The 144,179-nt window shown below is 41.5% G+C and overlaps 1 protein-coding gene across 3 annotated transcripts; it reads left to right on the top strand.

Moving 5' to 3' along the window:
- The first annotated feature begins 42,456 nt into the window (after positions 1–42,456).
- On the top strand, positions 42,457–90,951 carry LOC131229725 (polyadenylate-binding protein 2-like). Of its 3 annotated transcripts, none has more exons than XM_058225720.1 (9): positions 42,457–43,067; positions 55,291–55,409; positions 55,553–56,209; positions 56,337–56,414; positions 56,504–56,593; positions 69,531–69,668; positions 89,011–89,190; positions 89,397–89,606; positions 90,456–90,951. In XM_058225720.1, exons 1-9 carry the CDS (start codon positions 42,815–42,817, stop codon positions 90,714–90,716), a joined length of 1,986 nt encoding a protein of 661 aa, XP_058081703.1. In that variant the 5' UTR covers positions 42,457–42,814; the 3' UTR covers positions 90,717–90,951. The 3 variants fall into 3 exon arrangements, with proteins under 3 accessions (XP_058081703.1, XP_058081704.1, XP_058081705.1); XM_058225722.1 differs by lacking the exon at positions 42,457–43,067 and adding an exon at positions 44,796–44,823 and having other exon boundaries at positions 55,270–55,409; XM_058225721.1 differs by lacking the exon at positions 69,531–69,668.
- The last annotated feature ends 53,228 nt before the right edge of the window (positions 90,952–144,179 follow it).

Raw genomic sequence — 144,179 nt, 5'->3', positions numbered from 1 at the left:
TGGCATCTTTGCTCAGTCGGTGGGGGCGACTCCACCTACTTCACCCATGCACCCATTTGGGAGCGCTAGTGCGAGCGGCACCTTTCAGCGATTCCATCGCTTACGACCTCCCACATTTGCGGGTTCTCATAGACCCGAGGAGGTCGAGTACTGGATTGATCGCATCTCTAAGATGCTGAGACCGCTGCACTGCTCTAAGGTTGAGCAGGTCGAGCTTGCCTCCTTCATGTTTGAGAAGGAGGCCAGTTTATGGTTAGACGGTGTTCTTCGCACTGTTAAGGAAGGGTATCAGTGGTCGTGGCAGGCATTTGAGGTACACTTCCACGAGAAGTATTTTTCGGTTACGTACCGACACGAGAATGAGAGTGAGTTCCTTCACCTCCGCCAGGGAGGGATGTCGGTGACGGAGTATGAGAACCGGTTCACTGAGTTAGGTCGCTATGCTCCCTTGATTCTAGCAATCAGTCGATGAAGATGCGGCGTTTTTCTGAGGGATTGAGGCCTGAGATCCGATCGAAGATGTGTTGTGCTAGTATATCTTCCTATACAGAGTTGGTGAGCATGTCCTTGCGAGCAGAGCAGGACGGGGACAGGTTGTCCCGTATGCGAGCACCTATGGTTCCTAAACCTACACCTTTTCTCGGCAAGAGGCCGCGGGCACATTCTCCTCCTAGGCGTTCAGCGCTGCCCACTCAGTAGGTGCGAGCTGGTCTTCGCTGTTCGTACTGTGGGAAGATGGGGCATTTGGATCGTTCTTACTTTTCACGTATGCAGGACAGTGGTTTTACTCCACCGCAGAGGATTAGCCATCCGATGCCTCAGGTTATTTCACCTCCACCTCTTCGTTCAGCGCCAGCTCATCCATCCTTTAGACCTTCAGTACCTAGCTTCAAGCCACCTCAGCGGCCCATGGTTCCTCCGTCGAATCGCCAGCAGCAAACTCGAGTTCATGCGCTCTTAGCTGAAGCGCTTGTGGCTGACTTGGTGCCGAGATCCTTTAAGGTTACAGCGCACATTGAAGGTATTCCCGTTTCTATGTTGGTAGATACAGGGTCCACTACCTCTCTTATATCATATGCGGCAGTTAGGCGTCTGAGTTTGAGCACTGTTTCTATGCAAGGAGTGATGCTTACTACTGCTACAGGGATCTCCTCTGCTATGAACAAGCGTTGTTTAGATTGTTTGATTGATCTAGGGAGTAGATCGATTCTTGTTGATCTTTTTGTCACACCTCTTTTCCATTATTATGGGTATGGATTGGCTCACAAAGATGTGGGCAGAGATTGATTGTGAAGCAAGGTCGGTGACAATCCATGGACCTGAGGGCGAGGCAGTTACTTTCCCAGTTCAGGTCAGTTACCCTTTTCATCTTGGTTATTATACTTTTCTATTAGAGAGTATGGATGGGTCGGCGTTTGAAAGCACGCCTGTAGTTCGGGAGTTTGAAGATGTGTTTGAGTCAATTCCTTGATTACCCCCTCAGCGTGAGAATGATTTTTCTATCGATCTCATGCCTGGTGCGGCGCCCATTTCTTTGCCCACCTATCGTATGCCTCCAAGTGAAATAGAGGAATTGAGGAAGCAGATAGATGGTTTGTTGAATTTGGGCTTTATTCGGCCTAGTGTGTCTCCTTGGGGAGCATCTGTCCTGTTTGTGAAGAAGAAAAATGGTTCCTTGCGATTATGTATTAATTATCGCAGGTTGAATCTGGTGACTGTGAAGAATAAGTATCCTTTGCCCAGGATTGATGATCTGTTTGATCAGTTGAAGGGGGCACATTACTTTTCGAAGGTTGATCTACAGTCAGGGTATCACCAGTTGCGCGTCAAGAATGAGGACGTGCAGAAGACCGCTTTCAAGACTAGCTTCGGTCACTATGAGTTCCTTGTGATGTCGTTCGGTCTTACGAACGCACTAGCCGTGTTGATGTATCTGATGAACATGGTGCTTCGTTCATTCTTGTTTCGATTCGTCATTGTCTTTATCGATGACGTTTTAATTTATTCTGCGAGTCGGGAAGAGCACGAGGAGCACTTAAGAGCAGTGTTGGATACTCTCAGGAAGAATCAACTTTTTGCGCAGTTCAAGAAGTGTGATTTCTGGAAAGAGGAAGTCAAGTTCTTGAGACATGTGGTGTCCAAGGAAGGGATAGCTGTCGATCTTACTAAGGTAGCTGCAGTTTGGGACTGGAAGCAGCCTGGTTCAGTTATTGAGGTGAGGAGCTTTCTGGTTCTAGCAGGCTATTATCGACACTTCATACAAGACTTCTCGAAGATAGTCAGACCATTGTCTCAGCTGACACGGAAAGATTTGAAGTTTGCTTGGAATGAGAAGGCGGAGTTAGCTTTTCAAGAGCTGAAGGACAAGTTGACATCCGCCCCTGTGATAGTATTGCCAGAGCAAGGGGTTAAATATATTATATATACTGACGCCTCTCACGTTGGCCTAGGTTGTGTCCTTATGCAGAAGGATAAGGTGATTGCTTATGCTTCGAGGCAGTTAAGGAAGCACGAAGAGAATTACCCTACACACGACCTGAAGTTGGCAACTGTCATTTTCGCATTAAAGCTCTGGAGACATTACCTCTATAGAGAGGAGTTCGAGCTCTTTTGCGACCACAAGAGCCTTAAGTATATTTTCACGCAGTGTGACTTGAATATGAGGCAGCGCTGATGGATGGAAATATTGAAAGACTTTAAGTTCGATGTTTCTTACCATCCGGGCAAGGTGAACCTTGTGGGAGATGCGTTGAGTCGCAAGAAGGCTATAGAGTTTGCGGCTCCGCTAATGATAGCAGAATGGGACATGTTGGAGTTTGTGCGAGACTTTGAGCTGAAGCTTACGGTGGAAGAGCCGTATGAGGTTATCGCACACATTCATGTACAGCCCCTTATTGACGTGAGAATCGTTGCAGCTCAGGCAGATGATGAGCTTTTGGCGAAGATGAAAAAGCGGGTTAGTACAGATGAGAACTCCGAGTGGAGTATTGGTTCAGATGGGGGCCTACGTTTTCGTGGCCGATTATGTGTCCCAGACATTCCTGACTTAAGACGGGAGGTTCTCGAGTTAACCCATACTTCTAAGCTTGCGATGCATCCAGGTAACACAAAGATATATCAGGATATGAGAAGATCTTATTGGTGGGACAATATGAAGGTTCATATTGCTAAGTTTGTATCTCGTTGTCTCACGTGCCAGCAGGTCAAGGCAGAGCATCGCCGACCTCCTAGGCTGCTTCAGCCCATGCCTATAGCAGAATGGAAGTGGGACTTCATCTCTATGGATTTTATTTCTGGGTTGCCGAGAACGAGGAAGGGACAAGACTCTATTTGGGTGATCATCGACCGATTGACGAAGTCGGCTCATTTCTTACCGATCAGAGTCACAAATTCTACAGACAAGTTGGCTAGGTTGTACATCAAGGAGATTGTACGTCTGCATGGAGTTTCCTTGGAGATTGTGTCTGACAGAGACACACGTTTCACATCTATCTTCTGGACTCGTATCCAGGAAGCGATGGGTGTGAAATTGAAATTCAGCACCGCGTTTCATCCGCAGACAGATGGGCAGACGGAACGTGTGAATCAGGTTCTGGAAGACATGTTGCGAGCTTGTGTTTTGGATTTCAAGGACAGTTGGGATGATTGTCTTCCTTATGCAGAGTTCACGTAAGGTGAGTATCGGCATGGCTCCCTATGAGGCGACTTTTGACAGCCCAGAGTAGGCAAAAGAGTTATGCTGATACGAGGCGGCGACCGTTTGAGTTTGAGGTTGAAGACCATGTGTTTCTTAAAGTCTCCCCTATGAAGGGAGTTCTGCGGTTCGGTAAGAAGGGAAAGCTTATGCCGAGATTTATTGGTCCATTTCAAATTCTGGATCGAGTGGGAGCGGTAGCATACCGCCTTGCTTTGCCCACACCTCTTGCGGGCATGCATAACGTATTTCATGTTTCTATGCTGAAGAAGTACATTCCTGATCCTTCGCATATTATCAGTTGGGAGCAGGTGCAGTTGAGCGAGGATGCCACATATGTACTGTGACCGACGCGTATTCTAGACAGGAAGGAGCAGGTATTGCGTAGCAAGGTCATCCCTCTTGTGAAAGCTCTATGGACGCATCATAGTGAAGAAGAGGCTACTTAGGAGACCGAAGCTGAGGTCAGAAAGAGCTACCCTCAGATCCTTGAGGAATATGAGAAGGTACGAATTTCGAGGATGAAATTTTCTTTAAGGGGGGTAGATTGTAATGAAATTTTGTGCCAAGACCCGAGTACTACCTCTATTTTCCTTAGAAGCTTTTTGTGGGGTAATTAGTGCTAAACTCGATTGCTTGTGAAATTTGTATCAATCACTTTAAATTTGATCTGCAGGACTCAAAACCTGTAGAATAGTTAGCGCTATGTTACTCTGAAATTTGGGATCCATCGCTAAATCCGGTTGTTCTTGGAAATTTTTAGAAGCTTTAGATCAGACTTGGACCGCGCGTCACAAGTCCGATAGCGATGATCTTAGGCGGTTGTGGTCACCATGTTGGACTTGACCATCACCTCAAAAATCAAGACCAGATGATCTTCTGGGTCGATTTGATTGAGTCCGGAGTGAAGAGTGTGAGAACGGTGAAAGATTAAATGTGTTTTTATGAAATCTGAGTCGTGTCGCTTGCGCGACGATTTTAAGCAATCTGACCGTTGGATTCTGACTCAATTTCACCCTCGGATCAAGGAAGGTGGCCCAGGCATGTCGTTATGCTTATGGACCTGATCGAGTTTCAGTGATCGTTGAATTGAGTGTGGTCCGCCACGGTTGATCTATAAAACTGATCGGTACGAAAACTCAGCCTGACATAGATCCATGGTCAGTGAGCTTAAGTCCGACCGCACGTGGAAAGAGGACCACCGGAAGTGTTTCGTTGGATCGAGAGAGGCCTATTTTGGTTATAACCTAAGTATACCTTAGCCCTGGGGTTATTTTCATCAATGTTAGGCCTATATATAGACATTAAAACCCTCACTCTCTTTTCCATACGAATTTCCTAACCCTAGCTAAGAAAGAGAGAGGAAAAGAGAGAGAAAGTGAGAGAAGTTGGTGAATCATCTTAGATTCTTTCCTTTTGCTTTACATCCTTTAACCATCACTTTTAAATCGTTATTCCGGCGATTCTAAGTTCCTTCTTGGGTAAGTTAACCTAACCCTAATCTGTTTTAGAGCTTCGAAGAGTCTATGTGTTGTTGTAGCTCATTTCTATTCTTGCTTTAGGCTATCTTGTCGCCGTTGACGAAGACATATCGTCTGAATCAGTTCGGTGTTCTATTCTGGCTTAAGGTGCGGACTTTAATCGTATAGGTTAGGGTTTTCAAGGCTTTCAATGTCAGTTAATGGTTTATTCTTGTTGTGGGTGCAATTTCACATACCAAATGTTATGTTTATATTGTATTCCTGATATATATGCCTTGTGTAGCGATTTGTGTATTCTTTGTGTATGTAGGAAGTACCGTATACATATAAAATATGAACTTATACTTGCCATGATTAACTATCGTGTACTTATGCTAATTGTATGTGTGACAACTCCTTGGTAAAAGGAATTGTTCAAATGCGTGTATTTCAACATGCGTCATGTATGTTGAACTTTGTAGTCTAAGTGTTTGTTGAAATGTCTGAATGGTTTATAATGCTATATATTGTCCTATTTACGGGCGTTGAGAAGTGATTCTCAACTCTCTTCTTGGTGTGTATGATTTCCTACATGCAAGTTACATTCTTTGTTGTTTAACTTCAAGCATTACTTATGTGTAAATCCATGTTGAGTTGATATTCTGCAAATGCTCACATACTACATGATTTGAATTATTGTTCTATTACTATTCTAAATTGTTGATACGAATATCCATTGTTGTGAAATATGTTTGGGACTATGATTAGTCCAGGAAATCGGTAATCGGCCTTGAGTTTGTGGCTGAGGTTGCTTTCGTCATGAAGGACGTGATTTGACGAACCCGAGTCGTATTAGAGTTGTCGGCAGTGGTTTGGCTACACGGAGTGTTTGTGCACTCTATGTCGTTCAACCCAACGTGCGCTCGTGCTAGTCGAGTTCGTCAAGTAACCTGATTGTCCAATGTATGTTCACCATGTATGGACGCTATTGTATGAATCTAGGGTACCAAACTTACTAATGAAATCCTGTTAACCGTTGTACCTTGATCCGTTAAGACTCATGAGCCGGACATGGTGGTATGGGACACCGTGGTCGAGCTGTCGGCCTACGCTGGGGTGACGAGCCTCTCCATAATGACCAGTGAGCAACCAAACTCGTGAGCCGATTATGGTGGTATGGGACACTATATTCGTGCTGTCGGCCTACATTGATTGGTGACGAGCCCTTTGTAGTAACCTCGAGCATACCTAAATACCGCATTGAGGTGACGAGCCTTATTGTAGTAACGAAGGTATGATAGGCGTGCATTAATTGGTGACGAGCCCTTTGCAACGACTTAAAACCATATGATTGTATGAGATTGTCTAGGACTGACGACCCTAGAATGGATCACCGTTTGGAAATTGATATGAGGAAGGTACTTTAGCTTCCAAATCCCGCTGTATGAAAAGGACTAATAACAACTTGGTAATCATGTTCATGCACCGCATTGCATGTGCCTGGAAGAGGTGGAGCACTTGAGGTGATGTCATGCGTAACGTAAGAGGAAGACGCTGAGGGTGTATAAGCGAGGGCACGCATCATCATACATATATCCTTGCACTAACAAGAGTACTTAGGACATGTTTGATTATTCTGCTTTATCATTACTGGTTGATTGAATTGATAACATGTTAACCTTTGCTATATTATTCCACTGAGTTGATCACTCACTCCCTCGTTCTGGGGCGGTGCTTAAACACCCACCAGACTCTGTCTTAGTTGCAGATGTTGATGCGACCTCTAAGGCAGAGCAGGAGTTCGAGGATGATGAGGCTGCTTTTTCTTTTATACAATTTTCAGGCGGGTTCTAGTGAGCCTTGTTCTGATGCGTGGGATTCTGGGATTTCTTTTTGGGAATAGATGATGTCTTTTGATACTTGTAATTTGATAGCAACACTTGTAATACGACCTGGTATGTATATGTATTTTAGGGATATTGCACATGTACACATATATTTCTTTAAGTCTTCCGCTTGTGTTCTTCACTTATCCCTGAATTATGTTTGCAATTTAGCTTAATCTATTCCATGTTTTATGCACTTATACAGACAACATACATCCATCATTTAATATGTTGCATAAGTGATGTTTTGAAACTCGGGAGCTGAGTTATGCTCAACCCCCGAATTTCAGGGCGTTACATCATCATATACTTGCATCCAATGCATATCTTGATTTATGTCACATCACTTCAAATAACTAATTGCAACACTCCATTTTATCACCACCATGCATCACTTACAACCCACAACCCTTATCCATCCATTAGCCAATGCATGTCTAGATTTCTTCCACCTTGGCCAATACATGTTTTGTACCATCTACCTCATCCATCCACTACCCATACCATACATCACATTCTACCTCACTTTTAGCACCAATAAGGTCCCATAAACTTGTCACATCATCTTGCCACGTCAACCCCCAATTTCCTATATAAGAGTAGGAGCTCTCTTGCACTTATTCTTTTCCTATACTTATAAAAATTCTGAGATTTTTAGAGAGAGTGAGAGAGATCGGGGCCAAGGTGTGGCCCATTATCAAACCTAGAGGGAGTAGACCACACATCATCATCTAACCATCTATCCATTGAGGTGAGTCTACACCCCTCCTTTCATCCTCCTCATCCTCTTCTTTCTTCCTCTTTTATTTTCTTGATATGTATGGGGCCCACTGGTGTAGAGTTCTTGTGTGCATGTATTTATGGTTATGGTGGTGAGCAAAGTGGCCCATGTCTGTATAGTCCACCATGATGAACATGGTATCTACACCCTTCACATGTAATCCTGTTTTTTTGTATCTAGACAACAAGTTCTAAAAATCATATAAAATCGACCATACTAAGATCAGAATTGAAACTTAATAATATGAACCACAATATGAACTAACTCTGGACCAACTTTCATAGCCATCCAACGATCCAATCATCCGTAACATCAAGTTTACTTGGTTACTGTCCAGCAGCACATGCATGATTCCGATTTGCCTAAAACAGACCCATTTTTAACTCTTTTAATGAATGTATTAAAAATATATGTTCTACTAGATTCGTAGAAAATCGAACCAGCTTTCCAACGGTATATAATAAGCCTCAATCGGAGTTCGTACAGCTGAGATCTTGGCCTTATATGAAAGATGTATTTGGGGGCTTGTTATGACCATTCTTGTGTGATCGATATCCGTGATTCCAACGGTCAGATGCATTTGATATTTGTTCTTAACTTACTTGAGATAGTAAATAATCATATATATGGTCCCTATGATCAGATTCTTTCATGATAAAATTTAGAAAATTCTAGACTGTCAGATACTTTCATAGGGACAAATCTTGAATTTTTATGTGTGATCCAGATGGATCCAAGGCTCTGTATGGTTTGAAACTTATAAACGGCCTGAATGATGTATTCCCAAACCATTCATTGGCTCGGATTTTCCAACATAGAATCTGTCATAGATATTTAATCAAGACATTTCATGTGCTACTTGTATCTTGTATGTATGTTGACCACAATATTCATCCTCTTATTAGGGACCCACTTGGTAGTGAGACCACTTTTGATTTATGTACTTTATTAGTTCATTTAATCTGGACAGTCATGTGTATTGGTGTATGTCTCTTATCTATGCTTTGCTAATATGTGGGCCCCACTTGTCTTTCTATTTATTTCCCTTTTTTTTTTGCTCTTTCTGTTTGCTGGAATATTTCTTAGTACCTAACTGCATTGCATGTAGGCCTCTTTAACACCTTGTGGTGGGCTCCACACTCTTAGTTAAGGGTACCACTATGAGGGATGTTTAATTCTCCTATAAGTGAGCTAAGATGTCCCACCTTTGTGTTAGGAATGATCCCCAAGTGTTTGAAAATTGGGCCCTAAGTTGTGACAGACCCCATTGCTGAAAACTGTCTGATTATTTTTGTATTTTGTACCAAATTTGGACCTCTTTAGTGGACCACACGCTGGAGATATGAGTAGGCCACCACTTGGAACCTTTAACCTATACCAATGAATAGATAAATAATATTTTACTCAGGCTAAATCAGACCTCACATGTCAGGGAGTGGATCCCAAAATGTGGTCAGGCATGGTTGTGCAGAAAATCAAAGTACCTATGTTTGGCCCTATACAAAATATTACGTGTGCACAACCAGTTGGTCCCAGCTTATAGTTTTTTAAGTACATATATAGTACAACCAAGGGCACCTGATGGGATACTGAAAGGTGGACCCCTGTGATCATGGGACATACTCAAAATCGGGCCAAAACTAATTCTGCATTGTGTTTCCTGTACATTTTCTCCAAGTACCCATGTTTGGGACACCACGTAAATTCTATACACCAAACCAATGAGGATTGCCTTATACCTTTTAAAGTCCATACATAGAGCTACCAAATGGATCCTTCCTTTCACCGGATGTAGGTCCCACATGATCATAAATCTGAATTGAATGGCCAAAAACCAACATTTGCGCAAAAATCTGTTTGATGTAAAATTTGTGTGGGGCCACGTCAGTGGGATCCACCACCTTCTCAAAGCATTTAATGCAGCATCTGAACTCTGAAAAATAACTCTCAGATATGTTGGGCTTAAAAACCGTAAGTGGGCCATCTAGTATGGGCTATCTTGTATGGGCCTTACCTTTCATGTAATGAGGTCCACCGGGCATGTTTCGTAAATGGGTGTTGTATAACTTGTAAAATATTTAGTGGACAATCTTGCTGTCCAAATGTTCTCTTAAGGCATAGGTGGCCTTAGGCTCATCTAAATGATGTAACCCTAAGGCCCAAGCGGGCCCAACACTAAGAGAAATCGTTGGGAAGTGAGAAGCCCACAATGGTAGCCTTCCTTAAGCCCGTTGGGCAGGCCCATTGCCCACTAGCAGCGTGCCTTGCATACTACCTCTAGTCAAGCAGACCACGCTTAGAGAGACATATTTTACAATGCATAAACTGAATTGGGCTTTTCTTGGTTTGTTATGTATGTGGCTGGTGAGCCCAATATGATATATGACATGAAACATGTTAACATGTTATCCTTTATGTTTGAGATTGTGCATTGTTTCTAATTGGTGGAATGTGTATGTGGCTAGTGGGCCTAATATGATATATGACATGAAACATGTTAACATGTAATCCTTTATCTTTGAGATTGTGCATTGTTTCTAATTGGTGGAATGTGTGGGGCCCACTTAGTTGTGAAACTAGATCTACACCATTGAAAGTGTTGTGGTTGGACATTTATGCCCTGGGGTTGGCATACTGGTCCACCAAGTGGGACTCACACTTGACCTATACGACCCTATGCCTTACATGTAGTTCAAATCCAGTGTGGAAGTCACATTAGGTAGGACGCACCTATCGATGGGTGAGATGATGATACATGTATGGTAACATGATAATGATGATTGTAAGTTGTTGGTTGAAATGATAAATATGATTTAATGGATGGTGAATTATAACATATGCATTGATGATGAATGAGTACTTATTTATAGTACTTATGACATTGTTTATGTTAATCATGAAGTGAAAATGATCCTCATGGTAATGATGATGATATTATATATATGTGTGTGTGTGTGTGTATGTGACAAAATATGCCAGTTGACTACCATGCTTGATATCCAAGTGATGATAATGCACATATTGATTGTCGTAATGATAATGTGGATGAGAAAGCCATATTTTACTTGATACGTGAATAATGATAAATAAATAATGTTAATGGATATAAGGATAACCTTATGCATGATAGACAAATAATGCTTAGGGCATGTATAATGACAGTATTGACAATGGCCATGATATTGATAATGCATGTGAATCCCTATATGCTATGTACTTTATGCACGTGATTGCATGATACATGTTATGAGCATAAATTTGATGTTGAGTGATGTCTATGATAATGATGATACATGTTAGAACTTGTGTACCACCATAACCTATGCACCTTATGTATGTGCATGTTATAGGAGCCCCGGTGGCCATTTGTTACGTATTCACAAGAGGTATAGGGCCTCAGTGTGCTATTGAAGACACTTAAATATATGGACCCTAACGTCACATTGGTTATTCTTGTGTTTAGGCCGATAATTGTTTATATCTAATAGTCATGCTAGTGTACCTAGTCTAGTAGGACACACTGAGAATATGCTTAGTATAACATCATGATACATGCCCATATCATCATTTGCATGCTTGTCATGAGGAGTGATTGATCATAACATGTGTCATTAGGCTGGTTGTTTATGGGACTCCATGAGAGACAGAGTTGCCCCACATGAGCGCATAGTACGTGCAGGTTTAATGCATGACTAGATAGAATGACTCATGCATTTCATATTTTGTGTGACATGATCACTATACGTCCTAGTGACATCAGGGTTGTATCCCCCATATGCATATCGTAGATAGCAGGATTGGACACTGAAAATATTTTAGTTCGAGACATGGGGTTCCATAAATGTACTTGGGTGAAAGTCCCTAAACCCTTATGATATCAAGAGGATGCTCCAACGTCGAGACCGAGTGGATGCATGAGCACATGAGGGCCGTATACCAGTAGGTCGCGTCTCCTACTGTGTCGTGGTCGGTTAGAAGGGGTGTGGCCTTTTCCACCCGAGTGAGGGGGCTTTAAGCTAGGCTGAGTTTGACTAGCTTGTAAATAGGTCCGCTACCAACGTGTCGGGTAGATATTGGCAGACTACTGGACAGGCGCGTAGTGAGGTCTCTTCCACTGCATGGTCGTACGTCCAGATGGGGCGGCGATCTGGTGTATAGTGTACTAAACCCCGGTGATATTCCAAAGATGAACTGTACTGATATGTGGATCTTAATGAGGACTGGTATACTTGTGATTGCATCTTACATATGACATTAGCCACATAAGCCTTGTACCGCATAGCTATAGTATGGATGACAGCATTGTACTAGACCCCATTGATATTACAGAGATGAACAGTACTGATATGTGGATCTTAATGAGGACTGGCATACTTGTGATTACATCTTGCATATGACACTGGCCACGTAGGCCTTGCACTGCATAGCCGTGGTATGGCTGACAGCATTGTACTGGACCCCGGTGATACCCCTGGAGATGTACAGTACTGATATTGTGACGCCCCATCACTATTGCACACGTGGGCGGGCACACGTGGGTGGACGCTGATGTGGGCGGGTCCTAAGGGCCTGGGTGAGCTACTAGTGGTTGGCAGGCTACTGTGCATACAGTGGGGCGGAACCTTGTCCCACATCGGAAGCGTTGTGGTGGTTTTATGTGGACTTACTGAGTATGAGTTACGTACTGAGCAGGAGTTGCATACTGAGCATCTGACTCATTCATTTATTCATTCACTATCCACTCGGGCTTGTGGTGCGCAACTAAATCATTATGTGAACCTTCGCTATGGCTATGATTTCGGTTGGGACACGACCAACCTGAAATCTGGAGTTCACCACATTGAGTCTATCTATTCAAATTTAGGTACGAGCCTGGTTTGGATAGAAATCCCTTGTGATGGACACCACAGCTTGCAATACCACATACTATCATCCCGACTCCACACGTCAGCTTTGTCATTGCCCTTCCATCGTATGTCATATAATAGAAAATAGAATTTGATTATCTTGTTCATGATTATTAGCTATTTTAGTGATTCATGGAGTGGTCGCTTGTTATGTGACATCCCTATTATTGATGTCATGTTCATAATAATCATGTAGTTATACGACATGATTAATTGATAACCTACTCACTTATGATACCATGATTGGTTGATAATATGCCTATGGTTGTTTTGGATGTCTTTATGGGAGCGCCCTGATAAGACGTGTTTTACTCTCGGCACGGAGTAGATTGACGAGCTGCGGTTTGCTCATACGTATGACTTACTCTTTTTAGGATACATACAAGAGCTGTTGGAGTTTGTTATTGTTTCCTTCATTACTGTTGAGCTGGTGCACCATATTATGTGTGACATGTCTAACGGGTTCCTTTGTTCGATATGCGTTGATGCCATGTACAAAATGTGTAACCGCCTAAACAGATTAACCATTTAAAAAATTTTCACACTGAAAATCCTCCTTGTAGGACCCCAGGATTGGAATCTCGCATATGGGTGTCGGGAGCTGAGAATGGGATATTACGGAGGCTGTCAGCCCCGAATTCGGCGATCGAGAATTCTGTGAGCTCAGTTTCTGACTTTGAGGCGTGACACACTTGGATCTAGTGTGCGCGCTCATGACACTTGAAGTACTTTCTGATATGTTGACCATAATTTATCTCTATCGTTAGCTGATAACAACTGAGCCGTAGGATCTCTTCCTCCATTATATATTCATTCGTGTGTGGGCCGCAAACTCCAACATGGAATGTAAGCATGGTCTTGGTAGATTCTGCTTGATAGACTTGATTTCAGGCTTGGTTGATGAATTTTTTATTGAATCTGAACAAGTCTTCAAAGGATACAAGATCAGACAGTCATGGCTTTAAGAATTCAATCATTTTATACTTGTTTTTTAGGGACAAGGATTCTCAATGCTCACTTCGCTAAGAGTTCCAAGGGATCCTTGGCTTATGATTTTGAAAATTTTTTAGATGACATTGGCGATTAAATTCAATTTTTTTTAGAAGGTCCTCTAGTTTAAAGAGTCGGCCCATCACCTTCCTCATCATCGGCTTCATCTAAACCCTTGAGTTATAAGTCCAACTCTATATCTAAACCATATGAGTCGACTTCATACTCAAACGCTTTAACAAACAAACTTAACACTTTTATTGCTTTAAGAATTTTTTAAAGCATTTTTTTTTTTGAAAATTTTACAAATATCTAGATTTTAAAAAAAAATTGAAATATTTGTTGTTTTGGATTTTTTAAATCTTTCAATTTTTTTTTTAAAGATTTTAATTAAAAGCAACTCCGAGCAAGACGACATTGCGAACCAGGGTTGCCTTATTTGGCTCAGGGAGCTATGCATTACTCACACTAGCTTTTATTGGCCGTCATGGGGACTACAAACCTATTACTACTCTACACTCCCTCCCCTTAGGAGGCAGAGCCAAAGGGATCAGTAGGTGGGCCCTCATCGTTGTGTCCAAACGTCATGATGGATCTTGGATTGGGCTTTGAATCGAAGTTAAATGTGATTTCTCATGGCCCATCCCCGATGCATTACAGCTCTTTGGGCCCATCTAACTCAGGTGGGACTAGGATTGTGGTCTAATTAATCAGAAAAAAATCCTACCCCTTGCATGAACCATCTTTGGGCAACTTAATCAAGTTCGGTCTGCTTGTTAGATCTTTGAATGTGGAATCTGACTTGTTCTCGGGGTAGATAATCTATGCAATGATAAATTGGATGGGTGTGCAAATGAAAGGATACCGTCTTCTTAACGACTTTGTCTTCTTAGGGCCTATTTGGTTCAGTGTATTAGCCAGTATTATATGGAATTGAATTGGAAATACCACCAACTTAGCCCCATATCTTGTTTAGCTCCTTCATTGGCTATTAGCTTCATATGCTTTGGAAAACGATCCATAAGCCATGGAATTAGGGGTTGCAACAAGAAACTTTCCCAAGCCGTCTGGGATTCGAGGTGCATTGTCTTCATCTACACCCTGGGTTTTGCTGGATTTAAATGGATTCTTAATGATGACAAGTTCTGTAGGCCCCACCATGATGTATAGGTTATATCCACACCATTCATCCATTTTTTGAGATCATTTTAGGGTATTAACCCAAAAATAGGCAAATCCAAAGTTCAAGTGGACCACACCACAAAAGGTAATGGGGATTGAACGCTTACAATTGAAAAGTTCTTAGGGGCCACAAAAGTTTTGGATGAAGTTGATATTTGTGTTTTCCCTTTGTCCGAGTCTGTGTGACCTTTTAAACATGTTGGATGGAAAATAGACACCACGGTTGGTCTTAGGAAGGTTTCAACGATGGGTGTCACTGTACCCACTTCTTTGTGTAGTGTGGTCAATGTAAGCTTTGGAATTGTCTCATTTGTGGGCCCATCCCATGAAATAATGTCTCAAAACATATGCATGGTGTGGATATAACACATACATCATGGTGGGGTCCACATAACTTGGTAACATTAACATGCTACAGACGATCGTGTTGGTGTCTGGCATTTCTAAACACGCTACAGAGGTTAGATAAATTTTCATTGCTTCCACAATTCAATCCAAACACGTTTCAAAGTAAATCCAGGGATCTACATTTTCACCACTCTTCTTCCAAACAAGGAATAAGATGACCTTCATCCCATGGGATTTTAGGCAAGCCTGACACCACATAATCATTACACAATGCCATTTCCATCCCACCTAATTCCATTTAATACCATGCAACAAACACCCCCTTATGGTACATCTGTGTCTTGGTTTCTCCCCTGATGGAGACTAATACACTTGTCGCCTCTTGTCCACATTTTCTCGATCCTTAATAATCCAGGTCGGGTCTTAGTTTTCAAGCCAATGGTAGAAGATTTAGTGCTCGAAAAGGAGGAAGACGTAGTTTGATCCAATAGGGCATGCAAGAGGAATGTAATTCGCAGCCTTGACCTTAAGATCATGGTGTGAGATTCCTTCATTGAAGCATGACACATTTATGACTAGGAGGACAAGCTCCTTCTATCTCCCGTTGTTGTGGATAGATGGTGGGGACTTCTGCCCTGGTTCTCAGCTAGTGATTCTAGTGTGCATGGTGTCGAGCTGGGCAAGTTATGCCCTTGGTTGGTTAATAAAGTGGTTAGGTTATGCCTCTGGTTGACTGGTGTGGGCAAGTTGTGCCCTTAGTTGAATGATACTGAGATGGGCAAGTTGTCCTCTTGATTGGTCGGAGTGGGCAAGTTATGCTCCTAGTTGACTGGAGTGGGCAGGTTATCCCCTTGGTTGACCGAATGTGCGAAGAATGAATTGACTAAAGATGATCCTTGTATATTTAAGGGCATAAAGATTGAACTGATTGGAGATACCCTTGCAGGGTGAGGGGCTCTGAGATTGGATTGTCTGAGGATGCCCTTGAAAAATGAGCGGTAATGAGATTGGACTGTCTGAGGATGCCCCTTATAGGATGAGGGGCTCGAACTCCGAACAAGATTCGATGGCATAGATAAATTGGGCTAGATAGATAAGAGATTCGTCTATGATGATATTAATGGTATGGGTGCCCTATGTGCGGGGACCCACTTGATGTTATGGTAGGGGATTCTGGAGTATATTGTCTGCAGTTGCGTCAGGTCCATAATTGGAATTTTTCCTTGATCGATCAACTTTTAGACTACATGTTTTAAGGTAGAACAGCGATCCATTCTATGACCTCTGGCTTGGTGGTACGCATATACTCATTTTCTTTATAGGTTGGCGATAAAGGGTTTAATGTGGGCTTAGGTAGTAGTGAGTAAGAAGTTGCCCCTGGACTAGCACTGTTAACATTTCATTGTAAGTTTAATCTATTGATGTGAACCGCGTAGGCTCCTGGACCATGCCCGTTTGCTACCCATGATTGTGGTACTTTGGTTTCCATCTTGGCTGATAGTGTTGTTGAGTTGTCCCTGCTGAGGGGTGAATGGTGTGCTTCGATAAATGCAACAGGATCGTCTTCTTTTATTGGATGGGGGATGGGAACATTTTTGTTACCATTCTCATATCCAATAGGCCTTCTTTCCACTATCGATTGTACCAGGGAAGCTTAATGAGGCCACCAAGGAGAGATTGTCCTGGCCCTAATTCTAGCTTTGACTTGTTTCCCAGTGTAGATAAGTTGGGTAAACTTGGCATACAAATACGAGACAAGTTATATAGAGATATTTGGGTTTGTCGAGTGGATGATCATGGAGATTTGCTCCTCATCGTCGATGAGTGTCTTCATTATGATGATCATAGCCCACCACCGTCCAATGTAAGTTGTCAATGACTCAGAGTCACTTTGCCTTAAGGTAGTAAAATCTACCCTTCTAGGATCTAAGTTAATATTGTAAGCAAAATGATCGATAAATGCTTGGAAACCTGCTCCCAAGTTTTGATTTGATGGTAGTTCAGTGACATGTACCAATCTAACAAGTCACCCTTCAAGGACTTCTGAAATAAACGGATCAAGGCTTCATTATTACCTACCACGACATTAAGCACTCTATAGAATGCTCTCAAGTGGTCTATAGGGCATCCTTTATCATTGTATTTTTCAAATTTCAGTACCTCAAAGCATAGAGGTACCTTTGCATCAGAAAGGGACAAAGGTCCTAGAACTTGGTGGATGGAGATCCATCTCAGGATAGTTCTATAGGTTTCTCTCACGCCTTACAGTTGCTCTTGGAGTCCCTGATTTCCAAGGGACTAAATGGGAGGAGTTTTCCCCTTGCCAAGCCTACCAAGTATCCTTCTCATAATAGTTGACCTCGTTAACACCCCTATGATTCCTACTTGGAGGAGGCTAGACCGTAGCATCCCAACTTCATGTAGCTAATTATACGCACACCTATTCATATATATACCTCACAAGGAATACAATGAAAACTTAAACATAACAAATTAGTGCAAATGATAAAATTAATTAAATTTTGGAGATGAAACTTTGTTTAATGAGGGTAGATTGTAATACCCCGAACTTTTCAATACCCGAGTATTAAAAGTTCTCAAGTGTTACCACAAAATTTAACTTAGCATGTACATGTGTATGATACCAATTTTGCCAATCCTAACCTTACATCTAAATGACCGTTGGAAATAATCTTCATTTATAAATTAAGTCATTCGGCCATTGATTTTAAAGAGAGACCATCATATATCCAAGTATTCCCACCTATCCATCATAACCAATCGTTCAGTCAACTATTCACCACTAGGTAAAGATATCTGACTGTCCACTCTGAGTTTAGACTACCCGATCATAGTAAACTAACTACTTGATCTCTGCATCCGCTAGTACACATGTTAAATTAAGATTATGGTTCATTGATCTTGTTCACAACCTATGAATATGCTTAACCCACCATCAGAACTATAATCTGAGGAACTTACACATGTGAATAAGTCACTTGAATCTAACGGTATACATGTTCTATCTCTTGATCACTCCAAAAATCCACTAGTATTCATTAGTTTACAAAACTGACCGTACAGCCACCTACATACATGATCATACTACTAACCATCTAAGTTGTCCTATTTTTAACATGTCATCTGACCATCCATCATATTTAGATCTGCCAAACGTGTTGTCAAAATATCGGAATAAAATGCTTAATTCAAATATCATAGGGTATATGCTACAACTACCGGCTAACTTCTCTATTAGGTGTATAAAAGCGTTAATTTAGACCTCGGGGCAGTATAACCCATTAAAAAGGCATCTTAGTCATCTATAAGCGATCAAGGCCCAAAATGGGGCAATTGAAAAAGCATAAAAAATAAAGAATTCCTACCAAATTTAAAGGCATTCGGATAGTGTAGTACCAACGTTACGAACAGTGGAATTTGGAAAAATAAAATATGGCAAAATCGTAAATATTTAATGTCATTACCTAGGCCCTCGAATTCTAGATCACATAGCTCTCATGATCCGTTTAATGTGAAATTTTATACCATGGCTATGTATTAGAAGTTAACCATACAAATCAAATATCAGCATTTAGATAATTATGAAAGTGGCCCAATTAACAAATCAACCCCTTAATCGTTGATTTTGATGTTCATCGAGTGAGGAAATGTAACGCCCCAAATTTCAAGGACCGAGTAGGAACTTAGTTCTCGAATTTTTGGGTGCCACGTGTGCCCTAATGGGCTTCATACTTTAATTATATTTGGATGATCTCATAAACAATGGAGAGCTTAGCAAGACATGAAGCATAAGTAAGTCATAAAGCAGTATCAAGTGCCACTAAATATAAAAATATCCAAACTACAAATCCAAAAATATCTAACTAGGGAACTAGTCCCACCCATACATATGTCTCAAAGTGACTAGAGCCCTGGTCCATACCCCGCGATGGCCTGAACTCGGACTGGAAGGATCCGCTGAAAGTTTGGAAATACGCTCGCTCCTCCTCATCGTCCACGCTGGCATCCCCCAGTGCATTCAACTTCATCGTCCCTATATCTATAACAGGTTCTGGTTGGTGATTTAAAACACTATCCCAGAGTGGGAGTGAGTGATTAACTCAATGGTACCATTAACTATAAGTTACACAAGTTATCATGCACAAGAGTAAATTTAGTAAAAAGCATATATTCACAGAATCCTATATACTCTGGTTAATATAAATACATGATTTAATGATATGATGTATGCCTCTCACCACAATACTCCCTCTTACGACACCATCTAACGTTCGCGAACCAACACTCCCACAAGTGACCACGACAACCAAATCGCAAAAGTAACCAATGCATGTAATGCACATGTTAGTTAAGTTGATTAGTTAAGTTTATTCATCCAGCAGGTTGGAAAAACTGAGATACCCCGACGAATTGTTGCCCTAATCCGATTGCATGGCTCTAATGGTTGTGACCATACGACTCTTGCAATCCTTAGCCCTTGTGAGTTCGTCATTCCCATGGCTCTTAAGCTCATATGAAAACAGTTAGGACATTAGAATCCTACTCGTGGTCACTACGGGGAGGTCGTCGCCCCAGCATAAGCCAACAGCTCGAGCATAGTATCTCATACTACCATTCCTGGCTCATGAGTCTTTGGTGCTCACTGGTTACTATGAGGAGGCTCGTCACCCCAGCGTATGCCAACAGCTCGGGCATAGTGTCCCATACCACCATCCCCGACTCATGAGTCTTGTGGGCCACAAATTAAGGTTATCAACGGGCGCAAAGGTTACAGGGTACCTTGGGTTCCAACAAACATGTACAAATATGGTTAACGTACAAGGATGGCCAACCAGTGGACCAATCTATCCCCACGAGATGAATCATAGATTGTACGACCTGAGAACATCTCATGTAGTCCAACTACGGCCGACAACTCGCTGTTTGGCTAGTCGAGCTAAACTTACCCATGGGCTGACCCAGCGGAAAGGTTGCCTAAAAATATTTCGGTTGGCTAGCTGATCCGCAAAGGGGCATATACGTAAGTGTATAGCATACGTTTAATAATTTCAGGGACAACTCCAGCTATAGATTTGCATGTTTCAGAATTCCAGCAATATAGACAACAATACACTCAATTCCCACACATCAACCGCATGTGACAGGTTCTAACTTACAAAATCAGCAACAATGGAGATCATGTTCAACATATTTCAACAATTTAACAAAGTGAACAGCCATACACCTAACTACACCTTTCAATTGCATGTGCCAACATCTAACTTACAAAATTAGCAACAGTGGGGGAAATCAGGTTCAACAAAATTCAGCAATTCAACAAGTAGACAACAATGCACCCAATTTACATCTATCAATTGCATGTGACAAAATTCAATCATATAAAATTAGCAACATTGGAGAATTGCACATGCAATTCCCTAAATTGACCAATAATTTAGCAATCTACGTATTAGGGAACCTCAGGACCTAAATCCCTTTTCCAAATTTAGGGAAATTTTAAACATGGGTCCTAAATCAACACTATATAAAATTTAGTAACATGCACACATATTCTTCACACAAAATCACTATGATTTACGTTAGGCAGGATAATTGGCCACGTAAAGGTAATGGTCCGCACCTATTGTCGACCGGAAGCTCTTACGGTTGCTCTAGCGGCGTCGGGTCCACAAACTTGACGTGTTGGGGCCCTGTGTCATATGAAATTCATGTTAAGGTGTATGCATGCAACCCTAACTTAAGAAAAACGGAGGAGAGCTCGAATTTATTACCTTAGATCAGCCACACCTTGTCTCTACGGCGGTAGGACTGTGGTTTCCAACAAATGATGGAGGTAGGAGTGTGGAAATTTCAATTTCCTAGCTCCCCTCCCTCTCACAACCCCCTTTCTCTCTCATTCTCTCTCTCTCTCCTCTCTCTCTCTCCCTTTGCTGGAAATTGTTGTGAGAATGAGGGAGAGAGGGGGGTTAAAGGGTTTTATAGCCTAAATTTTAAATCAGTTGGCCCTGAGTTCTATAAATTCCTTCAAATGGCCCTATGGGACCCATTTCTAATTGTTAGGCCTGCTCTGATGGCCCCTTGGCCTATATAATTTATAGGATAGGTGCCTCATGGCCCGATGAAGGGCTGTGTAAAGTTTGACGGCAAATGGATGCGGGGTTTTATCGCAAGGGTCCAATTTGTGATCAACGGTCACTGTTTCTCGATCGGGGGTCAGATTTGGCTGACAAGTGCAGGGAAATATCTTCAACCTATGGTGCAAATTTGGGTGGAAACCAATGGTTGAAATGTTTTAATTTATTATCCTAAGTGGTGACGTCATTTGTTTTAAAATTTAGATTTTTACCAATATTTAGGAGATTTGCATTTTACAAGTACCGACTAGACGGCGCAAATTGTCTATTTTAAGGTGTCTTTTAAGTCTATTGCCCAGAATGGATCACAAGCCCAGTGAGATGGACATTACTCTATAATTCGGAACTAGTGGCCCACTAACAAGCGGTCTAGATCTTATTCGAGTAATCAGGGCATTTCTAGAGTAAATTAGGTAGAAAGATTTCTTAGGCGCAGTTGTTGAGGTATGGATTAACTAAGTTCACAATATGGCCTATTTGAAATTAGCGAAAATGGTGATTCGGTCATAATCACTCTAAACCATCAGTTTTAGGCTAAAGAGTGACCAAGTTTAGTTGGTTTATTAATTAAGGTTTGATTCATAACTGGCTCGGGTTTAAGTAGTTCTCTAATTTAGTTACGGTTGTTTGGTTAGTCGGTGGTAGGTCGGTAAGATTTGGGCCCTACGTGAACAAATCATGAGGCTAATCTTGGATCACTTGGATTCATTGGTTTTCTACGGTTGATCAATTTTATTTGTACGGTTCTTTTTCGGTACCAACCGCATATAAGCTTACCTCGAGCGTCAAGGGTCAGTAAGTGACGACATGGCTAATTATATAAAAAAATTTAAGGATTTTTTTTGGTAAATCCAAAATAGCGAAAATTCGGGGTGTTACAAGAAAGCTCATGGATAGTCGTAGTAGGATATTTCCATTAATATGAATTACTTGGATTGCCCATCATATAGATTAAGTGTGAAATATGAAGACCCCACTTTAGTAGGCTTTTCCTTAGGCGCGAAGTTATCTTTTTGAAGCTTATCAGCTCTTTATAAATCTGAATCTTCTTATTTAACCACGTCCCGCCGTCCATTCCAACTCAAACTGGGACCATGCTTTGGCCTCATATGACTACGAGATCATACAAAGTCTACACCCCGATTTATGATCCTACGCCGTTGAACGTTGAAGCCAACTCCTTCATTCTAGCGCAAAGGGTGAAATTTCAAATGTAGGTTCTCCCACCATCGATCAGCCACCAAATGTTGTCCAACCATTTACCTATCTTGATTACACATTATCACCAGAATTGGGCCCTAAGCATTAAGCATGGACCGTTAATTAAGATTAAGTCCATTATGGCGCCCGCTAGGAGAATTTTTAAGATAAGCTTACCTAAGCCTCAGATTAAGTCCATATTTAATCCCATGGACTAACATATCGTACCGAAAATGATTAAGGGAGTGGATCTTATGAGAGATCAACAGTAGTGGACCCCACCTACTCAATAAATGAACCAGAGTCGAGCTCCCTCTACAGGCTGCAACAGCGCCGTGAAAACTGAGCACACTAGGAAGATTTCACGCTAAGGCTTTCGAGTCTTTGGATCTACCCCTAATCCAAGCCATCCAAACTCTGAAGGAGGGAGTTCCAACCCTTCCCAACTAGAACAGGTAATAAGAAAAGCAATGGAGGCAAGACATTCTGTTGTTTTTCAGGCAAAATAACCACATCGTGCGAAAATCGTTTTTGTGTAAACCATCCAACAAATACATCCAAGCAATCATTATTATGGGACAAGAAGTATCAGGTGAAAACCTAGGATAGTCTAAAAGAATCTATTCAAGCACATGTTGGAAGGAAAAAGATCTATCATTGGAGTAGGGCCTGTCTTCTCCAAGCAAATGTTGTACGAAAGCCACTGTCCTAGCATCATTCTAGGGATCAAAGTCGTTCACCTATTGGCACATTCAAATAGGAAACATTCCATGATACATCAGAAGAAATAGGGTAGCAAATCTACACCTCGAAACTAAATCAACACCCAAGCTAAGCAACGAAAATTCAGTGCGTAACCAAACCAGTGCAAGGCGTTGTTGTGTTCGACCGGGACTCCCTCTCTTGTTAGAACACATCCGAGAGCTTATAAAATACCAACATATGGGAGGGAGAAAGTCATTTAGTGATTAAGTTCCAAACACCAAGAGAGAGAGAAAGAGGCAACAACTATTACGAACAGAGTACTGGTGCAGCAATGGCGACTCACTGAGTCATTGACTCGGGTCCAAGATCGAGTCGAGTTCATCACTCCTTGAGGTAAGTACATGTTCATATTCCCTTGCAAGTATTCCTAGTTGTTGGTTTTCATACATCCAATATTGTGAATTAGCGATAAGCTGAATTGAACTAAGTCGATTTCGCACAGGTATTCGCTAAGTTACAAGATTGACAAAAACTAAGAACAAAAGTTGAATAAAGTAGAGTTCTTGGTTTTTATCAATCCTGTAACTTAGCGAATACCTGTGTGGAATCGACTTAGTTTGATTCGGTTTATCTCTAATTCACAATAATGGATGTATGAAACCCAACAACTAGGAATACTTATAAGGGAATTTGAACATGTGCTCACCTTGGGGAGTGGTGAACTCGACTCGATCCTGACCCGAGTCGATGACTTAGTGAGTTGCAGTTGCGGCACTCGTACTCTGTTTGTGATAGTCGTTGCCTCTCTCTCTCTCTCTCTTGGTGTTTGGAACATAATTGTTGGATGACTTTCTCCCTCCCATATGTTGGTATTTTATAAGCTCTCAGATGTGTTTAACAAGAGAGAGGGAGTCCCAGTCAAACACAACAATGCCTTGCACTTGTTTGGTTACGCACAGAATTTTCGTTGCTTGGCTTAGGTGTTGATTTAGATTCAAGGTGTAGATTGGCTACCCTGTTTCTTCTGATGTGTCATAGAATGTTTCCTATTTGAATGGGACAACAGGTGAACAACTTGGTTCCTTAGAATGATGCTAGGAGAGTGGCTATCATCTAACGCTTGCTTGGAGAAGATGGGTCCTGCTCCAATGGCAGATCTTTTTCCTTCCAACCTCTACTTAAATTGATTATTCTGAGCAGTCTCAGGTTGCCATCGGAGACTTCCTGTCCCATAAGATTATTGGGCTGGATGTATTTATTGGATGGTTTACACAAAAATGATTTCCGCACGACGTAGTTATGTTGTGTGAAAAATAGTGGAACTTCATGCCTCCATTACTTTTCTTATTTCATGTTCTAGTTGGGAAGGGTCAGAACTTCCTCCTTTGGAGTTTGGATGGCCTAGATCAGAGGTAGATCCAAAGACTCAAAAACCTTGACAAGAAATCTTCCTAACGTGCTCGGTTTTCAAGGCACTGTTGCAGCTTGTAGAGGGAGCTCGACTCTGGTTCGTCTGTTAAGTGGGTGGGGTCCACTATTGTTAGTCTTTCGTGAGATGCACTCCCTTCATTATTTCTAGTATGATGTGTTGGCCCATGGGACTAAATATGGAGTTGATACGAGGCTTAAGTGACCTCATCTTGAAAATTCTCTTACCGGGCGCCAAAACGGACTTAATATTAATTAACGGTCGACGCTTTATGATCATGGCCCAATTTTGGAGAAACTGTTCAGTCAAGATAAGTATATGTCGGACAAAATTTGGTAGTTGATCGAAGGTGGGAGAAGCCTACATCTGAAATTTCACCCTTTGTGCTAAAATGAAGGAATTGGTTTCAACGTTCAATAGTGTAGGATCATAGATCGGGGTTTAGATTTTATATGATCTCGTAGTCATATGAGGCCAAAGCGTGGTCCAAGTTTGAGTTACGATGGACGGCAGGAAGTGGTTAAATCAGAAGATCCAGATTTCTAAAGAAGTGATAAGCTTCAAAAGGATAACTTCGCACCCAAGGAAAAATCTACCAAAGTGAAGTTTTCATATTTCACACTTGGTCCATATGATAGGCAATCCAAGTTATTCATATAAATGGAAATATCCTACTACGACTACCCATGAGCTTTCGTCACTCGATGGACACTAAAATCAACGATTAATGGGCTGATTTGTCAATTGGGCTACTTTCACAATTATCTAAATGTTGAAATTCGATGTGTATGGTTAACTTCTAATGCATAACCATTATATAAATTTTCACATCAAACGGATCATGAAAACTATGTGATATAGAATTTGAGAGCCTAGGTTAATAACATTAAGTATGTACGATTTTGCCATCTTTTTTTTAAAAAAATCAAATTCCACCGTCCATAACGTCGGTACTACATGTAAATGCATTTAAATTTGGTAGGAATTATTTATTTTTATGCTCTTTTAATCACCCTAAATTGAGCCTTGATTGTTTACAGATGACCAAGATGGCTTTTAAATAGGTTATACCACCTCGAGGTCTAAATCAACGCCTTCATACACCTAATAAAGAAGTTAGCCAATGGTCGTAGCATGTACCTTATGATCTTCGAACTGAGCATTTTATTCCGATATTTCGGCAGCATGTTTGGCGGATCCAAATAAGATGGACTGTCAGATAATATATTAAAAATAGAAAAACTTGATGGTTAGTACTCTGATCATGTACGTAAGTGGGTGTACGGTCAGTTTTGTAAATGGATGAACACAAGTGAGTTTTTTGGAGTGATCAAGAGGTAAAACATGTATACATGTGTAAGTTTCCCATATTGTAGTTCTGATGGTGGGTTAAATATATTCATAGGTAGTGAACAAGATGAATTGACCAAAATCTCAATTTGACATGTGTATGAGCGGATGCAAAGATCAAGTAGTTAGTTTACTATGATCAGATAATCGAAACTCAGAGTGGACGGTCAAATATCTTTACCTAGCAGTGAATAGTTGACTGAATGGTTGGTTATGATGAACAAGTGAGAATACTTGAATATATGATGGTCTGTCTTACAAATCGATGGCCAGATAAGTTAATTTACGGATGAAGATTATTCCCAACGGCCATTTAGATGTAAGGTTAGGATTGACTAAATTGGTATCATGCACATGTAATTCTAAGTTAAATTTCATGGTAACAGTCGAGAACTTTCAATACTTGAGTATTGAAAATTTTAGGGTGTTACAAGACCTGGTGGTTACTCCCATTATAGGGAGTCTATTGAACTAGGATTGGAAAAGGAGACTGCAAAGAAATCCCAGCTACAGTGTATTATTGAAATTGACTAAAATTCTCAAAAGGGAGAAAGTTTTGGAATTGACTGGGAGTCCAAGGTATTGGATGATGAAACTGACTCTCATTCGTGGGAGGATGTTGGAAGAAATACTTTGAGGTAGATGGTTGTGCTGGCCAGATGTCTCCATTTGGAGGGTATCAAAAGTCCTGCGCCAATCTTGACTACTGCAAATATTGTGTTGTGCTAACTTGGGTGTTGGTTATTGAAACTTGCGCTTATATGAGCGGGCAAAGCATTTCTTGCATGATCTTTGTATTCTGGACGACCTACTGCATGCAAGAGACTGACATTGATCCTGCTGGATACGACTGTGGGGAATGCCTTCTTATATATCGAGAGTGGAGAAGGGAAGAACTCTTTCTTTGTGGTTGGCCATGGCTGTTCATGATCTGGTTTGAATTAGGTTATGGTAAGAAAGACTTTTTTCGAGAGCACCTTACTCGTTGAGGCGTAATTTTTTTGGATTTTAGTTTTTGGAATTAAAATGGATGTGGATGCAAAAGCAAGTTTGCGAGAAATGATATTCCTTATGAATTTTAAGATATTGCCTTTCAAGTCGGGTCGTGACTAGTATGACTAGTAAGTCCTTGGTGGAGTTGCCATTATATAGATGTTGGATCCTAGGTGGGGGAATCGACTCACTTTCCAAGGGTTGCCACTCTCGAGGGCTTTTAGTGTTAAGAGGGTGTTATGTTTGATCAAATTCGCTATTAACCAATTACTTTGAATATACAATCGGTTAGATCCTGTAGAAATACTTAGGATTGAGAATCCAAAGATCCTTAGTTCTAAGATGACTCTTGAGTTTGTGTTCTGCAGATTCAGAGTAAGGGACTACGATTACAAAGAGGAAAGGTGTTAGGCACTCATTCCACCCGTACAAGTGTACAGTATTTACTTCACAAGATCTGACCAACTTCTGAGGAATAAGATTAGTTCTCACACACAAAAGATTGAAATATAGGGCAATGATGGTGATGGTTAGTCAGTATGGATTTGATGGGCATGATCCGATTATATCGGCAAGCCGCAGAGCATACGTTCGAAATGACTGAAGTGTTGAGTGCTATGGAGTGTGGAAAGGTGATGTGTGGGATGCTTAATACTGTGTTAATGTTTATGTGTAATGTCCTATAAAATGTCGTACTGAAACACTAGTACGTTCACGAGCGGGACCATCAAAGGGTCGTGCTAGTCTAACTAAATGCCTTAATTTACTAGAACTGACGAATTTAGGATAATTAGAGTCGAATACCTATTTACACTAATTGTGAGTAGCTAGTATCATGAACTTAGCTAAGCCCAACGCTGATTGTCACTCACGAGAAATCCCGAGGTTTAATTTATCCCATAAATGCCCTAATTAACCAGATTAGGTCTAGATCGCATATTTGTTGTCCGCTAAACTCAAAACTATAGAAGAATGTCCGTATTGCTTGGCTTGATGCCCATCACGGATATTGAGACGAGATAGTGTTTAGAATCGCTCAACTTTGGCCCATAAGCTAAGTGCATGGAATGTGCGAGTGCCTTAAGTGATAGCCCGAAATTAAGTAAAATGTTTACCCTTTGCTCTTTGCCAAAGTTGTAGCTTTTGTATTGTTAGGTGATGTTCTATCAGGCCCGTATCCTAGTCCGTACCATTCCTTAAACTTTTATAATCCTCTCCGTCGAATTCCAGCAACCCGCAACTTGTAATTGGCGTTTACTCGCGACCCTAAGTCATATCCCGTATATCTGAGTTGGCTCGACCTGAGTCTCGTACCCTTGTAATTGCACCGTCGCTGCGATTCCAATGCGGCATCTCGCGCGCCGATGCGATACCCAGGCCAGGAGTTGTGGGCCCGCATTTATTTCAAGAAAACGCCGCGCATTGCATTCCCGAGAAGAGAATCTCTACAATCTATCAAATCAATCCCATAATCAATCAAGTACAATACTCATCCCTCTCTCACCCAAAAGTCAACACAACTCATGTCTCTCATGTCAATCTCTTACACAACCTATACTACCCATCACCCATCGCTCCATCCATCACCCATCCCTCTCTCCTTACATCTCCTCTCTCTCTCTTATTCTCTCCACCTTTCTTTCCAAGCAACAAGGGTGGACGTCCAAGCTTTCCAAGATGAGAAGCTAGGTGTAGCCCGCTTCCTACCCCAAGATCCTCACCATCCAACCCTTCAAATCTCATCATCCTCCATCAAAGGAAGAGCTTAGGGGCCAAAGAGTTCAATGAGCTGAAGAAGTGGAAATCAGTAGGTGTTCATAGCATTACATATTGATTTTGAAGTAAGGCCCACTTGTGATGGGACCCATTTTCTTGTATGTGCTGTAAGCATGGAGGGGCCCATAGTGGTGGGGTCCCTCCATCATACCGTCTCTCTCTCTCTCTCTCTCTCTCTCTCTCCCTCTTTCCCTGTTTTGGCTGGCCCACCTAGGGGCAATTCGAACCGTCCAATAGGTGGGACGACCTTATTGTCCACCCTGCTGGACTGACCATCCAAATGGACAGTTTGGATGATGGGAAAACATAGCTTTGATCTAAAGGCCGATGGGCAGTATGTACGTGGACCCCACCGTGCGTGTATATGCATCCACGTTATCCGCCCAGCCCAATAAGGCCAGGACGTCCAGTAGGTCCACCCGAGTTCATCCAAGCCGTCCGTCTATGGGCATCCAGCCATCCTGGACGAAGAGAAATACAAATATCAGTTTTATTCAACATCTGGTGGGCCACATGTGTGGACCCACCTTGATGTATCTGCTTTATCCCCACCATCCAGCATTTTTGGACGGTGGGCCATCCAGACCATCTCGATCATGGGTCCTGCCCTGATGTATCTGTTTACCCCACACCGTCCAGTAGTTGGATGTGTGGGGCCTATCTTAATGGATGTGTTGCATCCGCACTGTCCATTGGCTGGACGAGGTTCCTACAATGATGTAAGTGTTATATCCCCACCGTCCATCTGGACGGTGAGATCGACCATTCTGTATGTATTTTATCCCTACCGGATCCACCAGATGTATGGATTTAATCCACACCATCCAGCGGTTCTGTAGACCCCACCTTGATATAGGTGTTGTACTTGCACCATCCAGCAGTTTCGTGGGACCACTCGATGATGTGTTGTACATCCTCACTGTCCACTGTCTGGACGGTGGGACCCACCCGCTGGATTGATGTCAGTAAGTCTGTGGGACTGGATCATGAGGCATGTGTTTTATCTAACCGTCCATTCGTGTAGGGCCCACCTTGATGTATCCGTTGTATGCGTGAACCCCACGTTGATGTATGTATTTTATACCTACACCGTTCGTCCAGAGTGCTGGACGGTGCTGCTGTGTAGGGCCGACTGTGATGTATGGGTCTCCTCCACGCCGTCCGTTTGTTAGACGGGTGAGACCCACCTTGATGTATTGTTTCATCCAGCCATCCATCCGTTGGCTGGACTATGTGGGCTCACCGCATGAGGTCAATTTTACATCCAGACCGTTCGTCCATTTGTATGGACGTCAACAAGCAGTGGGTCTAATCTTGAGGTCTGTGTTACATCCAGACCGTCCGTCCATTTGTATAGATGTCATCAAGTCTGGGTCTGATCATGAGGTGTGCGGTATATCCTAACCGTCCGCCTGTTTTGGCAGCGAATGGGGCCCACCTTTAGGTATGAGTTATATCTGCACTGTCCAGTATCCTAGACGATAGAACCTTCTATCGATGTATGTGTTTCATTTCTACACCGTCCAAGCATGCTGGACGGTGGGGGGCCCACATGATGTTATGTTTCATCCACACTGTCCATCCGTCCATCCAGATCTTAGACGTGGGGCCCCACCTTAATGTTTATGTTTGATTAGCACCGTCCAAACGTCGTGGGGCCCTAATGTATGGGTTTCATCCTCACCATCCAGGGACGTGGGTCCCACATGATATATGTGTTTTATCTATATCGTCTAACCATTTGTAGAGATCGTTATGTGGCATTACAAAGAGAATGAAATAGATCTAAATTTCAAGTGGGACCCACCATTATGTATGTTATCCACGATGTCTAGCAATCGTGGGTCCCAACGTGATGTATGTGTTATAAATCCGCAGCGATGGTGGGACTCACATGATGTATGTGTTTCACATCCACATGGTTCACTCGATGGGGCCCATCTGCTACGAGCAGGGCCCACCTACTGTATGTGCAGGGCCCATTGTGGCCATATGAGAGGCCCATTATTGCCATATGAGAGGCCCATTATTGCCGTATGTGAGGCCCATTGTGGTTATATGTGTGAGGCGCACTTGATGTACATGAAGCCCATGAGATGCGGCCCATTGCGATATGTAAGGGCCATGTAGTATGGCCTATTGTGATATACATTGGGATTTTATGTGAGGCCCTTATGTGAGGCCATGGGCCCCGCTATATGTTTGGCCACTTCTTGGGAGCAATATTGGTTGAATGTCCACATTGATGGACAATGATGGTTAAATGTCCAAATTGTGACCTTCCCTTAGGCCTCATTAGGCCCATTCTTGATATGAGTAGGCCATCTAGGCCCATCATTGATATGAGAAGAGTACATCATCATCATATAACATGCTTAGTATAGCTCCACGATCTATGCCTATGCGCATCATATGTATGTTTGCTATGAGGAGTGATTGATCATAACACATGCCATTAGACGGATTATTATGGGACTCCCTGAGAAACAGAGTTGCCCCGCATGAGCGCGCGGTACGCTAAGGTTTTGGACAATGATGGTTAAATGTCCAAATTGTGACCTTCCCTTAGGCCTCATTAGGCCCATTCTTGATATGAGTAGGCCATCTAGGCCCATCATTGATATGAGAAGAGTACATCATCATCATATAACATGCTTAGTATAGCTCCACGATCTATGCCTATGCGCATCATATGTATGTTTGCTATGAGGAGTGATTGATCATAACACATGCCATTAGATGGATTATTATGGGACTCCCTGAGAAACAGAGTTGCCCTGCATGAGCGCGCGGTACGCTAAGGTTTGGTGCATGACTGGATGATATGACTCATGCATCTCACATTCTGGGATATGACTACTGTACGCCCTAGCGATATCAGGGCCGTACCCTCCGTAAGCATATCGTGGATGGCTAGATGGGATACTGAAAATCTATTTCTACACGAGGTGTTATAGATGTCCCTAGGTGAAAGTCCCTAAACCTCTGTGGATAGGAGACGCTCCAACGTCTAGATCGAGTGGATACATGAGCACCCGAGTGCCGAATACTACTAGGCCGCGTCTTCTATTGTGTTGTGGTCGGTTGGAAGGGGGTGTGGCCTTAATCGCATATCGAACCCCATATTAGCCGATTTTACGTATATGATAATGCTTAATGGAGTATTTTAATTGTATTTTTGTTACAGGATGAAGTCAGGAGCGTTAATTGAAAATTGATGTTAAAGGCATGGATTTCATGATCCAAAGTCTCCAGAGCACGGGATGGACTCTAGAGAACTATTTCTTTTCTTTATTGGTGCCTGAGATCTGAGGAAAGCAAGCCAAAGGGGCCCGAAAAGGATCCATAATGCAAGATCACATGGTTCCCGCTATCCAATCAGTTCGAAACTTCATACATGGGATGAGGGCCGTAAATTAACCGTACATATTAAATTTCAGCCATTGATAATCTCAGGAAGTGGTCTAACGGCCAGATCAGCCCCTTAATTCATTAAGTGGGGTCCGCTGGATATCTGGATATACATCAATTTTGGTCCTGACGGTTTAAAGAAGATGAGCAATAGGATGGACGGATTGGATTTCTCGAAATCATCACAGTGGACCCATATGTATAATGTATGTACATAGTGCACATGTGCACTATCGGAGCACCGAATGCACCTAAGTCGGTCAGCAGCGCTGACCCGACTTTCCTTTTCAAAAACGGAAAATTCCGTTTCCAGCGCGCGGAACGGACGGAAGTCCGTTTTTACGGACCGCTGTGGGCCCCACCGGTAGCACGTACGGTTGATCCAAGCCGTCCATCATGTTTTGGACGGTGGGCCATCCAGACCATCTCGATCATGGGTCCTGCCCTGATGTATCTGTTTACCCCACACCGTCCAGTAGTTGGATGTGTGGGGCCTATCTTAATGGATGTGTTGCATCCGCACTGTCCATTGGCTGGACGAGGTTCCTACAATGATGTAAGTGTTATATCCCCACCGTCCATCTGGACGGTGAGATCGACCATTCTGTATGTATTTTATCCCTACCGGATCCACCAGATGTATGGATTTAATCCACACCATCCAGCGGTTCTGTAGACCCCACCTTGATATAGGTGTTGTACTTGCACCATCCAGCAGTTTCGTGGGACCACTCGATGATGTGTTGTACATCCTCACTGTCCACTGTCTGGACGGTGGGACCCACCCGCTGGATTGATGTCAGTAAGTCTGTGGGACTGGATCATGAGGCATGTGTTTTATCTAACCGTCCATTCGTGTAGGGCCCACCTTGATGTATCCGTTGTATGCGTGAACCCCACGTTGATGTATGTATTTTATACCTACACCGTTCGTCCAGAGTGCTGGACGGTGCTGCTGTGTAGGGCCGACTGTGATGTATGGGTCTCCTCCACGCCGTCCGTTTGTTAGACGGGTGAGACCCACCTTGATGTATTGTTTCATCCAGCCATCCATCCGTTGGCTGGACTATGTGGGCTCACCGCATGAGGTCAATTTTACATCCAGACCGTTCGTCCATTTGTATGGACGTCAACAAGCAGTGGGTCTAATCTTGAGGTCTGTGTTACATCCAGACCGTCCGTCCATTTGTATAGATGTCATCAAGTCTGGGTCTGATCATGAGGTGTGCGGTATATCCTAACCGTCCGCCTGTTTTGGCAGCGAATGGGGCCCACCTTTAGGTATGAGTTATATCTGCACTGTCCAGTATTCTAGACGATAGAACCTTCTATCGATGTATGTGTTTCATTTCTACACCGTCCAAGCATGCTGGACGGTGGGGGGCCCACATGATGTTATGTTTCATCCACACTGTCCATCCGTCCATCCAGATCTTAGACGTGGGGCCCCACCTTAATGTTTATGTTTGATTAGCACCGTCCAAACGTCGTGGGGCCCTAATGTATGGGTTTCATCCTCACCATCCAGGGACGTGGGTCCCACATGATATATGTGTTTTATCTATATCGTCTAACCATTTGTAGAGATCGTTATGTGGCATTACAAAGAGAATGAAATAGATCTAAATTTCAAGTGGGACCCACCATTATGTATGTTATCCACGATGTCTAGCAATCGTGGGTCCCAACGTGATGTATGTGTTATAAATCCGCAACGATGGTGGGACTCACATGATGTATGTGTTTCACATCCACATGGTTCACTCGATGGGGCCCATCTGCTACGAGCAGGGCCCACCTACTGTATGTGCAGGGCCCATTGTGGCCATATGAGAGGCCCATTATTGCCATATGAGAGGCCCATTATTGCCGTATGTGAGGCCCATTGTGGTTATATGTGTGAGGCGCACTTGATGTACATGAAGCCCATGAGATGCGGCCCATTGCGATATGTAAGGGCCATGTAGTATGGCCTATTGTGATATACATTGGGATTTTATGTGAGGCCCTTATGTGAGGCCATGGGCCGGGGGGGGGGGGGGGGGGGGGGGGGGGAATTTTTTTTTTTTTTTTTTTTTTTTTTTTTTTTTTTTTTTTTTTTTTTATGCGCATCAATGGGACTCCCTGAGAAACAGAGTTGCCCCGCATGAGCGCGCGGTACGCTAAGGTTTTGGACAATGATGGTTAAATGTCCAAATTGTGACCTTCCCTTAGGCCTCATTAGGCCCATTCTTGATATGAGTAGGCCATCTAGGCCCATCATTGATATGAGAAGAGTACATCATCATCATATAACATGCTTAGTATAGCTCCACGATCTATGCCTATGCGCATCATATGTATGTTTGCTATGAGGAGTGATTGATCATAACACATGCCATTAGATGGATTATTATGGGACTCCCTGAGAAACAGAGTTGCCCTGCATGAGCGCGCGGTACGCTAAGGTTTGGTGCATGACTGGATGATATGACTCATGCATCTCACATTCTGGGATATGACTACTGTACGCCCTAGCGATATCAGGGCCGTACCCTCCGTAAGCATATCGTGGATGGCTAGATGGGATAGTGAAAATCTATTTCTACACGAGGTGTTATAGATGTCCCTAGGTGAAAGTCCCTAAACCTCTGTGGATAGGAGACGCTCCAACGTCTAGATCGAGTGGATACATGAGCACCCGAGTGCCGAATACTACTAGGCCGCGTCTTCTATTGTGTTGTGGTCGGTTGGAAGGGGGTGTGGCCTTAATCGCCTATCAGACCCCAGTAATTACCAGATTTTACGTATATGATAATGCTTAATGGAGTATTTTAATTGTATTTTTTTTACAGGATGAAGTCAGGAGCGTTAATTGAAAATTGATTTTAAAGGCATGGATTTCATGATCCAAAGTCTCCAGAGCACGGGATGGACTCTAGAGAAACAATAATGAATATTTTACAAGCCTGAGATCAGAGGAAATCAAGCCAAAAGGGCCCGAAAAGGGTCCAGAATGCAAGATCACATGGTTCCCGCTATCCAATCAGTTCGAAACTTCATACATGGGATGAGGGCCGTAAATTAACCGTACATATTAAATTTCAGCCATTGATAATCTCAGGAAGTGGTCTAACGGCCAGATCAGCCCCTTAATTCATTAAGTGGGGTCCGCTGGATATCTGGATATACATCAATTTTGATCCTGACGGTTTAAAGAAGATGAGCAATAGGATGGACGGATTGGATTTCTCGAAATCATTACAGTGGAACTATATCTATAGCGTGTGTACATAGTGCACATGTGCACTATCGGAGCACCGAATGCACCTAAGTCGGTCAGCAGCGCTGACCCGACTTTCCTTTTCAAAAATGGAAAATTCCGTTTCCAGCGCGCGTAACGGACGGAAGTCCGTTTTTACGGACCGCTGTGGGCCCCACCGATAGCACGTACGGTTGATCCAAGCCGTCCATCGTGTAGAGGGCTTTGACAACTACAAAACCATGTTTTCATATTGTGCCCATGCGTGCACACGTGCGTGATACAGAGGCCACAAATAGGCCGTCTTGTGACATTCAAAACTGATTTTGTTCTGATTTCTTCTCTGGGCTGCGTCCACGCAAATTCAAAACCATCCATATTTGAACGAAATCTCGTCCTCTATCCAATGGACGGGGTGGATTTCTCCGAAAATGCTTATGTGGGGCCCACCGAGCATCACAGCGCCGGACGTACGAAGGCTTACGCACGTCCGCGAAGAGCTGACTTCCGGGCGGTTGTGGCCCACCATCTTCGATCATATGGAAGATCTGATCCGTCCATCGTGTAGAGGGCGTCGAGAGCTTCAAAACCATGTTGATATTCCTCGCCCATGCGTACACACGTGTGCGGTGCAGAGGCCAAAAGTAGACTGCCCCGGGACGTTCAAAACTGATCTTTTTGTATTTTCTTCTCTGGGCCGCACTAATGGACCTTCAAAACCACCTATTCTTGACTGAAATTTCGTCCTGAATCCAATGGACGGGGTAGATTTTCCAGAAAATGCCTCTGTGGGGCCCACCAATCACGGCTGCGAAAAATTGCACTTCGAGTCCTTCTACGACTCTGCCACCGACCCCAGCCATCTAGCAACTATAAAAGGGGAGTTTTGGACGTAGGAAAGGCATTCGGAACCAGGGGATTCCAGATCTGAAGCAAGGGAGAGAAGAAAGAGAAGAAAGAGAAGAAAGAAGAGAGAAAGAGATTGTTTGGTTTGACGTTTCTTTTATGAATTTTATTTAATATTTTTATGGATTTTATGGGTCACTAATCTCTCAGCTAGATGAAGCCCCTAATTTGATTAGTTCTTGTATTGGTTGATTTACTTTGAATTTCAATTAATTTGTTTCTTTCTTTAAGTGGGCTTTATGGGTTTAAATTCTATACTTCTCCATCTATGAACTTGATTAAAGTATATATATTGATGTTTTTTGGATGCTTATTATAGGTACTTGTGTCTGATCAAGAACAAGTTTCCTATAGAGGAAGAAACATGGTGCTTTAATGAATGTACATTCCATGTACCCGACCAAGGATATGGGATATGTCATTCATGGCATTGCTTAAAGGACTTAGTAGAACCTTCTATCGATGTATGTGTTTCATTTCTACACCGTCCAAGCATGCTGGACGGTGGGGGGCCCACATGATGTTATGTTTCATCCACACTGTCCATCCGTCCATCCAGATCTTAGACGTGGGGCCCCACCTTAATGTTTATGTTTGATTAGCACCGTCCAAACGTCGTGGGGCCCTAATGTATGGGTTTCATCCTCACCATCCAGGGACGTGGGTCCCACATGATATATGTGTTTTATCTATATCGTCTAACCATTTGTAGAGATCGTTATGTGGCATTACAAAGAGAATGAAATAGATCTAAATTTCAAGTGGGACCCACCATTATGTATGTTATCCACGATGTCTAGCAATCGTGGGTCCCAACGTGATGTATGTGTTATAAATCCGCAGCGATGGTGGGACTCACATGATGTATGTGTTTCACATCCACATGGTTCACTCGATGGGGCCCATCTGCTACGAGCAGGGCCCACCTACTGTATGTGCAGGGCCCATTGTGGCCATATGAGAGGCCCATTATTGCCATATGAGAGGCCCATTATTGCACGTAATGGTGAGGCCCATTCTTGTAAAGGTTATATCGTGTGAGGCGCAACGTTGATCGTACGATGAAGCCCCATGAGATGCGGCCCATTGCGATATGTAAGCGGCCATGTAGTATGGCTATTGTGATATACAAACTTGGGATTTTATTGTGCCAGGCCCTTATGTGAGGCCCAAGGGTCTTGCTCAACGATTATTGTTGGCCATTCTTCTTGGCGAGCAAATTAAACATCTGGTTGAATGAATCCACTTGATGGACAATGGAGTGGATTAAATGTCCAAATTTGTGGACCTTCCCTTAGGCACTCATTAGGCTCCATTCTTGATATGACGTTCAGGCCTTAGGCCCCATCATTGATGATGAGAAGATGATACATCCATCGAGTCATTATAACCATGCTTAGTATCTCCAGCGTCCACGATCGTATGCCAAATATCGGCGTCAATCATTATGTATGTTTCTTTATGAGCGAATGGACTTAGATCACTATTACACATTGTCCAATCATGACGGGGGATTTCAAACTTATGGGGCCACCTCACGCTGAGAAATGTCGAGTTTGCCGCAGACCCGCTGACTAAAAGGGGTTTTGGACGGGAAAGATTCGATGGTTAGAATGTCACAGGAAAAAAAGAAAAATTGATGACCTTCCCTTAGTTGCCTCATTAGGCCCATTCTTGATATATATTTGTAGGCCATCTAGGCCCATCATTGATATGAGAAGAAGTACATTCATCATTCATATAACATGTTATTAGCTTCGAATTCATTAATTGTTCTTCTTTAATGGCTTATGGTTAATGTTTCTTTCATGAGGAGTGATTGATATAAACATGCCATGTAGATGGATTATTATGGGACTTTCCGAAAGAGCAGTTGCCTATGAGCGAGAACGGTGCTTAAGAGTTTCGGTCGCATGGAATGGATGATATGTACTCATGGCATTCTTAAGCATTAGCAGTTTGATGCCGATTAGGACACAGTTGGCTTCTATAAGGGCGATATCAGGGATCAGACAAACAAGGTTAAGATAATTCGTGGATTGAAGCCTAGATGGGATCTGATAAATTTCTATTTCTTAATAACGAGGTGTTATAGATGTCCCTAGGTGAAAGTCCCTAAACCTCTGTGGATAGGAGACGCTCCAACGTCTAGATCGAGTGGATACATGAGCACCCGAGTGCCGAATACTACTAGGCCGCGTCTTCTATTGTGTTGTGGTCGGTTGGAAGGGGGTGTGGCCTTAATCGCCCAAGGGTAGGGGGCATAGCAAGGCTAAGTTTGACCAACTCATAAATGGGTCTGCTATCAACGTGCTGGGTAGATATTAGCTGATTACTGGCCATGCGGATAATGAGGTCTTTTCAATTTGCATAGTCGCGCGTCCAGTGGGCGGCGATCTGGTGTAGAGTGTACTAGACCCCGGTGATGATCCTAGAGATATATAGTACTGATATGTGAACTTACTGAATAGGAGTTGCGTAATCAACATTTTCATTCATTCATTCACTATTCACTCGGGCTAGTGGTGCGCAACTAATTGTTGTGTACCTTCACAATGGTCAGGATTTTGGTTAGGGCGTGCTACTAACTTGAAATTAAGAGTTTATCACATTGAGTCTGGCTATTCAAATTTAGGAATGAGATTATTTTGGATAGAAGTCCCCTGTGATGGACCCCATAGCCTGTGATAATACGTACTATCATCCCGACTTCACACTCCAGCTTGGTCATTTCATTCGCACTGCATATTGCATTACATCCGCAGCATATGACATTTTGGGTTGCTATGTTTCTGTATTTATATGGTCTAGATGAGGTTGATGGTATTCATGGACTTGTCAGGATTCTCATATTGCATTGCATCCTTAGTATATGATATTTGGCTAGTCTCCACATAACATAACTGATCTATATTGCTTCCTTAGTATATGATATTGGCTTATTATATTTTTGCATCGCATAACCTAGATAAGGCCGATGGTATTTATGGACTTACTAGTATGTTTCTGCATTGCTCTGATATTGCATACTTAACACTTATCTTGCACACACACTTACACCACCCTCTAAGCTTTTTATAAACTTATGCACGATAGATGCATGCAGGTGGCGTTAGGTCGCAACAGCGTTGAGCTTGGAGTGTGTAGCTGTCTTCTGGAGCTTCGATTTTCGATATACGTATTTTTCTTTCAGCATTGTAATCAACTGTTTATATTAGTGGATATGTGATGATGATGTCGCCTTTGTGATTTGAGCAAACTCGTGGTTATGCTTCTTACGAAATAAATATACGTTGGAAAATCCTCTTGGATCGGAATCTAGCTTATGGACGCTGGGAGTTGAGAATGAGGTACTACGGAGGTTGTCGACACTAGATTCGGCGATCGAAAATTTTATAAGCCTGCTTTCCGAGTTCAAGGTATGACATGTTCAAATTTAAGACATCGAGTTAAATTATTATTACCCTGCTCACATCCATATAGTTGTAGACCCGATTAACACTAGGTGACCATCGGTATGAGTTAGGGTGTTCCCCATTTATCGGCACGTCCGATCATCGAATAGTTATATCCAAACATAGATATCCTAGTGGGCACTTATCTCATGGCTTATATTGACCCATACACCTCTAGGTGGGTCACAATGGTTGAAAACAACCCCCCTTAGGATTAATAAAATGAACAAAGGGCCAATGAGCCATTTGCACCCATTCTTGTATTATAAATACCCTTTTATTTCACACCCCCTCTCTCCATATGATTTTGTGTGCCATAATTTGGGAAGATGGAGAGAAATAAGGGAAATAAGAAGACAGATAGTGAGAGAGGGATCGATCTGAAGACATTTATCCTTATGCCCTTTAATCGATAATCCAGTCACAACCGGATCCTTCATCGAAGTCTCTTTGGCAACGATTGGAGGTAAGTTCTAATACCTTATATTTTTCACTACTCGGGTGTTACCATGAAGACCTAATCCAATATAAATGCAAATATATCTTACTCGAATATTCACATTTATTTTATCCAAAATCTAACTATTGGGAATACTATTCATCCATGGATCAAGCTATTCATCTGTTGATTTTCAAGTGGATCATCATAACATCAAAGAAAACTATTTTTATTGATACGTGGAACTAACAAAACCCACCATCCATGGAAGATAACTATTTGAAAATATCATGGACTTTCCTATTATGTTGACTTCGACAAGTTATGTGGACCTCACTATGATGTATATGTTATATCCACACCGTCCTTCCATTTTGCATGATCATTTTATGGCATGAGCCAAAAAATGAGGAAGATCCAAAGCTTACATGGACCGCACCAGAAAGTAGTATAGATAATAACGTCGACCATTGAAACCTTCTCAGGGCCCAATGTAATGTATTTTTGCCCATCAAATCTGTTCGTAAGACTACATAAACTTGGATAAAGGGAAAACACAAATATCAGCTGGATCCAAAACTTTTATGGCTCCCAAGAAGTTTTCAATGATAGGTGTTCAATCTCCATTGCTTTATGTGGTGTGGTCCATGTGAGCTTTTGATATGCTTGATTTTGGGGCTCATGCCCTAAATTGATCTTCAAAAATTGATGGCTGGTCTGGATATAATTCATATGTCATGGTAGGACCCATGGAACTTACTGGCATCAATGTAGTCATTAGTTGGATCCGCGTGATGCATGGGCGGACGGCCAACTATATTTCAAATTTCAAATGGATTTCAAAAGCTTCTGCTGTGAATTCCATGTCTCAAATGGATTCTTTATGACCATTCATGGCGCATTTTCCAAAGCCTATAAGCCTATCAATGGTTGAAGAAAACGAGCATGGGTGGGATTTAAATATTGGTATTTTCAATTCCATCCTGGTTAATCCCATGTAATTTCACGTGCAAAACACTCTCTTAATGTATTTGATGGTATTTAAAATTTTTGGAGATGGATTAGTCGAGGAATGATGACTTTGATAATCCTTGAGTGCTCGTGATTAAATATAATAGTTGGGAGAGTCTGGAAGAGTCATGATTCATTGATCAGAAGTGACTTCGGTCTGAAGGAACAGCCTCTTCCAAATAAGGATCTGACGTGATATCGCTGTGCATTGGCTTTTAACCACGCTCCCAAATTCAAATGATCCTTCTAAGTTATCTATTCCTTGTAAGAATGTGGTCCACTTGATGAGTGAACTGGCCTTCCAGGTGGAGCAACGTATGGACGGCGTGGATCCCTTACCCATGTGGTAAGCCGGCACACGAGGTGGCTTACACGAGTGCGGGATTCGGCACATGTATGAAATGTATAATGCACCATTTTGCAGGAATATGGATTCTCGTACTCTACCAGTTATCCCCTCCAGCGTCCAGTCCAGGCCATTATACGGCACACGGTTGACATTATGTCGCACAATTCACTCCACGCGGTGAATGGCCCGGATCTGAAACATGCACGCCAAATAGCACGTGCACCGTGAAGCCCTTCGTCCAGGCGAGCTGAGTGATACAGCATTCCGCTGCAAACGACGTCAGGTAGCGGCCATATGATCGTGCGGATGATACGGTAGTGGCGAACGACTCAGGAAGAACTATGAATCCTGATCAGGAGTAACGTACCATTTGTTGACATGCAATCGAGGGATTCCGTACATGTGATGCTAGTTTCCAACGATCCAAATCGTTGATACGGTGGATATATTGAAAAAAAACAAAAAATGTCACATACTGAAAAATTTCAACTCTCTAGTAACTTAAGCTCTTTCCCTTCTAGCGCGGGATGTTTCCTCAACCGTCTATTCGGGTACCATCTTCTGTAAGGTTGCCGTCTTCAAATACCGAAGATTTTCAAAATAATACCATCGGTTGTCTATGGAATCAGATCAATGAATTGGGTCACCGTAAGTGGGCCCCACGTGCACGGACGAATCACGCGCGTCAGGAAACGGGTACATTGGCCGACGAGCAACACCCGATTATTCCTGCCTGCTGAATTAGGGTTTCCTCACTCACGCTCGCGAGTATATAAGACATACGGTCCGGCAAAGACAGTGCGGTGCAGTGCGGGCTGCCCTCCCAAAACTCCCTCTCTCTTTTCCTTGCACTCTCCTATATTTCCTTCCCATTTTACCCCTACCTCATCTTCTTCGGATCTCCGATCCCTTACCCTTCCCTTTGTCCTCTTCCATCTCTCACTCCATTAAAAACCCCAAAAAATTCAAAAATCCAAAAACAAAAATTTCTAAATTGCCCTACACATATCCCAAAGAGTTAGGTTTGGAGTCTCTTCTTTGGCTTCTGTTCGTGTTCTTGTTTCAATAAAAAGAGGAGAGGGAAAAAAAAAGAAGAAAACCGTTAAAAAACGCAAAAAAAGGGTTGAGAAAATTAGGTTTTCTGAGATGGCTCAGGTTCAAATTCCGCCGCAGGCTCCTCTTTCGGGTCCGAATGGCGCCGCGGCGGCAAGCAATGGTGCCAACCAGTTCGTGTCAACGTCCCTGTACGTTGGAGACCTCGACCCGAACGTCACGGATTCGCAGCTCTATGATCTATTCAGCCAGCTCGGCCAGGTCGTCTCGGTTCGCGTCTGCAGGGACCTCAGCACTCGCCGCTCCCTCGGCTACGCCTATGTTAATTACAGCAACACGCAAGACGGTTAGTCTGTTTTCTCCCAGCTTTTGTTTGCTGTTTTTTGTGGATGTTGGTTTCTTGCACTTGCGGTTATGTTTATGCCCTCTCTGATATGGTTGTTGTTGGTGGATAATAAGCTATAGCTTTAAATTTTGTTTTCTTTGCTGTGACTAAGGAACCCAGCATATGTTACTGTATTTTGGACTCACGTGCTGAGATGATCCGTGATTGGAACTGTTCAAGGTCTGGATTCTATGCTAACAGTTGATTCAGACCATCACTGTGTAGATGAATATTGAATGTTCAGCTTCAAAAACTGAATGTCATATCCTCATCATCATTAGAGTTATGATTGTTGGAAGAAGAACATGGACGCTTCAGATCATTCGATGGACATGCTGTGGGTTCCATGTGGTGACACATGCGGGTAATCACTAGTTGTAATGTAGGCAAAATGAAATCGTTACTTTCATTATGGACATCATGTATTTTCTGCCCCTTTTTTTTACATTTTGAAAAAAAAGGTAGCAGAGCTATGTAGGGGAAATGGGTTTGTAGGCTCATTGTGGTCATCACGCATTTTCTGCATTTTTGAGTTCGTTTTACTTGTTGAGAGATGGTAGCAAGGCGACAGGTGAAATGAACATCATGTGGGCTGCCTTTTTGAGTTCGTTTTACTTGTTGAGAGATGGTAGCAAGGTGACAGGTGAAATGAACATCATGTGGGCTTGCAGGTTCATTGTGGACATGATGAATTTTCTGTCTTTTGTTGTGAGTTTGTTTTACTAGCTCATAAATGGTAACAAGGCTACATATGCAAAATGACTCATTAGTGTATTATAGACACCATGTATAGTTTGCTTTTTGTTGTGAGTTTGTTTCACTTATTGATAAAAAGGTGCATATGCAAAATGAACTCGTAGGTTTATTATGGTCGTCATTTATTTTCTGCTTTTTGTTGTTAGTTCGTGACATCATGCTTTTTGTTGTTAGTTCGTTACGTCATGTATTTTCTATCTATATTGGTTTTACTTGTTGAGTAATGGTGAAGGCTACATGATGTAGGTCCAAGGTCCAATGTGTGCTTATTGCTTAATTTTGGGCTATTTGCTATTAGTTTTGGGGGGTCGAATTTCATTTACTATTTTTGAAAGATTAAAGGTGCCGATTTTGAAGATATAGTTGCTGGTGCGTGCAACCTGATCGTCGAGTTGATGAAATCTTGACACTTGAATCCCAATGAAAATGAGCATGTATAAATTTATAACAAATATTTGTGTAGTGAGGGAGAAAAATTATATTGATATTCAAACATCTTGTATAATACTTTAGAAAACTCATAACTCAAAAAATTTGGAATGCCTACCTCCTACTCCTTCATCCTTTATAAACCCTAAAGACAATCCCTATGAGTCGTTAATGAAAATCCCCCAACTATTAGATTAATTTCAAATTAATCTTAGTTGGTTTCAAAGTAATCTAATCTTTTTAAGATGGCAACGAGCCTAGTAATAGTAAAAGCAAAGGTAGGAAATAATCCTCAAAATCTTTAATCACATTGTTAAATCAGCCCCCATATTTTCCACAGATAGTAAATTGTAGTTCCTGATATCTTTTCCTTAAATATATCAACAATCAGTCTACAATTAGTACATGCTTGGCCTTATGGTGACCCATGGACTTACGTCGTTCCTTTCGGTTGGAAGGACGCTTCGTACAAGCAGTAACGATCCAAATATAATCTACTCAGCTTGTTGTCTCTGATCCATGTGCATTCAGAGTAAGGCCTGCCCATTCTTTCATTTCACCAAGTATTGCTTATATTGGCCCCATCAAGTGTTAGCAGTTTTCATGTGCAATCTTTGTTCATCATCTTCATTTTTCTTCGGGAATTGTTTATCCATATTGACAATGACTTTATCTTCCACGTTTCACCTTGTTATGTTGCTTGAACAAATCTGCAACGTTGAAAGTCTTCGAGATATTTGGGAACTTGGTTTCATAGGCATTTTCACTTAACTTCCTCTTGACTTAGCATGGACCAATCTTCTTAAGACTTAAGCTTGTTATAAGTTTCCCTTGAATATCTTTCTTTGTTGAGTTAACTAAAACCAAATTGCTTTTATATATCTTCTCATGGTGATGTTCATTTGCAGCTTCTTGGTACTTGGTTCTGCTCTCGTTGACATCATTCTTTCGCTTCTTTTTCTTTTTTTGCTTTCTTCTTTTGAACTTTATGTTGGACCATTCAAATGGTAGGAGTTTGGCTTTTTTGGTTAGACTTATTTGGTAATGCTCTAGATTCAAACCTGATGCTTCATTCAATTGGTGCTGAATCTTCCTCAGAAGAGGAAGTCCACCTAGCAATTCTTTGGGCACTAAGTCTTGATATTTACAAAGGATCTTTTGTATGGGAGGTGGAACATTGGATTGTTTTGCTTCTTTAGCAACCAAGACGTAAATGATGTTGGTTACCTTTCTTCTCCAAACTTTTCCGCATTGAGTGATTTCTATCCCTCTTTATCAACATTGGGCGTCAATAGATGTTTCATTGGGAATGTAAAAAATGATGTTGGTTACCTTTCCATCTCTAAACTTTTCTGCATGGAGCCATATCTCTCTCTTTATCAGATCTAGGCGTCAATAGATGTTTCATTGGGAATGTTAAAAAAAGATGTTTCATTGGGTAAAATGTGATTTTTATTGAAGCTTGCAAAAATTATTAAAATGCCAAAAGGCAAAAAAAAAAAACAAAAAAAGCAAACAAAAAAGCAGAGAAAAAAGAGAAAAAGAAATGAAAACCTAGTCTAACTACACAACCCGAAGTAGGGCAAAGCCCAACTATACAACCTGAAACAAAACACCCTAACATTGATGGGGGACCACTACACGACATCTTGCTGTTTTGGTCATTTTAGAATATTCTCAATGAAATTGGTGCAACGAATAGTCTCGACTAAAAAATGTGGTGAAGACACTTTTGTGTTGTGAAAAAATAAAAATAAAAAATGGTGCAGGTTATTTTATAATAAGGATATGGAGTAGACCATTATAGTAACAGGTCATCGAAATTTCTTGTCTAGTTAATGTGTTTTTCTTTTTTTTTTTTTTTTTTTTTTTTTCCATATCTCTTTAGGAGATGCGTAATTTGTTAAGTTGAAGTTGGCTGTATTAAAGGGACTTGCACCTAATTTGGTTAGTTGAAGTTGCAGGATTAAGTGGGGACTTTCTATGGTATATATAAGGGGGGAACAAATTTTATTTGGTCAGATGGGAGGTTCTATTCTAAATGGAAGAGTTTATTGGTATTGAAAAGTGAAAGACTTTATTGAGCCATTATTTGTAGAATTGGTTGGTAGAGGATCAAGGGGTTTTCAGGGAGGGTTATAAAGGGAAAATATGGTTGTTTGGAAGGAGGATGGTTACCTAAGGGTATTTTGGTGTTTTAGGGCTAAGTAAATGAACCTGAACCTATTGTTATGTGGGGTGGGGCATGTTCAACAAATTTGAAACATGGCATCCTCCCAACATCTTTTGATCATATAAAGAGAGATTGCGATGCAACCACAATGACACCATGAATTGAAGTTAACATTTCAAAAAAAGAACAAAAACCTAGAAACTAAATTGCATAAATTTGAAGACACGAAATTAGGGCTCCAAGATTCTTCAGTAGGTCACAAGATTGATAACATGCAAGATGAAGAACTTTGTACCCACAAGACATGCTTGAGGGGACGTAGCAAGAAATGCTAAACCAACAAATGCTTGAAAACTTGAATAATTTGTCAATCCATGCTCTAATTCATATGCACAGTTATATATTTATAATCTTGTAAATAAATAATCGTTTAATGCTCAAGGCAGATGGAACATTTCTATGGCTCTCACAAAACCTTCACCTAAGCTATCTCTAAAGAATTTTTAAGGTAGTGATTATTATTATTATATATATATATATATTTTGTTTTTAATGATGACAGGGTGTCGTTGCCCCTTTAAGGAGAGACTATTCCCTGTGGATGCACACAATCACTTGCTAACCACATGCATTGGGTATACGGGAAGGGGAACCAAACTCGTGTCAGTGGGGAGCAAACTCATGACCGAAGCTGTTTGCTCAAACTCTTACGGGTTTTAAGGTAGCAATTAATGGATTCCAAATTAAAAAAAAGAAGACTGTACAACAACTACCCTTTCTAAACCGTATGGTTGTACAAGGATTCCATTTTCGTCTAGAACTCTTTCTAATAGCAACTGTATGGACTTGCATGCATGTGTTTTGATGTAGTTTGTTGCCCAGGCTCTAAAATAAAACAACAACCAACTGTTAAAGTATATACTAAACGGCAAGGTAAGCATGCTTGATGGTTGGATCGACATGATTTTGGGGGCGTCCTATTTTCATTATGTGCTGACCATGTTCGACTGGTTGGATGCCATTCGTACACCATGTTGGCCCCCATATTCCAACTAGTTGCATTTACAACTAGCCATAGGTGAGACCTTCCCATATTTAATAATGTTGAAGACAAATTGACTAGTGTCTATGATGATCCAGGGTTCAATACTTAGTCCTTTCAAAAAAATTTCCTCGTTCACCATCCATGTGATGCTTAGCATCACACAAAGATATGGCTATATCTTGCTTTATGAGTGTGTATCGTAAAATAATGCAACCACGTTGTGTATGGAGCCGAAGTCTCTACTTGATTGGACCTCTGTGCCTCACATTCTAAGCATTTACTTTGGGTCATCTAATTGGATTTGTGGCCAACTGGTTCAATTGGGTGACTTTTTGGTGCTTAGTCTTCAATAGGTCGCTTAATATAGCCTATCTAGGACCCACCTTGATGAATGCATGGTGTGGCGGCAATCTTCCCTTATTTTGAGAGACTAATCAGCAAGCGTTGAGGTGGATACTTCTTGTAGATCTCATCTTTCTATGGCATCTCCTATTTCTCATCTGTGCCTTCTGTGATATGGCCCACTTTGTTTAGACCATTTGTGATGCATGGCAACTAACCGCTTGCTCTAAAAGCTTAAATTAATAGTACGTGGCGAATCAATCCCTTTATCTCATATAGCCCAGGCCCTACTTCCCATGGGTTAGGTCCTCGGCTGAACCCCCCATGTGGGCCCCACATCACATGGGTTCCACTTCACATGAGCCACCCGCCTCACATAGGCCACCCCATTCGAGCACGACGTGAAAAAGGTGAGGAGTCTCTAATACGAGACCTCCCGCTTTGATACAACTTTAATGCTGGACAACTAACCACTTGCTTTAAAGCTTGAATTGATAGAGCGTGACGAATCAATCCCTTTATCTCATAGCCCATGCCCCGCATCCCAAGGTATAGGTCCTTGGCCGAAACCCACTCATAGGCCTCACATCACATGGGTTCCGCCTTACACAAGCCCATCCACTTCACACGGGTAGGCCCCGCCTCACACAGGCTGCCCACCCCGAGTGCGCCCTTGCATCCCACAGGCTACCCCACTTGAGCCTTGTGTGAAAATGCCCCTGCATTAATTTGGCTCAAAGATTCATTTGGTTCACTTCTAGGCTACACTAGTGCACAAAAAAATGGATGTGCAAAATGATGTTTTTCTGCCCCTCTATTTATTATTATTATTATTATTTTTGCATTGGGGCCATCTTTTGGAGTCAATGGGTTTGATTTCTTTGTCAAATTATGTGGACGGTGTAGATCATGTACTTGAATGTTGATCTCATACAGACGTGACTTATTGGCACGTGTTTTGGTGTGCAAATGAGTAGGCCTATACATGTGTTTGGCTAGCTAAAGGGGTTGAGTCCTCTGGTACTCCTACCCCAGCTAACTTGGTCATGCTCTTGCCTAGTTTGAGTTCGAGTCTGGATCCTTTTGGGTTTGGGTCTCATTCTCCAAGACCTTGACCTGGATTTGATCGGGTTTGGGTACTTGTATGGTACACATTGGGTATTTGGATTTTAAGCTACAAAGCATTTACATGGTTGTGCCCACCCACACAAATAACCTAGTCCCAGTTGTTTTGGTTCAAGTTTCATTCTTGAAGACCTAAAGTTGCATCCGATCAGGTTTAGGTACTCGTTGGGTCTTTAGACCTAGGGTTTGAGCCACATAAGAGCATTTGCATGGTCTTACCCACCTAACGTATGGATTAGGCACACAATTTGGTCCAAGTGTTGCTTGTTTTGTGTCCTTTCGGATCTAAGTCTCATTCTTGAGTACTTGGATCTTGATTTGGTCAGTTTGGGTACCCATTGGGTCGTTGGATCTAGGTTTTGAGCAAAAATAAGAAGATTTATATGGTCAGACCCATGTGTGGATTGGATTGCACACGCATGTGCCATATTGACCCATGCATGTTATGTAAGTGGGCTCTCTTACATGCATGCAGTGTTCGAAATATCGGTATCGCGTTACGTATCGCATCCTTGGGATACAAATATGTATCGGTTATCGCATGGGATATATCGTTTGTATTGTGTAATTTATTGCACTTTTTGGGAAACATTGGGAAAATGGTTGAATATTCCAATGGAACTTCAGGGATTGTTAAAAAGACCTTAATACACACTTTTAAATCATAAAATCTAAAAAAAAGAAGTGCACATTATATGTTTCCTTTGTATGGGGTCCTAAAGCGATGCGTTGTCTAACTGAACTAATGCAAATATATTCAAATTGAATGCATAACATTTAGAATGTATGTGATCATTTCATCAAACACTCCTAAATACTTTGAAATTAGTCTCAATTGACAACTGGTTGAAGGGAAATTTGATTTTTAATAAATTTTAATTAAAAAATTATTTTTATTTTCCTAAAATTGACAAGGACTTAACAAATCAGTAGACCAGCCCTTGTACATGCTTGATTTCGTGTTTGGAATGCAACATTGCAAGCAAATTGGGGAAAATTTGAAATTTCCCAAAGCTTCCCCAAATCATCCCACCTACACTCAAATTTTAAAATAAGAGTGTATGTGATGATCATTTCATCAAATACTCCTAAGTATTTTGAAATTAGTCTCAATTGATAGCTGATTGAAAGAAAATTTTGAAAAAAACATGGAGAACATGAAGAACCAATGGATATCGAAATCAAAGCTCGAACTCCATGATTTTTCATGCAAAACATGAAGAACCAATGGATTTATAACCATTTGACATCGACTTATCATAATTTCAACAAAAAAAAGGGATCAAAAATTGAAAATGCTCACTGGATCGAACATGTGGGATATATCGGCACTACTCGTGTGTTTCGTATTGCACAGGTGGGATACAAGATATACGTGGCATATATCGACCGATATCGTCGATATTTAAAACATTCCATGCATGTGGCTTGGGAAACTGTGTTACTTTGCTAGAATCAGTGTTCGAAATATCGCTATTGCGCAATGTATCGCACTCTTGGGATACAGATACGTATCGGTTATCGCACGGGGTATATCATTTGTATCGCATAATTTATCGCACTTTTTGGGAAACATGGGGAAACATTGGGAAAATGGTTGAATTTTTCAATGAAACTTCAGAGATTATTAAAAAAGATCTTAATACATATTTTTCAATCATAAAGTCTCAAAAAAGAAGTGCACATAATAGGTTTCCTTTGTATATGGTCCTAAGCTATGCATTGTTCGATTGAGCTAATACAACTATATTCAAGATCCACCCCCCGTCCATCCATTTTTCCATATTATTTCAAGACATTATGCAAAAAATAAAGAAGATCCAATAATTAGGTAGACCATACCATAGGAAACAATGGTGATTGAACATTAGTGGGCCACAAAAGTTTTGCACTTAAATACGCTCTTATAGTATTAAATAAACTCTGTTGGGCCCATCGTGAATGTACATGGTTTATGCACGTTGTCCATCCATTTTTCTAGCTCATTCTAAGGGTTAAGCACAAAATTGAAACATATCCAAAGCTCAAATGGACCACACAAAATAGTAGGAATAATGATTTCCATCGTTGAAACCTTCCTAGGGCCTACAATGATGTTTATTTTTCATCGAACCTATTCATAAGATCACAAAGACATGGATGAAGGAAAAGAACAAATATCAGCTTGATCCCAAACTTCTTTGGCCTCAAGGATTTGTTAATGGTAAATGTTCATTTTGCACTGTTTTCTATGGTGTGGTCCACTTGAGCTTTGGATATGCTTCATTTTTAGGCTAAAACCATAAAATTATCTGGTAAAATGGACGGATGGAGTGGATAAAATACATGAATTATAATGGGCCCCACAAAGTTTACATGAATTATAATGGCCCCACGAATATTTCAAGTGTTAACGTTCAATCCTCACGTTTTCAGCGCACTTGAGTATCAGATCCTGCTCATTTTTGACCCCATCTCCTAAAATGATCTCACAAAACAAATCAACGGAGTGGATTCCTGGCAAACATCATAGTGGGCCCCACCTTAGGTTCCAATAGCAGGAACTTCCTTGGAAAGGCTTTAATAGGAAATCCGTGTCCGGCACTGACACTACTCAAGCTCGAGCTGTACAAACATTTCAATGTTACATGGCCCCACAATAATGTATTTATTATATCTATATTGTTCGTGCATTTGGAGAAATCATTTTAAATCATGAAATAAAAAATGAGTCATATCCAAAGCTTAAGTGGACCACACCACAAATAACAATGGGGATTGATTGTCATCGTTAAAACATTCGTAGGGCCCACCATAACGTTTATTTTCCATCCAATCTGTTAATTTGGTCACACAGACCTGGATGAAGAGGAAAAATAAATATCATATTGAACCAAAACTTCTGTGACCCCCAAAAGGGTTTTAATGGTAGACGTTCAATCTCCCACTGCTGTTTGCAGTGTGGTCCACTTGAAATTTGGATGTCTTATTTTTTAGCTCAAGCCTTACGAAGAGCTCGCCAAATGGAAGAATGGTCTAGATATAAAACATAGCTCATGGTGGGACCCATAGAACTTTGTGACGTCAACACACCAACTCAGTCGTGTGGTACGGTACCCCTTTCCTTAAAAAGGGCTCGATCACTCTTTAAAAAAAAAAAAAAAAAAAAAAAAGAGGCAGAGGAAGGTCGAAACCCTAAAATTTCTTCCGGAACCCTAAAATTTCTCTCATATCTCAAGTATCGGCTAGGATTTCGATAGATTTCTCTTCAAAATCGGAGATTTTATCTGCGGTAACCTACTTCGATTCGAATGGCCCACCAAACGGAAGCTTCCGATCATGGCGATCTCTTCTAAAAGTATCGAAATCCGTCATCTGGTTTTTTTTTTTTCCCCATTTTTTCGGATAATGATGCTATCCTGAACGATATTTGGCCTATTTTTTTTTTTTTTTTTTACTTTTTGGTATCTTTCGAAGGATATCATATTGCTGGACTACGATACCGATAATATCGGCCGATAGTATCGATATTTCGAACACTGGCTAGAATAACCAATATATACATATTTGATGTATAATAGAGAACTTCCAACCTTTTTAGTGCATGTGACATCTGACCCTTCCAATAGGTTAGCCCCACCATGAGGATCACCTAGTACAAAAGTCAGCCTTAACGACTCATCGACAATGTTTTAAATAGCTTATGCTATGTAGCATGTAGCTCAACCTTAACACTAGGTTACTTGTGAAAATAGCTTAAGTCGAATGTAGTGTGCACTACATGCTAATTTTCCCATGCTGCACGCTACATAAGCCCATGCTACATGCTACATGGCTTACACTACATGTTATTTTTAATGTTTTCAGTTTTCAGTGATTTGTTATCTTTTTCTATTTTCAATAAAATTTAGTTAATCATTTCAGGGACTTGAGTAAAATAATAGAACTAACAATATTAAACTAGTCACGTTGCTCTTTCTTTATCTTGATTATCTGTCCTATTTTTCTTATTATTTTAGATTGTGTTTAGTTCTACCAAATATCATGAAATTTCATCAGTCTAATTTGGTGCAAAATGTCATGAAATTTCATGATATTTGGTGCAACAAATTGCAACCTTAATTAAAAATCTAGTAGCATGTAGTTTATGCTACATGTTTATGCGTCATGCTTCAGAGGAGTGAAAGCTACACCACACTATTCCCTATTTAAAACATTACTCATCTGGTAGGTCGCACCATAGAAAACAATATCCAGTAGTCATTGATGGTAGCAAAATACAGGTGTGGTCGACTAGGTAAGTAGATATGGCTGTTTTTTGCACAAGGTGATCCCCATGGTGGGAGCAACCAACCGGACAGGTTGGACATAGCACACTTATGAAAGGTTGGAAGTTATCCACTAGGTGGACCATAAGTAGAGTCCAACTGGTTGGACTTGGGACCTCTATATAATATCACTATTAAAACTAACTAGACCCAACCCCATCTGATTTTGATTGGGTCCAAGTTGATGGTTCCCACCCAAACCTGAATACATACATACATATATATATATATATATAATATTATAATATTACTATTAAAACTAATTGCACCAAGATGACTGGATTTTAACTGGCTCCAAGTTGGTGGGCCCAACCCAAACCCAACTAGACCTTTACCTGACCTGATTTCTCAACAGGTCCAAAACAGTGGACCAAGCCATTAAAATTGGTCAGGTCCATAGGGATAACTAGGGCTGAAAGTTGGACTGGTTGGGTCGGGTTGTGCTCAACCTTAGCCCAATCCAAGGTTCTTATAACCCAACCCAACCTCGGGTTGGGAATTCTCAACCCAAGCCCAACCCAGACATGCTCGGTTGGGTTGGTCGGGTTGGCTCATGCCCTCAAACGATCTCTCCAAATGGATGGACGGTGTGGATAGAACACATACATCATGGTGGGGCCCACAGAAGTTGGTGACGTCATTTCGTAGGAGTAAGTTTTAATAAAACGTTCTCTCTGGAAGCGGAATCGATCTGGATGTGGATTTCCTACAAAGGTGATTGACCATAAACGGGCCACAAAAGTTTTTGATCAAGCTGATATTTGTTTTCTTCCCTTCATCCAGGCTTATGTGAACTTGCCAACAGATTGGATGATGAACGAGGAAAATAAGCCTCACGGTTGGCCCTAGGAAACTTTCAACGGTAGTGTGTTCAATCCCTATTGCTTTCTGTGTTGTGGTCCACTTGAGCTTTGAATGTGCCTCATTTTTGGGGTCATGCTCTAGAATGATTTGTAGAAATTGATGGACGGGCTGGATCTAAAACACAAATTATTGTGGGGCCAGAGAAGTTCCACACGTTTAAGGTCGTGTTGTGTAGCATGCAATCTATTTGGGAGAGAGAAATCTGGCATATCTTGTTAGCTTGAGTCATCGGAAATGACGTGGACCAATGAGACGTGATGACACTGGAATTTCCTGTGCCTTCAACACAGACGATCTGCACTCAATTATAATTTACAAGTTACTTAGCTATCGATTTGGTTCGGGTTGGGTTGGGCAACTTGAGACGTCAAGCTAAACCCGACAGAAATTTTATTGGGTTGGTGTTTGTATAGCCTGAGACCGAATCCCAAACATCCTGCCGGAGCCCAACCCAATGTCAGGTCGGTCAGGTTGAACCCTCCCGACTTTCAGCCCTCGGGATAAGTGTGGGTCCAGGTACCCTATGACAGCCCTATAGAAGATGAAAAAGTTCCTCAATTGTTATGTGCCATTTTAATTAATTTATTGAAAGATAATCCTAGATTAATGCTTGATATGAATGTTAATTTGCTATTGATTATTGCGGATATTAGATAGTCAAAATAGAAAAGAAGAAAAATAGATAGTTCCTACTACAACATTAGCTTGTGATTGTATAATATCTGATGTAATTCGAAGCAGTTAATGATAAGGAAAATCTACTTTGGTTAAGGAATGGTTTCCATTTCAAGTCTTAATTTGATCAATTATTAAAGTGAAGTTTATAAAAAGTGAAATGCAGGAAGGTCTTACATCATTCTATATGACTCATAAAGCAATAAACGGAAGATAATACTGGGAAGATGCATATCCATAATGTATCTTTGTTCTACATATTGATATTGTTGGATTTGTATCCATGTGTAGAACCATCATATTGATATAACATAGAACTGTGTTGTGAGTCCAGCACTTGTATGATGTGATATATCCTACTTGTATGGAAGTGTACGATCCAGTTCTTTTGTGGTTGTGTTTGCCATAATTTCGAGATGAATTTAATGACTTTCTGTCCCTAACTAGTGTGGTTAATGATGATGGCAGCGGCAAGGGCACTGGAAATGCTGAATTTCACCCCTCTCAACGGCAAGCCTATCCGTATAATGTATTCTCACCGAGACCCTAGTATTCGTAAAAGCGGGGCCGCTAATATATTTATTAAGGTATTTTTTTTTTTTTTGGGTCCATTTCTAGAGGTTACATTCAGATTTGAGGGTTCCATCTGGGTTCAAACTCTGATGGGATGTGTGCAATGTTTCATTTATTCCTTTCTTATCTGAAACTTCCAACGCACTTATTTTCACAGAATTTGGACAAGGCAATAGATAACAAAGCGCTTCATGATACATTTTCTGTATTTGGTAACATCCTCTCATGCAAGATCGCTACAGATCCATCTGGTCAGTCAAAGGGCTATGGGTTTGTTCAATTTGAGCAAGAGGAGGCAGCCCAAAATGCCATAGACAAGCTGAATGGCATGCTTCTTAATGATAAACAAGTTTATGTTGGACCTTTCCTTCGTAAGCAGGAACGAGATATCGCTGCAACCAAGACAAAATTTAATAATGTCTTTGTCAAAAATCTCTCTGAATATACAACGGAGGAAGATCTGAAGAAAGTTTTTGGCGAGTATGGAACACTTACTAGTGTTGTAGTAATGAGGGAAGGAGATGGCAAGTCGAAGTGTTTTGGATTTGTCAACTTTGAGAATGCGGATGATGCTGCTCAATCAGTTGAAGCTCTTAATGGAAAGAAATTCGATGATAAGGAGTGGTATGTTGGAAAAGCACAGAAGAAGTCTGAAAGAGAGATGGAGTTGAAAGGGCGGTTTGATCAGAGTATGAAGGAGGTGGCAGACAAATTCCAAGGTGTGAACTTGTACTTGAAGAACTTGGATGACAGCATTGGTGACGATAAACTTAGAGAATTGTTCTCTGAGTTTGGTACAATTACATCATGCAAGGTGAGTAGTAAGGTCTCCTGAATAGCATATAGCATTTGGTTGTCAGCTTACTGTCCTCTTTGTTGGAGGCTTCTCAATGTTTTTTTTTTTTTTTTTTTTTTTTCCATCTTTGTGAAAATTTGAACAGGTTATGCGGGATCCTAATGGCGTAAGTAGAGGATCAGGATTTGTTGCATTCTCGACTCCTGAAGAAGCATCTCGAGCTGTAAGTTGATGTTCTCTTCTTGAGTCCTTTTGAAGATTTTATCATTGACCAATGTATTTATTTATTACTATTGTTATTTTGTCTTCTAGCTCGCGGAGATGAATGGTAAAATCGTTGTTAGCAAACCTCTCTATGTTGCACTTGCGCAGCGTAAAGAGGACAGAAGAGCAAGGCTACAGGTAACTTCTTTCTGATTGTTTGGTTCATTGAGAATGATGCAGATATACTTGTCATTTTTATGCCAATATATTGAGAAAGATCACCTGCCTGAGTCAATTTTATTCATAATTCTGTTGCTTTCTTTGCAAAAGTTGTGAACTCAAATTGTGTTCAGTTAAACATTCTTTGACTGTAGCTTCTACTGTTTCCCTCTGCTAGATTTTTTATGGAACAGTCACCATATTTGGCTGTATCCCTTATTTCAAAGGATTGACAGGCTCCTTTTTATGCTACCTTCTGGAAAAATATATTTCCTTTTTTTTTTTTTTTTTTTTTCACTTCTTTAGTTTATGCAAAAGAGTTGACAATGGTAAAATTGTATTATTTTCTGTTTTTCTGTTGCATGCATGTTTTGTTTCCTGGATCCAGTGAAGGTCCAATCTCTGCTGCTATAATTAGTATTGAGTATGGCTGTCAATCAGCTTGGCTGGGTGTTGGGCTTTTGGGCCTTGCCCTCTGTGTTGGGCCTGGGCTGGAATATTAGGGTGGGGCCTAAGCCTAAAGTTTAAGCCCATTTATTAATCAGGCTAGGATCAGGCTGTGGCTACGAGCTCGTCGGCTTGTCCCAGGTCGGTATGTTTAGGCTTTTAAGGGCACTTGCTAATATATCATGCACTGTGGGGGCACACTTAATGAAAAGCCTGTATATTGCACAAATGCGGGTGTGGTAGGGCTCAGGCTTGTGCTGGGGCTATGCATAACTGTCATGGGCTGGTCTCCTTCCTAGATTTACTTTTCTGGCTAGGCTTTTGGATAGGCATCGGCCTGGCCCAGGCTCAGCCCGTTGATGGCCCCAGTATCTATGAAGAGCCTCTATCTTGTACAATGGTGGGTGTGGTCAGGCTCAGGCTTGGTCTAGGGCTGTTCATGATTGTCATGGGCTGGGCTCAAGATTTACTTTGCTGGCCATGCTTTTGGATAGGCATCAGCCTGTTGACGGCCCAAGTATCAGGATGCTAATCCTGTGCATGGGGAATCATTATACATTTTAATGGATTCTTGTATTTCTTTATTTTTTGTTATAATCTTTGTCATAGACGTCTTTCCATCTTCATAATTTCTTGGATTGGCACTTGGTTGATCTATTTCATCATCATACATTGTTTACATGCAACTTCCAAAGCATAGTATGGAAATTTGTCCAATACAACTTGATATCGTTGAAGTTGCATTGTGGAAGTTTCCTTCCAATCTGTTCTGAGTCGGACCTACTGCATGTCAAAATGTCCTGACCAGGCTTGGCTTGTCCAGTTTCAGGATGAGTCACACCAAATATGGATGTTAGAATGAATCACAAACTATTCTCCTGAGCAAAAAAAAGTTATAGAACTTATCACAAGTGAGTCGCCTGAGCAAAAAAATTGTAGAACGTAAAATTTCAGGGCCGATTACATTATTGACCCTGTACAACTTATAAACCCTAGCCTTTTCATTATCCTATTTTGTGTTCTTGTTCTATCCCTCTGTTGGCGCGGTATAACTTATCGCTCATCTCTCTCATCCTTATTAGTTATTTATTTCCCCCCAACCACCACCACACACGCACATACACACACACCAGCTGCTCTGCTACCATTTCGTGTTTTGATTTCTGGGCCTCACTATTTGGTTTCCTTTTCTTTTCGTTTTATACTTTAAACCAAATGGATAGACCGTGAATGTTGGGGGTTCCTCTGATCCTCCAGATTGGGCCATATTTTAATAAAATTGCATTTTACTGGTCCATGTTTGGCCTTTTTTTCTGATTTTTATTATTTTTCAATCTTTTCTGATTATATTAAGTTTTCTGATTTGTAATTGTTTTTATTGATTATATGTATTGGGTGAGCAACTTGTTTGAATTCTGATGATTCATATCAGTCTGGCAAGTTGTATTGATTCCTGAACCACTCTGAAACCGATGTTTATTACAATGTCTCAAAGTCTAGTCATTCTGTCCTCCGTGTGTGAATATTCAATATTGAATGTTTTGCTCTTGGACAGCAGAAATGACTTAAATCTTATTGCTTCTTTTCAAGTTCTCATCTAGATAAACAAAAAGGCTGCGTGAAAAAAAATTGAGATGCAAGGATAGGGGATGAAGTTGCAAAAGGCAGAATCTTAAAGAGCCATACTTTAAAGAGGGCAATTTCATAATTGCTCTCATTATAACTAATTTGGCTAATTGTGAGAGCAATTTCATAATTGCTCTCATTATGAACAATTTGGCTAATTATAATTAGCATATTTCACTGAGCTTTATGTAATCCAGATCATCCATCCTATGGGTTGGCCATAAATGACAATCTAGTATCCCCAACCATTATGTCATAGGTTATCCAAAGTTTAAAGTCTTGAGCTTGGCCTAAAAGTTGGTTAGTCTGTTCCCAAATTCTGCTAATCAAGTCGTTGACATTATTGGTTAAATTGCGTCTCATAAAGAGCAAAAGGAAAAAAAATCTAAAGAAAATGTGAACATTTCGATTTCATTATTTGTTTTTATTTATTTATTTATATATATTGATACAAGCTGAAAGCTCTAAGAGGGCAAAAGGGGAAGGCCGGCATGGGTGGAGGTAGTAAGGAAAGACTTCATGGCCTATGGTTTGATTGAAGTTATGTCCCTCGATAGATTGGAATAGTGGAACAAGATTCATGTAGCTGATCCCAATTTCATGATATTTTGCACCAAGTTAAGACTGATTAATATTGAAATTTAATGAGATTTCATGAGATTTGGTGCAACCAAACACAACCTAAAGGAATAGGAAAGGGCAATGAGTATAAAGGTAAATAAATTTTGACATGGCCCATTTAAGAATTTAGTCAGAATTTTGGACCCAGATCCAACCCATTAAAATTCAGATCTGATTCGCGTTGGGTCCAAGTAAAAAAATAACAAACCCATTTAATGGGTTGGGTTTGGTTCAACTATAAAAATTACAATTGGATTTTCAAAATAATAATAATGTTCTAGACCATAGTTTGCAAACTAGATGTGTTGAGCAGGGACTCATATGAGTCAAACCTGGCTTGTCCACCATGCTGGTCACTGGGTTAGTGGAACTAGGAAAGTTGTTGTTTGAGTCAACATGTGACTTGGTTGGCTCCGCAAATTGAAATAGGTCGGGGAGTTGAATAGTGGCGGAAAAAAGTAACTAAAAAAATTGTTATTCATTCGTAGTTACCAAAAAATAGAAATCATTCAAATTGTAAGTTGCCAAAAAAAAAAAAAAACCATTTGTCCGTCCCTTAGATTTTCTAAAAAGTTTTTATTGGAAAAATGAAGGATAAGGAGAAGAAAGAGGTAACATTCTTGTCCTTTTGTTCTCTATTTTTGTAATTTTTCTTCATCATTTTTTTTTCTAAAGAGGTGGTATGGGCATGCATCCACTAAAATATTATTTACCTTTGTCGATTCATGACAGTGTGCACTAATTGGATGGTTTGGATCAACGAAACATGGTATTCTATGGGACTATTTATAGCTGAGCCTACCTGAAATATAGTTTGTATTAGTGTTTCAAATAGCGCCCGTAGCGTAGCGGTAGCGCACGCTACGTAGCGTCCCAAATAGCGTAAATCGTCGTAGTGTACGCTACAGCTACGTAGCGCGTAGTGTCCGTAGCGTAAGCTACCATGTATTTTTTCACTATTTTAGTTTTTTTTAATTATTTTTTTTTCACGTTTTCTTTGTTTCTAATGTTGAGGAATGTGACACTTGTATTGTACTTGATACTTTTAACCTATGAGATTTTTATTTCTTTTCATAATTGTGACTTGTGGTTTCAATTAGACATTATTAATTAAAGTGGTTTGCTTAGGAAGTTGTTGATGTGATAATTATTTGATTTGGCTTATGTATGTGGATTGGCTTTTGATAAATGATAACTAATAACTTTTTTGAACATGCTTATAATTGACAAAATGAATCATCTTTTAGGCATTTATATATTTTTTCCCCCTTTTTTTCACTATTTATTATATTTGTCCTATTTTTAAATTCAAAAATAGAAATATCATGTAGCTTACGCTACACGCTATAGAGGGCTGAGCGCTACGCGTCACGCTACCGCTATTTAAAACACTGGTTTGTATATATTTTCATATTTTTTAATTTATTCATAATAAAAATAATAAAAAAATATTTTTTGACCAACTTTATTCCAGCCTGGTGACTGACCGAGTCTGAGCTTTGAGTCCTGGTCAACGAACTATGTTCCAGACCATTCAATTGGTGGTGGCTATCAGTTTTGATGGTAATGAATAAAATGGCCAGTAGTGAAAAACTCCAAATTCAATTAGTAATCATATAGTTAGGATTGTCCAATTTGTATTGTTTTTTCTTTTTCTTTTTTGTATATTTTCCACCTGCATTGGGCCCACAATTTGCTGTCGTGATTACTACTGGTAGTGGATGGGTGACTGTGTTTTAAAAGGTGGTGAGCCATTGTTGTAGTCTAGCTAAAAAAACCTGTGCTTTACGTACTTATTCTTGGGTCTGGGTTTGGGCGATTTTAGCATGAACCAAGTTGGAACCATTTTAAAAAAAAAGTGTTCATGCTAGGTTGTTGGGTTGTCTTTAAGAGGGTCTAGACCTGACCCATTTAGTAATTTTGGGTAGATTTGGACCCATATCCACTGCATGGGTAAAAATTTTGGACCGAGACCCACTAATTGTTCACTCATTCCAATGATCCGTTGGGTTGACCCAACCCATTTGCACCCCCAAATCTAATATTCCAAACTATTACATCACTGGTTATCAAAAGTTCGGGCTTGTATTGAACATTGGTTACATCTTATGCTTGAGATGAATACCTTTTAAGTACTAGTAGTTGCTGAGACACACTAATTGTCCGGTCATTCCAATGATCTGTTGGGTTGACCCAACCCATTTGCACCCCCAAATCTAATATTCCAAACTGTTACATCACTGGTTATCAAAAGTTCAAAAAATTGGGCTTGACTTGAACATTGGTTACATCTTATGCTTGAGATGAATACCTTTTAAGTAGTTGCTGAGATTTAAAAGGCTATCAGTTTTCATACTTTTTGACAAGCAATAACAATTTGTTAGTTAAAAAAAAGGTTAAGTACTAGTGTACTACTTATTAAGGTAATGAATAGTAGTCTGACATATGAAGAATGTCATACGACTACTTAGCCAAGCATTTTGCCAAGGATCGAGGGCTCCTTAGGGTCCAGGCTAAAAGAAATATAAAAGGTGAGATTGACTCCTGGCTTAGTTTACACTATGTCTAAAACATTGTTTCCAAGGAATTGCCCTGATCCAAAAACCAAACAATAGCATTGATGCAACCAGACGGTGCAATCCTCGATTCAGATTTGAGATCACAGTATGATTGCCATAGTGTCACAGGATCATCAAGGTATCTCACCAAGAAGAAATCTCACCTTGGATTAGGACACTTTAGTCATGATCCATTCCCTTAGGATTTTTAAATGCCGCTTCCCGAGGTGCCATCTTAAATTATTTCATTGATTCTACAAACTTCTAAGTATAACCAAATCTACTTAGACATTGGCTTGTAGTGGTAGGTAGTGTGTGGAGCATTGGTATAGTTATGTGTATTGATTATTGGGGATACAGAATGTATTGGTATTGCTGATACTCAGAAAAATATCAGAGTCTGAGGGAAACTTTGGGGACACGTCAGGAAAAGGGTGGATGTTTTTAGTGAAATTTCAGGAGATGTTAAAAGACTCATGTTTACATATGTAGGAATCAAAATATTGTAAAATAATTGTATATATTATGTTTCGATTTTACAGAGGACTAACCATGCGTTGTTGGAAAAATCACTATAAAATAAATATACAAAATTTGTATCCAATCAATTGATTGGCCAACAAATTAATATATGAAATTTCCAGATTAATTAATATTGAATAACACATTTTCCAACATAAAAAAAAAAACTAGGATTTTCTCAATTTCTCACAATTTTCAGTTTAAATATTATTTTTCACCAAAAATTCATGTCAATTCATGAAAATCATGCATAGACATGGATTTCTGTTGCAATCCATGTTAACTTCTGAAGAAAAAAAATAAAATTTCTATGGATTTTTTTATTTTTTATTATCACCTTTTAGTTTTGGCCCGTCCTTGTTTTGAGTCGAGACTTTTTCCCAAATCCGAACTTCTATATAATAAAAACCAATTGTGATTGAAATCACCTAAGGAACCAAGTTCCAAGCGAAAAAATCCTTAAAAATGGAGATTTTTTGGGGTTTTTGAAAAATTTCCTTACTTCAGTTAATTTTCACCTATTTATAGATGTTTCCCTAGTATTGTGGATATTATCGATGGTATCGCCTATACTACGCAACTTTTATAAGGGATTCTCCCCATAATCCAAACTTCTATTTAATAAAAACAAATGGTGATTGAAATCACCTAATGAACAAAATTCCAAAAGAAAAAAATCCTTAAAAATGGAGATTTTTTGGGGTTTTTGAAAATTGGACAATTATGATGAGTTCATCAATACCAACTAGCTAAAAGTCATGTTTTTTGGAAACGGGCCTGCAGGAGTTGGGGTATTGTTAGAGATAGTAATGGGGTAGTTGTTTGGTCCAGTTGAGTAACAACTCAAGTTTTGCAGAGGCAGCCTTGTTACAGGTGGTGAAAATTGTTGTTAAGTCTTTTTCCAGTTTTTGATGGAGGGAGATCAGTAATGTGATCTCTTGGGCACAGTTGGATGTTTGCCTGTGGAGGGGGCTGACATGGTTGAAGAGTCATGGGATCTGTTCGCTGGAAAGCCTGTAACCTTCTCTGCTATTTCCAGGTGTGCAAATGAGCAGGTGGATGGTCTGGCTAAGAGTGGTGCAATGATGACAGATTTGCTGGTATTGGTGAGCAGTTAAGCTGCAGTTAGTGTACTGGGCTGCTGGTTGTGTTTCTATCTGTGTTTTTTTGGTGTAGTTTTTCCATTTTGCCTTGGGATGTTGTCATTTTGGTCTTTTTGGTGGCCGTTGTTGCTTGATTTTTTCTCTCTTTCTTTTACAATCATTAACAATAAAAAAGAGAGATCAGTGGTCACCATGGTTAGTAGGTGGAACATTCTGTAGAGACGGATCATTTAGATAGGAATTTCTTGAAAAAGGAAGGATTTGGGAGAGTCGGAGAATGATATTAACTCACTATTTGATTACTTATATTCCTTTTTGCTCACACCCATAGAAATTCTAATAAATTTAGTTGAAGTTTCCTAACTTGACATTATTTATACTAAAAATATACTTCTTCTTCCTTCCTTTCTGTCTCTGAATTTGTTGTGTTTTTCCTTAACTGAATTTTGACTAAATCAAACACAGACGTTCCCAATACCATTTTTTGCCATATGGCATTTTAAAACTATGGGCGCAACAATCGAAACACCTTTGAAGGGTATTTTTGATCAAACATGGCAAAAAAAAATTCTTCTCACCCCAAGGGATGGCTTGTGGTTCTAAGGGCTGATCTGGTGAAGGGTGATTTGGATTGCCAGTCTAAGGGTTGGGATGAGGGGTTGATTTGGTTTAGAAATGTAGTTGGAAGGTTTCCTTTTTATTTATTTATTTTTGGTTGGGGGTTATATGGTTGTGATTTGTTGATGGATGGAGCTGAATTTCAGATTTGAGAATGTGAATCTAACCTAAGGATTATACTACCATTCTGATTTGGTGGCGTAAAGGAGCTGGGTTTTTGTATATCGTTGGGTCTAGAGGTTCTTATTTCGTATGGTTGAGATTTGGGTTTAGATCTATATTGAGGTGAGATAGATGGGCCGATTTATTTACAGTGAGTTAACTACATCGGTTCAGAGGAAAGTGGTACCCTTGTCAACTTAAATTATACCATACCCAGAACGATTAACTCCTTACTGCAGGTTCGGAATTTGGGGTTTCAAGGTGAAAGGAAAATGTCCTTTGGCATGTCTCCCTTGAATGTGTGGAGTGGTCTTCACGGAGAGAACGCAATGATAAAACATTTTACGAAAGATTTGCCTCCATGGAAGATATGTCCCGAAGGTTGAGGAGGGGATCAATGTATGGGCTTTGGAAAGTTTTTTTTTTTTTTTTCGAGGAGCTGGGACATCTATTTTTAATTTTGTAGTTTGGGACTGGGACTTGGAATGATTTCTCATTATCCTTTTTTCTTGGCCTTTTTGCTTTTTCTTCTTTCGCCTTAACCTTGATAAATTTGATTGTTACCGCCCAAACACAAAAAAAAGGATCGGGATATGGGTGGCCGCTAGGGCTTATTTTGGAAAGGAGGGTGGAGCCTAAATTACTATGACGATTATGGTTAAAGGTAGAAGAAAGGAAGAAAATGTTGATGCCCAAGAGTAGAACTTTCTTCGGTTCCAAAAATGATGCACTAGATGGTTTAGTCTTTGATCTTCATGTGAGAGAGATAGGTAGAGTCACATTAACATTGCCATAGCATTGCACCAACGGCCTTCAAGGCATCTTATGAAAATGCAACCCCACTGGATTTAGTAAGATGCATCCCTTCTTAACACTCATGAAATAACAAAGTTTTCATTTATTCTCAAATTCAACATAGGCTAAGAGAATCACATGCCACATATCTTGTTCTACATTGGCATTGCTTAAGTGACACACATGGCTACTGTCAGTGTTATCCGGTTGCAAAACACATTGAGATTGATTGCATTTTATTCATGATACACATCAATTGTAAATCACAATGTGTTTGACGCATGGTGTTTTGTATTCATTGCGATAAGGCCGTAAAGGCTAATACGTATAGGTAATGGTCGTGACCCTTATGCGATGTTTTAAATATTGTTATCTCATCATGTATCCCACCCTTGGGATACAGATACATATCGGTTGTTGCATGGGATATATTGGTTGTATCCACAGTGTGCCGTAAAGGCCGTTACGGGGCCATAAAGGCCGTTACGTAAAGGTAACGGTGGCAACCGTTACACGTTACGGGGTTGTAACGGCCGTAACCTATTAACAACACGTTACATCCCCTATAAAGGCCATAATAGCTCCATAATGGTCTATTACAGGATATATATAGGTTTTTCATACTTTTTAATCAACATTATGGGGCAGATATATGTTTTTCAGGGTTTTTTTTTCCAGTAAATAAAAAATAAAAAAGAGAGACCGTAATGGCCGTTGCAGGGCCGTAACAGCCGTTATGCCCCGTATCGTAAAGGTAATGGTGGTGGTTGTTACAACCACCGTTACCGTTACGGAGCACTTGTATTACATAATGTATCGTTGTTGTTGGGAAACATGGGAACAATGGGAAATTGGTCGAAATTTTCAATGAAACTCCAGGGATTGTTGTAAAAGACATCAATAAACACTTAGAAATTAGAACATTACAAAAAAAAGTGCACATAATAGGGGTTTCCTATGTATAGAGTCTTAATACATGCGCTTTCCAATTGAACTAATGCAAGTATATTCAAAGTCTATTAATATAATTTATAAACGTAAGAAGACATGTATGGAAACACAAGCAATACATTCAAAAGCAAAAGAAGAATCATAGATCAGGTTATGTCTTTATTTTTGTGTTTGGATACAAAGATTGCAACTGAATTGCGAAAAATTGAGAAATTTTGATTTTTCTCAATTTTCCACTACTTCACCCATCTCCCCTAAATCTTGAAATCGAAGTTCCAAATTGATGATTTTTCATGGAAAATATAAAGAATTATAGATTTGTAACCATTTGACATTGGTTTAACACGATTTGCAACAAAAACATGGATCGAAAATCGGAAATGCTCACTGGATCGAATAGGTGGGATATATCAACACTAACTGTGCGTTTTGTATCACATAGGTGGGATACAAGATATATCATCGGATATATCGGCTGATATCGTCGATATTTAAAACAATGCCCTTATGCGATACGGAGGTGAAATGGGGTAGTTGGTTTTTTGGGACCGTATCGGCCTTTACAGGTGCCCCTAATGGCCATTATGAGCCATAGCGACCGTTACCCCCGTAAAGGTCGAAAAATGAGCACTTTTGTTTTTAATGTAAATCCATTTCTCTCTCTCTCTCTCTCTCTCTTTTTAAATCACTTTTCTCATTCCAAAAACTTTTCTAGATCATTCTACATCAGATTCTGACCACTTGTACTACAGTTTTCAGGATTAAAATAGTAGATTGAGGCGATTTATGAATAGAAGCTCCTAGTTTTCAGGATTAAAATAGCAGATTGAGGCAATTTAGGCGAATAGATGCTCCGATGGCCATTTTTTCAAAATATCGAAAAAGTGATACATATGCATTTTTTTTTTTTTTTTTTTTCCGATTTCTAATTCTAATGATTGATTGTGATGTGTAAACATTAGAGAACCACATTCATAAATTCAACAGACAACCTAATACAACGATCACCAAAGAGTGGACCGTTTCGCCACCATAAACATGTTTAAAACGAACAATGTATACATATTTGGAATATTTACATTATTCTAGATTTTCTAGATTTTTTTTTTTCTAGATTTTTTTGGACAAATTTTTTGTCAACCGTTATGGGGTTCGTAATGGTTGTTATGCCCCCATATCAGCAATTATGACTGATACCCGTATCGGTAATGACAATGACCGTTACGTCCATCGTTAACGATACCGAATATCTTGGTTTGACCCTATGTCAGCCATTAATTAGTTGGTGTCTCAAACGAAGGGCTATTCCTAGATTGCCCAACTTGAGGGAAAACTATTGAGTAAAGACAGTATTCTTTATTTGTCGTCAAGTCACTGTTGTTTATTTGTTATCTTCACACACACACACACACACACACACACACACACATATATATATATATATATATATATATTTTAAATTCTTTTCTTCAATGTTGTATGCAAGGAATTTGACTGGAACTTAGTGTTCCAGTATTCAAGATATAATTTGAGAAATTAAAAATACGCCACCAAAATACCAAGTGTTCAAAACCCTTCAAAAGAGGGCCCACACCCTAAACAATCCTCCGAAGTCTAAGGCTGAGAAAGCAATAAACAGCCCTTAACATACCTCTAATGAAAACTTGAGTTCTAGAAAATCACAACTCTCAGAAAAAATAATTCTAATAACCTTACCTTTTTTTTTGTCAGAAAATGTCTCAACAGATCCCAACTGATCCATCCATGCTCACAGCCATAGATTCTGGTAAGATGTTCCAAGTAAACTCGAACAGGAAAACTCCCATTTCTTGAAATCCATGCATCCTATTGACATTTTGTCAAAGTTGAGGTTGGGCATTTACCACTGACTACCTATGATGCTGTCATATCATCATGACCTTGGATTTGATGCACATTGTAGGAGGCATTCCAAATTGAAATTTGGTGGTTTGGTTGGACCTGCTTTTGATCACATTTGACCATTTCAACTTGTGCCTTTGGCACCCATCTGAGTTATGTTTTAGGATTGTTATGGATCACATCAACCTGTTTGAGTTTCCCTGAAACATGGATAGATGAGCTGCACCAACGGAAGCCAGGAGATCATGGGAACCTTGAATAATGCAATGGAAAATAATTGAAACCAAGGTTGTGTATCACAAGTGTGTACACAGTATGGTATGCTGCTTCCCTACCATGTGGTACACTAGTGGTGGGATCATGTTGGTAACTCCATGGCATACCTGAAGCGTATGCAATATAGTGTTATATATGGTTTGAGGTAGTACATGTCATATGACGAATATTATGAGTTTAGATCTTGCATGAATAATATTGTACCATATACATGCCATCACATAATTTTGTTCGAATGGTCTGCTATTGCATAAGACAACGTATAAATATCTAAGTTTTTAATATAAAATCCACATTAAAACTTCAGCACTAAGTGTATAAATCCATGACTTCAGATAAGTAGCAATCTGGATTGCAAATAACCATAATCTATATCACTCAATTCGGAACAGAAAATACATGGTGGTTGTCGATATCCGATTGAAACAAAGGGATTTATTTATGGTAAATCTTGAAACCTCGTTGGAAGGTGTCATTTGGGTGAATTGTATTGGCCATTGCTGACCAATATGACACATTCCCCTAGGGGAAGCCTTAAATAGGCATAGGTGGGATTATTCAAAGCTCGACAATGAAAGGCTTTGAAGATTCCTTTCAATTGGGTAGACCTTTGGAAGCATGGGGCCTTGAACACGGTGAAGCACCTTGAGCAGGCTCTTCGGAGGCATGGGGCCTTGAACGTGGTGAAGCACCTTGAGCAGGCTCTTCGCCATCAGAATCCCAAAATCTTAAAAAGAAAATCCTTCTAAACAGGACTGCCACAATGTTTGCCACCCACCATCTAGATAAACTCTTTAATAAGAATATTCAGAGATGAGAAAGAATAACTCATGTAAAGTAGTGCCATGGGACATCCCACGTAAAGATCCTCCCAAATCCAGATCCTCTCCCAACCTCTGCAGCCGAAATGCCATTTGTTTAGTCATCACCTCTTCAACCCTTCTTGATGTATCCCCAATTTTAGAAAACTCCTTCACACAAATGAACATCCTACTCCCCTCTACTCATTTTCCCAAAGTGACATAAAAAAAATTTCACGTAGGCTTCTGCTGCAACCCCAAAATTTCACCATCACATAGGTAGCAAGGACAAAATTTTTTGTTTGTTTGTTTTTGTTTTTTGGTTCTCTAATTTTACCCCCAAAAGACCCTTCACTTTTAGCTTTTTGCACCTTGCATTTAATGAGATGGAATTTATGTGCACGCGCGCGCACACAAAGAAGGAGAGAGAGAGAGAGAGAGAGCTTTGGCCAGCTTTTTTTTTTTTCCAGCTCTATTGGCATGTGTCATTTGTTGCATTGCAATATGCTCTAGCTGTTACTTATATACTTTTTAATCTTATAATTAATTTATGTAGGCACAATTTTCACAAATGCGACCAGTTGCAATGGCACCTTCTGTTGCACATCGTGTTCCTATGCATCCCCCCGGTGCTCCTGGCATTGGACAACAAATATTTTATGGTCAGGGCCCCCCAACACTCATTCCTCCGCAGGTAAATTCCTCTACTATTAATGATATATTGTTCTATGACATTTTTTTTTTTTTTTTTTGTGGAAGGGCTTCTTAGTTCCTACATCGAGCATTTATTAACGTGGGAATTTTAAAAAAACAAAATTTAGTGCCTTTTTTTTTTTCCTTTTCTATTTTGGTATCCCATTTGGTCTAAATATGGGTAGTAGATCTAGAAATTAATCAAATGATGAAGTTCAATGTCTTGGAATGGATGGATCAGAGTGGTCAATCTTAAGAAAAAGTATCATAGTGGTTCGGCGAGTTGTGTTTAGATACATTTCAGCCAACTTCAGTTGGGCTCGATGAAAAAGACTACTTTTTGAGTATAATCAAATGCTGGTGTACCCTACTGATTGGAGAAGCTAAGCTTCCAAACAGCCACAGGATTAGCCTGCCAATAATGCCGAAGCTGAAAAATGAGCTAATTCATGCTTTAAAAAAAAAGAAAATCAATCTAATGCCTCTAAGCATTTCCTTCCTATCCATTATAAAGTCTGCCATTGAGACATTGGTACATTCCTCAAAAGTGGGGCCAGCTCAATGTTTATCTTATCTTTAGTGGAAATTACCTTATTTAAAGAAAATAAGGCAACTCAAGATTGCGAGGGAATCTTTGGGCATTGCTTTTAGATAAGCTTCAACTAATTCGCTTTAGTTGGGCCCATAGTTAGCAGAACTCCATAATTTATGACTCATATAATTGACAAAATGTTTAAAACTACTATTTCAGAAGATAGGCAAAAAAGAATAAAAGAGAACTTGTTTTTTTAGTCAAAAAGAACTAAATTTGAATTTATTTATTTATTTATTTATTTTTTTCAATTTCCAATATGCTGTTTTTTTTTTTTTTGGGGGGGGGTAAAGGCGGAAGCTTTTAGTAGTGATTACTCGACTTATATTAGAATACTTGGAAAGAAAGGATTTAAGAGAGACGGTGTGTGTGTGTGTGTGTGTGTGTGTGTGTGTGTGTAGGCAAATCAAGATGGAACTCCTTCGGATTGAAAGCTCTCCCTTCGTGGCATGTTGTGGTCAGATGCCACTCCTTAAGGAGTGGTGGAAATTCATTGATGTCTTACCTCAAAATGCATACGAACATACCCGCATCATTGCTGAGTTTGAGCTTTATCAAACTGATGTGTCTTTCTGCAGTCGGATGTTGAGCTTGCTAGCTCCTTGCCAGCCCTTTTTTAAGTTTCCCATGCTTCTCTCTCTCTCTCTCTCTCTCTCTCTCTCTCGGTAAGGGAGTCTTAGGCTGGGGTTGGTGAAACCCATAGGTTCAGAGTGGACGCGAGTCCTATCTTGCTTGACCGAATGGATTTCGCCTGCTCGAGTCTAATGTATCATACTCTCCTGCGGACAGGCCCCCTCTTCATAAGCCAAAGGCCTAAGACTACTACTACGAGTATAGTAAGTAGTAATAAAGACGACCCTAAGATCCTAATTTGTTTTGCTGTTCATCGGTTGGTTCATTGACTCCGCGTGCGAGGTGTAGCGTAGTCTGGTCAGCGCATCATAGCTCCTCCGAAGGGAAGCGCAATTGATGATATTAAGCAAATGATATTCATACTAAAGGGTCGTTTACAAAACCTTAGCCTCGAGGCTAAGCTGATCTTTTTGGTTCCAGGCGTTCATTCCTAATCCTTTCTGGTTGAACCACCCTCTGATCCTTCCCCGCCTTCTTCCCTCGTATCGTTCTTTCTGGTGTTGGGGTGGCAAGACCCAGCCAGATGATGTCTGCTGGTTGGTAGTGAGAGGACTCTTAGTACCCGCATACCCAAAAGGGGGCGCTTGTTAAAAAACAATCATTTGATTTTGTTTCTTGCTCTCCCTTAGCAACGGGAAAGGCGTATCTATCTGTGGACATTAGTTCCTTCACTTGAGATAGTTGAGTTCGTTTATGAAATTAGGAAAAGTCAGGTTAGCAAAGAGGGCGAGCGCATCAATCTCATCTCCGATTCGTCGATTGAAGCTGTACAGGCGATCTTGAGTTAGAGAGTCGAGTTTGAAGTGAGTCCCCATTTTCCCATTGGAGAGGTACTTAGTAGCGAAATATAATATGAGCACCATGGCCTTTTCTTTTCCTTTTGAAATCTCAGGCCAGCATTTTCTTGACAAATTTTTCTACAATGCACCTACATACCCCATCCTCTTCCACTTGAATTCCCCTCTCATCGTCATCACCAAGTGGAGCAAGGGCCTTTATATTTGGGGTAGCAGAGGGCTGTAAATAGCACTCCAATTCTATTTCTTCGCTACACCCATTCGTATTTATTCCGATCAATTCGAAATAATCTAGTGTCAACTGCTCTAATTCATAGGTTTTTTATTGCCCGGGAAGCTACCTTGACCATCTTCCGAAGTTCTAAATAATCTACTGATCAAATGCTGTAGGAGCGGACTGCTCTACATTCAGCCATGCCACAGTGACCCCCAAAGCGCTACGGACGGGACGAAATCAGGCAGCCCATTGCTGGCTCTGAATAACCAGCAAGTTCTCATACAAGGTTTTTGAACACGCTGAGAGGTGGCACTGCACAATGTAAAGCCTTCTCATACTAATTGAATGCTCTAATAATGAAATCAGAAGGGATAAGACTTAAGGGCAACATAGGGAAATCATTCCATAGGGTATTCCCTTGTCGGCCCCCGGGAAAACGTTTGCAGACGTGACCATGAATCGAACCAGGTTGAAACATTCAGCTGTCGACGGACAAACTTTGTCGGAACGTTGACCGCAAATGGCTACAGCAAGCTTTCCCCCTTCGTTTGTTGTAGGTCGCACCTCACTGCAGGCACTGAATGAATGAGTGGAGATCTTCCTTGAATTGTTTCCACATTAAACTCACTATCTCTTAGTAGGGTAAAAGCTTTACATCCGCCAGTTTTATATTCATTTGACGATTTGCTTAATTACCAACTCTGAATCTCCGATTCCAATTGGATAATCTGGCTTGCTTTCGCACCCTAGCGTCGGTAGGGACCCAGAGAGTTGCCTTCGCTTTTGGCATTCCTTCGTAGATCTCCGGATTTCACCCCTACACACGAAATTCCACTCTCCTCTGTCTCACTTAAGTGAATTGGTTTCGAGAGCATTCCGCCACTTTTTGGCTACTTTCACACTTTTTGCAAGCATTTTCGGGCGGGTTTTGTTCCTCTTCTTTTCGTTTTCTGTTCTCGTTTCTTTCCAATTATGTTGTGCTTTCGACGAGGTTTGGAGATTTTTAGATGGAAATCTGTATTATCCCGCGGATTTTTCCATTAACTGAAAGGCTAGTATTGTGATTGCCACTTTTTTTCTCTTCTTTCTTTTTTATTTAGGTTTTTTTTTTTTTTCCATGTGGGATTAAGATGAGACTATAGCGTCTTCCTCTCATCAGGAAAAAGATCATGAAAGTCTTGTTACCGTTATCTTTTTGTATATGTCGTGTATAACATCGCTTGTTTGATGGTACATTTCAAATTCATATTCTTATCGAAGAGAAGGAACGAGAAAAACCGAAATCTTCCTATAGGGGCGAGCCCTTAAAGCTGAAGGGGGCTCGTTCTTCCATTTTTAGATCTTTAGATTTGTAGAACTTCTTGGAGAAATCAGTAGAAATGAGTAAGATTCGTTAGATCATGATAGAGTCCCCGTCAGCCCTTGAAACAAAAAATTAACCAATTAGAGGATCAGTTGAAGATACATGGTGTTGAAGTATTCCCTACTAGGTTTGAGGACCTTTGTCCTTTTCCTGATGCCCGATTGCCAGAGAAATTCAAGATGCCAGATCTTTAAAAATATGATGGCACAGAAAAGAGTGTATCTCACTTTGTACGGATTATAGCAAATTATATGCCTTATGCATCGTTTTAGTAAGTAAGGAATATGGTACAACGGTTTGCCTGACGCCCTACAGGTTAGTGGAATTGTTATGTTCTAAATTCCGAAAAAAGTAGTCACTTATTCGGTACCGGTGCGGGAACTGCTATAAAAACTCTTCTTAGAGGATTCCATCCACGCACTTTATCAAACAAAGTTTGTGGCTGACTGAGTACACCTACACCCTACACGCACACTCACTATATCTGTATACGTATACGTTGATAGCCTTTCTGCCCTTCACGTTAGTAAGCCCCCCTCTCTACTACATACAGTTGTTTCAGGCCGAACAATAGCCGGTGAAAGACCAAGAAAAAAAAACAAAAAAGAATTTCAGTGAACTATTGAAGCTATCAGTGTGATTGATCAGACAAGTACCAAGGGCTTTTTGTAGCCTTATTTCATTTCTGAATTTGCTTGCGAAAAGTCCTTGCATTAGTATGAGTTCGTTGACCGCGTAAGGGCGATCCATCTTGATGACGTATGTTGTGTCCAAGAAGCCATCTATGAAGCCAAACAAGGGAAAAGAAGACGGATGATCGTCAAACTGGACATGGACAGTGCATATGACAGGCTAAATTGGAGATTCATCTTTCAAAGAATCTTTCTTTTATAATAGCCCTGCATTTCAAAGTTCGAGGAATGGGGTTTCCCAAATGTCCGATCTTTGCTGCGGCACAGGAACTGTTTTTGAATCATTTCTTTTGATGATGGAATTGATTTTCATCATCTGTTGAGTTTGCCAACTCAAGGGCAGAAACATTCTTCGGCACTTATGCATGATTGAAAGAGCCAAAATCAATGAAAAGAAGAGCAGAATTTTGCCCCCCCCCCCTAATGTCGATTCAGATTATTCCAAGGCTTTATTACTTGTTTGTCGCACAAAAAAACTTTTACTGCCGCCCATATCCCTTTTTCTTCCAAATATTTCTACGAATACACTTTTTTGATATATATAAAAGAGAGAGAGAGAGAGAGAGAGAGAGAGAGAGAGAGAGAGAGAGAGCTGAAATTTATTAGAAGCTAACAAAAGAATACAATCCAACTCTATAGCTTAAACAAGGAGTAGAGATTTGACAGAACTTATTGCCTTTACATAAGAAGCCCAACCTAAAACACTAAGCTTGACTCTATAGATGATTTTCTCCATCAAGGATCCCCTATTTTGAAAACACTGGCTATTCCAATCACCTCAAACAACAAAAAAATAGTCATAATAATTATTTTTTACAACTTTCCTAGCTTTCCCCACCCCCCCTCATCTAGGCGCATTGAAGATTATCAACAAACCTCAGCATCACCCATGCTATATGAAGTAAGGTGAAGAAACGCTCCCACACTAGCTGCACGTAAGGACAATATGAATGAACAAGTGATTAATTGGCTTCGTATCTCCTATACATGTTATATAGATGTTTGGAAGACGTAAGGGATCCCCTTTGCAAATTGTAAATAGTTAGCACTCTTTCTTTTTCCACTAACCACGCAAAGGCCACAACCCTAGGGGGAGCTTCGTAAGACCGAAGACAAAAAGGAAATTGAAAAGCAGAAGTGTAAGGCGACTTGCTAATTAGTTTGAAGAACAATCAGACCGAAGGAACAACATTCTTCAACCGGTCCAATAAATCCTCTTGCTCCTTTATCTCTTATCCATCAGATTTCTTCGGCAAGAGGGAGACCACACCACAAAGCCATTGCTAACGGAGAAACAACAATTCGTAGTGATACTCCCATCTAGAACAAGACAAGCCAAGCCACCCTACGAAATCTTCCCGAAGCTCTCTGCACCAAACATCAAAGTAGAATTGGATGTAGTATCTGACACCAAGTGAGATAACCCTCTACGAAACAAATGGTTTGTCGGCGCCATCGCTTTCCACAGACTGGCAACTCGATAGAGGAACTCTTCACTCCCCATCCTCCCAATTGAGAACCATATTTCCTTTCAAACAACTCCCTCCATACTCTCTCCTTTTCGGATCCATATTTCCACAAGCATTTTGGCATTTGAAGAGTGATATTAAGTACACCAGCATAGTAGACAAAGTAGATTTGATGAGAGTTAATTAACAAATAATGACATTTCTAGCTTGCCAGTTTCCTTTCGATTCTCTCAATAACCTTATACCACATGTTTTTTTGGTTTCCAAATGCATAAAGGCACCCCAAAGATACGAGAAGGGGAAATCCCTTTCGTTGCATGCGGACACAATAGCCAATCGTGCTAACTCCTTATCTAAGCAGATTCCCATCATTTCACTCATGAACAATAATGCTTAAACTTAACACTGCTTCAAAACAGACCACAATTTTCCTTAGGCTATCCACTGAGGTCCCATCTACATTACAAAACAGAAGGGTATCATTGGCATAATTCTAACATCTGATACTCTAAAGCCATTGATTAATCCGGTCTCCTCCCCTTTATCCATCATCTTGGTAAATGTCTACCCGACCACTACATAGAGGTATTGAGATAAAGGATCACCCTGCCTAATACCCCTAGATGCCTTAAAGAAACATTTTAGCGAGCCATTAACCAATATAAAGAAGACATCAAATTGCATACAAGATTGCACCCATCCTCTCCATTTTTGACGATAACCCAGTCTCCCAAGACTGCACACAAGATCACATCCATCCTTCTATCTATGACCATAACCTTGTCTCCCAAGCAAGTAGTCTAGAAATTCCCAGTCTACATGATTATATGCCTTTATGCCTTTTTGATGTCAAGCTTGTAAACTAGCCCTTGCTTCCCTTCCTTATGTTTGGAATCAATGCATTCATTCTCAATGAGGACACTATCTAGAATTTGTTTGCCCTCCATAAAAGCCCCCTGGCTATCGGAGATAATCTTAGGAAGCACTCGAAAATTCAAAGGAAAAACCTTGGATAATGTTTTATATGGCCCCCAATGAGACTTATGGGCCTAAAGTCTTTTAATGTTTTTGCCCTTTTATTTTTGGAATAAGAGATAAATAGCTTCGTTCGAAGAATTTTGATATGAACGCCACCACATGCCTTTTTAACTGATTCCCATTTTTTTTTTTTTTTTTTGAAAAAACATAATCGGGAATTCTTCTAGGCCTGGGGCCTTATCTCCACACATCATATCAAGTGCTTCCTTAACTTACTCTTTAGATGTCATATTTTCAAAGTATATTGCAGCTGTAATAGACAATTGATGAAAATCTAGATTATCTAGTCGCGGCCCCTTCCATTGTTCGCAGGATAATAACTTATAGAAATGAATCATCGAGTAATAAATCTCCCCATTTTCTGTTGTCTTTTCCCCCTCCGCTGCAAGCTGCTAATTCTGTTGCTTCCATTGTTGTCAAATCGCATATGTGAGTGCATGCACATATGTGAGTGTGTGTGACCGCATATGCTTATGCCCTTATGCGATCACACAATTGCATATGTTTTTTCTTTTCTTTGAAAAATTTTAAAAAAATACAAAATATAGGAAAAAAATTTGTAAAAATATTAGGAGAAACTTCCACAAGTGATTAGAAAACTTATTTTACTTATTTCAGGTTCGTTTGAGAGAAATAAAATTAACTAAACAATAAAGTACATCAACAATCTATTTAACAAAACAATCAACAAGATATTTAATGTACAAATACAAGAAAGCGTTCTAGAGCTGAAATGTTGTCCAGTTCTTTTTTTTAGAACCATTTTTTCCAACATAACAAGAAAGCCAACCATATGCGTTACTTTTGCCTCTGTCGGATCAGCAGAATCGAAGAATGCGGTTAGGTCAAGAATGTAGGCAACCAAAGACAATGGAGCAGGGTGTCCCATATTGGTTACGTATCGGCCGTAACGGCCAATACATATTGGTAACGGTGGTACCCGTCACGCGATTCGGGGCTATATCGGCTGTTCCCCTTTTTTGTACCCGTATCGGCCGATATGGGCCCGTTACGGGTAAAAGGGTCTGGGTCTAAAATTTGGACCCAAACCCATTTAGTAAATGGGCAGGTCTGGTTTTGGCTAAACCCGTCCCAAATCTGACCATTTACAGCCCTACTCACGTTCTTCTTCGTCTTCTTCTTCTTCTTCTTCTTCTTCTTCTCTCTCTCTCTCTCTCTCTCTCTCTCTCTCTCTCTCTCTCCTTTCCCTCCTTTTTCATTTCCGGCATCGAAAACGGAATGGACCGCGTGGCTGAGCTGCGGGCCCTGCTGCGGCTTCGGCCGCAGCTTCTTCTTCTTCTTCTTCTCTCTCTCTCTCTCTCTCTCTCTCTCTCTCTCCCTTTCCTCTTTTCTTTTTCGGTTTCCCTCTCTTCTTTTTCATTTCTAGCGTCGAAATCGGAATGCACTTATTATTATTATTATTATTTTGTGTTTTGCGGTGCACGCTGAACAGTGCACTTGCACTGTTTTGTTACACGGTCCGCTGTAATGTTTATTTTCCATCTAACCTGTTAATTAGGTTACACTGACGTGGATGAAGGGAAAGCACACATGTCAGCTTGATCTAAAACTTTTGTAGCCCCCAATAAAATTTTAATGGTGGACGTTTAATTATTGTTGTTTCTTATGTTGCAGTCCACCTGAGCGTTGGATCTGCCTCATTTTTGGGCTCATGCCCTAAAATTATTTGGCAAAATGGATGGACGGTGTGGATATAACACATTCATCACGGTGGGGCCCAAAAAACTTTGACACTCGTGTGCTACACTTCACAATCCGAGTCCCGCCTAATTCGGGCCCTTAAAAAATGGTACACAAGACATGTGTTAACTTAAAATTTACCAATTAAATTATGAACTATAGATACTAACTCACAATGCCAAAATCAAATTGTTTGAATAGTTATAATTGTTAATTTGTGGACGCTTATTTTTTAAAATAGGGCCTTTTGATTTTTTTGATGATTCACTAACCAATAAATGTCCACCAATTTATAAGTGGGATAATGCCAATAAATTGCATGAATTTGAGGCTGATTTGGGGCATGGATTAGTCCTCCAAGTCAGCCCCAAATTGGCAACGCCATCTACCTAAATTTAATTTCATTTTTTAAAAAAACTATTGGGAGAAACGATATCAAATTGTTTAGTATATAAATTATATATTTAGAAAATTAAATATATGAATTTTGTAGTCAAATTCAGGTTATCTGGTTCATAAATTCATCAGACAGTCCGATACAACTTCTCGCCAAAGAGTAGACCGTTACACCACCATAAACATGTTCCAATTTATAAATGAATGCATATTTGGAATGCTTAGAATATTTCGGATTTAATCCATATTTTTTCATATTTTTTTGGCCAAAAAAATAATTTTGCGCCGTTACGGGCTGTTACACCTCCGTATCGCCGTTATGCCCCTGTATCCGTATCGGTTTCGGAGCGCACCGTTATGCCAACCGATACCGATACGAGACACCTTGCAATGGAGATGACATTTGGTTGCTCCATCGTCTGATTCTCTGTCTAAACGTATAGCCACTATTCAGATCTTGTCGAACAGAGCCATCGAAGAAGAAGCTTCATGGAGAATTAAGTCCAGAGCGAGATGGATCGTTGAGGGTGACAAGAACACGAAATTCTTTCATAGCATGGCCAACTTGCATGCTCGTTCGAAGGCCATTCTCAACATTTTTGATAAGGGGAGAAGAATTGAAGACAAAAAGGAGATTGAATCGTTAGCCATTGCCCACTTCATCGACCTCCTCTCCGCTGAGAATTGGGTCAGACCTCGCTTGGATAACATCTCCTTTCGTTCTTTGGAGTTCGCCGAAGCTGAGAAACTGGAAGCTCAAATCTCTGAGGAGGTCAAAGCGGCAGTCGATGCTCTGGGTGGGGATAAGTTGCCAGGCCCAGACAGGTTCTCGATATGCTTCTTTCAGACTTTCTGGGAGCTTGTTTGAGTCGACCTCCTCTTCATTCAGGAGTTTCAAGATCGTGGGAGATTATCGAAGGGGCTTGGAGCGTTGTTTATCTCCCTCATCCCCAAGGTGGCAGGTGCTAGCTCCTTCCTCGAATTCTGACCCATCAGCCTGATAGGGGGTCCCTACAAAATTCTAGCTAAAGTCCTTACCTCTCGGCTTGCAATGGTTATCGGCAATCTCATTTCGCCTTCTTAAAATGCCTTCATAAAGGGTAGACAGATCACGGATGCTGCGATGATAGCAAATAAAGTCCTTCACTCCTGCCATAGGTCCAAATTAAAAGGCATTTTCTGCAAATTGGATGTAGCCAAGGCCTACGATCACGTTGCCTGGGACTTCCTTCTCTATATGCTAGGTTGGATGGGCTTTGGGGCTAAGTGGAGAATGTGGATCGCTGCCTGCATTGGCTCCGCTCACTTCTCCATTATCCTTAATGGATCCCCCAAAGGTTTTTTCAGAAGCTCGAGAGGCCTGCGCCAGGGTGACCCCTTTTCTCCTCTCCTTTTTCTGATTGTGGCAGCGGCGTTGTCTGCTATGCTAACCAGAGGCCAACAACAGGGGCTTCTTTGTGGAAGTAAGATGCCTGCTCTTCCCAACCCGATCACTCACATCCAATTTGTGGACGGCACTCTGATATTTTCGGAAGAGTCGGTGAAATGTATCGACAATCTCCTTATTTCCCTAAGCTGCTTTGAAGCGGTCTCCGGCCTCAGGATCAACATGTCCAAATCTAAGATAATGGGTATCAACGTTCCCTCTCCCTCCCTTTAGACCTATGCAGACACTCTTGGCTGTCAGGTCGCCACCTTCCCAACGTACTTCGTTGGCCTTCCTCTCTCTGTGGGGCGGCCGCCGAAAACCATGTGGGAAAAGATCATCAGCAAGTTTTAAAAGCTTCTCGCTACCTGGAAATGCCGCTATTTATCCATGGGTGGTCGTCTCACTCTTATCAAAGCTGCTCTGTCTAGCCTACCCCTCTATTTCATGTCTCTATTCAGGTGTCCAGGTTAGGTGCTTAAGGCCATTGATAAAATCAGAAGAGATTTTCTGTGGTTTGGTAAAGAAAATCAGAGGAAGTTTCACTTGCTGGATTGGAATGACGTGTGCAAGGTCTTCAAGGAAGGTGGGGCCAATGTGAAAAATCTGAAATCGATGAATTCCGCGTTGCTTGGGAAGTGGGTCTGGAGATTCGCTACTGAGAAGGAGGCTCTGTGGGCGATGATAGTCAAAGGTAAGTATGGCTCATCTCAAGGGGACTGGTGGCCTAAAGACGCCCCGCTTTACAACGTTTCCCATATCTAGGAAGGTGTTATCAAAGAGAAATTCTCTATCATCCAGCATACTACGTTTGAGTTGGGTGGTGGATCTTCTATTCGTCTTTGGGAAGATCGCAGGCTCGGGGATCAGCCCCTCAAATTTCAATTTCTGCAAATATATCGGCTGTCCCCTTCAAAAGACTCCCTTATTATTAACTGCTACTCTATCTCCTTTGGTTACATTGTGCGGGACATCAGAACCTTCAGAAACCTTAACGATAGCGAGGCTTCGGAGTTTGCAGCTCTCATGGAGTGCCTAATTCGTTCGGCTCCCCTCTGTAATCAGCACGATAGCCTTCTCTGGCAGTTGGAGAAGTCAGGTCATTTCTCTGTCAAATTGCTGTACGCTGCCTCTAGCCCTGCGAATCATCACGTTCAAGAAGCGTCCCCTTTCATCTGGAAGTATCCGGCCCCTCCTAAGTCTATCTGTTTCGCTTGGCTAGCTGGCCGTAACAGAATTCTCACTGTTGATAATCTCCTCAAGAGAGGAATGCAAATAGTTAACATTTGCCTTTGCTGCATGCGTCACGTAGAATCGGTCGATCACCTGCTTGTTCATTGCCCCTTCATGTCTACTATTTTGAATGACTTTTGTCAGCATTTTTCTATTTCCTGGTGTATTCCTGACTCGGCGGGAGGCTTGCTTTCTACTTGGAATGGGCAGAAAGTTGGGAAGGTCCAATCCATGATTTGGCGTTTGTCAATTATCGCTATCTGGTGGGCTGTTTGGGAGGAAAGAAACGATCGCTGTTTCAACAATGTTTCCTCCTCCGCCTTGGTGGTTGGAACGAGGGCTAAAAAGTTGGTGATCGAATGTGCTTGTAATGTTAAGGAATTAAGGGTTTTTGATTTGTCTTTCCTAGGTTGTTAGGGGTGGTCTGCCATCTCGGCAGCGTTGCCCTTTTCCCTGTTTTTGCTTTTTCTCTTTTTCTTTCTTTTCTCCTCCCGCTGTTTTCTCCTTATCTCTTTTATTGAAGTTGCTGTTGCTTTTTTTTTTTTTTTTAAAGTCCATGATTTTATTTCTAATTAGGGATGTACACAAGCCAAGCTAGCTCAAAAAGCTCGCTTGGCTTGGCTCGATCTACCTCGACTTGATTCGAACAATGACTCGAGGCAAGCCAAGCTTCATATGACCTAGCTCGTTTTGCTCGTTTTGAAAACATGCCAAGTTCGAACATATTAGAGCTTGAATTGACTTGACTCGAACTCGGCTCGGCTCGAAGCTTGAGCTCGACTCGACTCGAATATATATTATATTATATTATATTATATATATTATATTTAAAAATTAAAACTTAAAACCATATCATACCCGTCCGTCCCTTTCTTACCCTTTCCCTTTCTTACCTAACTTGCCGCGCTTGAGCTCCTCTCTGATGCAGGACAATTAACCACTTGCTCTAAAAGCTCGAATTGTTAGAGTATGGCGAATTAATCCTTTTATCTCATAGCCCAGACCCCACATCTCATGGGTTAGGACCTCGGCCAAATCCCCCTCGTGGGCCTCAAATCACATGGGTACCGCCTCACATGGGCCACCAACCTCGAGTGTGTATCCGCATCCCACAGGCTACCCCACTCGAGCCCGGTGTGAAATGCACATTAATCACCCCCGGTGAGGAGTTTTGAACACAAGATTTCACCCGTTGGCCCCAAATCACATGGGTCACCCGCCCCGAGTGCGTCCTCGCATCCCACGGGCTACCCTACTCGAGCCCGGTGTGAAAATGCCCCTGTATTAATCATCCTCAATGAGGAGTCTCAAATACGAGACCTCCCGCTTTGATACCAATTTGATGCTGGACAATTAACCACTTGCTCTAAAAGCTCGAACTGATAGAGTATGACAAATTAATCCCTTTATCTCACAGCTCAGGCTCCACATCGCATGGGTTAGGACTTTGGCCGAACTCCCTTCGTGGGCCTCAAATCACATGGGTACCGCCTCACATGGGCCGCCCACCTTGAGTGTGTCCCCGCATCCCACAGGCTACCCCACTCGAGCCCAGTGTGAAATGCGCATTAATCACCCCCGGTGAGGAGTCTCGAACACGAGACTTCCCTCGTGGGCCTCAAATCACATGGGTCACCCACCTCGAGTGTGTCCCCGCATCCCACGGGCTACTCTTCTCGAGCCCGGTGTGAAATTGCCCTTGCATTACTCTCTCTCTCTCTCTCTCTCTCTCTCTCTCTCGGCCACTCGCCCAAGCCTGACTCGGTGTCTGCCTGACTTATCTCAGCCATACGGCTTGCACTCACCCGTGCTCTCCTCTCTCTCTCTCTCTCTCTCAACACAAACAATAAGGTACCCTTTATGGCTTTACCTAATATTATATATATACACATTTTAATTGAATATTTGATTTGGGGGTTGGGTCAATTAGGTTGGGTTGCTGGGTTGAGTCAGGTGTAGGTTGGGTCAGGTTGGGAGTAGACTCGACTCGAGGTAAGCTCGCCTCGACTCGATCCCTCGAGCTCAACTCGAGCTCGACTCGAAAGGTTTGGTAAACAAGCTAAGCTCCAATTGTAAGCTCGAGGCCGAGCTCGAACTCAAGGAGAGCACGAACGAGCCAAGCCAAGCTTAACCCACCTCGACTTGACTTGACTCGATGTGCAACCCTATTTCTAATCCTCTCCATTGTATCATAGATGTAACCCATTGGTGGCTTCTCATCTTCGTCCAGCAATTGCAACACAGTCAAGGGTTCTGACGCTTTTAGGGCTTATAACACTTGTGTCAAAAAAGATTGCAAAAAGATGGTGTGTTGGACTAGTTTCCCTTCAGACTTCTTTGACCAAGGCCCATTAGTCCAATCGATCGACACTATAAAGCTGCTAAGTTCAAATTTAATGTTAAGAAGGTTGTGGCAAAATGGGTGACAACTGGATGTGGTAAGTTAGACCCAATGTATTTTCTCATATGATGGAGAAATGACATGTTTGTACATAAAGACTGTGATTCTTCTAGCTCTTACAATCACTTTTAAGTACAACCTACTGATGTCTTCTAGCATAAAATCTACACAAGTAAGAAAGCAATCTTCATAATGACGCATCTTCATAAGAAAGCAATCGACGACTATATGAGAGGTTGGACAACGTGTCCCTCTCCTAGTTCCTCAACTACACTATCTAATAGCTTAAACAAATAATAAGCCATATGTGGATGACCCGATTTGTCCACGAGCTTCAAGAACATTGTCCTAGTTGGACAATTTACTAGAAAGTTTATTAGTCTGATCGGATTTATTGGTCCATCAGTCGACTATGTGAGTATAACCATAGGTTTTCCACTATTCTTTATAGTCTACTATGAAACTTTATGTATAATCAGCCTCTGTTTCGAGGTATGTCTCTCGCACTTCATGATATGAAGGAGGCGTAAGCTAAGTCCAAATTGACCTATTGTCTCAATCGTAACTTTGAAACTTTTCAACTTAATAGTGTTGAACGCAACGCTGGCTTGGTAGAACCACTTAGTGATATATTGAATTGTTGTTTTCCCATCTTTTTGCTTGTATTGGTTTTATAATGTAGTTTGAGCCAGTCTTTTGCCCCGACCCCTTTGGTCGATCACATCATCGAGGTGTGGTTTACATCACCTATCCATGGGCCCTTGCCCACGAACTCTTTTAAAATTGTGTTCACACTATGTGAGTCTTTTTGATAGCTAGGTGTTGCGTTGGATATAAATTCCACATCAAGCACATCTCTCTATTCTCATATAAATTCCTCTCGAAGTACGACACTATCGTGTCCTTTGGTCGATCACATCATCGAGGTGTGGTTTACATCACCTATCCATGGGCCCTTGCCCACGAGCTCCTTTCAAAGTTGGTGGTCACACCATGCGAGTCTTTTTGATAGCTAGGTGTTGCTTTGGATATAAATTCCACATCAAGCACATCTCTCTATTCTCATATAAATTCCTCTCGAAGTACGACACTCTCGTGTTCTTTTGTTGATTTTTTGTCCATGTACTTCATGATTACTCTTTATATCTGGAGTAATATTGGGACATTCTCTTGCATTTGATTCCGATGTATGTGCAAGGTGTTGCTTCTGCTGTGTCATGCCACCGACACTTACAAAATCACCCAACTCACACGATGTGAGTATTTTTGGTAGCACTTTGATAGTGCTCGTATTTCCAACCCGGGTCATGCGACTTGGGTTTCAAAGAGTGGGAAGAAGAAATGATGCTTTTACACTTGTAAGTAGGAGAGAGAGAGAGAGAGAGAGAGAGAGAGAGAGAGAGAGAGAGAGAGAGTTGCCAATCTTCGTTCTTCTCTTGAGTCTTGAATTTTGCAGTTTGTAGCCTACACTTGTAGATTCTTGAATCTTGTAGCTTATAGCCATGTACATTGTAGTTTTGTTTGCTTTTTACACATGTAGAGGCAAGATATTAGACTATGATTATCTACTAAATGAATGAGAATAATAAATGAAAGTATGGGTGGAATGAGGATGTATGATTGTATGTACTAGAGAATGTAGAGACTGGAATCTTGATCTTAGAAACCTTGTATGCTCTTGACAGAAGAATTGTTGTCTTCTTAGGAGCTTGTAGACTTATAGAATGGAGAGAGAGAGAGAGAGAGAGAGAGAGAGAGAGAGAGAGAGAGAGAAGAATAGTGAAAATGGGGGGATTTGGGTCACATTTATAGGCCAAAAAAAGTCCCAACGATCAGATTTCTGACCGTTGTGGCAATATGTAATTGCATATGCTGTATGCGATCGCATAATGTGTGAAAATCGCATATGTGATTTCTTCACACATATGAGCGTATGCGATCGCAGTTGACAACAATGGTTGCCCCCATGCCCCTGAGCTAGCTATGTTATGAAAGAAACAAGTACTATTATCCCCTTCTTTGAGCCACAATACTCTTGATCTTTGCCTCTACTTAATTTCCTCCTCTTTAATACGGTTAGAGTATTTAACGGTTAAGGAAGTTCCCCTTTCTTGCTCTTCGACCGCCAATTGACCGGCTCTCTTTTCAATATTGAACTCCTTAATCTCCTTCAGTAATATGTTGAACTCTGCCTGCTGAACCCCGAGAACTTTTTTTTTTTCCAAATTTGTCCCTTTTCTTTCAACAACTTTTGGCTTAATCTAAATTTAGCAAAACCTTTGACCATGAAATAAGACCATCGATCAACAAACCAACTTCTCAAACCTGACAATCTCCATCAAGGCTAGTTCAAACTTGAAAGGTTTTGGACCCCAATCCTCATCCACCGCCTCTAATAAAATGGAAGGATGATAAAAAATAGGTATTGGCAATCCCCACTGACACACAAGCGAGAATTTTTCAACCAACTTCAGGCTTAGGGATGCGTACAAAAGTTCCGGTACACCTACATTTCCTTCATCCCCACCTCACTAACTCCCTCTATACCAACTCCATCGATGCTGATGTGATTTTTACACGTGCCCTCGCTTTTTGATACTCCATTGGAGATCTAAAGCTGTGCTCCATCTTCTGTCCTCCGCTTGGGAGAGACTCTACTTGTCGGGTCTCCAACTTCCGTACTGTGCCATGTCTCCCCTCATCGAGGCTAATTTCCCCAACATATCTCCTTTTTCACCCTCAAATCAACAGTTTCTTCCTCAATTGCAACCCTAACAGAGGCTGTCCGCTATCACGCTTCTCCTTTTTATCCATAATTGAGCTATTCCAATTTCTGCCCCATCTTTCTTGCAGTGCCAATCGCTACCGCTTCACCCAAGCACGAGCCTATAGATAAAAACACCTCTTGAAACCATAGCTTGAGAGGGACTCCCTATATAAAAAACCATACCTCCCACTTGTAGAAAGATTTTTGTCCATCTTTTAATTTGTGTTATGGGTCTGTTGGGAAAAAATACTGCCACCACCAATGCATGGTCGATATTTTCCCTTTGCTTCACAAATGTCCAGACGTCATTCAATTCAATTAGGTTGATGTCTTCCTTTGCCAGACCACATCAATCTTCTAACCATCCCTTTATTTGCATCATGATAGCGCCTTTAGAGGTCTCAGCCACCACCGATTGTTGAATGGAGTTCCATGCGTTCTCCACTGCCTCTGGTCTGATGCAGACCACTTGAGTATCTCCACAACCCTCTCCCCATATCCATTTCATCGCATCTGTTTCCTCCTTATTTGTTTCGTTCTCCTTCTCTACTCTTTTCTCCTCTTACGGCTTTTGTTGATAACACTCCCCTACTCCTGCATCCTTGAAAGGATTTTGAACCAACCCCTCTACCCTTACCCGTCCCTCCTTTCTCTTTCCTTCGAACACCCACCCACTCAGCCACACACACCACCCCACCTTCACCCTTTTGCCCTCCTTCCTCCTCTCATCTTCCCATCTTCATCTCCCCTTCCCTATTTTTCACCTTAGGGCCAAATCGAGCCCTCTAGACCTGCAACATAATGCCGCCTTCATCACCTCCTCTGAGCTGTTTTGCACAAAGGCAAACCCTTGATAGGATTTGGACTTCCACTCGTGAGGTATAATCACCTCCATTACCTTCCTTGTCTGTTCAAAAGCTCTATAGACGTTAATCGGCAACCATCCTCCGGAAAAAAGACCAACCACAAATAGAGTTGGTAGCTTTGAGAACTCCTTTGCCAAACCTATCTCCATCCCCTAATTCCGTTTTTTTGACTTCTGTGCATTCTTTCCCCCCACCTCCTCTTGATGGCACTCCCTCACCATCTTCTCCCTCCTCTCCCCTTCCCCCTGGTGTGTCTCCACTCCCCCTTCCCTCTGTTCTTGTTGCTCTGAGACTACTTGAGGATTCATCTCCTCAATTCCCCTTGCTGTTATCCCCCCTTTTTCTCCCTTTCAAACCATGGACAGGAGAATATTAACCCACTATTTGATTACCTATATACATAATTGTTTATGCATATAGGAATTTTATCATTTTAATTTGCTTTTTTTTTTTTTACTTAACCTTGTTTAAATATAAGATACATGCATATGCACACACGCATGCACATGTAGCCTTTAAAAAAAAAAAAAAAAAAAAATCCTTTTATTCAATTGAAACCATATTAACCTGAAACTTCTCATTTCTTTTGTGTGTTTTTTTTTTAAACTACTATTTTTTTACCAGCTTTTTACTGTTCAAGACCCAATCAAAGATGAGCGTTTCCCATACCTTTTGCTTTTCCACAAGTCATTTTGGTAAAGATGGTTGTGTCGGAAGAGGAAGAGACGTCTAGGAGCACCCTATCTGTGGGGATTGCTTTTAGAAATACTTCATCTGAGCCACTTGATTCAGTTGGGAGTCTTAGTAGGAAGAGATTTGTTTGAGACAAATACCTCAAATGTGGGTGCTGAAGTGGCCTGAACAGTTGAAAGCATCCAAACACCAATAGAATGAGCTTCCCAAGAAGCCCAAGCTGAAAAATGATCTAATGCCTTCACTCAGCTCCTCTTTTAAATTCCTTTCTAAGTCCCCACTGAGACATCGTTGAATTCCTAGCATGGGGCCAAAATCAAGATTGTGCTCATCTTAATAAATTCACCTTCATACCTTATTTTGGAATGTGCTTGTTTCTGTCATTCTCAATACCCCAAGGAATGGCGAATACAAGAAGCTTTCGGAGGATATTGCTCCTGAGTTAAGCAGCCCACGGTTCCAACTCTTAACCATGGCACTGATGGAGCCTTGAATTACCTGAAGAACTCACAAATAGGGCATGGTGCTACACAATTGGCATTCAACATGAACACAGACACTGGGAGGCAGTATTACTCTCTCCAGATGAACCAACGTTACCCATGGCTATCCAACAAAATGTTGCAGCCCGTGGTGGGACCAACTTACCCTGCACTAGTGCATGAGGGCTGTAAGAGAGCACTGTTGAAGAGAACATGCTATCTGATGGTTGCTTCTGAGCAATAATGCTCTTTCTTTTTTGACAAGTATACTGAAGCTACATTTCGTGTGGAAGGAAAGAAAAAACTGCTATTCTAAGTTCTCTGTGAAATAAATCCCTATATACTCTCTCCGGGGAAAAATGAGTCATGTTGAACAAATCAGTTCCATAGTTTCTCTCTCTACCATGTGTTGTTTGATATTTGGTAGGTCATTCTTGAAGCTCGAATTTAGGTATGGTCACTTGGCCTTCTATTTAGGCATTTCTCTGGTTTTATTTTCAATTAGCAGGTGCATGCTGTGAGTGTTGACCTTCGGACACCTTACTAACTCTGTTTCTTCTGTTGATATACTTGACAGCCTGGGTTTGGCTACCAGCAACAACTCGTCCCTGGGATGAGGCCTGGAGGGGCCCCAATGCCAAACTTCTTTGTGCCATTGGTCCCACAAGGTCAGCAGGCACAGCGCCCTGGGGGAAGACGCGCAGGAGCAGGCCCAGTGCAGCAGACCCAGCAGCCTGTGCCACTGCTTCAGCAGCAGGTTGGTGATGTTCAATTCAATCCTTCCAACGTTTGGGGTTTATTTTCTTTGCAGTTACCTATTTGAATTGCAACTCATGACAGTTCATGATGATTTAGGCCCCAAATCAGGAATTGGTGGGAGTTGACACTCAAATGCAGGCCCTTATCAGTTTTTGTTATTTTGCCTCACAATAACAATTGTGTTGTTGTCTGATTGCCTGACAGATGCTTCCAAGGGGACGAGTCTACCACCGCTATCCACCTGGTGGGCGTAGCATGCCTGATGTTCCTCTGCCTGGTGTTGCTGGAAGCATGCTTCCTGTTCCATATGATATGAGTGGCATGCCGTTGCGAGATGCTGGAATTTCACAGCCCATTCCAATTGGAGCTTTGGCGTCTGCTCTGGCAAATGCAAATCCTGAACAGCAGAGGACGGTATGCTTTTGATTTTCAGCCATACATGCGTGAGAAATACTGAGTTGATCATTGAGGAGAGATTGAAGAGAATTCAATGCACGTGTTCCAATGTGGGTGGTGGATCCAGAGAAATCATGAGGTGGTAATCGCCATGAACATGCCCGATCCAAAATCAACGACCACTCATCAGGTGGGATCCATGCGTATTTTGTATATAGACTTTTGCGCTACACGTGGGACCAGCTTGATGCTGTGGTAGGCCATGATTTTGCTCGGATACATCTTAATGTACTGCAATCTGATACGTTGGGAGTCCAGCCATTGGAATTAGCTATTTTTAATGACCCAAACCATTTATGTTATAGGGCTTCCCATAGATGGGGGATTTTGCAAAAATCTCTGAGATTGAATATTTCAAATATTTGATTATAGGAAGTTTATGGTGATCATCCATTTTCTAAGCAAAAGAGTCAAATTTCAAATGGTTGAAATAATTGAATCTGAGATGTTTTATCAGTTGCGTAGCCACCATACAATCTGAGGCATGTAGTACAGACGGTTTGGATAATTGGAAGATGACCTAGATTCACAAGGTGATGTCACATTACAGTATGTTGGGATGCCAGAAGCCTTCTCTGGAAAGGCAGATTCCATCACATTGCAGCATTTTGGGATGCCACGAACCTACTCTGTAAAGGCCAGATTCCGTACTGGTGTTGACCTGGGGATTGGTCTGCCCTGGTTTCACCTCGCCTCACGACGTCTGTACAAGTGCATATGATTTTTAGGTGGACTGCAAGTTAAAAAGAATAATAGTCCTTGGTGCAACTGTTGAATCTTTTGACATTGTCTGTTGCATGTGCACAGATGCTGGGTGAAAGTCTCTATCCACTTGTGGATCAGCTGGAGCATGACATGGCAGCTAAGGTGACAGGCATGCTTCTGGAGATGGACCAGACTGAGGTGCTGCACCTGTTGGAGTCTCCGGATGCTTTGAAGGCGAAAGTGGCAGAAGCCATGGAGGTTTTGAGGAATGTTGCCCAGCAGCAGCAGCAACAGCAGCAGCAGGCTAGTGCCCCAACTGACCAACTATCGGCGCTTTCTCTGAATGACACGCTCGTTTCCTGAGGCAGGTTAGTTCTGTTTTCTTCATCCATCTGTGTGGGTTGAGGAGTTTTTATGCAGTAGACCTGTTTGGAGAATCATCATTGAATAAACACACATTTTTAGGAGTGGCATTGATTTGAGACATGGTAGGAGTGCGAGTTATTTGGTTGACTGGATTTTTGGTTGATGTACTGAATCGGATTCTTGAGACATTGATTTTTAAATTGTTGCTTTTAGGTCGTGGTTGTGACTACCATATTCTGCTCTATTTGCTTTGTTTTTGGTCATTCTTTTGCCATTATATTAGTCTTAATTGTTTTTTTCCCTATATGACTACCCATTGCCGCCGTTTGTGATTTTTTCTCTTAATGTTGCTTGTATGGTCCCGCGTTAGATGATCCGCATCTTCATCCAAAATTTGTATCCTTCAAAAGGATTGGTAAAAATCTACTACCGCCCATGGTCCAGATACACAACTAAGTAAGCATCTGTTGGATGGTCAGGATTTCCTGATGGTACTGCTGGCTGTTGCACAGCGAACTGAAAGCCTCATCAGTACCCCTCACATTTCCAATTGTTCAGTAGTGATGCTAGCGTGCCATTGTCTTTCTGGATCAACGGTGGGCACATCCACTGTAAAATGCTGGGATGGTTTTTACAATACCCTGTGCTTCTGTTTAGCACTTTTGGGCGCATCATGGCCATCGAAAATGGATGGCCCATGTACGGTAAAGAAAAAACACCAAGGTACAATATGGTAGCTGTATAAACTTAGGTATTTACATTTGGCTTGGCTTTATTATCTTTTTCAACTGTTTATTGGGAGTTTCAAAACTATGGGCCTCCTGGACGATAGTGGAATGGTGGAGCAGGATCTGTAGCGGACCCAAATTAGTTAGGTCAACACTTAAATGATGATGATGTTGTTGATGGTCTGTAGCAGACCCAAGCCAGGGTTTAGCACAAGAGTACGCCAACTCCTTAAGATAATGGGCATCTTGTGAAGAGGCCACGTACCTGAAAAATTGACCATCCATTCTATCAGTGGTCAGAAAAGCGTATGGAAGAGCAGCGGTCCTCAACACTCATAAAAATCAACTGTATCTGATTGTCAGATGTGCCCCACCCTGCGATTGTTACTAGCCCATGTGGACGAGTATCAACGGTACCGGAACTTGACACATTTCAGCACTCGTTACAAGATCCCAATAAAGTAGGGTTGTCATGCCGGACCTTGCCCTGCAGGGCCAGGACCCAAAACTTGTCTCGAGGGCTAGGCCCTGGCTTGAAATCTAGGACTAGTATCTGGGCTGGGCCAGGGTCGGGACCGATTGACCTGTTCAAGTCATGAAGTTGACCAGTGTTATTCAAAGGAATGGGGCATTTGAAGATGCTTGTTAGTGGCTCCATTCAATATACATGCGTACTTTAAAAGCACCTTTGAATTTCGGGTCATGTTCCATCATCATTAACTATTTATATCATGCGATTAGAGGGGATGTGACACAATTACCTAGATTTGGATTATTTCAAACTTTCAATCATGTCACTCTTTCGCTAGTGCCAGCCTTGTAGGGCCGGGTATGACATAGCAATCGCCATACTTCCACTTGCACCATGAGGATGACATGGCATGGGTGCATTAGGTAGTCGTGGGATGGTGTCCTTGCAGTCCTATAACAATTTGGCTGATTGTGGTAAGGAAATTTACATTAGTTGAGGAATGTCAGAGTATACTTGCGCCTTGGGATGGGCTGGGAGCTTTTCCGGGTAAGTAGGGTGGCAGTAGCCGTGCTTGGCAAAATCAATATTTTGAATAGGCTGACCCAACCGGCTCAAAATCTGAACCAGGCCGAGACCATTCGTTTTGGATAACACCCAGCCCAATCTGACACCATACCTTCGGATTTTCATTTTTTAGGCGGGTCCTGGTTGATCCTGCTTGTGCTAGGCTGAGTTGACACACCCAACTTCTGATGTTCTTTTTGTGCTGGTGCGAAAGGTACATTGAAATGCTATGAAGTACGTGTGCGTACCTGGATACGAGGAAAGAAAGGGTAAATGGTTATCATGTGTCATCATCTAGATGGAATAATAAGTTGATATATCCAGAGTTCCAAGAGCCAAGGCCCATGTCTGCCAGTGATTTCACTTTATAGTCTTAGCGAGTGATTGCTGCACTTTTTTTTTTTCCTTGAAGATAAAGAACTCTTTATCTTCTGTAAAAGGGCATGTAGGCCAAAGAATAGAAGAGGCGGCCTACACCTCAGGCTAAGCAGAAAAGAAGCTTGGGAAAAGAAGAAAAAGAAAACTCACACTCCTTTTGTTCCACTTCTTCCATCCTTCCAATTCGCTCTATGCCTTCTGTTCTGTCAAATATTCGATCATCATCTCACTCCAAAGGCAGATCACTAATAAATAGAAGAAGCATGGGAGAAGGAGAGATTTGTGAGATTGAAAAGCTGAAACCTCCAAGAACTATAAAGAGGCAAAAAGCATCGACATTAGTGCCGCCGCAAAGGAGAACCTCAGCGACGCCCCTCCAAGTTTGGGAAACGCCCACACCGTGAATTAGGGAAAGGAAAACCCGCACCCCAAGCTAAGGAAAGAGCCCACACTATGGGCTATAGAAAGAAAATGAACAGGAGAAAAGGAAGAAACCTAGCTCAAAGAAGTGAGGTTAACTTAAAATTCGAGATTATGCAGCCAAAAGTACTGGATGGAACATTAGCAAGCTTAGAGATAAGCGGTTTCCTCTATTTACTAATGATCATCACCTCACCTTAATGCTCATCATTTTGAGCAATGAGTGTCATAGAAAAAAGAATAGGGCTTCAAAATTGGATGAAAGCAGTCTTCATTATACACTTCAATGAGAAAATCTAAAATAACAGAAATAACTCTCCTTAGACAAAAAAGAATAACAAACAAACTTTTATCCCTAGGCCTTGAAATTGTGTGGATTGTTTACCATGACATGCGAAAGTTTACTGGAGTTTAGAATTATGGCTAAGTCATATGAGGTGGGATGTTGAATAGTAACACTTAAAATTTTTTTGCCTAATTATCTAATTTACCAATTATGGACAATTAAGGCATAAGCGTCCAATTCTCATATACTAATATTAATGCAAGTAACTGAGCAACTAGTTGTTGGCAACCCCAAGTATAGGGTTGCATTATAGTAATATCTCGGTGAAACCGAGGTTGAATCCACAGGGACTTATATATGTGTTTTTCTGAAATAAACTGGAACTAAAACTAGAATATGGAATAAGAGAGATTAATTGTGAATGAATTTAACAATAACGATGAACAACTAGGATGCCAAGGATCCACATGTAGCTATTAAGATGATACTTGATTTAGTAAAACAAAATTGGAATCGAAGTCATAGCAAATTCAAAAATAAAAGAAAAACTAAAAGATCTACTTGATTTCATCATATACTTGAATCAAAACAAATGAAGCATTAAAATAAACTACAGTCTCACCTCTTAGCCATATCTAAAAGATTAGCTAGTGATAAAAATTCAAAAATAAAAGAAAAAACTAAAAGATCTACTAAAACCGTGAAGAAATTGAAGTGGAAAAATGTTGTCGGCGCTCCACCTAGGCCTTCTCTCCCTTTCCAAACCCTAGAAGATGATTTGGAATAGCCTGGGGACTCCTTTAAATAGTTTTACAATTCAAACTTTCACATTGCCTCAGAAAAGTTCCGAAACCGCTTCAAATTTATGCACTCTGTGCATCTTCGATTGTAAACTTCAATGCCATCGAATAATCGTTGATTGCACCTTTGATGCCATCGAATAGTCTTCGATGTCATTGAAACTCGTCCAGAACTGTCCAGCGAGTTGAGCTCGAAATTCATAAATTGTCGATGTCATCGGAGTTTAATTTTGAAATTATTTCAGAAATTCTCTTTTTAGACTTGGAGATTCAGAATATCATTTTTTGGCCAATTTTTAGGATTCCTTTTTTTCAATTCAAATTTTGGATTATCTTCATTCATCTCTTAGATTCCTTGGATCTTTCGCATGTGAATTTTTCATTAATGACTTCCAAATCTCTAATTATTTGTTTGGTAATCTTTTGAAAATAAATATTCTCTTTAAGCGTTCTTTTTCCTTAGCTTTCAAAATCACCTCACAAGAGAAAATATTTGAAAATAGATCGATTAAGTGTATTTATGTTCTTAAAACCAATGAATAACAAAGGAAAAATATGCAATATTTCACACTCAATGCTAGTTTATATGTTAGATATAGTGATCTTGTATGTTTGTGCGCACGCATTATCAATCAAATACCTAGCATACAATCCATTCAATCATTCATATAATTTAACTAGTTAAACTCATAATCATGAATAGAAATGTACTCAAATCACAATCGCAAATACAGTGATATGAAGTGGTTTGGCTACTTGCCTACTCCACTCTGACGGATACACTCTCTTCGAGTGTACCGAATTTCACTATCTTGGAGGTTTTAAATTAGATTCACTTTTAACCTTTGCAATGGTTTCTAATAGGCTCACCACTAACCTACACGTACACACTCATGTCAGTGGACCACATACACACATGTTGGTGACGATCCTATAGAAAGGCCTATATGTACTCACCTGTGTTGGTGGAACACGTTTCTACTCGTATTAGTGGCTCCTACGGATACTTGGTTGGTTTTCTATCGGCTAACCAACAACCATTAGATCCTAATTCAAGAACTTACATTTTGCACTCGCCATAGGCTCCTGTAGAGATTAACACGTCTGCATTTGTGTTCGATGAATTCAATCCTACACAAGAACTTATTCGATTTTGGATTATGAAATCTATACTCAATCCTACACAAGGAAGAAATATACATGGACTCTAAAATTGACCCTTGGTGGTCGGATTGAGCCCCGTTATTGAGTCTTCTTGAGATGCTTTTTCAATGCTCTTCCGTGCTTGAATCAACTTCTCATTTGCTCCCACGATCATTGATGCGAATGCCTTAGCTCCTACAATCAATCGCCTTGCATATGATGCTCCAATGAGGTGGCCAAGCCAATGAGAGTTGGGTTGAATCTCCTATAACTAATGGTTTTAGTTGGTTCCTAGTAGGGATTCACTTATATGGGCATTTTAGAGTTTAATAGACTAAGAATTCACCTCTAGGATTCTATCTATTCTCTAGAAAAAAGGAGAGAGTTCATTCACATCTTCATAATGGAGCTTGAAATGCTCATTAGAGTGAATGTGGCCACTTAAAATTTCTTTACCTATTATCTAATTTACCAATCATGAACAATTAAGGCATAAGAGTCCAATTCTCATATACTAATATTAGTGTAAGTAATTGAGCAACTAGTTTATGTATTAAATATTCCATCATACATGATCTTGTGTGTGCGTGTGCACGCTACAATCAAATGCCTAGCATACAATCCATTCAATCATTTATATAATTCAACTAGTTAAACTCATAGTCATGAATATAAATATGCTCAAATCATAATCGCAAACACAAGGATATAAAATGGTTCAGCTACTTGCCTACTCGACTCTTGATGGAAACAATCTCATCAACTGTACCAAATTTCACTCTCTTGGAGGTTTTAAATTAGATTCACTTCTAACCTTTACAATGGTTTCTAACAGGCTCACCATTAACCTATACATACAGGTGGACCACGTACACACATGTCGGTGACGGTCTTATATAAAGACCTACATGTACTCACCCGTGTTGGTGGAACACGTTTCCACCCATGTCAGTGGCTCTCATGGAGACTTAGTTTTTTATTGGCCGACTAAAAACCACTGCGATTCTAATTCAAGGACCTATGTTTTGCTCCTGTCAAAGGCTTCGGTAGAGACTAACACATCCGCACCTGTGTTCGATGAATTCGGTCCTACACAAGAACCTATTCGAGTTTGGATCATAAACTCTATACTCAATCCTACACAAGGAAGGAAGAAGTATACATGGACTTTAAAATTGACCCTTACTTGATAGTTCAATTGAGCCCTGTTATTGCATCTTCGTGAGATGCTTTTCAATACTCTTCCGTGCTTAAATCAACTACTCATTTTCTTTCACGATCGTAGATGCGGATGCTTTAGCTCCCACAATCAATCACCTTGTTATGATGCTCCAATGAGGTGGCCAAGGCAATGAAAGTTAGGTTGAATCTCTTATAACTAATGATTTTAGTTGGTTCCTAGTAGGGATTCAGCTAGTTGAGCGTTCTAGAGGTTAATAGACTAAGGATTCACTTATGAGATTCTATCTATTCTCTGGAAAAGGGGAGAGCTCATCCACATCTTCATAATGGAGTTTGGAATGCTCATTAGAGTGATTAATCACAAGAAGATTGGCATGAAACTCTTTAGTATGTTTAGAAGAGAGATTAAGAGTGGAGAATCACCTACGCTCTATCTGCATAAAAAAGCCATAAAAAAGTCTAAATACTGAATGCTCTTTATATAGCCAATGAGTTGTAACAGACAGAAAAACGGGCAAATAACGAAAGTAATTCCAGATTTTCCTGTTTAGCTTGCTAGATTGTCACGCCCCAAATCCGGGGACGGACAGCTTCCGTGATGCCTTGAATCCAGTACCCGACTTCCATACACCAGTCCTGAGTTCGGTGCACCACAATGAAGATTTTTGACTGAAATATATATATATATATATATATATATATATAATAATAATTCCTAAGCATGATGATCCATGATCAAAATACCAAGCAACACTCTCCATTATAAATCCTGATGATTACAAGTACAATGCTTTTCAAAAGGTACGGACGTCAACATTGCCAAATCAAAAAATAGATACAATGCAACGAGAAAGCTAAGTCTTCCAAGCTATTCCTGCCCTGAAAAAATGGGAAATAGGAAGCTTAGGCAAAAAGCCTAGTGAGTACACTTGTGTGTGCAGTGTGTCCTACATGCAAGCAAGATAAATACGCTATGAAGAAATCATGTATGGTGAAAGCCGTGTAGTATGTAAGGTATGATGCCAATGCCAATGCAATGCATATGTAATATAGGAAGACTCCGAGTCAATGCTACCAACATCACTAAGTTATATTTTCATTTCTCCTATACCACAGCCATAACCGTATTACACGCATCCATAATCATATCATCATCATCATCATCATATTATCATGTCATATCATAATTGTATATCTAGGGAAACACCATGGTCGACACCCATGCACCAGATACTAGTAATCGATCTCGCATACCCATCTTGTGGTGGACTTCCACCAACTATATATCATGAAAAACACCGTGGTCGACACTCATGCACCAAACACCAGTAATCCACCTCGCATACCCGCCCTGCGGTGGACTTTCACCCTGCATGTCAGTAGCGGACCTCATTCGCGCTTCTCCTCGCAGGCGGGTCAGACCTGTCCCTGTTTGCACCTCAGCCCTTAAGTAGGTTGGACTCACCTCTTCTCAACCTGACCTCGTCAGTGGGAGTCAAATCCATGACGCATGTATCCACTCGGCCCAACGGTGAAGTATCCCTAGCTAGCATCGGGGTTTAGGGACTTTTAACCCAAGGGGCACATCATCCCCTACTATTTTCATACTTTCGGTGTCCCGTTCATTTTCAGGGATAACCCAAGTCATTATCATAGATGCACATTTTGTCGTCAAGATCCAACTCATGTTATACGGCACGACTGTGGTATTTCGATCATCATGTGTGTCATGATTATGCATGAATTTAAGCAATCATGATAAGGCATACGTTCAAGTGCATGTGGTACGCATATAATGTCATGAGTTTAGGACCTTTAAGCCAAAAACTGACATATAATCATCATGTGTCACTATCAACTATATCAATCCATGGTCATGTGACTAAACTGAAGAGGACATATCTGAAAGTGCCCTGGTTTGTCAAATAGCGTGAGTGTTGAGTCGGACAGATTGAAGAACCTCATAGGAAGATCAATTCAAGCGTCTGCCTCAACCGGGATGTGTGCAAGCTCACCTTAGGTAAATCTAAGCCTCACATCCCATGTCCCAAAACACCAGGTATATAAATCCTTAAAACAAACTAAAACATCATACGGTTTTAAAGTTGAGAAAACTTTTTCAAAACTCAAGAAATTCTTTGAGTTTTCTTGCTTTATCGATTTTATTGATGCACATCTCGATATGATCAACCTGTGTTGTCGATGTCCTTGATACTTAAATGATATCATCGAAATGAGGAAAATATATGTCCAGCAATCGCATATATCTCCGGATGAATTTATCGATGTATCGATATACCTATCGATATCATCGATATTTGAATCTCGAGTCCATCGATGGTGACTCGATAATATCGATAAACAGATCTTCGGTGCCCCTGTTTTACTTAAGAAAATCATGTGTGCATCGATATATCGAAACTCTTCTCAATATCATCAAAGTTCAAATCCCGATGATATTAGAAGGTTCTCGATGTTATCGGTCATAGGCGCCTTGTCTTCCAGCAAATATTTTAAGATGTTTTATCTTTGATCGAGGGTCCCTCGATAGAATCGATATTCAAATATCGACGATATCGATGCTGAATCGATTGCATCAATCATGGACATAAACTATCCAGCAAGCTTAATGAAAAATCCTTTGGATTTATCGATGCCTCGACAAAGCTATCGATATCATCGACATTCAAATTCTAATGATCTCGAAGGTCCCTCAATCATTTTTGTAAACCTGAAATATTTCATAGCAAGTCTTTCTCATTTTCAAGTGTCGATGAATCGAACCTCTCATCGATGATATCGGAGTTCGAAATTCAATGACATCGACACGTGCTTCGATTCCCTCACCAACTGGCATTAGGTTTCAAAAGCATATGACATTTGAGTTTGTGTCATCGAGCGGACAGTCAATGCAATCGAGAGTATACGCTTGATGATATCGACCCCGCTCGATGATATTGAACTCTGTCATAAATGTGACCGTTTTATATCCGTTGGAACCTTTTGCCTATATAAATGGGACTTGTCTATTGTTGCTGGTAGAGAAAGAAGAGAGTACTTTTGAGTGTTTTACCTTAGATCATATACCCAAAGCCCTTTCTCTCAAGGGAGTTCATCCTCCAATCCATCCTCATCATTGATATTCAATAGAGTGGATTGGGGAATGAACTTTCGCATTCAAGGATCCTCCAATTACTACCTTAATGGCAAATCATTTAGCTGGGATGCCTTGAATGCATAGATGATTGGAATCGCTTTATCTTCTTAATAGAAAAATATTTAGAGAGTAGGATTCCATCATAACCTTGACCCAACCCGTCGCCATATATTGGTACATCATTTGAGTTGCAGATCAAGGAAGCAGAAGACTCTTCATCAACAAAGGAGGAGATCTTCATTAACAAGCTAAATGAGACTCATCCACTTATCTGTAAGTAACTAGAGTCCAGAGGACCTTTTGATCATTCCTTTGTAGGATTGGGTCTAAGGTGTTTCTCACCCTTACAAGCCCTCGTAAGAGGCCTTCGGCGGGAGTGTACATGGTGGGTGCATTGTGTGGACCCTTGCTTTGTGGAGAGCATAAACATCCAGTTGAAGGTGAACCTGTTTAAAACCTTAGGTTAGAGGTGAACCGTGTGAAACCTTAGTCAGGGTCTTATGGAAGATCCTTGGCCAGTGTGCCTAAAAGTGGGTGTGTTGTGTTGACCCTTGCTCGTGAGAGCATAAACAGTCAGCCTCAGTGTAGGTTGTAAAGGTTGAAGGTGAACCTGATTTAAAACCTTAGGTTTGAGGTGAACCGCTGTGAAACCTCCTTAGTGAAATCCGGTACACTCAAGGGTTGAGTGCGGTTACCGGGAGTAGAGTAGACAAGTAGTCGAACCACTATAAAAATGACTAAGTTGTTATTGAAGAATCCAACGAAGGAGATTCGGAAGGTGAAGGTTCAACTTCTTCGTCTGGAAATACTGTTTCTGATGAATATGAAGTGAAAGGAGAGAATCAAGACGATGACTATGAGGAAGGGGAAGTTGATATTAGTGGTGAGGAGGATATCATTGCAGAAGATGTTCCTACCAATGAAGGACATATCCTCCTGATCTCCGAGGCTGTTCCTGCAAAGACTTAACCCATTGCGGGGGAAGAAGAAGACGAACCCCTAGACTACGGGGAATGTAGTTATTCACCATGTAAGAAAATCTTACTATTTTTTTTCTTTTATTCTTTTCTCCTTTCCTATCTCACATATTTTATTTCAGGTAATCATACTGTCAATACGGGCAGATAATACTTCCCCCATAGTTTACCTCCCGTCGTACCACCCTGTCAAGCTGTATCGACTCAATTAGAGACTTGTACCCTAGCAACTGTAGGACCCGTATCCTAGACCGTACTGTTCTGTTGACTCCCATGATCATTTCCATCGAATTTTGGCAACTCTTGACTTGTATTTGACATTTGCATGCGACCCTAAGTCGTATCCCGTATATTTGAGTTGGCTTAATTTGAGACTTGTACTATTGCGACGGCACCATCGCCGTGGTTCCAACGCCGCGTCTTACATACCGATCTGATACCCTGGCTAAGAGAGTGGGCTCGCATTCCATTTGAGGAAAACACCGCGCATTGCAAATCCCAAGAGAATCTCTACAACATGTCTCATTAATCAATCCAATCAATCAATTACCTCATGTCAAGTACACAACCCATGCTTTCTTTCTCCACAAGTCAAGCAATCTACCCCAAAAGTCAACAAATCTCTCACCTCACTTATCACACACCTCACATCCATCACTCATCACTCTCTCTCCTTACAACCCTCTCTCTCTCTCTCTCATTTCTCAAACAAAAATTCCAAGCAAAAGAAGTGGTGGATGTCCAACAATTCTAAGAGAGAAAAGTGAGTGTGTGTGGCCCACTTCCCACCCCAAAATCCTTCATCCTAGCCATTCATCTCTCATCATCTTCCATCAAAGAGAAGCACAAGGAGATCGGTATTCCATCAGACCAAGAAGATCGAATGGTGGGTGCTTTATAGGCTAGATTTTCATGTTTTGATGATAGGCCAAGTGAGGCCTACCGATTGATGTTATGGATTTCACTTTGGACCCTAGATGTGGCCAATGGCCCACCTTGATTCACATGATCGTTCCATGATGGGGCCATTCTCCATGGACCCCATCATGATTAAAGAGGTCATTTAGACCTTCCCTTTTGGTGGAGAAGTAATCTCCACCATTGATTTTGATTCGATGGGCCCATATGTGTTGGCCACTTGATGTATGATTGAATGCTTGAAAGGAAGGGCCCATAGTGTCGGGGTCCCTCCATCACACGTGTGTGTCTATCTCTCTCTCTCTTTCCTTTTTTTTTAAAATTATTGTGTGTGATGATGTGGCCATGTGGCCCACCCGGATGCACCCCACCATGAAGCATGTATTTTATCCAAACCATCCGTAGGTGGGGCCCACTTTATATGTCTTATCCTCACCATCCGTGCATTTGGTGGCCCACCTGAGCAAGGCCCACCTTCAATGCATGTGTTATGGCCAAACCGTCCAGCGTCTAGAGACGCTGGATGTGAAATGAAAACTAAAATATTAGCTTGATTTAACAAGTTTTTGGGTGGACCATTCATGTAAGCCCCACAATGATGTATAGGTCCAATCCACATCGTCCATTCCATTTCCAAGCTCATTTTAGACGTCAAGCCGAGAAATGAAGTTAATCCGATTATCTAGTGGGCCATTTCATAGAAAACATTGGTTCTTACTGTTAAAATCTACTCTAATTATTCTACACGCCAAAACATACCGCATATTAAGCTTGTTTGGTCTGTCTTGAGCCATAAAATGCAACGGCTGAAGTGGATCCACCTGATGTGGGCCCCACGTACGAAAAACTGTGGAAATACTATTATATATATATATGTGTGTGTGTGTGTGTGTGTGCAGCTGCTGCTGTCGCTGACGTTGCAGCAGGACGCTGCTGCGTCTGAGGCAGGGACGGGGTCCCAGCCATGGGCCCCACCGTGATGTGTGCCGAACAACCACACCGTGCATTTGGTGGCCCCCCCTGTAACGCCCCGACTTATCAGGACCCGAGTACACAACCCGTTTCCTAAAAATCCGAGTGTTAACCTTAAATGATGGTCAAATTCGAGTACATATATTTTTTTTTCATCAGAATAAGCAAATGAGCGTAGTGTGGACAAATCGACATAAAGAAAAATTTCATTATCATTCAAATATGCCCATAATGACTTATACAAACCAATGTCTCCAAAATTAACAAATACAAGAATTACATGATCTAATACATGAGAAATAATAGAAAGCATATAAATATAAGTCGCAAGATCACACAGCTCCTCCAAGCATATAGTCATGCATTCCTGGTGATCATACTCTGCTCCTTATCAAGTCTGAACATGCAAATCACTTAAACCACCTGTACTACCTGTACGGTTTTATTTTTGATGGATGAGTGGCCAACTCAGTGTGAATTTCCCTCAAGATTACACACCACCGCATTAGGTAAGAAATAGTATAAAACATATAGACAACCAAAACAGAGTAAATGCAGTCTTGTTAGATGCATGGATGCATGAATGTAATGATCGACCCGGGTAAAACATCTAGACGGTCTGTGCCCCGAGAAAAATATCCGGATGGACATTGGGGTCATCACCTAGGGATAAGACTGGTCATCAGCGCAACATTCAGCGTAATGCAGGGCATGATAATCTGAGTCAATATCATCATCGAATGACTGGTCATAAGCGCAACATTCAGCGTAATCGCAGGGCAAAGTGATCCAAGTCAATATCGTCATCGAATGACTAGTCATAAGCGCAACATTCAGAGTAATCGCAGGGCAGAGTGATCCAAGTCATCGAAATATGCCATGTATGCATGATTAGCCAAGTCATTATTAATCCATTTACAACCAGCCAATTTAGGTAAGCTCAAAGGTCACTATGGGAAGCACCTGGCCTAGCGTAGGCCGACAGCTCGGGCATAGGTCCCATTACCACCATCCCCGGCTCATGAGACTACCACCTTAAGATGTTTAATGGAAACCCATCGACTAGTGGCCAATCATATTATTGTATATGGGGCTTACCATCACATGGTTGCACAGAATAAAACATCGAACTCATATAGGAAAAATACTAGAACAAAGCCACATAGGGCGATATCAAAGTAGGCCACATAGGGCGAGTATCAGAACTGTGCGATAAAAGACCATCCTTGAAAGCCATTGGACACAACAACCTTGGATGGTAGGCCCACATCAATGATTCATCTAGACCACCACTTAATAACCACCAAGTCGAAGGTCCATTACGATCACAACTTGTCAAGTTACATCCCAAGTATGGGTGTACATTCATATGTGGGAATTTCCCACTAATGTACCAGTTTAAGTTCCATAAGCAATCCACAAGCATGAACAGTTATACAGGATAATCATAAAGCATATAATACAACAATTCAATTTTCACTAGCTAACACATGTGATTATAAAGAGAGATCAATTATGAATTTAAATAACAACTATAACTTAAGCTAATGAGAAGATGGAAAGCTCAAGGGGAAGAATCATCACCAGATACGTTGTAGGGTATCCTTTGGTGTGTGCCCTCTCGAGAAGCTAGTGTCTCTATATCACTTGAATAGATTCCTAGAGAAATCCCTTGCATTAGCTGATAAGTTCTAAGATTCCAGGACGCCATGGTTGGTCGAAAGGCCCAAATCGTGATGGTTTGGTGATTATTGAGAGGAGTACAGGCCTGACAATACTTGTCCCAATAAGTGGGCACAATATACAGTTACCTAGTTGGTGGGGTCTATTTCAAGATGGGCAGATAAGCATTTATATCATGGAGGGGCCCCCATATGTGGCCCACTGCCATATAGATGAGCTTGCCCACTATATACATCCCATAGTATATCTGTGTATACATTATGTACAATATATTTGCATCATATGGTATACATGTATACATTATGTACAATATGGGTGCGTCACACAGTATATCTATGTACAAAGCATGCATATTATATTTGTACCATATGGTATGTATGTATATATTATATACGTTATAGATATATCACATAGTATATTTATGTTTACAGTATGTATATTATATGGTACGTATATGAATATCGAGCGACCAGCCCCTGGATAGTTTATATCCAGAGCACAAAAGTGGGTTCCACACGTGCAGGACTCACCCTGCATGAATATATGAGGCATGCTCACCTATGCACCTAGGCACGTGTGCACCTTCACACATGTGACATGGGTGTCAAATCCAAACGGTTCATAAGATGGGGAATCCCAACAAACCTTAGGGGGTAAATTTTCATCCTGATCTAAGGTTCTGGTGGGCCATAGCAAAGGTAAATGCACTTTCAAGGGAAGAAACTGTTTGCATTAATCACGGCCCACCCAAGTTTTGGTTCAAGGTAAAAATGGGAACCAGGGGGTTTTATGAGGTTCTGCTCCAGGTGGACCATTCAGATTTTCCAGATTCATCAGCCATGGGGAGATCTCGAAATTTTGCAGTGGCTTACGTGAACTAACATATCTTCACTCCCTGGTGCATGCATGCACCGCCAATTTACTTCACGTGTGGGTCCTGCATAAACATGGGTGTCAAATTCGAACGGTCCATAAGATGTAGAATCCCAAGAAACCTCAGGGCGTGAGTTTTCACCATGACCCAAGATTCTGATGGGCCATAACAAGAATAATTTCAATTTAAAGGAAGAAACTATTTTCATTCCTTGTGGCCCACCGAAGTTTTGGTTTAAAGTAAAATTTGAAACCAAGGGGTTTTATGAGGTGCTGCTTCATGTGGACCATTTGGATTTCACAGACTCATCATAGCTGATGAGATCTCAACTTTTTGCAATCAGTTTACGTGAACTGATTGGCAGAGGAGCGTTAAACTGTACATGTATAGTACCCCCTTTGTTTCAACGCCCTATGCATGCATGCACCGTTTATGCATTTCACAGGTGGGTCCCATGTGATTGGTAGGCCTCACGAATGTAGAGCAAGGTGGATCCTATCCACACGTGGGTGTCACACGTGGCCAGGGACTCCGCTGCCCTGTGAGATGGCCTGACCATGCAGCCCACTTTGGTGTTTTAAGTGAGGCCCACCTGCAATTTACAGGGCCCAATAGCTCTTTAACGTGAGAACAGGCCCTGTTCCAACTAATTTCTGGCTTTGAGAATGACTCCGCTCTCATAGCTCAAACAGAGCTTCGTTTATACCTGCTCGTGGCCTGACGCACAGCCATTGTTTGGCCGGGTCCTGGCCTGAAATATGAGCTACACTTGGGTCCGATCCCAGACTGAAACAGATACTACAGATGGGGTGGTTCTCAGCCCGGAACAGAGCCATGGATTGGCTCAGTTTCGGCTTCAAACAGGGACCCACTAAAATGCCTTGATGTCTGCGTGACCACAGCCATTACTTGGCTGGCTTCCGTTTCGTTGGAGCCTGGCACGACCTATCTCCATAGCATGAAGGAGGTCAGTACCAGCTCCTTTGATGACGTTCTCACATTGAAAGAGAAGGAAAGAAGAAAAAGAAAAGAAAGGAAGAAGATAGGGAGGCAAAAGGAGGCAACCAGCTACCTGGTTCCGAGCTACAATGGTCCGCACTCCTACTTCTCTCTCGTTGAGCATGAACTTCTAGGTCTACAGGGCCCGTCTTATAGAGGAAGTGAGAGAGAGGGAACGGTTGAGATTGTTTCCCCAATGGACGGTTGAGATTCGTCCTTCCCAAAGAGGAAGGGCGGTTCTCTTTTCCTTTCCTCCCATGGGCGCTCGTCGGGCTATCTTTGGTTTGAATTGGACGGTGGCATTCGATCTCCTTCGTCCGTTTACAAGTGGTCAAACGGCTATGCCATTTTGATCGTGTGGGTCCCATGAAGGATTTGAACGGTTTATAATGCTCGAAAAACAGTCGTGGTGGCCCACTTATAGGCTCAAACATAGTCGGTTTAAACCTCTGTTGACGGGAGATATTTGTGTTTTGCAAAATGGTCGGTCAAAGCATACATGACCGCGATAAAGAGTTTGGTGTACTTCTCACCTAAGTGTTCTTTTTGTGTACATGCATTGTATAGGGGCCTGCTGAGATGTCCATAATCCATACGGTTCATCCGTATTGGGAACCCTTCACAGGGACCCTGACCCATTTTGGGTTGACGGTGAGACCCAAGTGGGCCATGCCAACCAGATCTTGACCCTTAACGGATGATTAGAATTGTTCTGGTGGTTAGATTTACCCCATATCAATCGTCAACAGTTAAAGTGGCCCTATGGGTTGTCTACCTCTTCAAGACTTGTTACTGCCCTAATAATACTCGTAATTTTATTTTATTTCATTTATTTTGTTACGTGTATACATGTATTTATATCATTTTTGTATTTATTATTATTATTATTGTCTGCACACTATATATATAATTCATGATGTGGGCCACACTGTAGGTCATTAGGAGTTAGGACCATTATAAACCAACCCAATGATTGGATTGCCTAGTATTTCATTATCGATAACTCTAGGGGTCCTAATGATCGTTTGGGTGAAATTGGGGAGTTGAATAGGATGGATCTTCCTACGGGACATTGTAGATCGAAGAATTATGGACCTTGTGATTTTGATCCCTACATTGGTTTCATACGGTTCGACTGTACTAAATAGGAGTATGATGAGATGTCATCACGGTCAAGATTATAAAAATAAGATTTTCATTTATTTAAATACAGTTCAACTTGTGATAGTCAAACGGACAGATTGATCTCAAATCTTATTATGATGTTGTGAGTTGTTATAGTCTAAAATCTAAGGGTTTAAGATGGATATATAGATTGAGAGTTGTTGGATAGTGATGTGTAAGGTAAATTATGTGGGTAGTTACATATATGTAAGCTAATTTGGATCTACGTGGTGACACCCGAGTACTGAAAGTATGGGGTGTTACACCCCCTTTGGACAGTGGACCTCCCAAAAATCAGCCGTATACATCACTCAGGTGGCCCACGTCACAGGAAACAGTGGGATTGGACAGCTGCCATTGAAACCCTGTTTGGGTTCACAGAAGTTATGAATCCATATGAAATTTTTTTCCTCTACATCCAGGTCTGCGTGACCTTATGAACAGATTGGATGGCAGATAAACGTTATAGTGGGCCCCACATGGGACTCATAATGATGTATGTGTTTTATTCACACTGTCCACAGTATTGGATGGTGGAACCCACCGTGGTTTGTGTTTTAACCACACCGTCCACACCACTGGACGATGGGACCCCAATAATGTATGTGTTCTCTCCACACCATCCACACCACTGGACGGTGGGACCCCCCATGATGCATGTTTTGCATCCAATCTGTCCAACCATTTTGACATATCATTTCATGATATGAGGCAAGGAATGAGTCAGATCTAAGGTTCAAATGGACCCCAACATTTAAAATAGTGGGCAGTGACCTCCACCATTCAAACTTCTAAGGGCCACTGTAGTTTTAAATAAAGCTGATATTTGTTTTCACTTCATCTATTAGTATGTTAACTTATGAATTGGTTGGATCTCAAATACATTACGACGGACACCAGGATGTGTCCAGCCATTGATCAGGTGGACCACACCACAAAAATAGTGAGATTTGAATGTCTATCATTGAAACCCATTTGGGTCACGGAAGTTCTGGGTTAATGGGGAATTATTTTCCGTCTTAATCCAGGTTTTTATGACCTTATGATTAGATTGGTTGGAAAATAAACTTTATAGTGGGCCCTGTGAATTATTTAACTATGAAAATTATTATCTCCATTGCTATTTGTGGTATGGTCCATATGAATCTTTTTGGGGATGTTTGAGGCCCACCTTGGTATATATATAAGGCCCATGTGATTAGTCCATCTTGATGTAGTTATGGCCCATCCACTGAGGCCCACCTTGATATATATGAGACCCATGTTATGAGGCCTATTTAATGTATTGGAGGCCCATGGGTTGAGGCCCAATGGGATGTACATAAGGCCCATTGTAATGTGATTCCACTGTGGCTTATGTGTTGACCTTTATAGCAGGCTATACCTTGGGAGCAATGATGGTTTGACGTCCACATTATAAGATTAATGTTGGTTAAATGTTTGCATTGTAATTCTTCCTAAGGCCCGTTGATAGGCCCATACTTGTTGTATGTAGGCCATCTAGGCCCATCCTCGTTGGAAGGATAGTTCATCACCATATAACATGCTTAGTATAACTCTATGATTCATGCCCATATGCATCATATGTATGCTTAATATGAAAAATGTTTGATCATAGCATAAGCCGTTGGGCTGAGACATTTACGGGACTCCTTATGAGACGGAGTGTCCCACATGATCGCACGGTACGTGCAGGATTGCTGCATGACTGGATAATATGACTTATGCATCTTGCATATGTGTAACATGATCATTATACACCCTAGCGACATTAGAGTCATGGCCTCCACAGGCACATCGTGGATGGCTGTATTGGATACCGAAAATACTTGGTTCTAGCACTATGGGCACTTAGGATGTCCTTGGGTGACAGTCCTAGAACCTTTTTGGGTCCAGGAGATGCTCCAATGCCTAGACCGAGTGGATACACAAGCGCCCGAGTGCCGAATACCAATAGGCCGCATCTCCCACTGTGTCGTGGTCGGTTAGAAGGGGGTGTGGCCTTATCTGCCCGAGTGAGGGTGCTATAAGCTAGGCTGAGTTTGACCAGCTCACAAATGAGTTTGTTATCGATAAGTTGGGTAGGTATTGGCAGACTACTGGTCAGATGGATAGTGAGGTCTATTCCGCTCGGTGGGCTGTGCGGCTAGGGAGGCGGCAGTCAGTGTCGAGTTTACTAGGCCCCAGTGATATCCCAGAGAGAAACTATACTGATATGTGTACTTGATGAGGACTGACATGCTTGCTTTACATCTCGTATATGACATTTGGCTACGTAGGCCTTGCATTGCATGGCCTTGGTATGGCCGATAGCATTCATTGACTTACCTGCATATTTCTGCATTACTCTGATATTGTATACTTGGCACTCGCCTTGTGCACATACTTACACCACCCTCTAAGCTTTTGTAAACTTATGCATGACCGTTGCGTGCAGGTGTCGTTGGATCACAATAGCGCTGAGGTAGGAGTGCATATTAGATCATTTTGGAGCTTTTTAATCACCTTGTATTTCCCTTCCCGCATTGTACTTTAAGTTTTTGATATAGTGGATATGTGATGATGTTGTTTTGTGACTTGGTTATGCTTGTAGTTATGCTCCATTACAAAAAAAATTCATACTGAAAATCCTCCTTGTAAGATCCCAGGATCGAAAATTTGGCATACGAGTGCCGAGATCCAAGAATGGGGCACTACGGAGGTTGTCGGCGCTGGATTCGGTATTCAAGAATTTTGTGAGCTTGATTTCTAAGTTTAGGGCGTGACAACGACCGTGTCGTCACTGCTGTTCTAACGTTGCGACTCATGCGCCGGTCCGATACCCAGGTCAGAAGATATAGACCCACGTTTAGTTCGAGGAAAAATGCCGTGCATTTGCAACCCAAGAGAGATTTCAAATCATGTCCCATCAATCTCATCAAATGTCAAGTACACATCACCTCACAACCCCATCCCCAAGCAACCCCTAAAGTCAACTCTCTCTCTCTCCACCCATCAAGTACACCCATCACTCCCCATCACTGCATCATTGATCCCTCTCTCTCCTTACAACCCTCTCTCTCTCATTTCTCAAACCCATCTTCAAGGTAACCATGAGAATCGTCCTAGCTTCATGAGAGAGTTAGGTGTGGCCCACCTTCCTACCCCCAATCCCACCATCCAAAGTCCATCTCGATCGTTGAATCGCACCCCTTGGAGGTCTAGATCGCATTGGTGGAAGAAGGAAGAGGAGATCAATGGTGGGTGATCTTATATTTACCTTTTTGTGATTTTAGGGCCCACATTGGTGGGACCCATCTTGATGTATGCATTGTATAGGGAGGGCCCATAGTGGCTGGGTCCCTCCCCTTCTCACGTCTCTCTCTCTCTCTCTCTCTCTCTCTCCCCCTTTGATGTTGTGTGGCCCACATGTTGCGTGTGATATATCCACGCCATACATCACGATGGAGCCCACTTTGATGTATGTGGTGTATCCACACCATCCAGCAACTTGGACGGTGAGACCAACCATGATGTATGTGTATCATCCACACTGTCCATCCACAGTGGAGCCCACTATGATGTATGGTTTCATCCTCACCATCCCTGGTTCAAATGGTGGGTCCTCACCATGACGTGTGTGTTTCATCTAACCGTCCGTCCAACAGGATGTGGCCCACTGTGATGTGGGCTTCATCCACGTAGTGCATCCCTTTGCAGCAGCAGCAGGTGTTACTGATGTCAGTGGACAAGTGGGGCCCACCTCCAATGATATATGTGTTAGATCCAAACCGTCCGTCCATTGGTGGACCACCCTGATGTATTTATTCCATCCATACCGTCCAGATGGTGCTGGACAGTGTTTGGATGGTGTTGTTCAACGTTTGGACGGTGCTGATTTACATGGACAATGGCTGGACGGTGCTAATTTACATGGATAATGTTTGGACGGTGCTGATTTACATGCTGATTTACATGGATAATGGTTGGACGGTGCTGATTTACATGGATAATGGTTGGACGATGCTGATTTGCACGTCCAATGTTGGACAATGCTGATCATCATTAGTGGCCATGTGCCCCATAGAATGATAGTGTACAGTGATACACATGTTACACCTGCAACTAGTGAAATGATTTTTGGTGTGGTCTAAGCCCATTTGAGGCCCATTGGTGCGTCCCATCCATGAGGCCCATCAGGATGTATTTTTAGCCCATGTGTGGGGCCCACCTGTTTATATTTTGGCCCATGTGATGGGGCCCACCTGTTTGTATTTGAAGCCCATATGATGAGGCCCGACTTGATGTACATAAGGCCCATTATGATGTGTATTAGGCCCATATCGTGCGGCCCATTGTGATATGTATTAGGCCCATGTTGTGTGGCCCATTTGATGTATTTGAGGCTTAGATACGTGGCCCATTTGATGTATATGAGGCCCAAGTAGTGCAGCCCACTTGTTGTATATGAGGCTAACGTATGAGGCCCATGGTGATGCATTTACGACCAATTTAATGAGGCCCATTGTGATATGTTGGAGGCCCATGGGATGAGGCCCATTGTGATGTATCTAAGGCCCATGGGCGCTGCTCATTGTGATGTATTCGAGGCCCATAGGACGTGGCCATTGTGTTATATGTGAGGCCCATGAGTGAGGCCCAATACGATGTACGTGAGGCCTGTTACATTGTGTATGATTCCCTTGTATGAGGCCATGGGCCCATTATATGCTAGGCTCTATGTGGGCCACTCCTTGGGAGCAATGTTGGTTAAATGACCACATTGATGGGCAATGATGGTTAAATGACCTCGTGTGACCTTCCCTTAGGCCTTGTTAGGCCCATTCTCATCCTTCTCTAAGTGGGTTGACCATATTCATTGTGCCCCATTTGCATGAGATCTATCTATTCTCATTGGGCTATCATAAGACGTTGGGTCCCCATTAGTTGTAAGTAGGATTAATTCTTTTATTTTGGAGTCCATCTAGGACTCATTTGGGCCCCCTAGGGCATCTGGCAGGGCTATATAATAGTATGGAGAAGGAACCCTTTCCGGATCCTTAGGCTTTAGGTTGGCCACTTAGGCCCAACCTTGATATAAGAGGGGGGTACATTGTCATAATGTAACATGCTTAGTATAGCCCCATGATTCATGCCCATATGCATCATATGTATGCTTGATATGAGGAATGATTGATCATAGCACATGCCATTGGGCAGATTGTTATGGGACTCCTTGATAAGGGGAGATGCCCATATGAGCGCGCAGTACACGCATGATTACTGTATGACTGAATAACGTGATTCATGCATCTCGTATTGTGTGACATGAATACTGTACATCCTAGCGACATCGGGCCCGTAGCCTCCACAGTCATATCGTGGTTAGCAGGATTGGACATCAGAAATCTTGTTCTACATGGGGTGCTATAAATGTCCCTGGGTAAAATTTCTTAAACCCTTATGGTCCAGGAGGTTGCTCCAATGTCTAGACCGAGTGGATGCATGAGCGCCGAGTGCCGATTACCAGAAGGCCACACTTTCCACTATGTCGTGGTCGGTTGGAAGGGGGTGCAGCCTTACTCACCTGAGAGGAGGGGGCAAAGCTAGGGTGAGTTTGACCAGCTTGAGGAATGAGTCCGCTTTCGATGAGCCGAGCCTGATATTGACAGGTGGATATTGAGGTCGCTTCCACTCACCTTGTTACACGCGATGGGGCGGTAATCTGGTTTGGAGTGTACTAGATCACGGTGATATTCTAGAGTTGAGCTGTATTGATATTTGGACTCAGATTAGGATTGGTATGCTTGAGTTGCATCTCGCATTGCATGGCCTTGGTATGGTCGACACCATTATGTCTTGCATCGCATAGCCTTGGTACCGCCAATAGTATTCATGGATTCATCAGCATATTTTACATTACTCTGATATTGCATAATTGTATCACTACATTGCACACACACTTTCACCACCAGCTTTCCGTAAGCTTATGCGTGACCGTTGTGTGCAGGTGACTTTGGACCACAGCAGTGCTGAGGCAGGAGCTCATAGCAGATCATCTTGGAGCTTTTATCTTTCATCATTGTATTTCCCTTTATGTGCATTGTACTTATAAGTTTTTTATCATAGTGAATTTTATAATGGTGTTCTTGTGGTTATTTTTTGTGGGTTATGCTTGGTTATGCTTATTACAAATCAAACTGATGTTAAAAATCCTCCTTGTAGGATCCCAGGATCGGAACCTGGTAAATGGGTGTCAGGAGCCGAGAATGGGGTACTACGGAGGTTGTCAGCACCGGATTCAGCGATCAGAAATTTTATGAGCCCAGTTTCTGAGTTTGGGACGTGATAGAAGTTGGTATCTGAGCATAACTTGGGAATAACTGAGAACAACATCACATGTCTGCTATGAGTTTAGAATGATTAAGTCCCGAGTTCGGATAGCATAGCGATCTTCTATTATAGACCTTTAATGTGCATGCCTTCGAGAGTTTTCAAGGTTGATAGGCGCCTTTACTCTTTCCTATAGGACATGTCACCCAGGAGAGTGACCCGAGTGACCTTACTCCACTACCTGAGACTCCCACTCTACCACCTACGATCCCTACTCCATCACCAGAGATTCCTACTCCCCATCCTGAGGATGTCATTCCTCCATCTAAGACTGGTGCAGATCTGACCGTACCCATGAGTACCTCCCAGTTACAGCAGATGTTGTAAGCTGTGATGGTTACCCTCTAGAGGCAGGGCAGACACCTCATTGTTTGTCTAGCCTAAGTAGAGCAAGAGCACGCGAGCGCCCTTCTTCGAGAGTTCTGACAGCTCGATCCCTCGCGTTTTCAGGGCAAGCTAGACTTGACAGCAGTTGAGAGGTGGTGCTCCGATGTGGAGAAGATTTTTGATACGATGGGATGTTAAACCTAGCGACGGGCCGGTTAGCTATATTTCTTCTCCACAGAGAGACCGAGCACTAGTGGGCATCAGTCGCTAGAGCAGCAAGAGCCGATTTTGAGTGGACCAAGGAGGATTTTGTAGATTGATTTGACCAATAGTATTTTCCTGATCACATCCGACGACAGCGAGCGTTGGAGTTCAAGCCCTGGTACAGGGAGATATGACAGTAGCTCAATATGCGGCTCATTTTGTAGTGTTGTCCAGATTTACACTATACTTGGTAGATGATGAGGAGGGGAGAGTCTGCCGTTTTGAGGACGGCTTGCGTTACGATCTTCAAGGTCATGTTATTGGGCATGAGCTCTCTACCTTTGAGGAGGTGGTATGAAAGGCCTAGATTTTTTAGGTTGAGTGGGCTGGTTCTTAGAGTGATCGCGGTCAGAGAAGAGACCGAAAGAGGCAGGCTCCCTTCAATGACTCCCAGTAGTATCGACCACAACAAAGGCGCACAGGTCACCCAGCCTTTCGAGCGCTAGCACCACCTCCAACACCACCTCCGAGGCAATTCACCAGTACCTGTTTTGGGTGCAGTACGATGGGGCACCGTATTTGGGAGTGTCCCCGCCCCCAGCAGCAGCAGTCGTAGCTAAAAGGTTCACAACAACCTCCACCGTAGCAGCAGCAGAGACCCCCACAACAGCAGCGACATCATCTCCCACCATTGAGGCCCCCTTAGAAGCAACATCAGTACCAGCCTCCGAGGCTGCAGCAGTAGAGGCAGCAGTTTCGACCACCTCAGCGACAACAACAGCAACAGCATACTCAGATGGGTAGGAACCTCCTCAGCCAGCTCAGGCTAGGTTCTATGTGGCTTAGTAGGACCCGTAGTCATCCGGAGAGATCGTCGAGGGTATAATTTTAGTCTCTACATGCATTGCACATGTGTTGTTTGATTTTGGTACATCGCATTCCTTTGTGGCTGAGAGTTTCTGTCGATCGACTAGTTTGTTGTTGGAGTCTGCTCGTGAGGGCTTGTCAGTATCGACTCCCTTGGGGAAGACTGCAGTGTTGGGCTGATTTTACTTGTCTTGCCCCATTCTAATTGGGGATATCTTTTTACCTGCCGATCTATTTGCATTGCCAATGTCCGAGTTCGATGTTATCATGGGGATGGATTGGCTTGCCGAGTACCATGCCATATTGGACTAATCCACGAGGACAGTCACGTTCTGTATACCCAGCTTGCCGAAGTTCCAGTTCATTACCGAACCCAGAGGAGAGTCGTTGTCTTGTATGATGTTGTGTGCCATAGAGGAGCCCATAACAGCGAACATCGACCAGTTGCCTGTGGTTTGTGATTTTCCCTATGTGTTCCAAGAGATTCTGAAATTACCGCCTCGCCGGCACATAGAGTTTCAGATTGATCTCGTGCCCGGTACCACGCCTATTTCAAAGGACTCGTATCGTATGACACCGTTAGAGTTGCGGGAACTGCAGAAGCAGTTGGACGAGTTGCACGAGTTAGGCTTTATTTTTCCAAGCAATTCGTCATGGGGAGTGCCAGTACTCTTCGTGAAGAAGAAGGATGGCTCGTTGAGGCTCTGCATGGATTACTGTGAACTCAATAAAGTCATGATCAACAATAAGTATTCGCTCCCGAGGATCGACGATTTATTTGATCAGCTACAGGGTGCGTAGTTCTTTTTGAAGATTGACTTGCGTTCCGGTTATCATCAGATTCAGGTCCGAGAGGAGGACATCCCGAAGACGGCTTTTGAGAACATTATGGTCATTAGAGTTTTAAGTCATGTCCTTCGGACTGAACAATGCACCCACGGTCTTCATGCAGTTGATGAACGAGGTCTTCTGTCCGTATCTCGATTAGTTTATTGTAGTCTTCATCGATGACATTCTAATCCATTCGAGGACCCGTGAGGAGCACGAGCAGCATCTAGAGATTGCATTGCAGAACCTTCATGCCCACCAGCTATATGAAAGCTAGAGAAGTACGAGTTTTAGCAAAAGGAGGTGAAGTTCCATGGTCACATGGTGACGAGAGAGGGTGTTGCAGTGGACCCCTCGAAGGTTGAGACAGTGCGTCAGTGGGACCAACCCACGAGCGCATCCAAGATCTGCAGTTTTCTTGGTTTGGCAGGCTGCTACCGGCGTTTCATTGAGGGCTTTTCCCGCATTGCAGCCCCGTTGACCAGGTTGACTTGGAAGGGCACAGAGTTTGTTCGGACCAACACATGTGAGCAGGCATTTACAGAGCTAAAGGACCGTCTGATGTCCGTACTTGTCTTAACTTTTCCCTCTGGGAGTGATGGATTTATAGTTTTTATCAATGCCTTGCATATTGGTTTGGGTGCTGTCCTGATGCAGCATAGGAAACTGGTGGTCTTCACCTCTCGCTAGCTCAAGATCCATGAGCTGAACTACCCCACATGATTTGGAGCTGGCAGCAGTCGTCTTCACACTGAAGGTGTGGAGGCACTATCTCCATGGGGTTAGGTTCGATCTCTTCTCCGATAATAAGAGCTTGAAGTACCTCTTCTCGCAATCTGAGTTGAACATAAGGTAGAGGTGCTGGATGGAGCTCCTGAAGGATTATGATTTTGATCTCCAATACCACCCAAGCAAGGCAAACGTTGTGACGGATCCCCTCAGCCGTCAACCACGGGGCCTGGTGGCGCATATGATGATTCAGGAGTGGAGGATGCTTGAGGACGTGGCAGCTATGATTTTGAGTTCAGTCTGCAGTCTTCTATCGTGCAGTTATCGAGCATGTCGATTTAACCCTCTCTTGTCACAAGAGTGATCGAGGCTCAGCAGGCTGATGAGTTGTTGCAGAGTTATAGGGCTGAGGCATCATCTGAGAATCAGTCAAATTGGCAGATTGGTTCTGATTTCACTTCAAAGGCTGATTATGTGTCCCAGATGTTCCTGAGTTGTGCAGAGACCTTATGACTGAGGCACATCGATCGCGGTTTTCTATCCACCCTGGCTCAATGAAGAAGTACCGTGATATGAAGTGACAGTATTTTTGGGCGGAGATGAAAAGCCAGATCGCTAGTTTTGTGGCTGAGTGTGACACATGCCAGTGTGTCAAGGTCGATCATCAGAGACCCCTTGGTCCATTCTTGTCGTTGAGCGTCCCTACATGGAAGTGGGAGCATATGTCAATAGATTTCATTATAGGCTTACCGAGGACTTAACGCGATCATGACGCCATCTGGGTTGTTATGGATCATCTGACGAAGTCGGCACATTTTCTTACGATGCGTGCGATTTGGTTTACGAACCGGCTTGCAAGGTTATTCATCGAGGAGATTGTGAGACTGCATGGCATTTCAGTCTTGATCGTTTCTGACTGAGACCAGAGGTTCATGTCTCACTTTTGAGGGAGCTTTCAGAGAGCGATAATGTAACGTCTCGAAAAAATCCATACAAAGATCTGAGTACCACCTCAGGCAGAAATCCTTAAAGACTGTATACTGTGAAAATTAGACAAAAATTAATTAAGTACTAAACTCAATTAATTGGTGCATTAGCTTGAACCACTATTTATATGAACTACAAGACCCAAAACCATTAAATCGCTAACTCAACATTACTTGAAAACCTCGAAGAAATCTCAAAACCCAGTTGCTCTCGAGAGCACATTGAAACTTCGTATCGGACCTGGACCACGGATTGAAAGTCCGATTACCGTGAAACTGTAAGGTAATGACCGCCTTACTGGACTTGACAACCATCGCAGGAATCGAGACCAAATAGTATCCAGAAACGCATAATTTGAGCCTTGAGCAAAGTGTGTGAGAAACACGAATATCTTTAGAAAATAAACCAGAACATAAGTGAATTGGACCATTCGCTTATGGGCAAAATTGAAGACTTCAGACCATCAGATTCTAACTAAAATATACCCTTGGATCAGGAAAATTTCCCTGCATATGTCAATATACTTGTGGCCCTGATCGAGTGACGATGACCATTGAACTGATACAGGTCCTCCACAGTCGATCCACAAATTCGATCGGACCGAAATCATAACCTGGCTTAGATCTATGGTTAAGGAACTTACTCCATGATGCAGGTAAGTAATGGGCCTTTGGATGAGTCCCTTTTGCCCGAAACAAACACCCTTTGGCTATAACTTAAGTATGTCATGGCCCTGAGGCCATTTGAAGCAGTTCTGGGCCTATTTAAGGACCTTAAACCACTCCATTCACATTCCATACGAATTTTCTCCAAACCCTAGGAGAGAGAAGAGAGAAAAGAATAGAAAAGAGTGAGGAGAAGAGAGGGAGTTTGGGAGATCGAGGCGGTGTTTCTCTCTTGCGACTACACGCACTAGATCGCCTCTACACCTAGCTATGCGAATCTTTCCAACTCCGATGTGGGTAAGAAATCCTAACCCAAATCTTGTTTTAGGAATCCAAATAGAGGAATTGATGAAATAGCTAACCTATTTCGTAATTTAGGTAGCCGTTGTACTGTAGACGGGAACGTAATGTTCAAACCAAGTTCAAAACGAGCAAACTGACGAAAGGTGCGGACTATAAACGTTTAGGTTATGGTTTTCAAGGCTTTCAATGTCAGCAATGATTTATGTCTAACTTGATTGCTGCCATATGATCTTAATTACGATGTATTCAATAAATTATACCTGTGTGTAAAATATGTGAATATATAATGCATTCCATGTGTTTGTTGAAATGTTTGAATGGAATTAAAATTTTGAATTATGCTTGCCATGACTATTAATCTAGAATACCTGTTTGTTGTATGTATGACAACTCCTTTGTGAAATGTTTGCTATAATATATGCTATAACTAAGTTAGGGCATGTATGTAGTAATGTGTAGGCTAAGCGTTTGATAAAATGTCTGAATGAGTAATTGTTTGATGAATTGTAATTATTAAGGGTGTTGAGATAGGATCCTCAACTGCCTTATCTATATGTATAATTCCTTCATGTAACCTTAATTTCAAATACGTGATTTATATGCAAAATGCCTATGTATAATACATGTTCTATGTGTTTGATAAAATGCTCAAATAATTATTGTATTTGAATTGTTTGTTAAATGCTGTTATGATTATCAAATGTGTCTACTTATTGCATTTGAGTATGATTGGGACTACTACGTAGTTCAGACAATCGGTGATGGTTCCCAATGGAGTGGTCGAACTAGTTTCACCACGTTGGATACGTTCGATGAATCCGAGTCGTATGCTGATTGTCGATAGTGGTTAGGCCACGTGGAGTGCTTATGCGTTCCATGTCAATCAATTCAACGTGCGCTCGTACCAATCGCACATGTCAAATAACTCGATTGGCCTATTATGTATTTACAATGTATGGACGCTGCTGCTTGAATTTACGGTACCACTTACCAATGTGAAGCCCGTTTCAACCATGGTACCAAGATCCGCTAAGACTCATGAGCTAGACATGGTGGTGTACGGGAAATCATGGTCGAGCTTTCGGCTTACGCTGGGGTGACGAGCCTCCTCGTAGTGACCAGTGAGTAACCCAAACTCGTAGCCGAATATGGTGGTGTATGGGACACCATATTCGAGCTGTCGGCATACGTTCAGGTGACGAGCCTCCCGTATTGACCTGGAGTATAAATTAGGCCTACGCTGAGGTGACGAGCCTCTTCGTAATGACCTCGAGTGTAAACTCATGAACTTACCTATCCACTACTTTTTCATCAGGGGTGATGCCCTACAACTTGCCTATCATATGTGAATAACTAGATGGATCATTGTTTGGGTAAATAATATAAAGGAAGGTAATTTAGCTTCTCGAATCTGCTGTATGAATAAGCCTAATAAATTACTTGGCTAACATGACCATTTACCCCATTGCATGTGCTTTGACGAGGAAGTGCACATTTAGGGAGTTTACCATGTGCGATTGTGAGATGATGTCGCTAAGGGAGTGCAGACGAGAGCATGCATCATTGTAACATACCATTCCTGCATTAACAAGAGTACTTAGGATATGATTGTTGTATTGCCTTATCATTACTGCTTGACTGAATTGATAGTAAGTTAACCTTTTCCTTATAGTACCACTGAGTTGATCACTCACTCCTACTCTGGAACGGTGTTTTAAAACACCAACCAGACTCTGTTTTAGCTGCAGATGGCGATGAGGCTTATGCGACGGAGCCAAACTTCTTTGATGAGGAGGAGGAATTCTCCTACATGCAACTCTCAGGCGGGTCTATGTAGACCTAGAGTTGCATCGTCGAGATTACGGGACTATGGATTAGTTGAACCTTTACATTTGATATTTTATAAATTTTGAAACCATACATGTATTTATTTAGCCTGGTAACATACTTATACTCTAAGGATTGATAAACACTTACATACTTTATATATTTATCTCAGTCTTCCGCTTGCTCAATTAAATTTCTCTGGAGTATGATATGCTGATTTAGTATAATCCCACTCATGTTTAATGCACTAATATGCACAACATTTAAACATTATTATCTATGTTGCATGAGTGATGCATTTGAACTCGGGAGTTGAGCTTTGATCGACCCCTGATTTTCGGGGCGTTACAGTTGGGGACTGTTTTGTAGCTCAACACGGCGTATCATCCACAGATCGATGGCCATACCAAGAGGGTCAACCAGATCCTTGAGGAAATGCTTCAAGCTGGCAGGATTGATTTCGGGGGTAGCTGGGATGAGCATCTACGATTAGTTGAGTTCGCATACAACAACAGCTATCAGGCGACCATTGGCATGACTCCTTTTGAGGCATTATATGGTAGACTGTGTAGATCACTGAGTTGTTGGATCGAGGTTGGAGAGCGCTGTCTCCTACGTCCCGAGTTTGTGCAGTAGACGTCAGAGGCTATCGATATCATCAGGCAGAGGATGCCACATCTCAGAGCCGGTAGAAGAGTTTTACTGGTTGCCGACATTATCCCTTAGAGTTCGCTATTGGGGACAGTGTATCTCAAGGTCTTGCCCATGAAGGGAGTAGTTTAATTTGGAGCAAAGGGCAAGCTTGCCCTAAGATTCATAGGACCTTTTGAGATCACTGGGCGCGTTGGCACAGTGGCCTATCGGCTTGCCTTGCCATCTCAGTTGTCTGGCGTCTACAACATTTTTCATGTCTCTATATTGAGGAAGTGTGGGTTAGACATAGTTCCTGTTATTGATTGACAGCTGCTGGAGGTTCATGAGGATGCTTCTTAAATTGAGCAGCCAGTTCGTATCCTTGATCAAAAGGAGAAGGTCCTCCGGACCAAGGTCATTCTGTTGGTGAAGGTTCAGTGGGGTCACCATTCTGTTAGGAGGCTTCTTGGGAGCGCGAAGCAAAGATTCGAGAGCGCTATCCCCATCTCTTTGATAATTGATTATGTGTTGCATTTTATATGCTGTCTCTGATTTTATATATGATGATGTTATGTTTCTTCTTCCTCATGAGTTATGTCTAGTTGTGATGATTGTGTAAATTTTGATGACGAAATTTTTTATTTTGAGGGGAGAGCTGTAAGCCCGTATCCTAGACCGTACAATTCTGTAGATTTTTGTAATCCTCCTTATCGAATTTCGTCAACCTGCAACCTATAATTGACATTTATGCACGATTCTGAGTCGCACCCTGTCAACCTAAGACTTGTACCTTGACGACTGCATCATCGCCGCGATTCCAACGCTATGACTCGCGTGCCGGTCCGATACCCAGGTCAGAAGATGTGGCCCCGCGTTCAGTTCAAGGAAAAACGTCGCGCATTTGCAAACCCAAGAGAGATTTCAAATCATGTCCCATTAATCCCATCAAATGTCAAGTACACATCACCTCACAACCCCATCCTCAAGCAACCCCTAAAGTCAACTCTCTCTCCCCAACCATTAAGTACACCCATCACTCACTTACCCATCACTCCCCATCACTCCACCTATCCCTCTCTCTCCTTACAACCCTCTCTCTCTCAATTCTCAAACCCATCTCCCAAGCAACCATGAGAATCGTCCTGGCTCCATGAGAGAGGTAGGTGTGGCCCACCTTTATACCCCCCAATCCCACCATCCAAAGTCCATCTCGACTGTTGAATCGCACCCCTTGGAGCTCTAGATCACATTGGCGGAAGAAGGAAGAGGAGATCGACGGTGGGTAATCTTGTATTTACCTTTTTGTGATTTAAGGGCCGACATTGGTGGGACCCATCTTGATGCATGCATTGTATAGGGAGGGCCCATAGTGGCGGGGTCCCTCCCCTTTTCACGTCTCTCTCTCTCTCTCTCTCTCCCCCTTTGATGTCGTGTGGCCCACCTGATGCATGTGATATATCCACGCCATCCATCACGGTGGAGCCCACTTTGATGTATGTGGTGTATCCACACCATCCAGCAACTTGGACAGTGAGACTCACCGTGACGTATGTGTATCATCCACACCGTCAATCTATAGTGGAGCCCAATGTGATGTATGGTTTCATCCTCACCGTCCGTGGTTGGGATGGTGGGTCCCCGCCATGACGTGTGTGTTTCATCCAGCCATCCGTCCATCTGGACGTGGCCCACTGTGATGTGGGCTTCATCCATGCCATGCATCCCTTTGCAACTAATAAAATGATTTTTGGTGTGGTCCAAGCCCATTTGAGGCCCATTGGTGTGGCCCATCCATGAGGCCCATCAAGATGTATTTTTGACCGATGTGCGGGGCCCACTTGTTCGTATTTTAGCCCATGTGGTGGGGCCCACCTGTTTGTATTTGAAGCCCATATGATGAGGCCCGACTTGATGTACACGAGGCCCATTGTGATGTGTATTAGGCCCATATCGTGCTACCCATTGTGATATGTATTAGGCCCATGTCGCATGGCCGATTTGATGTATTCGAGGCCTAGATATGTGGCCCATTTGATGCATATGAGGCCCAAGCAGTGCGGCCCACTTGTTGTATATGAGGCCCACGTATGATGTAACGCCCTGCAATTCGGGGGTCGAGCATAACTCAGCTCCCGAGTTCCAAAACATCACTTATGCAACATATTTAATGATGGATGTATGTTGTCTATATTAGTGCATAAAACATGGAATAGATTAAGCCAAAGTGCAGATATAATTCAGGGATAAGTGAAGAAAGTAAGCGGAAGACTTAAAGAAATAATGTGTGTACATGTGCGAATCCCTGAAATACATACACATACCGGGTCGTAATGTAAGTGTTGCTATCAAAATTACAAGTATCAAATTACATCATTTGGTTCCCAAAAGAAATCCCAGCATCCCGCACATCAGAACAAGGCTTACTAGAACCCGTCTAAAAACTGCATAAAAGTGAAAGCAGCCTCATCATCATCCATCTCCCGATCTGCCTCAGAAGTCGCATCAACATCTGCAACATCAGCATCTAAGACAGAGTTTAGTAGGTGTTTAACACCGCCCCAGAACGTGGGAGTGAGTGATCAACTCAGTGGAACAATAAAGCAAAGGTTAACATGTTATCAGTTCAATCAAGCAGAACAATTAAACATGTCCTAAGTACTCTTGTTAATGCAAGGATGTATGCAGAATGATGCGTGCCCTCACCCATACACCCTCAGCATCTTCATTTTACGTTACGCATGACATCGCCTCAAAGTGCACCACGTCTACAAAGCACATGCAAATGCGGTGCATGAACATGATTACCAAGTGGTTATTAGTCCTTTTCATACAGCAGGATTGTGAAGCTAAGGTACCTTCCTCATATCACCATCCAAACGTGATCCATTCTAAGGTCGTCAGTCCTAGACATCTCATACGATCATATGGTTTGAGGTCGTTGCAAAGGGCTCGTCACCAATCAATGCACGCTCATCATACCTTCGTTACTACACTAAGGCTCGTCACCTCAATGCGGTATCCAGGCATGCTCGAGGTCACTACAAAGGGCTCGTCACCAATCAATGTAGGCTGACAGCACGAATATAGTGTCCCATACTACCATAATCGGCTCAAGAGTTTGGTTGCTCACTGGTCACTACGGGGAGGCTCGTCACCCCAGCGTAGGCCGACAGCTCGACCACGGTGTCCCATAGTACCATGTCCGGCTTATGAGTCTTAGCGGATCAAGGGACCATGGTTGATAGGATTTCATTGGTAAGTTCGGTACTCTAAATTCAAACACTAGCGTCCATACATGGTGAACATACATCGGACAATCGGGTTACTTGACGAACTCGACTAGTATGAGCGCACGTTGAGTTGAACGACATAGAGTGCGCAAACACTCCGCGTGGCCAAACCACTGCCGACAACTCTAATACGACTCAGGTTCGTCTAATCACGTCCTTCGTGGCGAAAGCAATCTCAGCCACAAACTTAAGGCCGATTACCGATTTCCTAGACTATTCATAGTCCCAAACACATTACACTACCACAGATATTCATATTAAATGTAGAACAGTAATGGAACAACAACTTCAACCATGTAGCATATGAGTACTTGAAGAATATCAGCTTAACATGAATGTAAGCATAAGTAATGCTTGAACTTAAACAATAAGGAATGTAACTTGCATGAAGGAAATCATACACACCAGTGGGAGAGTTGAGAATCGCTTCTCAACGCCCATACTAGGTTGATATATCACACTTTAGATCATTCAGACATTTCTACAAACACTTAGAATACATAAATACAACATACATGACGTATGTTGAAATACACACATTTGGACAATTCCTTTTACCAAGGAGTTGTCGCACATACATCTAGCATAAGTACACGACAAATAATCATGGCAATCACATGTTCATATTTTATACGCATACGGTACTTTATACATACACATAGAATACACAAATCTCAATATAACACATGCATATCAGGAACGCAAAATAAACATAACATTTGGCATGTGAAATCTCATCCATAACAAGAATAAATCATTCAATGGCATTGAAAGCCTTGAAAACCATAACCTATACGATTAAAGTCCGCACCTTAATCTAGAAAAGGAACACCGAACTGATTTCAGACGATTTGTCTTCGTCAACGGCGACAGGATAACCTAAAGCAAGAATAGAAATGAGCGACAACAACACAAAATCTATTCTAAGCTTTAACACAGATTAGGGTTAGGTTAACTTACCCAAAGATGAACTCAGAATCGCCGGAATAACGATTCAAAAGTGAAGGTTCAAGGATGAAGAAGAACAGGAAAGAATCTAAGATGATTCACCAACTTCTCTGTCACTTTCTCTCTCTTTTTCACTCTCTCTCTTAGTTAGGGTTAGGAAATTCGTATGGAAAAGAGAGCTAGGGTTTTAAAGTCTATAAATAGGCCTAACATTGAAGAAAATAACCCCAGGGCCAAGGTATACTTAGGGTATAACCAAAACCGGCCTCTCACGATCCAACGAAGCACTACCGGTGGGCCTATTACCACGAAAGGTCGGACTTAAGCTCACTGACCATGGATCTAGGTCAAGCTGAGTTTTCGTACCGACCGGATCTTCAGATCAGCCGTGGCGGACCACACTCAAATCAACGGTCACCGAAACTCGATCAGGTCCACAAGCACATGGACATGCCTGGGCCACCTTCCCTGATCAGAGGGTGAAATTGGGTCAGAATCCAACGATCAGATTGCTTAAAATCATCGCGCAAGCGACACGACTCAGATTTCATAAAATCTTATTAAATTTCCAACCGTTCTCACACTCTTCACTCCGGACTTAATCAAATCGACCTAGAACATCACATGGACTTGATTTTTGAGGTGATGATCAAGTCCAACATTGTGACCGCAACAGCCTAAGATCATCGCTATCAGACTTTCGACGTGCAGTCCAGGTCTGATCCAGATCTTCTAAAAATTTCTAAGAACAACTGGATTTAGCGATAGATCCCAGACTTCAGAGTAACATAGCGCTAACTAATCTACAAGTTTTGAGTCATGCAGATCCAATTTAAAGTGATTGATGTAAATTTCACAAGCAATCGAGCTTAGTGCTAATTACCCCAAAAAAACTACTAAGGAAAGAATAACACAAAATTTTCCAGGTCATTACATATAAGGCCCATGGTGATGCATTTACGGCCAATTTAATGAGGCCCATTGTGATATGTTGGAAGCCCATGGGATGAGGCCCATTATGATGTATCTAAGGCCCATGGGCGCTGCCCATTGTGATGTATTCGAGGCCCATAGGGTGTGGCCATTGTGTTATATGTGAGGCCCATGAGTGAGGCCCAATACGATGTACGTGAGGCTCGTTACGTTGTGTATGATTCTTTGTATGAGGCCATGGGCTCACTATATGCTAGGCTCTATGTGGACCACTCCTTGGGAGCAATGTTGGTTAAATAACCACATTGATGGGCAATGATAGTTAAATGACCTCGTTGTGACCTTCCCTTAGGCCTTGTTAGGCCCATTCTCATCATTCTTTAAGTGGGTTGACCCTATTCATTGCGCCCCATTTGCACGATCCATCTATTCTCATTGGGCTATCATAAGACGTTGGGTCCCCATTAGTTGTAAGTAGGATTAATTCTTTTATTTTGGAGTCCATCTAGGACTCATTTGGGCCCCCTAGGGCATCTAGCAGGGCTATATAATAGTATGGAGAAGGAACCCTTTCCGGATCCTTACGCTTTAGGTAGGCCACTTAGGCCCAACCTTAATATAAGAGGGGGGTGCATTATCATAATGTAACATGCTTAGTATAGACCCATGATTCATGCCCATATGCATCATATGTATGCTTGATATGAGGAATGATTGATCATAGGACATGCCATTGGGCAGATTGTTATGGGACTCCCTGATAAGGGAAGATGTCCACATGAGCGTGCGGTACGCGCATGATTGCTTATGACTAAATAACGTGATTCGTGCATCTCGTATTGTGTGACATGAATATTGTACACTCTAGTGACATCGGGACTATAGCCTCCACAGGCATATTGTGGTTGGCAAGATTAGACATCAAAAATTTTGTTCTACGTGGGGTGTTATAAATGTCCCTGGGTGAAATTCCCTAAACCCTTATGGTCCAGGAGGTTGCTCCAATGTCTAGACCAAGTGGATGCATGACCGCCGAGTACCGATTACCAGAAGGCCATGCTTTCATTATGTCGTGGTCAGTTGGAAGGGGGTGCGGCCTTACCCACCCGAGAGGAGGGGCAAAGCTAAGTTGAGTTTGACCAGCTCAAGGAATGGGTCCGCTATTGACGAGTCGAGTCCGATATTAGCAAGCGGATAGTGAGGTCTCTTCTACTCACCTTGTTGCACATGATGGGGCGGCAATCTAGTTTGGAGTGTACTAGACCACGGTGATATTCCAAAGTTGAGCTATATTGATATGTGGACTCAGATGAGGATTGGTATGCTTGAGTTACATCTTGTATCGCATGGCCTTAGTGTGACTGACATCATCATGCCTTGCATCGCATAGCCTTGGTACGACCAATAGTATTCATGTATTCATTAGCATATTTCGCATTACTCTGATATTACATAATTGTATCACTACATTGCGCACACATTTTCACCACCCTCTAAGCTTTCCATACGCTTATGCACAACCGTTACGTGTAGGTGACGTTGGACCGCAGCAGCGTTGAGGCAGGAGCACATAACAGATCATCTTGGAGCTTTTATCTATCATCATTGTATTTTCCTTTATGCGCATTGTACTTATAAGTTTTTGATCATGGTGGATTTTGTGATAGCGTTCTTGTGGTTATTATTTGTGGGTTATGTTTATTACGAATTAAGCTGATGTTGAAAATCCTCCTTGTAGAATCCCAGGATCGGAACTTGGTAAATGGGTACTAGGATCCGAGAATGGGGTACTACGGAGGCTGTCGGCACCGGATTCGGTGAGCGGGAATTTTGTGAGCCCGGTTTTCGAGTTTGGGGTGTGACACAATCAAACCCAATATTATCTTTCAATTATCATGTCAGTTTACATTTCATAGTGTAATTTTTACTTTATTTGTTCAACCATTTATATTCCTTAGTTTAATATTTACTTTCCAAGTCAGCTAATTTACATTTCGTAGTATAATTCATATTTGATAAGCTTAATTGCAACTAGAATCTGCATCGGGATCCATTTCTCTCATCGGAAAAGTATTCTTCAGCCACTACCAGCGACCGACTCTAAGGAATTTCCCTCCTATTTCAGTTAATCTGAATTAAAAAGTCATTTCGAATGAGAGGCAAGGAAGAAAGTCATTTTTAGAGGATGAACCCCTTTTGAATATTGCCTGATTCAATTATACATTAAGCGAGTGGCTAAATGGGCGGCTGATCTCTATAGAACTCAGTCATACTCTATGTCTGCCTATCTCGATGCTTGGGTTCAACATTGTTCGGTTCAAATTAGAGCCACAAATCCAATTCTGGCATGCCCGCGCATAACACACCCATGTCAGGGAAAAACCACAACGAATAAATACATGTCTAACCCCGGCAAGCAATAATAGGAGGAGGCAGTGAAATGGCTACTTCTATACATTCGAGGTATAAAAGATTACGTTTTATCATATGAGAAATCAGGGGACAATATTAGGCTATGTGGATTCTGATTACGCAGGCAGTGTGGACAGTAGAAGGATGATAAATCAGTTGGATGTCAACTTTTGGTTATTCGTTTGTGCTAGCGGATGAAGTGATCAGTTGAATTGCAAAACTTCAGTCTATGGTGGCTCTTTCCACAATCAAAGCTGAGTATATAGTGGTGACATAAACATTCAAGGAAGGCATTTGGTTTAGGAGGATGATAAATTAGATGGGGCTTCAGTAGGAGGTTGTGCTAGTAATTGTGATAGCGAGAGCGTGATCAATTTGGCTAAAAAAATTATTTATCACTCACGTACTAAATTGATGTGCGTGACCATTTAATCTAATATGTATTTGAGGAATGAAGCATGACTTTAGAGATGATTCACACTAGCGTGAATCTGTCTGACATGCTTATAAAGGTCGTTCTAACAGAAAAGTTCAAGTTATATGCAACTTCTTTGGGCTTGAGGAAGGCATAAATGGAAGACTGAGTGTGTATGAGAGTGATGGTGGAGCTATGATACAAGACGAAATTAAAGATGAGGATAAAGAACTATGAAGAATAAAGATTGAAGACATGGTGGAGATTATTGTTGATGTCTTAAATCTGTAAGCTACAGGGTTTGTCGATGCCATCGGAAAAATCCATGTTGGTTTCTGTAACTTTTTGATATTGCTACTCGATGTCAGCGAAGGTGTTCGCTGCTATCGACAGATTGTCGATGCCATTGAAGTCCCATCGAAGGTGCCATTGAAGTCCCATCGAGCGCGCGCATAAAATTGCGTAAGTGCTGGATTTGTTTCCTATTCCGTTGTTGTACTATATATATCAGGTGTAATCGGGATTTGGGATAGAGTAGAAGAGTTCAAAGGCTTTCTAATTTGTTATTGAGGGTTTCAAGGGTGTAGCTTGGGCTTGTGATGTGGATCGGAGGCTTGTTCGAATCGGTAACATTCTATTTCTCGCATGTTTTTTCTTTCATAGTATATTACTCGTTGCTTTGTGTCATGGTTTTTTCTCAAAAAGATTTTTCCACATAAAATTAGATTGTTTGTGTTTGTACTTGGCTGTGTGATTGGTAATACTTTGATTGATTCATCTCCGTCTGCTTCCGCTTACCCAACATTGTTGAATGAATGTTACATGATAAAATCCTGGCTTTATATATATATATATATATATATATATATATATATATATATATATATATATATATATATATATATATAAGTTCCAAAGTCATCTTATTTCGGTGGAAAAAAGAGAGGTCTTCATTTATAAAACATCCAATGCAAATTGTAATTTTGAAAAGTAGGTAAAATACAAAATACATTTCAAAAACTTCTCTTCTTAGTGAGCTTTGTTGGTAAGCATATCAGGTGTGCATTCGGAGAAGGATGGTTCAATCCAATAGTGAGAAGATTGTCACACAGTCTTCACTTGGGGAAGTACATGGCCGTGACAGTTGACACTATTGTTGCTTGGTGCTGCATCATGGTGAACCAGAGTCGCATTGCAGCCCCTCTTAAACGTTACAATGCCTTTCTTCTGATTTTAAGAGGGAAGCTGGTTCCCTCTGCTTGGTGCAAACACTCAAGGTTTACAAAAGTCACAAAGGAAAAAAAAAAAAAAGAGAAGGAAAGAAGTTATTCTGCCTTGAAACCCTTTCACTTTTGTACAACAACGTATCAGAAAAAGTTTGGTGCCTGGGCCATGGGTGCAGAAAGGAAATAAAGATAAAAAATAGCAGTAACCCTTGAAGGGTAAGGCAGCGGCTGAAAATGCCACTCTTTGGCGCTCTATAAATGCCTCTTCTCATGATCGCCTTCGTATGAATTTTGGAACATTGCACGTACAAGGTGTAAATCACCTAATGACCACCTCTGTTCTGTTTCACATGCACGGAGTTGCTGCATAGTAATTGAATTCAGATCATCAGTCCATTCTTTCAACCGTCCATTTATTTTCTGTACGTTTGTGCTATTTATCTCATCCCCTTTCTTTGGGCAAGGAATCTTTACATCTCGGCCTGAGTGGCTTGGATCTCTCGCTAAGCCTAGCACGACATTACGACAGGGAGGAATTACAGCACCGGTGCATTAGAACATATATAGTGTCCTCATGTGTCAATTTTGTACAAGTGGGGCCAGGGTTCGTTGATCCGGTCCGTTGAAATTATGACACCCACCTTAGTCTTGGATAACGAACCCCTCTTAATGCGAAGATCCTAGCCATCAAATCTTTGCCATGTTTTATGGAGTATTGCTGGGCTTTTGGTTAACAGCTCGGTTGTGGACCAATGGTCTGGGAACCTCTAATCTAGGACATTTTTGAGGATTTGAACATAGACGGTACGAAATTACCAAAAAGCATGAATGTCTGAGGCATGCCTGGACTCCTATGTTAGTGTCGTACAAATGATCATGACTCATCCTCCTGACCCGTGCCACTGATGTGCAGATTTCAGACTATTCAAATTGTGAGTGCCGAGATGTTGGTGAAGAAATCCTAACCATTCAATTAATAACAATCAAATGAATGATTAAAAGTAAAATATTGAGAGCGGTCCAAATTGGTACTGAAAAAAATTGGATGGCTAGGATTTCCTTCTCAGTCTAATTTTTGGGTTGTATTCCATCCCCAGCGGAGTCAGCAATTTGGACGGTTTGAAAGGCAGGTACAGCCATGCTAGTTGTACGGTTGAAGGGTCACCACCATTTTTTTAACGGTGCTGAACTATCCCAGCGAATGATGCATCAGGACATCAAATGTATGGATGTATGAAAACATGGGCCGCGTGGAGTCCAGGACCGTACTGATGCAACAGGACGAAATCCTCGTTCCTATGCATCAGGACTCTTACAATTCCTCTTTCGGGATCCCATTGGATTTGGCTTTGTATTTTTCATCCGGTAAAGACTAGTTCCACGGAGATTCGCGCGAGTGAAGATTGAAGATGTAAATCACGCGAATTTCTCACGCTTGGTAGTGTGATGTCGTAAAAATCCTAGGCGTGCCCAACCTAAAAAATATAGCTGGCCCATAAATCTTTTCCATCCACGCATCACGTTTTCCAAAATTTGAGTAAAGGGACGGACGGTGAGAGATGAATGACCAACGACACCCTTACGTGTCCGCAGCAGTTACTGTTAACAAAAGCCTACGTTCACATGGACCCCGGGGGGACCCGGATCGGGTCCCCAAAACAAGTCTGAAATCGATCCTGGAGAGAGTGGCGTTGCCTTTTTGTTGCTGGCTGCGAGGGAATCTCCACACTCGCTCCTATTCCAGTTGAGGAAAACTCCCTCAAGGAGGGTAGCCTCGTCGCGCTTCCATTATTGGAATGTTTTATTTCGCACCGCAGAGGATGAGATGTAAATGTGGGTTGCCCTGTCCGACTCCGAAATGACGTGCCATGTTACGGTTGTGGAGTCCACCACTCTAATGTTGTTGGCATTTAATACGAGGTGCCAACCCGTGCCTCTGGACGGTGATTGGTTGCCTGACGCCCCACAGGTGCTACGTGGCACTTCCCGTACTCTTGGATTGGACATTTCTGGAAACAGACACCTTTTTCCTCGTTTCCTTTTTTCGAAAGCCTGTCGTGGGAGTCAAGAAGATTCGTCTTTCTTCCCCTTATGCCCCCAGCTCCTCCTTGGAACCCGAGGGCGTGTAAAATTCTTTATCCTACGGTTTCGAGGTTGTACAGGTGTAGGAGTGCACACGAGTCGAACGGGCTCAACCTGGTCCGGCCCGGTTAACATCCACACCTAGCCTGAACTCGGCCCGGCCTGGTTATCGGGCTAATATGTCTGGCCCAAATTCAGCCGGGTCAACAATCGGACGAGTTCAATCAAATTTCAAACTTACTTCATCTACAAAGAGACGGACGACATTTTCACTTCTTTGTCTCAAATGATTAGGATCAAGATTTAGGATATATATATATATATATATATATATATATATATATATATATATATATATATAATATTATAAATGATTGAGTCAAGTTGACTCAGGCCGAGTCGGGTTTCAGACCGAGTCGAGCTGAACTTGGATATGTTTAAACTCGGCCTGAACTCAATTTTGGGCTGAAAAAAATAGCCTATCTCGAACCGAACTCAGTTCCGGATCGGGTCGAATCGAGCGAGTTAACCGGGCTAGCCCGATTTATGTACAGCCCTATACAAGTGGGCCCTCTTTTCTTTTCTTTTTTATCTTGATCCAGGCTATTGACGTGATTAAGTTCACCAGAGGTGGACCATCGGTGATCTTTTCCATTTACAATTTAAACTTCCTTTAAGTGGACCACCTCTATCTTTCCATTTCTAAAAAGAGTCTTTAAGGGGGGAATGGTCATGGTGATAGTCATATCAACGGCCCGGATCATTTAACCCTTGGGTCCCACTTGCACGGAAATTAACAAAGAGCTAGTAATGTTCCCATTGTAATCTTAAATTTGTAATGGTTTGGGCCAAGTTGCTTGGAAAACAATTCCGTGACTCATTTTCTAAATTGGGTAAAGAAGCAATCCCATTTTACCTCTTTTCACACGCGTCCGAACACACGTGAGTAAGATCAATAACTGTCGCGATGACCCAAAAGTCCCATTCTATCATGACTATCTTATATTTAGTGGGCCACACTAGTCATCCTGTTTATTTGTGACAAGCTTTTACACCATGCTATAAATTAGTTTAATAATTTCTTTAGTGGCCCCCAAATAAATTGTGAGGAAATTATAACATAGGGACTATATTATGAAAATGCGCCTCCATTCAAAATATATAATTTATTGCCACATAAAATTATGCATATATAGATGAAGATGTAATTACTAAATTAATAAATAAGATAATCTACCTGACCCTAACATCATGACTCAAACTCAAGGTGTTATGCAAAATTACTTTGAGTTTGGAAGAAAGTAACCAATTTATTGAAATTCTCGCATGATGGGCCTTGATAGATGACAACTAATGATGATGATGATGATGATGATCAAAGTTTGAGCATTGACCAGCACCAATGTGCTATATAAAAACTACTTGAGAAGAAACTTATTCATAAACAAAGAAAAACTCTCATAATGGACTTTAGTAAACAACAATAGTAAAAATAAATCAAGTTTAAGCATTGACAAGCAACAACTATAATTTAAAATGGCAGTTATCACAAACTTCAGGAGACAAATGTTAGTGACAAACACCTTCAGATGAATAATTCATCTAGCTCTAGAGTTAGTTGGCTGATATGTTTCTTTCTAACGCTAAGGCCCAAGATCTTCACGGGCATTTGAGTAAAATAAAAAATTAAAGACAAAGACCAGATAAATAAAAATCTAAGAGAGATGCCAACAGCCAGCTATAGGGATCAATGTTACCTAGATTCGTCGGTTCAAGTACCTGACAGAATGGAAATGTGCTCGTATCCGATTTTATATCTAAAAAAATATAAAAGGGTCGGTATTCAATTCCACTATCCTGGACTCGTAGAAAGTTGGGTTGGTTTGGTCCAGCACCTAACTAATTTAATGTATGTGTTTTATAACAATTGAATAAGCTTTCCTGATGTAGGACGTGGCTGAGGTACATTCCTAGCATGGTTAGATTAAAAGGTGAACAGTAAATGTTGGCTGTAACTTTTGCTCCAGGTATTATTGGTATCATTACGGGGCGCACAACCTATCCATCTTTATTGAAACGGACCATCCGAGGTGAACCGACCCACGAGGTGAGTCGCATTTGTCTATTTTGTCAGAAAATGCGCGCTTTCAGCGCAAAAATAATTTTTTAGGGAAAAATTATTATTTTTAGTAATTTTAAAAATTTTAATATTTTTTATTTTTAGAGTTTTAGATTTTCTTTCTTTTTAGGAATAACTTATAATCATGTTACGACTCTTCTAGCAAAAGTTTATTTAGAATTTTTATTTTTAGAAATTATGCTTTAAGAGAGTTTCATTAGAATTAATATTTTTATTATGGTTAGAATTTTACTATTTTTGGTAATTACGAATTTTATTTATTTATTTTTTCTATATTAATGCTGTAATAGGGACACATAGAGATTAGACAATTATCAATAAAATTATTTTAAAAAATTTAGAATTATTTCTATTTTCTTTTCCTCGAAAATTTGAGGCTTATCTGTGAAGAGTCCAGAGAAGTTTCGTGGATTCATAACGGCTATCCCCCTTAAGAAGACAATGCTTGACCTCACATTATTCCCTGCGTCAATTTGGTATCAAAGTGAGGCTTTACCTCGGATATATGTCTTTTGACGATGGGTCGGGCAACAATCCCATGGACAGTGCTCTATTAAATTATCTTTTAACCGCGATGACTTTCGAAGCAACGCAGCGAAAGAATCGGTAAGTCATGCAAGGGCTGCAGGCTGCCATAGATCGTATGATAGAGGCCCTAGGGCAGCTCCATGTTCATGGCAGTGATTCGTCCCTAGTAGGCACTAGAAATCATAATCGCCCTGATCACAAGATGTTGCTAGTGGTGAACCATGGGATCACTTTTGAGAAGGTGGGATCCAATGACATAATTCCACAACATCCTGGACGAGGCATTGATGTCAAGATGAGGGTCGATCTTCCTAGCTTCAATGGAAAACTTCACATTGAAGATTTACTTGATTGGCTTTTTGAAGTTGTGCGATTCTTTGAATATATGAAAATCTCTGAAGGAAAGAAAGTCAAGCTTGTGGCCTACAAGTTGAATAGCGAAGCTTTAGATCAGTGGGAACAACTTCAAATCGAGTGGATGAGATAGATGAAGGCGCCAATCTGCACGTGGTTATGAATGAAGTAGTTATTGCGCATGCGATTCCTCCCTAGCAACTACGATCAGGTATTATTCCAACAAAATCAAAATTATTGGCAAGATAACCGATCAGTAAAGGATTATGTAGAAAAATCACATTATTTGTCATCGAGAGATGACCGGGTCAAAACGGAGTTACGACAGGCCACATGATTAATCAGTGGCAGACATGTAGCCACTTATGGGAACGAAAACCAAACCTAGACTATTAAAGTGAAGGGACAATCTACCATAACTGAACATGCTTTTGTTAAACATTTTGAAGAAACAAGATATATATATATATATATATATATATATATATATATATATATATAGATATATATATATATATATATATATACATACATTAGTTGAAAATGAAAAATATATGGAGCCTGTGAACATCCCAGAGGATTTGAAACTAATTCAAGACAATTGTGCTCGAAGAACTTCCTAATAAATTGTCTCCCATATAAGATATATAAAGTACATTGATCTTGTCTCAGGGACAAGTCTACCTAATTACCTACATTATCAGAAAGAATGTGACATCTTGCATGCACAAGTGAAGGAATTGATCCATACTAGCCAAGTCAATGAGAGCATGAGTACAACATTGTGTCAGCTCAAGAGCCCAATGCCAAGTACAAGAGAAGGGTTAATAAATATTGATGTCAGAAGTTATTTGAGAATCATGAGTCTAGTCCATTGAGTAACTTGAAGATAACTTTTTTTTTTTAAAAAAAAGTGGAGGGGTCTAATGTAGGACGTGGCATAGGTACATTCATAACATGGCTGGACCAAAAGAAGGCGAACCATAAATTGACTATAACTTTTGAACCAGGTATCGTTACGGGGCATACAATCTATCCGTCTTTACTGAAATGGGCCATCCGAGGTGAACCGATCCACAAAGTGGGTTGCATTTGCCTGTTTCTTCAGAAAACGCGTGCTGTTAGCTTAAAAATGATTTTTTTAGGGAAAAAATTAATATTATTTTTAGTAATTCCATTTTTTAAAATATTTTTTATTTTTAGAGTTTTAGATTTTCTTCTTTTTTAGGAATAATTTGTAATCATGTTAGGACTCTTCTAGCAAAAGTTTATTTAGATTTTTTATTTTTTGAAATTAGGCTTTAGAAGAGTTTTATTAAAATTAGGATTTTTATTAGGGTGAGAATTTTTTTTCATTTTTGGTAATTATGAATTTTATTTTAATTTTCAATATTAATGGTGTAATAGGGACACATAGAGATTATACAATTATCTATAAAATTATTTCAAATATTTTAGAATTATTTCTATTTTCTTTTCCTCGTGGATTCGAGGTTTCTCTTTGAGGAGTCTAGATAAGTTTTGTGGATTCAGAACGACTTTCCCCCTGAGGAAAACGGTGCTTGAACTCACGTCCTTTACTGCGTCATTTCCTAAGTAAATAAGTGTACTAAATAGCCCATCTATACGTCATTTGTATGTTGATGATGCTTATACCTGATCTGACACTATTAAACCAAACAACTAAAAAAGCTGACATGTGGCAAGATGGAAAGGCCCTAATTACCTAAAGATGAGAGATTACGTGCAGGTCTCATATGCTTCATAGCATATGGAAGGATGTGATTAGCTACACTTAGATAATTACTAGTTTGTTGAACAAAGATCATATAAAACTTTTTAAAAGATAAAAATATAATTGGCCACATCTATTAGCACCAATCAATCAAGAGAAGATCATACAAAGTGTAAGGCCCGTATCCTAGACCATGCTGTTCCGTAGACTCTCGCGATCCTCCTTATCAAATTCCAACAACCCTTGACATGTAATCGACATTTGCGTGCGGCCTTAAATCGCATCCTGTAATTATGAGTTGACTAACCTTAGACTTATACTTTAGCGACCGCGCTGTCACCACGGTTCCGTTGCTGCGTCTTGCACATCGATGCGATATCTAGGCCATAAGTTATGGGCCCGCGTTCATTTCGAGGAAAATGGTATGCATTGTGAATTTTGAGAGAATCTCTACCCAATCCATCACATCAATCAATCAATCAATCAAGTACACATCATATCTCAACCCATGCTTTTCTTTTCCTCCAAGATAAGCAACACCCCGAAAGTCAACCCTTACATCACTCCATCCATCACTACACCCATCACTCAAACCCATCACTCACAGCCATCACTCTTACAACCACCTCCTCTCTCCCTCTCTCCACCCATCCCAAGCAACCAAGAGAGGTGTGGACGTCCAAGCATTCCCGAGGAGAAAAAGCCAAGTGTGTGGCCCACTTCCTACCCCATCAACTCTCATCTCCACCCTTCAATCTTCATCATCCTCCATCAAAGTTCAAGCCAAGGGTCTTGACATTGCAAGGAGCCTAGAAGAAGCGGAATCGGTGGGTGACTTGTAGGTTAGATTATGTTTTTTATGATGGGCCAAGTGGGGCCTACCGATCGATGGTATGGATCTCACTTTAGACCCTAGGTGTGGCCGATGGCCCACCATGATTCATATGATCATCCCATGATGGGGCCATTCTCCATGGACCCCATCATGATGTTTATTTCACCATTATGAAAGGTCATCTAGACCTTGCATTTTGTTTAGTGGAAAGGGATCTCCACCGTTGATTTTTATGATTTAGGGCCACATGTTTTGGGACCCATTTTGATGTATGTATTGTATTTGCATGGCCCATAGAGGGAGGGCTCATAGTGGTGGAGCCCTTCCTCTCACCACACGTCTCTCTCTCTCTCTCTCTCATATTTTGATGGCCCACCTTGATGATCGTGATCTAAATCCACACTGTCCAGTTGGAGATCATGTAAGACATGGGCCTGGTGGGCCATGACCAGTCGGACAGGCTATTGTCCAGGCCGTCCAACAAGTCTGGACGTAGGAAACAACAAATATTAGCTTTGTTCAAAGCTGGTGGGCCACACGTGTGGACCCACCAGATGTATGCATTCATCCATCCCATCCACCGTCTAATTATGGACGGTGGAGCCCCTAGTGATGTATGTGTTGTATATACCCACCGTCTAAAGGCAGGGATGGTAGGCCTGCCGTGGCAATTGTGTGCTGTCCACACCGTCCAACGTGGGACGGTGCTGGACGCACCATGTTGTATGTGTTTTAGTCAACCGTCTAGTCCACTAGACATGGACCCCACCTTGATGTATGTATTTGATCCACATCGCCCATCTAATTTCCCAGCTCATTTTAGGCGTTGAGCCGAAAAATGAAGCCGAACTGAATCTCTAGCGAGCCATAATGTAGAAAGAAGTGGTTTAAGGCGACATAAACTATTAAGGTCGATGTGATATTTCTGTGCGTTAAAATATATCGAATATTGAGCTTATTAGGCCTGCCTCGAGCCCAAGAACCCAACCGGCTGGGTGGATCCTCCTGATGTGGGCCCCACCTATGAAAATCTGTAAAAAAATAAAAGAAATATATATATATATATATATAAATATATATATATAATAATAACAACAGATGCTATTGCTGCTAGCGTCCAGAGGACGTTGCAGCAAGCAGCGTTCGGCTGCTTGGTTGAACACCGGGACCGTGGACCCCACCACCAATCCCACCATGATGTATGTTGAATATCCACACCGTGCATTTGATGGATCCCCTCTAGATATTGGGATACTCCAAAAATCAGCCGTTCACGGAACTCAGGTGGTCCACACCACCAAAAACAACAGGAGATTGAATGTCTACCATTAAACCCCTTTTAGGTCACAGAAGTTTTGGATTTATATGAAATTTGTTTTTCATCTTAATTCAGGTCTTGTGACCTTATGAACAATGGGATGGAAGATAAACATTATGGTGGGCCACACGTGTGGACCCACCTTATATCCACATCGTCCATTGGTACGGACGGTGGGTCCCACGCAGCATGCAGCTGTTGCTACATTGACGCCATCAAGCTCTGTGGGCCCCTGCATGAAATATGTGTTATATCCCATCTCTTGGGGCGTAGAACCCACCATATATATGTGTTGCATCCACCGTCTAGCCCATGGACAGTGGGTCCCACCTTGATATGTTATATATCCACACCGTCCAAGCATGGGACGGTGTGGCCTGCCATAATACATGTGTTTTATATCTATCCACACTGTCCATTGCTCGGACATGGGACCACCTTGATGTTTGTATTACATCCACGCCCTCCATTGCTGGACGTGGACCCCTGCCATAATATAAGTGTTGTATCTTCACTGTCCACGTAAGACTGTGATACTAATCTTGTGATGTGTTGTATATTCATACCATCCATTCACGTGGCCCCCACGTGAGGTACGTGTTTGATCTAAACTGTCCGTCTGGTGGGGCCCATTTGGAATGTGCAGGGCCCACCTCATTGTAATGTATTTGTGGCCCATTTGGTGAGGCCCATTGTGATGTCCTTCTGACCCATTTGGTGAGGTCCAATGTGATGTAATTATGGCCCATATGATGAGGCCCATTATGATGTATACGCAGCCCAAGTATGAGGCCCATTGTGATGTAATTGAGGCCCAGGTGGTATGGCCCAATGTAATGTATTGATGGCCCATTGATGAGGCCCAATGTGATTTATTTATGGCTCATTTGATGAGGCCCAATGCGATGTATATGTGGCCTATGTGATGCAGTCCACTTGATGTATATGAGGCCCAAGTGATGAGGCCTACTGTGATGTATATGTGGCCTTGTGTGAGGCCCAATGTGAGTATATGAGGCCCATGTGGTGAGGCCCAATATGATATATATTTGGTCTTATGTGAGGCCCAATGTGATGAATATGTGGCCCATGTATAAGGGCCATTGTGATGTATAAGTGGCCCGTATATAAGACCCATTATGATGTATGAGAGACCCATTATATGTTTGAAGGTCCATTGTATGTGTGAGGCCCAAGTGTGATGTATGATTCTACCATGATGTATATGTAACCCATCCATTTTCTAGCTAGTATAAGGGCCGAGGACTCCATTATAGTTAGATTCTAAGTTCCAAATGGGCCACACCTTTGGAGCAATGACAGTTAAATGTCCCCTTGTAAACGGTGGTTAAATGTCCACCATTGGGAACCATCGTAGGGCCCATCATGAAGCCCATCTCCCCATCCTCTCTTTTACCCAGTGTTGAGTAGAGTCCCACCATAATGTATGTGTTATTGATATGCTAATCATCCATTCTTCCAGATCTCATAGGGCTGTGGGTCCCATTGAGGGTCAGATCCAAATCCCAAGTAGACCACACCATAGGAATAGTGGTGGTTAAATGTCCAACCATTGAAAATTATATCTTGTAGGGCCCATTGTTATATCCAATTTTTCAACCCATCTTCCTTTGTTGGGCTATCCCAAACCATTGGACCCCCATTGATGTTAGTGGTACTCATCTTCCCTTGTTGGGCTATCCAAAACTATAATGCACCCGGATTTCGAGGGTCGAGCAAAGCTCTACTCTTGAGATCCAGAACATCACTTATGTAATATGGATGATGATGTTCCGATTTTGTCCATATTAATGAGTTAAGCATGAGTTAGATTATACCAAAACGACATATCATACTCCAGATATAATTAAATTAAGTGAGCGGAAGTCTGAAATATATATATTCAAGTATGTGGGAGTCTCACAAACCTCCAGAGTATGATTACGTAACCGGGTTTAATATGTACAAGTATTGTTTCAAAATATACAAAATGCGGAAGAGTAAATGTGTCCACTAAGCAAAGTATCCCTATAATCCCTGCGTACCGGCGTGAGGTCTACATAGACCCGCTCGAGAGCTGAAAATAGGAAAACTTCTCCTCCTCATCCATCAAGTCCTGCTCTGTCGTATAGACATCATCAGCACCTGCATCTAAACCAGAGTCTGGTTGGTGTTTTAAAACACCGTCTTAGGGTGGGAATGAGTGGCTAACTTAGTGGTACTATAAGGTAAAAGTTAACATGTTATCAAGTCAATCAAGTAGTAATGATAAGGCAATCATAATAATCACTTCCTAACTAATCTTGTTAATGTAGGAATGGAGTGTAAGTAATGATGTATGCCCTCGCATTAAAGCTCCCTCACAAGCGACTCCGACAACCTATTTCGCGCATGACATCATTGCCTCCCGTGCAAACTTCACCTTTTTTAAGGCACATCCTCATTGATGTAATGCAATGCATGGGCGTGTTAGCCGAAAACTTAGTTAAGTTTATTCATACAGTAGATTTGGGAAGCTAGGGTACCTCCCTTTATATCAATGACTCGAACCGAAGGATCCATCTAGGTTTGTCACTCCTAGTTATGCACATACGATAGGTAAATTATACTCGCGGTCACTACAGGAGGCTCGTCACCTCAGCGTAGGCCGATAGCACGAACACGATGTCCCATACCACCATGCCTGGCTCACGAGTCTTGGTTACTCACTGGTCAGTACGGGGAGGCTCGTCACCCCAGCGTAGGTCGACAACTTGAACACGGTATCCCATAGCACCATGCCCGGCTCATGAGTCTTAGCAGATCGTGTAACCATGGTTAGAGTGGGCCTTTACATTGGTGAGGGGTACCTTAAATTCAAGTAGTGGTGTTCATATATGGTAAATACACAATAGGCCAATCGATTTGTTAGGAAAGTTCGATTAGTATGGGCACACACTGACTTAATCGACATGGAGTGCATAAGCACCCCTCATGGCCTAACCACTTTCGACAATCGTCCTGCGACCCGAATTCATCGAGTATACCCAATGTGGCGAGGCAAATTCAACCACCCGAACGGAGAACTGTTACCGATCGCCTAGGCTACGCTGTAGCCCCCATCTTACTTAGATGCAGCAAATAAACACATGTGATTATCAATTCTGCATTTAACAAACAATCCAAGTAATTTCCTCATTTGAGCATTTCATCAAACTCATTGATCATGTTACCAACCACGTGCAATTTATCAATGCATTGGGTAGAGGCAAATGTGATTACATGAAAGAAACTATACATATGTGTACGGTAATAAAGAATCCTATTTTAATACTCGTAAAAAATACAAAACATCAACAAATTTCTCATTCAGACAATTCATCAAACATTTGGACTATAATTCACCAAATACATAGACTAGGTTAGTTACAACATTTATTTTAGTAATTCCTTATACGGAGAGATCAACATACATATAACAATGATTAATCCTAGGTCAGAAATTATGGCAGGCACAAATTATATTCAAATGGTCATCAAACATTTCAACAAACACATGAAATGCATCTTTTGCTCAACATAGTTCATATATGTATATTATACCGAAATCGACGTATCTAGGATAATATGACAACAATCAAGTCAGACATAAATCATTAGTTGAGATTGAACGCATTGATAACCATAACCTAAGCATTTATAGTCCACACCTTTCATCGGAATACTCGATTCGAACCTGGTCTAGACACTACATTCCTAAAAACAGAACGTCGGGCACCTAAATGGCATAATAAGTTAGCTAGTTTGACAAATAATCCATCTGAATCTCTACAACGATATTAAGGTTAGGGTTTCTTACCTAAAATTGTAGTCGAAACAGATCGTGTAACGAAATGGGGAGGTGATTCGGTGCGTGAAATTATAGGAGAGGATTCCCTCAAACTCCTTCTCTCTTTCCTCTTTTCTCTTCCTTTCTCTCCTCTCTCCCTTAGGGTTTTAGGAAATTCGTATAAGAGAGGGGAGGGGTGATATAAGGGCTATTTATAAGCCCAGAAGTGATGCAAATGGCCCCAGGGCCTCGGTATACTTAGTTTATACCCCTTTGGTGACTGTTTTTGATAAACGGGGTTGATAGGGAGGCTCATGACCCACCTACGGCATAGGGTATGTTCCCTGACAATGGAACTATGTCAGGATACGATTTCGATGTGATTAGATAAGCCGATCGATGGTGGAGGACCTGTGTCAGTTCAACGGTCATACTTCCCCAAATCGGGGTAACAATTATATGGATATGTGCAGGGAAATTTTCTTTCCCCATAGGTGAATTTTGGTTAGAAATAGACGGTCCGAAATCTTTAATTTTGCGTAAGAATGAGCGGCCTAACTCACTTAAGTTTCATTTTGTTTTCTAAAGATATTCACGTTTCTCACACACTTCACTCGGCACTCAAGTTGTACGTTTCTGGACACTATCTAGGCTTAATTTTTGCGATGGTTGTCAAGCCTAGTAGGACGGATATAATCCTATAGTTTCACGATCATCGGATCTCCGACGTGCGGTCTAGGTCCGATACGGAGTTTTAATGTACTCCCGAGAGCAACCGGCTCTTGGGATTTCTCCTAAGTCTATATGTAATGTTGAGTCAGTGGTATTAATGATTTTAAGCCTTCTTATTTGTGAAAATGGTGGCCTGAGCTTAATCCACCGGTTATTTAGTTTAGTACTTAACTAATTTCTGCCTAAATTATAACAGGATACGATCCTTAGGTGGTTCTGCTTGAGGTGGTATTCGGACCCTTGTA

The sequence above is a fragment of the Magnolia sinica genome, chromosome 16 (genome assembly GCF_029962835.1).
Source record: "Magnolia sinica isolate HGM2019 chromosome 16, MsV1, whole genome shotgun sequence".
In the NCBI taxonomy this organism is placed as follows: Eukaryota; Viridiplantae; Streptophyta; class Magnoliopsida; order Magnoliales; family Magnoliaceae; genus Magnolia; species Magnolia sinica.
The sequence above is the reverse complement of the archived record's forward strand: the minus strand, read 5'-3'. Positions and strand labels throughout refer to the sequence as shown.

What these genes read in the sequence shown, in the direction of transcription:
- LOC131229725 (XM_058225720.1), top strand. Translation starts at nt 42,815, where the DNA reads ATGGCTCAGGTTCAAATTCCGCCGCAGGCTCCTCTTTCGGGTCCGAAT. An exon ending in TTACAGCAACACGCAAGACG is followed by an intron (nt 43,068 to 55,290) that starts GTTAGTCTGTTT and finishes TGATGATGGCAG; the next exon opens with CGGCAAGGGCACTGGAAATG. An exon ending in CCGCTAATATATTTATTAAG is followed by an intron (nt 55,410 to 55,552) that starts GTATTTTTTTTT and finishes TTATTTTCACAG; the next exon opens with AATTTGGACAAGGCAATAGA.